Raw genomic sequence first — 144179 nt, forward strand, 5'->3', positions numbered from 1 at the left:
GTAAAAGCTTGACAGTTGTGATGGCTTTAGATCTGTCGGATGTGGTAAGATGCTGGCCCTGTTTAACTACCAACTATATCTTTATTTGATTCTTCATAAAAACAAGTCTAGAAATGAAGAATATTTCAACAAATACTTCAATGGAATGTAATAATCTACTGGTTTGTGTCTTTTGGGCACATTTTTATTTTGTGTGTGTTTATTGGATGAAGGCGTCATCCAGAGGTCCTACGTTTGCGTCTTTTCCAGGTTGCAAACTTAAGAATCATCCTATGGCCATGCCAAGACACCATCGGGACACGCCCTCCTCTGTTTCTCATTGGTCGGCCACGATGCATCGCCTCTACTGCTGCGGTTCAAGTTTGTCTCAGTGCTGCAAACTGAATGAGGCGACGCTAATACCGTCTGCAGCTATTCAGAATATCAGAAATTTCCATCAACTTTGGAATAAAGTCTTTTAACTAAATATGCCCCACTATAGCGAATATGTGTAGTTTCCTATATTTGTGCAATACTTGTTTTAACATGTGTTTTTTGAGTATTAAAACTTTAGGTATGAACTTATAAAAAACAAATTGTTGCATTTTATACTGACTTTTGTTGGTCAACAGTGTATATGTAGTCGTTAGTGTGTGTGTGTACACGCATGTGCTCCAGGCTCTGACTTTATATTTAAATGCTTACAAAATATTTGAAACCCGACAGCCAGACTTTGTAATGCACAGTTCTTGTTTAAGACACTATGTTAGCTGCCCTTTCATTATCAACTCTTATCAACATTTTATGTTGATAAGAGCTGTCATTTGCCTATTTGCCTATTTACTGTACAGTGAGCGAAAATAACCGAGTCAAATTCCATGTCTTGTTTGACCTGACTTGGCCAAATAAACATGATTCTGATTCCGATGTGACCAAAACTCAAAAGATCGGAAAACCCCCAATTGCTGATGGAAATGCAGTACCCCTGTGTGCAATGGTCACACCCAGAAGCAAGTAGTTTGCGACGGCTGCACACAGTGAGAAGAAAGAAGATGTGTGTGTACATAGGTGTGGACAGTGTTATGGTACCCAGACTAACTAAAGGTTCTCTGTTCATCCTCCATAGTCAAACAGACACATGGACACACAGACAATTGGACTTTGACATTTTTGATACCTGATTGATGATCAAATGTAAATAAAAAGTGATTAATGTACATGTCAAAAATTAAATCACTCATTTGATGACCAAAATATAATGAAAATCATCACATTTAACCAAAAATTAAAGAAAAAATTAAATAAATATATAAGTTTATTGCGAAAACCTATTGATTCTAATCATTTTTGACCCCACTCATGGAAGAGTGTAGGTATTGGTAGGTCATGGATCCAAGGGTTAATGAAACAAGTTTGGAGGTATGATATACTTTAAAGCCACTCTGATACAATACATTTTAATTCAGCCATTCATAACAAGCATCTGCTGATGAAAACCATCTAAAAAGGATATTTCCAAAAGGAGACGTTAATCTGCAGAGGGTTGGAAGGGATATAAAGTGATCTTAAAGTGATTAAGCATCCATTCAGCCCACAGTCAAACTTTATATGAATGAAGACAAGTTAGTAGCCCCGTGACCCTTCAAAGGATAACGCGGGTATAGAAATTGGATGGATGGAAGTTTGTATCCTGCTGCTGCTACTCCTGAAAGTGGGAGTCCAGCAAGATGACGGGACGCTCCTTACGTTTTCTTTCCCTCGAGGCTCGTGCTGTTGGGGCGATTTTGCTGCCCCCTGCTGGTTCTATTCATACACTAACGTTGAGCTCTGTGGGTGAGACGGAACGAAGTTATTAGCCGTTCAAAATGGATATTGACTCAACTATTTTCTGAGTCAGACATTAAGAAATGGAGAACAAAATATATCAATAATCAAGTAAGCCCCAAGACAAAAGAAGTCAATTTAAAAAGTCTAAACAATATTTATCCATCCAATGAACTGCTGAGGAAGAGATTTGGTATTGACCACAATAACTGCAGCTTCTGTGATTCTGAAATTGAAACTACTGATCACCTGTTTTTTGATTGCCTGTACACTGTAACATTCTGGGAGGATCTGCAAGACTGGCTGTCAACAAAAATTCAACGACTCAATCCTCTCACAAGAGAGTGTTTGGTTTTTAACATGAAGGACAATATGTGTGACCTGATATTGATATCTATGGACCTGATATATAATTCTCCCTGCGAAATTCTTCATCCACACATCTAAATGTAGGAAAATGAAACCCCTCTTCTCTGTGTTTAAAAAAGACCTTGTGGACAATCATCTCAATGCTTTGAAAGTAATGAGGGAAAAAAACTGAATTGTCCATCATATGAATCATCCATCATATGAAGAACATGCATAGAAGAACTGAAAATATTTGAGGACTCCTAATGTGAAATCATATTTTTATCATTTTTTTTGTCAGAATTAATTTTAGTTATTTACTTATTTATTATTCATGCTAATTATAATTTTCAATATTTTGTTTATCTTCTAGTTTCCTTGTGTAATTAAGTTCATTGTCATGGTTTCTATGCCTTAATGTATGTAAACGATACATTTTCAATAAAACAAAAGGGATATTGACATAAGACACGAACACCCTTTCAGAGGCGAAATATATCGTGTGATATTTTTAGCAGGCTATTATGACACCCTCTTTGTTTTAATAAATCATCAGCATAAGAAAAAAATGGGCCCATTCTGGTTGGAGTTCTTGGGGGCAGCCAGCAACCTGTCAGCACACTCCAAAGCATGCATACAGGCGTATCTTTTTCTCATGTGGTGTGATACTTATGTTCTGGCTTGACATTCACAAATGGATAAAGCGAAAGGATTTTGTCCTTCCCAACTTGTATTTCTAGAGATAATATAACATTTGGCATGTTTTTACAAAACAAAAGTGATGAACTCTGTTGTAATGTAATCCTCTGTTTAGGCAAATTCTTTATTCATAAAAATAGAAATTTAAAGTCATCCCCCCCAATTATTATTTTTTTTGTTAAATGAATTTGGATTATATTTAAAATCTTAAATGTGGACCTCTTATCTTTCTAGTCTACGGAACTACTTCAACGCCTCGCTCTTGCGCACAGGGGAAAGAAAATGATGACGGACGACTTGACAATGCATTTCCGCCAATAACAAAGCTGCTAGCTCGTATTAGCTCCCAGTGTTTTGTTGCTGCATGTCTTTGTCAAGTGTCGTAAAACCATTTGGTAATTATTTTACGGTTGTAGGTTTACTTGGAATATAATTACCCTTGTATTTTACAATTTCCATCATGCATAATGATCTATATCGTCGATCGTAAACGTCGGCCCAGCGTTAGCCGGACATGCTGCCGTAGCGGGTCGACCTGACTGCTGCTGAATCTCGAGCTGGTGATAAACATGTCCTGAGACTCGAGTCAGACACGGAGCAAGTTCAGCCATTCAGACTCGGGTCAAAGCAGAGCAGCTTTCCAGTGTGATTCTGTTCCCTGATCGCAGGTTTTCCTCCTGGTGAGTTGACACGAACCAACAGGTCACATTTACTGTTCATACACCTCCAGGAATAAGTCCAGGGTTTAATTACAACCATGTTTTTATTGATGTAAAGATGCATAAATGGATTAAGCCTAAATTCTGCAAATGGTTTGTGTTTGTTTATTTGTTGGATCACATTAAACATTTAATTTCATTTCATTTAGAGAAAGGGGCTATTTTAATCTAAGGGGAGAACTGAATTTTAGAAAATATAAAGTACGAACAACAATGAAAAGTGTGTGCATATTGAACTGTGGAACAGTTTGGAGCAGGAAATGAAAGAAAGTACTAACATAAATCTGTTTAAAAAGAGATACAAAAAATATTTATAAACAGGTATATGGAAGAGGAAATGGGTTAACGAGGAGTGTGATAAATAAAATAGGGAAAAATTGTATATTATACTTGCTTAAGATATGTTTAGATATTTATGTAGGACTGTCTCAGAAAATTAGAATATTGTGATAAAGTTCTTTATTTTCTGTAATGCAATTTAAAAAAAAAAAAAAAAAAAAAAAAAAGTCATACATTCTGTATTCATTACAAATCAACTGAAATATTGCAAGCCGTTTATTATTTTAATATTGCTGATTATGGCTTACAGTTTAAGACTAAGATTCCCAGAATATTCTAATTTTTTGAGATAGGATATTTGAGTTTTCTTAAGCTGTAAGCCATGATCAGCAATATTAAAATAATAAAAGGCTTGCAATATTTCAGTTGATTTGTAATGAATCCAGAATGTATGACATTTTTGCATTACAGAAAATAAAGGATTTTATCACAATATTCTAATTTTCTGAGACAGTCCTCTATATATTATCTGTTGAGAGGGATAGTTATAATTATGTAATATATGTTATATATTTATTGGGTATGTAGCACATATATATTTATAGGGATATTTAAGTAGTTTATATAGATTTATTTAATATTTGTATTTTCTAGATATTGATGTAATATTGATGTAATATTTATATTTTCTATATACTTATATGGCAAATTATGTAATAATAGGCATGTTTACATAGTATTTATATAGATTATATTTATATGGATATTGTGTATATATATTAATAGCAATAATGTAAATTCATAGAGTTATAAAGGGGTAGGAACTAGGAAAAAGTGTATACTTCTTCCTACTCCTTTTTTTCGAACATATGTGAATATGAAGATGTAAATGTTTATCTTTTTATTTTTACTTTCATTTTTATATACATGTTCGAAATAAAAATGTATTCATTCATTCATTTAAAAGGGGACAACGCACATTAATTAACATGAGCACTTGAGTCCATCATGTAAATGTGCCAGATTTAGCCATACAGGCTAATTTACATCTGCAGTCCCTGGCAGGTTGATGGCATATATAAAAAACATTAAAGGAGAACACACTAAAACACTAGAGCACAGAGTACAAACAATTAGTAAAACCATGACATAACTCCGAATAATGACAAACAACATAAATGAAGAACAAGAGCACACAAACAAATTAGCTCACACAAAAGCACATAAGCACAAACAGGTAGTGAAAACAATAACCTGACCCCTATACCAGATTATGACAGCATGTTTGATTATCAAGTAACCACTGTTTTGTGTTTTTAGAGAAGGAATCAAGAGATGTGATGTTCCTTAGTTCTATGGGTATAGTGTTCAAACAGTCAATAAAACCAGATCATTCTTCATGGGAAAGTGATGACTTTGTTATGTCCAAGCATTTCTTTCGGTCCAAAGTTATATTCACATATCGTAAAGATCTTATATTTGTGATGGTAGACTTACAACACTGCACAAAGTCTTTTCCAGCTTATTCCAAATAATTTCTAGCGGTAATGATCTGGACCCAAAGGGCCACAGTTTGAGCCTGATTAGTGTGTCATTGTCATCTTGCCACAAGGGAGTAAAAGCAGCGCCTACTGATTGGCAAACAATGAAAAGGTCATTTTGTAAAAGAAGGGAGTAAGGTGACCTGATTTTTGGTCCAAATAATTGTAATAAAATACTTAAATAAAATACATTTAGGTGAAGCTCTTGCAGTATTTTACAGTCTCATATGTTAGTGGTCATACATTATAGAAAGAGGCATCAGATTTCAGTCTACAATAAACATCAACAGACAGCAGGGGAACCCAGACTCACCAAATTCTTCTATAATTCTTCCAGATCCGCACGGACTGCAGATTTGCAAAAATGAAGATGTTCTCAGTGGCACACAAGACCGTCTTTGTAGTGGACCACTGTCCCTACATGTCAGAATCCAGTCGTCAGCAGGTGGAGTGTGACGTGTTGACAAAGAGCCGAGCTCAGGGGGTTATTCCTCTGGCCCCCGTGTCCAAGTCTTTGTGGACCTGCGCTGTGGAGTGCTCTTTGGAGTATTGCCGGATCCTCTATGATGTTTACCCAAGGGACAAACTAGTTAGTTTCTTCAATCAACTTCTCTTGTCATGATGTATCAGAAGTAAGGTGTATCAGTAAGGCCAGCAATGCCACTGATATTGTCTTTCTTTTACAGGTAAATTATATTGTGAGTGATTCAGAGTTTCACATTTTAAACACCTGGAGACGAGAAGATCAGAGCACTCATGAGGTAATCTGTTTCCTTTTAACACTCTTAAGACAACTGGATGTCTTAAGAGTGTAAAATGCAGTAAAAGCATGTCTGTTCATTATAATTTAGTCTACTTAAATCACTTTTCTCTCTTTGCAGCTCATGTCAGCTCTGGCAGCTGTTGGGCCACCAAATCCACGTGAGGATCCAGAGTGCTGCAGTATCTTGCATGGCCTAGTTGCTGCGGTGGAGTCGCTGTGCCAGATCACGGAGTTGCAGCATGAGAAGCGCACTGCTTTAATGGACACAGCAGAGAGAGTTGCCAATCGAGGCCGAATCATCTGCTTAACCAACGCAAAAAGGTAAACGGGAGACAAATGAAGCTGACATAAGATTAAATGCTGTGGATAAATATTATCCAAAACAGTGGCTATGTGGATGATCAAATATATAACCAGCCATGCACAATATGATGGACCAGAATACAGAAACAAGTAGTAAATCATATTAAATCAGAACCTTAGTAGCTTTTGATGATGATAATCAAAACCAGGGTTAGATTTTGTTAAACTGATATGTTATTTGTTCTACATCTGAGTTTGTATATTTTTATTTTATTTATTTTTCTGTATTTTCTTTCTCTGACAGTGATACTCATGTGCGCATGCTGGAGGACTGCATCCAGGAAACCATTATAGAGCAAAACAAGCTGGCTGCAGGCTCAGACAGGTCAGTAGATGACAGGCAAAACACACCGTAAAAATGTCTGTGCTGTGGGAAAACCGCTGCTACAAAAGGAGTCAAACTGGTACCAAAACTTGTTTTTGTGTTTTCAGGCTGATGGCTATCCAGCAGTGTGAACTGGTCCTAGTTCACATCTACCCACAGGGTGAGGACACGCTGGTGTCTGACCGGCCCAGGAAAGATGTGAGTGAGAAGCTTGATGTTGCTGGTTTTAGCCGTCATTGCTTCTAACGGCATCATGGGGCAGCTCTCACTTCTCACTCGCCCTCTCTTGTGTCTCAGATCTCAGCTCTGCTCACCAGCGAGGTTCACAGTGTTCGTGCTGGGAGGCACTTGGCCACCAAACTCAACATTTTGGTCCAGCTCCAGTTTGACTTGGCCTCCACCACCATAACAAACATCCCGATGAAGGTAAAGAGCTTCTTCCTCCTACCTTGAGTGTAGTCTTTCCCCATCTCTCATTACATAAGCCTTGACGTGCTTTTTCCTGACAGTAAAAAGTCATGTTAAGATTACACTGCACAAGTCTTTTTTTTTTTTTTTTTTTTGCTTTATTTGTTTTTCTTTTGTTATTTTCTCCCTTTTTATCCACACTACTTAATTTTTCTTGCTTATTCTCTGTGGCCTTTTGTCCCCATAACATTTCATGAAACTCAGCAACCTCATCTTTTAGTTTTTTCTCATCTGCATGTTGATAAGACTGTGAACCTGCTGTTGGTTTCATGCTGTATTTTCTGTTTTGCTAGCCCACATTAAATGTTTGCGAACAGGTTAGTACTCTGATCACACACACGTCAAACTGAAGAATGGGCAGAGTTTCCATCGTGTAGCGTGTATAATTTGAGCTCTACTGTTGCAAACACTTGTAGATCATCATTCAGTGAGTTTGATGTGACAGTTGAGCTACAGACCTGCCTGTGAGGGTCAAGAAGAGGATGGGCAACGCTGGTCTGGGAGTGCAGGGTTCATTGGAAAACATTAATACTTGGAACTGGTTTTCTGTGGTTTAATATCACAATCTCAAGCAAATTCAAAGATGTTAAAAAAGCCAGGTAGTGTGAGTGTCTGAGACCAGCCTTGCCACCTCTGAGGTACCTGAGGAGAGCATTCCTTCAAAGTTGTCCAAACCTACCCTGATCTCTGTCCACAGCCCCCTCAAGCCCTCCTCCTCCTCCTCTTCCTCTGACAAACATTTTCCATTTAGTGTCTCACTGTGGTCCATTGTCCAGTCTCAATGATTCGTTTTCAAATGTTGCCATACCTTAATTGTTCTGAGCTAGATTCATCCTTGCAGCTACTTTTCTGTTATCACTCTCAAAATGTGCTCCAACTGTGAGCGGTTACCATTACCAGGCCTCCATTTCCTGAGCCTCCATATATAAAGCAGTTCTTGTTAATATTGTCAAACAACTGTGAAATCTGCATAACAAAGCCTGGAGACTCTGGTCTCCGGTGTTTAAAGTCAGTGAGTAAGCCAAAATCTCATTTTACTTTATCCATCATCTTTTAGACCTTAGTTCTTAAAATGATTTGCATACATTTTTTTTCTCCTCACACATCTGTGTGTGCGAGGTAGTATATTTTGGGAGTCTTATATGATGACAACCTACGTCTGTTACCTTATTTGCTGTTTGGCAGGAAGAGCAGCATGCCAACACGTCAGCTAATTATGATGTCGAGCTCCTGCATCACAAAGACGCTCATCTGGAGTTCTTTAAAAGTGGTGAGTACATAGGTTTTAATAGATAGGATAGGACTGTTTGAGCAATGAATAGATTATTATTTATATGTTTTTATTTACTGGTCCATCAGAAGAGCTTCTTCTCCAAATGTGCAATATACAGCAAACCGGCTTTCTCTCTTTACTTTGTCCACATCTGCAATTGGTTTGAGATTCTTTCACATCTTTGATTTTATGTGAAAATCCTGTTTCTAAAACAGTTGGCATCCTTCATTTTCTAGTAATTTAAACATTTATATGAACTGAAAATAACAAAAAGATTTAGGAGATGGTAAAGCTTTTCTTTCATTGATCAAAATTGAATACTCATTTTTAATCAGGATGTTAAAAAATTACAAAACATTTGTGATAGTTGGAATATGTTTAGCACTCATTTTATTTTTTCAGTAACGCTGGGTGAGCATTTAAGTACTGTTGTTACTTTACTACTTTTTAGCATAAGAGAGCCATTACTGCAGCCAAGATTGTCTCCGGTTTTTCTTTTAGTTTTGTTTTATTTGCAGATGTATTGTTACCTTTAGTTTAGTCAAATCCGTATATTTTTTTCAAAGACGGCACATTTCATATGATCAATATTTATAATAAGTTAATTTAGTAAAATTTGCAGTTTAATATGCACTTAATATGAATTGCTTCTATTTTACACAATATCACAGTTTACATTTTTTTTTTTATGTTGCATTATGTTTTAATATTTGGACTTATTTCATTTAACATCATAGCTCAGCTGTGGTCTGATCTTTGCTCTGCGTCTGTGTTGTGCAGGAGACTTGCACATGGCCGGCACCAGCACTCGAGATAATACGCTTAAAGAGACGGTGACGCTGAAGTGGTGCACTCCAAGAACCAACAGTATAGGTGGGAAATCGCAGTCAACTCAAGTACTTACTCCAATATTTACACATTTTGAACATGAATCTTTCAAGATACTTTTCAAATCTTGTTTTCATTTACACAAGATGATCAAATTGGTTTTATGTACAACTGGAATAGTATTTATCATGTATGATTCTTTGACAGATGTTTAGTTTTTGAAGTAGTTGTAATTGAAGATGCATGCTGTTTGATTTAATAAAGAACAAAATCCGTACAACAACGAAGATGTTATTGATGCGGCGTGCCATAATACAAAATCAATGACACTTTATTCTGGTACCGCAGAGCTGCATTACTGCACCGGAGCCTATCGCATCTCTCCCACAGACGTAAACAGTCGCCCCTCGTCATGTTTGACAAACTTTCTTCTTAACGGTAAAAAGAAAAAACACGTTTTGAAAATTGCATCTTATATTTTATATATACTTCAAGCCTTCTGTCTGCATTTTGAAGCAGCAGAGCGTCTTGGAGTCTTCCTGAGATAATATCCTCTCATGTGAACCGCAGGTCGATCCGTGCTGCTGGAGCAGCCCAGGAAGTCGGGATCAAAGGTCATTAGCCACATGCTCAGCAGCCACGGCGGCGAGATCTTCCTGCACGTGCTCAACAGCAACCGCTCCACCTTAGAGGACCCGCCGTCCATCAGCGAGGGCTGCGGGGGTCGAGTGACTGACTACAGAATCACCGTACGCTCAACTCCCGCCAGCTGACTTAAATCTTCTGATAAAATATTCTCAATATAATATCTTTTTTTCTCTTTCTCCGTAAGGATTTTGGTGAATTTATGAGGGAGAACCGGCTGACTCCTGTTTCTGAGTCTTCCCATGATCCTTCAGGGAAGCTACCAGCAGAGAGGGCCAAAGGTCAACTGGAACGCTACACCAGATACTGGCCCATGATCATCTCCCAGACAACCATCTTCAACATGCAGGCGGTGAGCACCACCGATCATTACGTTAATAAGAAATGTTTTTATTTGTCAACCAAGTGACCAAGTCTGCACATCCCTGCAACTGTGCGTTCATGTTTCCTCCAACCGGTCATGAAATAATCGCTCCACTGGCTTCCAGTGAGTCAAAGGATAGAGTTTAAAATCTTACTGCTGGTCTACAAAGACCTGAATGGTCTTGGACCAAAATACATGCTGGATCTGTTAGTTCCTATGAAGCTCCCAGACCCCTGAGGTTCATCTGGATCTGGTTTGTTGTGGTTCCAGAACCAGAACCAAGCAAGGAGAGGCAGCGTTCAGTTATTCTGCTCCTCACCGGTGGAACAAACTTCCTGTAGACCTGAGGTCTGCTCCAACTGTCAGCTCTTTTAAATCAGGGTTAAAATATTACTGTTTACTTAAATTAAATACTTACCTGCTGTACTCTACTGCCCTTACTTTTTAACAACTTGTGCTTTTTATTATTTTACCTCTTTTCTTATCATTTTATTTGTTATTCACTGTTTAATTGTGTCTTGCTGCTTTTAATATTAAGCACTTTGAATGACCTTGTGCTGAATTGTGCTATATAAATAAACTTGCCTTGCCAATAGGTGGTGCCCCTGGCTAACCTGATAGTGAAAGAGACTCTCACCGAGGAGGACGTTCTGACCTGCCAGAAAACCGTCTACAACCTGGTGGACATGGAGAGGAAGAATGACCCACTCCCCATTTCAACTGTGGGGTCCAGAGGCAAAGGCCCAAAGAGGTAGTTAAACATATATGAAGCCTTCGTTTGCCACCAGAGCAGCAGTCAAGACGGCGGTTAACCGGGATGATGATGATGATGTTCCTGCATCTGCTGCTTCCAGGGATGAACAGTACCGCATCATGTGGAACGAGCTGGAAACCCTGGTGAAGACTCACGCCGGCGCCACAGACAGACACCAGCGAGTCCTGGACTGCATTGTCGCCTGCCGCAGCAAACCCCCCGAGGAGGAGGAGAGGAAGAAGAGGGGGAGGAAGAGAGAAGACAGGGAGGACAGGACAGAGAAAAACGGCAGCAAAGAGACAGAAGACAAAAGCTGGCAGGACTCTGAAAGGTCAGTCAGATGTGTGATATCATGTCACACCTTTTTAATGCTCATCTTACTCCTATCATGAATAGGAGAAGTGATCTTAACGCTCATTGACTTAATCACATCAGTCTTCTTCTAATAATTGTGTTTTCTTGTGCCGCACTCCACTCAAGACTGAAAGGTTTGCTGGAGAAGGAAGAGCCAGAGTCGGAGGTGATCAAGGATTCACCGGACTCACCAGAGCCGCTCAACAAGAAGCCTCGGCTGGTCCAGGAGGAGGTCCAGCCTCCGGAGAGAGCAAAAGGTCTTACAGCCGTCCAGCACACAAATACACCATTAAGAAATCATTAAAAGAAAAAGCATTTAATTCATTTAACAAACCACCTCTGCTGCCTTCAGCTGTCCGAGACTTTTTTCTTTTTTTAAAAACTTTTTAGACCAGATGTACATCAGCTAGTGATGTTCAGCATTTGAAATAGACTCATTTCAGACCATAAAAACACACCTAATATAAAACTTCAATGTTAAAGGAATACATTTAAGACTTATTAAACACTCCCAACAATTTCTTCTATTGTTTATATATTTAGTAAATAATTTATTTATTCAGCACATTTTTGCACTGAACTAAAATTTTGTACTTAAAGACTTCTACACTAGATTTAAAATGCTATTTTTGTGAATATCTCCATCCATCTCCGTTTCTGCAGGTCCCGTCTCCCTCCTCACCATGTGGACCAACCGGATCACCGCGGCCAACTCCAGGAAACACCAGGAGTTTGTGGGAAGAGCCAGTTCAGTCAACAACAAGTTTGAGTTGTACCAGCATCTCAAAGATGAGAACGGGTGGGTCATTAAAAAAGATCATTATTTACTTTGTCTTCATTGTCGTCTTTTTATACTTCTCAAAATTCTCAATCCCCACTTCTTAAACTATTTGAGAAATACAGCTCAACAATAAAATCAGATTAAATCATCTTTCTGATAAATTAAAATAAATCCATCTTTTATTATTTCATTTTTAGCAACAAAAAGCCAAAACCTTTTTTCGTTGTTTGTTTTTAACCCTTTTAAACCTTTCTCTTTACAGGATGGATGTTCATGAAAATGGAAAGGCCTCCAGATGATTTTTTTGTTTGTTTTTTGAAAGCTTTGTTGCTTCAGTTCTTCTGAAGATTGAGGACCACAGCGTTGTTGTTTTCCAGACCTGGGAGTTATCGTATACTCTCACATAAAAACTTTGGATAAAATGGACTGAACTATAAACAAGAAAATTTATAATTTTTTTATCCCCAGTTTTGTAGATATGCTGTTCACATATTGTATAACACATTAAAAGTTGTCTGTAGAAAACACTGCTGTTTGATTTCCCCGTGGTGGTCATGGAGGCTCTGGTTGGTCCTGTAGCGTTTCTGTCCAGTAGAGGGCGCACTCACATGGCTGATGCATCCTGGAACTATTGTATATGTACAGGACTGTCTCAGAAAATTTGAATATTGTGATAAAGTCCTTTATTTTCTGTAATGCAAAAACGTCATACATTCTGGATTCATTACAAATCAACTGAAATATTGCACGCCTTTTATTATTTTAATATTGCTGATCATGGCTTACAGCTTAAGAAAACTCAAATATCCTATCTAAAAAAATTAGAATATTATGGGAATCTTAATCTTAAACTGTAAACCATAATCAGCAATATTAAAATAATAAAAGGCTTGCAATATTTCAGTTGATTTGTAATGAATCCAGAATGTATGACATTTTTGTTTTTTTAATTGCATTACAGAAAATAAAGAACTTTATCACAATATTCTAATTTTCTGAGACAGTCCTGTATATGAAAATGTATTTTTGCAGGGAAAACACATTTTAGACACTGAATATATGTATTTCAGCCTGTAAAAGAAAAAAACAACTTGTTGATGCACAATGATGTGAACAAAAACCAGAACATTTATTTAACCTAATCAATGTCAGCAGGAAGGTGAAAGATGTGAGAAACATCTGCACTGGTGATACCAAAGATGATGCTTTTAAAAACTCTTCAATGAAAACTAGATTTGTGATATCAGGTGTCTCATGCTGCCAATAAATCCCATCCGGACTGATCCCGGATGGAGCCAGGAGCCTGTATGGGAGTGCTGAGCTGCTTTCAACAGCTTGCTCATTGAATATGATACATGTAGAAATAGATATGTGGATGGCTTTGTCTTATGATGACACTGATTTCATTGACTTCGATCTAAAGTTCAGTAGCAACAATTTTTTTAATTCTTTGTTTAAGGTGGCTGAAGAAAAACAAACCAGACAGGGCCGTGGAGTACTGATATTAGTGTTATGGTTTTCACTTATTTAAAGACTCGGTGACCCATGAAACAGAAAGGACGGCATTTAAAAACAGACCTCTCTACCACTCCCATAATCCGATAATTACATAAATAAGTGAAAATAAAAATGTTATACATTAATACAAATATTTTGCCTCCCCGAGGCCATCTTGCATTAGTCAGGAAGATACCAAACCAAGTTCTGCTCATATGCCCAGTCTGCCTGTCCCAGTTTTATTGACACATTACTAATATTAGTTTAAACTTCTGGTGCAGCCTTTTTTAATTGTCAGTTAAATATCTGGTTTCAATAACTTACAAACCATTGCACTCTGTTTATATATCCCCACACATACACAGAATGTGAGTATATTAGATAAAATAATGTATTATGATAATATATTTTAGGTCTTATTTGATATAATCATGAGAGATGGTGAAGTTGAAACTGTTTTGCCACTTTTATCTCTTTTTCAGCAAATTTTGATCATCACAATAGCAGAACTTTGAGTAGAACAAAATTATAAATAAATAATAATCAGATTTTCTCTTTTACGATGATCTTATAGTACCGTCCGATTATAAATTAAGTTTTACTCAGGTAAGAGGAGTTTTATAACTTTAAGAAAAGGCATTTATTCCATATCATGCCCAACATGACGCACAGCCTGAACTCATTCCCGTTATCCGCATCCATCACTGCTCTGTCTGTGACTGTTAGCGCCATATGTTCTCCCACTCATTCATCCATACAGCTGGGACAGTCACCGCCACGTATGATGTGCGTGATTAAACATCCAGAACAATACCGCACAGTCACATAGGGGTGAACAACAACAAGACACGGCCTGTGTGCTCACTGTGGGCCGGCGGTCTGAGTCAGTGTGGTCGGCTTTGGCGGGCTCAGTGTAGAGGGGGGTTTCCTGGTGAGGTCGCAGGGTCAGACGAGCAAGTTTCTGTGGATGTCTTTGCGTGAAGTGACACAGTTTGAGGTCGGGGCAAAGATAGGGGTCAATGCCGTGTACACGGCATGAAATTCATGGTGCACACAGAACGTCACACCAGTAATGTTGTGTGAAGAAGAGAGAGGAGATTGCAAACGTCTGCCATCTGTTCAGTATAATGATTCACTTTGATAGGAGTTTTTGTCCTTGAAGCTTGCTGTTCTAGCAACCGCGAACCCCCAGTCTTCAGGTTGACACTGAAGCTAAAACAGATCATCAAATCCAAAACTAAAGAAAAACAGGCCGAAAAGATGAAGAGGAAAAAAACAACAGTGGCCTCCACCTGTAAAACCATTCCTGTTTTGGGGATCATTCCATCATTGCCCCACTAGTGCGCTATTGTTAATTTTATGAACACCAAAGCTGAAAACCGATTAGCAGCTCTCTCTGCTACTCAACTAACAGGATGAAGATCCCAGGAGATCAACTGATTTGATGCTATACTCCAATTAGTGTTCCTTTAATTTTTTGAGCAGTGTATTAGCAAGAAAATTCACTTGTTATATTGATGAATCCCAAAAGAAAAAAAAAAAAAAAAAAACAGCCATAAACTTGATTGGCCAACATAGAGCTAATTTCTTGAACCAGAAGTCCACCACAAAAAAAAACTAAAAACTAAAAAAAACAACCTTAAACAATGATTTGGGTAAAGACACCTCACACTCTAAGTAGTCAGCAGAAAACCAGAGCCAGAGATTGACAAAGAATACATGTCAGATTGGAAATAATGGTTTATGACGGACTATAAAGCCTCCAGCAGCTGCCACGTTCTCATTTATCTCACAAAACTACTTGCCAGCAACTTGTGTTCAGGGATATGTAAATGGATTTAAATAATTCTTATCACCGATAGTTATGTGTCCTGCAATCTTCATTCAAACGTAAGACAAATGCGATGGAAGTTTACAATAAAATATCTTGTGGAGAGTCTGTCCTCCTCCAGGGATAACTAATGATTACAATATTAGTTTTCTGATTAGCGGTGTGAGCAGTGTGTTTTTAGGTTAGGGTTGGAGCTGCAGGGGCCAGACTGCCTCCAGGCTCAGAATAAATACAAAAAATCTGATATATGACACAACGCCATGTTTTTGATACATGGGTCATGACAGAAAGTTGGGTTACGGTCTACTTCATCTATCTTTACTGCTTACTTTACTGTAATACTGAAGGTGACATCCATTTGTCAGCCAAGATAACCTTATATTACATTTTCATGACACGACACAAGAGACAAAAGTCGTGAAGAAAAAGTCCTGTGTTTAAAGCAACTGGATGCACGCGCAAATTCAAATGCAAAAATTCACTGGAGAGTAGAAGATTTACAGATGGGTTAACAGGGACATATACAATTTTCTTCAGTTGACGGTTACGATTACCTCTGTGCTTCATGACTGACATGAAAAATACTGCCAAAGCTCAAAAAGGAATAGATCCACTACACTGTCAGATTCAGAAAAATCTCAATTTCTCTGTCTAACAGAGAAAGTCATGAGATTGTGTCACATGATACCAAATAACTGGTTCTCACTGTATTCAATCAAAACAACTATTTTCATGTCATCCCAATCTTTTCTGATTTAAGGTTGTAGTTTGCTGTTTTAACACATCAACTGACCAATCAGAGCAGACTGGATGACAGGACTGATGCTGACGAGATGTAGAAATGAAAAGTGTTGCAAAAATGTGTGTTTTAGGTTAACCTGTGACGGCAGACACCAAAAAAACAACGCTATGAACTTGTAAACACGGATGTTATGGGCTCTTTAATGTCCTGTGGTGTCTCAGGGGGCTGTATTGGGCCCACTGTTCATGTCCCTATATTTGATGCCTTTATGTTCATTACCAACAGTATTATTGTCCCACTTGACAGGTTATATCTAATTATCTTTCTCATATAGACACACTGATATAAATAAGTTCTGTCCTTCTTGATTATCTTAAAGCTATCATAGACAGGATGGCTTCCAGCTGCTTACAACATTTTTCAGGTAAGACAGAGGTCATGACTGTTGCCCCTGACAACATAGTGAATACGACCAAACAAGCTATTGTGGCTATTGTTCTTGTTGCAAAAATTCACAGCAGCAACACAAGTTAACGTTTATTTTCCAAACCAAACGGATGAGCAGATATTCTTTTATTATTAACAAATTATTGGTAGTGTGATGCAATGATGACTTAAAATGTCTTCATATCCTCACAAATTGATTACTGTTTAACAGCCAGCAAATCTGGCTGTGGTTGACTGCAGGATATTCGGCCCCGGTTTTATTACCCTTCCCCTGGGTTCCTGTGGAGTTCAGGATCCAGTTAAAAAAACAAAACAACCTCAACTATCACATGATGGCACCTGCTGACCAGGCTCTTGAGTCACACCCCCTGCCAGTCTAAGGTGTACTGGAAAGGTTTGATTTCACCTTAAACAACCACCAGTAGGGAGTCTTGCTGAGTGCTTGACCATGAAAAAGTACAGCTCGTCTCTTTCTCATAGTGTTTCTAGCTTTAGCCACACTGAATCTTTTTTATCTGAGGTACGACTCAAGCCGAGCAACTGCCGGAGAGGAAAAGCTTGTTTTTCTTAACTGTAGTAACCTTAGCTGTGCAGACTTCTATCCAGCAAGGGTGAACACAACAAGCTGCAGCTACTGATAACAACCAATCCAAACCAGTTTCTGCTCCAACGGGTCGAAGCAGCAGAGAATAAGTTCCTCCTTCTCCAGGGCGGTTCCCGTTTGTGGATACACTTATATTATCAAAAAGGGCAGCTTCAGAGTAGCCGGATTGTTCGACTTGTATCGTTTCTCTCCTTCGATCAAAGGATAAAACAGTCTTTGCCGGGCTTCTCACCTCATGGTGCCTTTAACAGAAACTTGCAGGCCAAAAGCCAGTTTCCCACAAACTTACATACAAACTTGAAGTGACGGGACATTGTGAGGCCTCCAGACTCCCCACAGCTATTGTTTACAGTGTTGATTCTTTTAAAAAGCAACCAAAAACCCATCTCTTTATTAACAGTTCAGGCTGCATTTGTAAATAAGAATTTGTTCTTAAATTGTTTGCCTGGGTAAATAAAGGTTAAATAAAATAAATAAAAATAAATCAAGACATTTGAATAATCTGATAACTTCTCATTTGATGTATTTTTAATTTCAATGCATTTGTGTTCTAGGATTTATTTTATTTTCCATTTTACCTGCCATGTGAAGTATTCTTATGACTTATCTGTGAAAAGTGGTAATAAGTTTAACTCACAACACCTGTGATCTCTGTTGACTCATGTGCCGCCTCTCAACTTGTTTGAAACACTTGGAAAAATAACATTTACAAGATTTTTCATTTTTTAAACAAGTATTTTGGTGAGTTTAATACAACCTGTTGGATTTAAATAATTTATTTAATTAGAAGCATCAGAGAAAACCTTTTCTTTGGTCATTTATGGTGTCGATTCTCATACAGAGATTTGTCTCTGATTAGGCCTCTGGCGGTGCGTCGGTGACGTCAACGCGTCGACTTCAAAATATCGTCAACGTCATATTTGGTCGTCGACGCATCGCCAAACACACGTGGGTCACCCAAAACAAACGGGAATGGGAATACTTTAAAGGAGCATGAGGCTCCTTTTAAGAAATGAGACTCATTAGCGCCACGACGGCCGTCGGGGGTACTGCAGCCAACAGTGAAGCCGGCACGGGAGAACGGGGAGAACGTGCATGCAGCGTCATGTGACGTCACATCCACAGCCCAGCGCGGGAAATTCGGGCCCACAATTGCAGCACATTTTGCAGCACACAGCCTGTTCAAGGCAACGGAGAGATACGCTAGAGGGCTCATTCGTTTTGGTTTGGAACGCTTCATCTGACATTACTACTAGAAAACTTAAAACGTATACAAATTTTTTTTCATAAATCCTGCCTCATGCTCCTTTAAATTTTGTCCCAAACGCCTTTAGGAGTTGACATACTGGACCAGCGCAACAGCGATGTTGGAGAATCTAAAGCGGACCTCGTCTCTGGTGGACGAGACAAAATAAAAAAGGGAAAATAACTGCAGAAACGAACGTCACATGATCAAATTATGCTGGTCATAACTCTGTTACCGGCGTTTTTTACACCAGTAAACGGTATGGTTTTTTTCATACCGGTTAGCAGAAGCTAAAGTGCCACCGGAAAACGATTCCTACCCAAAACAACTTCTTAGTTCCATCTGCAATAGAAAGGTTCCTTTCGTGATTGGACTTCTTTATGTAATAAGAATATTTAATTTAATGTGTTATTTTCAACACATTTGAATAATATGCAATCCAACAAAACACTGCCTTTAAGAATAAACAGGTTGGCCTTTTTATTCTGTATAATTTTATTCTATATTTTTATTTTGCTTTGAAAAACTGATAAACTATAGATTTTTTTATATTTATTTGACACAACAAATAAATAAAATAATCGTTAGAATTGATCAAATAAATCACCCGATTGTTTTAAAAATAATCGAGAGTGAGAGCTGAGAGCACTGGTTGGGGGAACTTGCATAGGTCTACCTGTGCTGCCTCCAGTCTGGGACGGGATACAGGAGCACGGCTACGTGGCTCGTTCCCATTTCATACTGCCGTTAATTTACTGGTATACCTTCTTCAGTGGCCGAGAGGAGAAAAACAAACAAACAAAAACAAAGTTACAGTGACACGTTACGCAGCGTCAGTCCAGCTCGGTGTGGAAGAAAAAGACACTAAACAGGAAAACATGAAGGAAAAGAGAAAAAGGTGAAACCATGTTTAATGATTGAATGCAGGAGATCTTCATGACAATCACATGATTTAAACGAGGAACTTGTGTTGAACATGAATGGGTGTAACATATTACAGTAACATTTATGCAGCGGAGGCCAAAAAGAGGTGATATTTCTCAACATCAAGTGACTTTTCATGCCACAAACATCCAACTACTACAGACTAAAGTCCTTTTCAAAACATGGCAAAATACATTATATCAAATGAAATTTGGGTGAATTTAAAAAAACAAAACACTGAAGTGAAGCTTTTCATAGTCAAAAGTTAACTGTTAAAGGAGCTTGAGGCAAGAATAAGAAATGAGACTTAGCGCTACGACGGCCGTTGGGGGTACTGCAGCCAACAGTGAAGCCGGCACGGGAGAACGGGGAGAACGCGGAGAACGCGCATGCAGCGTCATGTGACGTCACATCCGCAGGACAGCGCGGGAAATTCCGGTCCGGAATTGCAGCACATTTTGCAGCACACAGCCTGTTCAAGGCAACGGACAGATATACTAGAGGGCTCATTCATTTTGGTTTGGAACGCTTCATCTGACATTATTACAAGACGACTTAAAACGTATACGCATTTTTTTCATAAATCCTGCCTCAAGCTCCTTTAACTGTACTGCAGACTGCAACCGTGGACTTTAAGTTAACATGAACATGTTTACATCAGAAGGGCTGATATCAACCATCCAAATATGAAAAAAACAACATACTGGCAATTTTTAAAACTTTCCATCCAGGAAGCCATAAAATGTTCATAAAATGTTATATCAAATCATGTGTTTCAAGATGCAATTTAAAATTGTCCTCTTTCCTGAATATTTTTCCACACTTGGAACACGGGAAGATCTTCTTGTTCGAGTGGATCTTGAGGTGCTTTTTCTGCTCCTGCACAGTCCTAAAAGACTTGGGGCACAGAGAGCAGCTGTAAGGCCTCTCTCCCGCGTGCTGCCGCATGTGAATCGTCAGACTGCTTTTTGTAATGAAACCTTTGGCACATTGTTTGCACTTGTAGCGCTTCCCTCGCATGTGGTAGCGCATGTGAAGCCTCAGCTCCGCGACGGAGAGGAAAGACTTCCCGCACTCTGTGCACAGGAAGTTCCTCTCCCCTCTGTGCATGCGCATGTGCCTCATCAGGCTCTGGTTTGAAGTCTTTCCGCAGATGTGACAGGTGTAGCGGCGCTCCCCCGTGTGGATGCGGAGGTGCAGCTCCAGGTTGGAGGAAGTCCTGAATCCTTGGCCACAGTAAGAACACAAGAACGGAGTCTCGCCCGTGTGGGTTCGATAGTGCACGATCAGGGAGGCCCTGGAGAAATACTTCTTCTCACACTTGTCGCATTGGTAACGTGGACTGCGTCTGCGGCTGTTAGGAGCTACTACGTCTTTAAAGAGCTCCGTGCAAAACTCGTCTGTTGTTCCCCCCAGCTCGGGAAAGCACGTTTGAGGGTTGCCTTCCTGAAGGTAACCGTCTTCTTCTTTGGGTTCCTGGCTCAGATGCTCCGTTCGAATGTGATCGAGGAGTCCTGACACCTGGCTGTCCGAGTAGGAGCACATGGAGCACTGGTGCCGTCGTATAGAACTCGAATCTGAAACAGGTGAGATGAAGAACAGACAGTTACAGGGAAATGCCAATGAAAATAAATTAAAGTTGCACGTTAATTAGATTGACAGTCAACTTTCGTTCCTCCTATCTACGGAAATCATTTCTAATATCTATGAACATGCATTCATATGAAAGAAGAACAAACTTATTTAAAGTTTCAAATTCAACAGGAAGTGGAATCTAAACGTGGGTGGATACTTTAGTTTGAAGTCAACAAGTCTCACCCTCGTTTTCAGACCCCGGTTCATCCTCGTTTCCCGTCCCAAGGTCGTCCAGAGTCATTTTTTCCTCCATTTGGTCAAAATCAAGTTGGTCTTCATCTTTGATAAACTCAAACGATCCTTCTTCATCGCGAGTCGACGTCTGTCTGTTCTGTTGCTCTGGGGCAAGATGATTCAAGTTAGCGTCGGGATAAAGAGACAGCGTCGGCAAAAACATACTCTGAGCTGAAGAGGAGCCTGTGGGGAGAAAGGAAAAGACAAAGTCATTATTAACAGATCTTTTTAATTTCACAAGACATCCATAAATGTCAGCACTTTCTTATTCAGAGCTAAAGAGCCTTTGTGAACCAGATTTGCAGAATGGATACTTCTTTTGCAAATTTTTTCAGTCATATGGACATCGAGCACTCTCCCATGGACTTATTTGCATCCAAATTGCTTTGCAGAAAATCCTGCAGTGTCCTTTAAAGATAAGAAAACAGCTTTGTTTCTTAAAAAAATAAAGGCTGCATGGTCTGGTTGTTACTTTTCTTACAATTGTCCGTGTATCCCGAGTGCTCTGCATGGAAACGCAGCAACGCCTTCAGCTGTTCAGGTTGTAAAACCAGTTGACCACATTCCTCCATGACAGATGGGGCGCTGCTGAGCCACTCAGCAGTCTGGAAAAACCACAAAACAAACAAAAACATTAGAATTCACACAACTGGATCAAACACACCCACTTTACTCAGGACAGGATGCAGTTTTGCATTAGATGGCAATGCAACAGATGCTTTTATCCAAATAAAGGACCACAATGAAGCTGATAAATAAGAGGGAGCTTGAAGTTTGTCAGGCAGTTACAAAGTGCGAGCAGAAAACATGAGTGCAGCTCGAGAACCATTTTTAAAAACAGAGAAGTGAAAAAGGACAGTGATGCTAGATTCTGTCAGACAGACGAGAAGATGAACACAAAAGGGTGGATCCCCCAAAGCTTCTGGAAGAACTGACAGATCGTCCGACCTGCCAACGTGGAACGACGCATTTCATTTGCAAACTGACAGAAAATCCCAGATTACCTCCAAGTAACTATCGTAATGTAATATTCAACTATGTAATACCATTTACCTGTTTTATATCAGGGATGGGTAGCAGACTGTCAAACCTGGAGATGAATTTCCACACTAATGTCTTCAGTGTGACTTCATACTGCTGGCCGTAGTGATCAGGGAAAACCTCCTGCAGAAACAAACCTCATTACTGACATCACTCTCAACTTTGCTTTTGAAGATAATAACAGTTTGAAATTGAAAGTTGCCGTTGATACGGCGACCTCACCTCGAAAAACCGCCTCCTTTCCTCTTTGCTTTCCAACAATGTGTAAATAACCTCCACAAAGTTCAACTTTGAATTTTCCAACTCCTCCAACTCCTGTTGGTGACAAACGGATAAGATCGTCTTCTTATCGTCACAAACGAACCTTACAGGACAATAAAAAGTGCAACCAGGGGGATCATGAGCAGCGGACCAATATTTGACCTTCCTACCCTCTGATCCGATCCAGAGGTTATTGTGAGGTCCTGAATGACGCTCAGGTGGGGCTGGACGTGCAGCAGGTCAGCTGTGCTCTCACTGCGGCACATCTCCAACACAACCTGAAACAGACATCACAAGAGCTTATAAACACACTTTTGATCGACCAATCTTGTTGAAATACAAGTAAAACATCACTGTGTAACCTGCAGGCTCTCACCCTCGCCCTCAGCCTGAGCAGCAGCTGAACTCTCTCTCTGGGGGTCAGAAGCTCTGGAGCCAACGCCGTCACCAACTCCACCAACTCCTCCACCTTTGCGTAATGCAGCACGTTGGAGCACTGCACCACCTGCCAGGCGAAGGCACACATCAGACGCAGGCTGGGGACCAGGAGGCACAGCGACGAGATGGACAAGCGGCAGCCTGCAGGTGAAACAGGAGAGGATGGAAAGAGGAGTGGATTACAATTGTGAAAGAAATATATGACATGGAAAGACTGACTTTTTCCTTGAACTTGTGCATGGATAAGTTCTCTACATACTGGAGGAAATGGACAGCTAATTTGGAATATGGTTCCTCACCATAGCAGGACACAGTTAGCATTTATTTATGTGATTAATTGTGTTTTGTTGTCTTGGCTTTGAGTACTTTATGCTCTATAATATGAATGATACAGTAGATGGTGGACAAAAAAAGATAAAGAGACAATTGTCTTTGAGACCTGGACCTAGCTCTATCTCTTAAAATGTACACATTGTATTGATCCACTTTCCCCCTGTGCTTCTTATTATCCCATCTGTGCCGTTTGTTAATGTCCTTTTCTTTTTTTCCCCCCTTTTTTCCTTATATATTGTAAAATTTCTTAAAAATAAAGTTTAAAAAAAAAAAAGAAACAGGAGAGGATGAAATACCAATCCAGAAAATACATGTCGATAAAAGGCATCAAAGAGAATCATTCATAAAACTGCATTTGTTTATATTTATACACCAAGTCCTGGTAAACCTTCCTGCAATTAAAACAGTCATGATTACCAAAGCGGTGTGGTGAAAGATAAAAGATACTGAGGTGAAAACAACGGTTTCTCTGACCTTTCATGTCTTCGGCCGGGACTTCCTGAGATGCCTGCACGGATACGGCGTCCGACTCGTCGACCTCATCCTCTTGTTCGTCTGGCCTGCTGTGACCAAGCACTTTGTCCATGATCAAATACCATGTTCTTATTTGCTCTTTGGAGTCTCTCTGCTTATTAATCCTTCTGTACTGTTGTTTCAGGAGGCTTATTTTTGCTCTGCACTGACTGGTGGTCCTATCAAAACCTTGAGTGGCGAGCTCCGAGCTCAGGCGAGCGTACACCCTCTCGTCCTCCTGAGCGGATCTCAGCTGGCCCTTGCTTCCCTCCTCCTCGGCCCATCGTGTGAGCAGAATGTTGACTTCGTCCGATGTCCACAAAGGTTGCGTGGCGTCTACAAAACAAGGTAGAAAATGTAAAACATGAAGATGAAAAATTCAGCTAAATCTTGCATGACGTTTCTATGGAATATACTCACGTTCTGGTGATTTAGGAGCAGCGGAGACATAAGATGAATCCAACTCTATGGGGGGTTTTCTATCTGGGTGAAGGACACTTTCCATGATAGCAAACCAGTCGCTCTTATCTTCTCTATGTGGTTGTGCATGTCTGATTACTTTGTACTCCTCTTTAAGTTCATTCACTTTCAGGCAGCACTCCTGCGGTGTTTTGTTGAAGCCCACCAGCGCTAGCTCATTGCTGAGGTACGTGAACACTTGGCTGTTGGTTTCGGAGGTAAGAAGCTGCTTCTGGATGTTTGGTTGCGCCCAGAGAGTTATGAGCACCTGAACTTCATCAGGCAGCCAGAAGGTTTCGTCTGGACAAATGTCTGAAAGGGAAGAAAAGGTAGGATGAACAGGAAAACAAAAAAAAAACCCTACTACAACTTACAGGAATAAATAGACGTATTAGTTTAAAAATATTCTTTAAACTTCCACTCACCATCAGCTCCGACATCAAACATGACCGATTGACTGAACTCCGCTGAAGACAAGTCTGCCATTTCAGAACAGATGGAAGCCGCCGCACATGGAGAACCGAGGACTTCATCCATGATCTCAAACCACGCCGTCCTGCTCACCCCCGGCTGTTGGCCGTTCTTGATTTTCCTGTAGTCCTGCTTCAGCTTTTTGATTTTCTCTTTGCACTTCTGGGCCGTTTTGTTGAACCCAAGCGTGGTCAGTTTGGCGCTGAGACAGTTGTAAACGACCTCGTTTCTCACATTGCGGCGTAGCTCTTGCTGAATGGCAGGATTCGCCCAGTGAGCCAAAAGAGCATGGACCTCCCTCTTTGACCAACTACACGTGCGCAGACCTGTGGAAGCAAGAGGGACGCTTTTCAGGTCATGACGGCAGATTCAATTCTTAACTTTTGTCATCGGCATATATAAAAAGAAAAAAATCTTAACCTAAATGTGACCATAGTTGCAGACAAATCAGTGACCCCAGCCACCTGCCATGCTTCAAGGCTTCAGGGGGTCAGGTGTCCCCACTTCCTGGTGCACATTTGTGGTTTCACCGTTAAACCACAGACATGTATGGATCACACACCCAAATCTACGTCAGATTGTCCCAACCCAACTCTTGGGCTGAAGCCAACCATGAAGCAGCAAACTTTGTAGTTCCCTGACTGGCCACTGGCTCCAAAAGTGGCTCAATCTCAACTCATACCCATGTTTAAATACCCAAACTTTGCAACATAAACAAACATTTACAGCTTGGTTTAAACAAAAATAAAGAAAAAAGGGTTTTGGTCTTTTTATTTCATACCACATACGGTCAAATTATATAACAAAATAAAATCATGCAGAATGAGGACTGTGGACTTTTGATTGGTGTACAACACAGCAATGGTTAGCCGTCACCACTTCAGTAACTCTTGAGCTGTAAATACAGACTTAAATTATAATCCTTCATACCTCAAAAAGTATACGTTTTGTTCATTTCCTTTACGGAGCATTGTGACTGGCTGTGGTTTGACCTGGAAGGGTCTGAGGACAAAGTTCAGTTCACAGCAGGCAGCTTTTGCTGACAGAGTCTGTCATTTCTGATTTTATCACCAAAATGACCCCATTCCAAATGTTCACCAGCAGCTCTCTAGCTGCTCTGGCGAGGACTGATGCGGGAGGCGGGAGCCACGGTGGATGAGCCTGCCGGTACTCACAGTATCAGGGTCAGTGGGTCTCTGCTCGTCCTCCTTTTAGACGTCCTTTTGGTCTCAACACTTGAAATGCTGGTTACGGATTTGATATGTAGGAATGAATACTAATTAACGTGATCAACTTAACTTAAAGGGGACCTATTATGGCATCTAATACCTATTTTAAACAGGCCTTGAATGTCTTAAAAACAAGCTTTTGATTTTTTTTGCTAAATAGATTAGAAATTCAGCCTCTGAACCATGTCTTTATCTTCCCATTGTCTAACCTCATTATCTATGCGGGATTGTGAGTGGGCGGGGCTATGATAATGAGGCTCTGTGCTGATTGGCTGCCTGAATGACGAATGCCAAGCTAAAATGTCAAACTCTGGGTGTCTGTGTGCTTCAAAATACCCATGGCTAATTACGCTGTCTATGATCAGGATGGGTGCCTGGTACTTGGGTTGGTTGCAGTGACCGTGAGAGTGAACGGTAGCCCTCAGTGGAGACACCAAAAGTCTCCAAAAAAAGACTTTCAATGGGAAGATATAATCATCTGGAATGTCGTACAGTCTATCGTATCATCACATGCACCATTTCCTGGACACACCGTGCTGGAAGCTTGTGGTTTAACTCTCTGTCTGTATCTGTACCACCTGGCCTAATTTAGCTAAATATGCCCCCCCAGACTTCCTCTTTTTTTGCAAATTAAAGCCGAAGAGTCATCCTTTTGACATAGTGGAGGAAATCCAGGGAGACTGTCATTCCGAGGATGATGAGAGCAGCACATCACTTCACATACTCTGAACAACTCCATCCACCTTTGTACTTACATTTCCTCCTTCCCCCAGGGCTGGATGTCAACAAGACCGGTTTTTGGTCTTCAGCAGCGGCCGATGTGCTGCTCGAAGAAGGACCATCACAGTCGCCTAGTTTAATCATGAAGAAATCTTGTTCGCTTTGGTCGTTCGTGGGAAGTGTGAGGTCAGGCGGAGTGAAGGCTTCAGCGGTGTTTGTGGTGGCCGACAGATCTGCAAGAAAAATAAATATTCACTTGTTTAACCAAGGTTTCACCAGATCAAATTTAAGACTTCTTAAGACTATTAACAATTACATTTAAGACCTATATAATGGCATAAAAAAATACAAGGAAAATGCAGAATCACAAAATTACTGTTGGTTGTGTTGGAAATCAAAGGCACGGTGAGACGTTCAGAACGTAATTGCAAAAGTTTATTCGTTTTTGCACGTAGGCCAGAAACAACAAGTCAGCATCTCGTCTGTGCTACTCTGAAGCTTCGCTGAGGTTACATGAGCATATGTGTGAGCAGAAGAACAGGAACGCCCAAGTCACAAGTCAGGGAGGAACTTGAACCATCTGTTGGAAATTAATAAACTGAGAAATAGTTCAACAGAAGTGGCTGGATGCAGTTATGAAAAAATGTTACCTAAGGCTGGGTAACTGCGGTTCAGAAAAACAAGCTGCTATTTCCTACTACCTTTCCATTCTAACAGTTACATCACTACAAGTCCTGAATCAGATAACTAAAAACAGTGTGCTTGGGGCTGGCATCCAACTTAGGAGAGGCATGCAGTAAATTTCCATTACAAAATTGAATTTATTCAAATTGAACACAGTACTGAAGACAGGTTAGCTGCATTGTTGAACAACAGAAATAAAACAAACATCTTGGCACAAGTCTGTGGATGTGTGTTTGTATGTACACTACAATGATCTCAGCTCTTCTCAAAGCATTTGACTTGATTTGAGCAATGGTACTGCCAGCTTCCCCTCAGCCTCCTCTGGAAATGTGCCTGCAGCTTTGGAAAGACTTAGCAACTATTTGTATTGTGTTCCTACTTTTCTTTCTAGTTCCTCTACTCCGCTGCCACCTTTCTATTTTGACTTTGTGTTTTCTTCTTACTCTCTGTTTCAAGGTAAAGACAGTGCTAAGTTCATTTGGCAGGGGAACTTTGGTGAAACCCTCGTGTTGAGTGACAGTCACATGCTCGTCGCTGTGCTACAAAAGTATCTTCTTGCATGATGCAGGTTTCTATTTCTTTATGAACAGATAGTCTCTCCACAGCGGCCTCTCCCTTAGAAAAAAAAAAAGGAGAAGTTTCTGGCAAAATACAAGACATCAAGCCTCTTTTGATCCACTCAGCCTACAGGAAAGGATGACATCCCCTAAAACAAAACAAAAAAGCCTAAACAAAAAGTTATGTTCTTAAATAAATGATTACAATACAGCAACCATGTGTGATGTTTTAATGAGCAGAATTACTGCTAAGTAAAAGAGCTGCACTCACAAATATGATCGTGACTGGAACAATAGAAAAGGAGAAAAAGTGCACACAACAACTAATAAGAGAAAAGGAGAAACTTGCAAACGCAACCTGATTTGACGCGTGACCGTGAAATCAAACATCTTGATACAGAAAAGCCTGGCAACCGTCAAGGAGGAGTGTAACTTGGCCACGATGAAACCGCTGCGTTTCTCGTGGCACCCTATCTCAGCATCAGAAGAGGCTGACCCGGCGTTGGGGAGTGGGTTTTATTCTCAGCGCATCCATGGACTGTGTAAGTGACGGCCAAACTTCAAGAGCCCTCTCTTTCAGAGGAGATTTTTTTTTTTTGGGGGGGCTCTAGTGGCCCTTTATTCAAGTTGCAGACAGGAAGGGGGTAGTGAGAGAGAATGGGGATGACGTGCAGCAAAGGTGCGCAGGCCGGGATTTGAATCTGCGACCGCTGCAGGAGGATTGTAGCCTCAGTATATGAGCTGCTGCTTAACCCACTGCGCCACCGAGCGGCCCTCAGAGGAGTTTTCAAGTGATGAAGGGAAGATGGTAGATTTGGTCACGGCGGTTTAATCTTCTCTCCTCGCTGCCACATTGTGGAATCGTGTCCGCACGGCTCTTCAGTTTCTCCATTTGACATTTAGGAAAACAACTTTTGCCTGCATTGTGTGTAAAGCAATGTTTCCCAACCCCGGTCCTCTAGCACCCCTGCCCTGCATGTTTTAGATGTTTCCCTGTTTCAACACACCTGATTTGAATTACGCGTCATCATCATCATCATCACGGCATCGAGGTCCTGAAAAGTCTGGGATATGAAAGCCGTGTCCATCGGGGTTTGTTGAAGCAGGGACACATTTAAAACATGCAGGACAGAGATACTCCAGGACCTCCACACCTTTCTGCATGTTCTTGTTGGAAAAGCTCAAACTATTTCAAATTCACATTGGTCCATCTTTTGAAATGGACACCAATCTGTTTAGGTCAAAGGGGTCCACAAACCCCTGAGACCAAAAACAGGCAAATTCACCTCAATTCACATTTACTGAGAAATATTCTGGTATTTCTTGTTCAAACTTCACTGAGAAACTAGCACGTATGCATTATACTATGAATGCTGCTACCCTTCCTTTGTCAATAAACGGTGTATTTATGGGGTGTCCATGGCATTTATTTAATAAACTATAGGCTACCCCACTGAACTATGTTTTACAAATTAAGTTTAATTAAATACAACAAAATAGTTTTTTGCCACCTAGCACAGCATACTGTTCAAGAGCTAGATTTGAGACAATCCTCTCAATTAGACAGGAAAGATAGGAATCACTTTTCTGGAAATGGGGGGAATCATGTGTTGTGATAACACACTAGGAAAAGAAAGAAGCACAATATCACAGAGAGAAGAGGGGAAAAAAATATTCAAACGTGCTGCGGGAGCATTGAAATGAACAGCGGTAGCTTACATGGTCAACAGAAAATGAAGACCTGTTTATATCCATTTAGGACCTAGAACAGGGAATTTAAGACTTTTTGAGTCCTGAAATTTAAATGTTACACTTTTTAAGACACTGCGGAAACCATGGTTACTTATTTCAATATAAGTCATTAATGTTCCTGAAACAGCAGTGTTTAAAAATAAAATGTACACTTACCATCGGAGTCCATGTCAAATATAACTGACTGACTGCACTCTGCCGACAAAGACTCTGCAGTTTCTGGATGTTTGGATTCTTCAGGCTCAGAACCGAGGACTCTGTCAATAATGTGAAACCACGCCGTCCTGCTCACACTCGATTGTTGGCTGCTCTTGATTCTCCTGTAGTCCTGCTTCAGTTTTTTTATCTTTTCCTTGCACTTCTGGGGTGTCTTGTCAGATCCAAGCGTTGCCAGTTTGGCGCTGAGGCAGTTGTAAATGACGTTGTTTCTCACTTTGCGGCGTAGCTCTTGCTGAATGGCAGGATTTGCCCAATAATCTAACAGTGCGTGGACCTCAATCTTGGACCAGCTACACGTGGGCTTATCTGCAAAAGACAAAAAGGAGGATCATTTACAAAGTCATGTCAGCTATGAAATACATAAAAATCCATCATGAAATATAACTCTTACATGCAGTCAAAATACATGTTAAGGTCAGTATTCCAGTTACTGAAACATTCGGAATAATCCGTTTACATGCGTGAGCAAACTCCAAAAGTGTGGCGTGGTCTTGCGTTTCGCCATGTTTATAAGAACTTCCTGGACTCAAGAGAGCAAGATTCCTTGCGAAAAGAACAAATTCCTGTTCCTTTTGATGGGGATATCCCGTTACCAAATATTCGAGTTAGAAAAGGAGTAACCCAGGGGTCATATTCGGGTTTTTAAAAACTGGATTATGAGCAAATTCCGGTTATTCAAAAGGGGTTATTGGTGTTTACATGGCCGTGCAAAACCGGGTTATTGCTAATATTCCGGTTATAAAAGTGTTATTGACTGCATGTGAATGCAGTCTATCAGTACGTGCACATGCAGCGATTCAACATGGTTGCAGATCTGATCAGATAATGACATGCAGAAGATTGGATCAACTTGTCTGATTACACATGCTGTTCTGAGATCAGACTGAATCAGATTGAATAAGCCACTGTAACCAGAGCATGGCTGACTCCGTGACGCTAGGTGGCGCTGTACCCTCACTACTACTACTTTTCCGCCCATCCATAAACCTCAAAATGTTTAACTCTTGCATCTGCCGTAGCAGAAAACACGTCTCCTCGTCGGACCAAAAATGAGTTCTTCCTGTAGACATGTTTTGAAGAATGGAATGAAAGAATGGGTAAACACGCGCAGCCTCCTTTTCAACTACTGAGCACGCGTCGTCTCCTTTCACTTCCGGGTGAATCCCCCCCCCCCCGGGGGAAAACCCCACCCGGGGGAAAATCTCGAGCATGCGCAGACTGCAATATCTATGTCCCCGTATACATGGCGTTAACAACCTGGTTGCGACTGGCTTATCTAGGTGCTCCAAACTGGTTGATGAATCCGGCTTGACCAGGTTGACTTGACCTGGTTGAGGTGTTCACATGCAGTTTAAAAGTCCGAACGATGTCTGCAACCGATCTGCAACCAGTTTGAATCGCTGCATGTGAACGTACTGTATGTTATAAATGTACTATTAATGGGTACAAACTCAAAATCAAAGCTCATATAGAAACACCAAGGTGTGATTGGAAGTTTCCAGGCAACACCAGTAAAAAGCAGTGTACTGTACCGGGCCTTATTACAAATAAAGAGTATGCATATAGGAAGGAAGTATGAAAAATGGGCATCACTGGAGCAACAAACTCAATCTCAGCCTGAATGTGAAGAAAACCAAGGAAATGAAAGGGATTTCGCCCTCCACATCAACAGTGAAGGGGAAGTGTTTTACAAGCTTCAAATACCAGTGATTCATGGTGAGTGAAGAACTGTCCTGACACATTAACACAGCCCTGAGTATAGCAAGACCCAACCGCCTCACAACTACCATAAACTGATGGAGAATCTGTGACAGAGGTTGCTTGTGAGTCTTTACTAGTGTGAGAAAATGCTGGAAGTGTACAGACAATGAACGGTCTGAGATTGCAGTTTTTTTAGATGCACAAACAGACCAGGAAATCATCAGAGTCCTTCTGCCAGGCAAATAAGGCACCTGGACATGAACATAAACAGCACGTAGGTCTTGTGTTCAATCTAGGACCGTCAATCTCATTTGACTCCCACGTTTAAATGTCAAACTCAACAGCAAAAGAAACATATTTGTGCCCTGGCTCAAAATAAACCCAGTCTCAATTGTTTGATTTCACACCCATGGCGACTCTGAAGGGGGTGATTTTATTTGATTTTATACCAGGAGTTTATATTAAGGTATAGTTCAACATAGCAGAAATCAAAGAATGCAAAAGTTAACCGACGAAGATGGAAGAGAAAGCGGCTTCTCTAGAAATATAATACTATCCTTAAAGAAAGATCGTTGAACATGACAGGTAAATCGCTTCGCTTACACTTATATAGCGCTTTCCAGCTGTACTCCTACAGCCCCAAAGCGCTTTACACTGTACACATTCACCCACACACACCGGTTGTCGCCGGAGCTGCCATACAACGGCGCTGGCCTGACAACCGGGAGCAACCGGGGGATTCAGTGTCTTGCCCAAGGACACTTCGGTGGACACAGGAGGAACTAGGGTTTGAACGACTGACCTTCAGGTTCATGGGCGAACGCTCTACCAACTGAGCCACCTTCCCCAGGTACAGCAGGAGGTGGAATTTGAGAGTAAAAGGCATGAAAGAAAAGGAAAACAAAGACATAAGAGGCAGTGATAAACCTACTCAAAATGATTACACCATTGCGAGCACAGACGATGGATGATATTGTAGGCACTGGCCGGGAAGGAAGAAGAAGAAAAGAACATGCCAACGGATTATCCTGGTCGTCAAGAAACAACACAGAGATGGAATATAGAGACTGACGAAGGAGTCCTCTGCGTGTTAAGCCGGGCTTACACTGTGCGATTATCAGCTCGTTTTGAGCCGATTTTCCAGTCGTGCGACTATTTTTTGGATCGGGCCGGATTTCGATCCAACCGTTGGTCGTGCCTCGTGCAGTATACGTGGGGTAACGACGAGAGATTAACACCTCACGTCGAGCTCCCGATCACAAATCGTGTGCTCGCAAGAAAATCAAACGTGTTTGAAATCCTGGTCGCTCCTCATGAAGGAATCGCACAGTTGAAGTAGTGCTACGACCCGATTGGATTCATCCTTTCACAGAGAGCATGCGCAATCTCTGATGTCACGTCAAAAACGATTATTTGTAGTTTAAAGTGTTGCAAATTCCTTGTCCAATCACGGCGTTGTCTAATCTTTTTTCATTTATCGCCACACAGAATGGCACAAATTGCTAAAGCCTGATTTATGGTTCTGCGTTACACCAACGCAGAGCCTACGGCGTAGGGTACGCGTTGATTTAACGCGGAACCATAATTCAGGTTTAAGGCAGCGTGTTTGTTTTTGCTGAGCATCTTTGGTGTCTCCCACTTCGGGGTTCCTCCTCTTCCACTTCTTTTTGACGTTGCAGTTCCAGTAACAGAAGTCCGACGTGAGGATTATGATCGTATAGTGTGAGCAGACGGGTCGCATCAGGTCGTACAGTGAGGGACCATAAATCGTGGGCTGTGAACTTTTGAACTCAGCGATCTAGTCGTGCAGTGTGAGATGGGGCTGAATCAAACAATTTAAAATATCGTACAGTGTATGCCCAGCTTAAAGAGGCTGGAGTTGGATTTCCTGAAGATCTTAGCCTGGCAGATAAGCAGATAAGGGGGGCTCTATGGCCGCGGATTCAAAAGGCCAGGAAAGCCGAGATGAAAGCATATTTCCGAGGACCTTTTGGCTTCATTAATGGGAAACGAATTGTAAAATAGATTATTAGATTTTTTCACAGAAAATATCGCTGAATATAATAATAGATCTGGCATTTAATTTATTGTAAATGAGGAGGGAAGACACTTTAATTTAGCACCAGATGATTGGTTAGATAGTTGTCCATTCGTGTACAATGATTATCATTAAAACTACACTGAAAGAATTCATGGACAGAAACTTTTACTGATATTTGGAGAGAAAAACATGCACAGCAGATTTTTTTTAATAAACTGTAATAACTGCTATTAATATAATATAACTGCTGCCCCCCTCACAGACCACTGTGTAATTGATATTACTCTGAAAGCTGGAAATAATTCAAATTCTATGAAACATTTTTGGAAGTTTAATTTGCTCAATGTAGAGGATTTTATACTAGTTGATTCAAGAGGGGACCTTCTTAACTATGTTGATTTTGTTAGTAAATGTAATATGAAGTGTACTAAACAACAATACTCAATGGTGACCAAAGCAACTCCACAAGGCATGACGAGCATGGTAAGAGGAATGTTGCTTCATGATAACAGCATACCCATGCGTAAAAGAGTTTCTGAGTAAAAGACTCAAGATTGATAAAAACAACTTCTTTTTATGACTCTGACATTGAAACTTTAGCATACCGTACTTGTTTTTTTTTTTTTTTTTTTTAATTGCACCATAGAGTTTTGGGAAGCATTTCAGGCCTGGATATCTGAACAGGACACTCAACTGCCCAAGCTGGGACACAAACACATAAGTATCCACAGATGTAGATTCAGTAAAAAAACACCCACTGCTCTTAAAGTATATGAATGAGATGACAAGTTTTAAAAGAACTAAAATATGTCAAAACTTAACAAGACTTGATTGTATATGACAACCTGAATGTATTGATTTCTGACCAGACCTCTCACTTTTATTCAAGTTTGTTTTAATTACTTATTTTATTTAACGTTATGGTTTGGTCCAATCCTATTAAAATATGTTGTTAATGCGCAGTCTGTAAAATAAATATTTCTACATGGAAAAGGTTTTGTTTTGCTTCTTCTCCCTGTTGTTGATTAGTAAACAATGGGTCACGTGACTTAGTTGTTTGTCAATTAGGTTTTTTTTTTTTTTTTTTCTTGTTAGCGTCTGGAAGGTCCAACAATGACTTGTTAATTTAACAGTGAACCGGAACACGTGGCAGTAAAAACAAAAAAAAAAATGCTTTTTTGGTGGCTTTCTTGTAATTCTTTAAAAAATGAAAACAAAGGAGTTTAGCCTACAAAAGGTAGAAACACATCTATAAACGGTGGAGGTTCTGAACAGGCTGCAGGTTCAGATTAGAGACATGGAGCAGGACTGAGATAACTGTGGGACAGACATACAGATGAGTGGGAGTCACTTCCTCAGGCCAACTGTCGCTCTTTGCCAATAAACAACCCCAAACTGAAGCTGTTCAGGTATAAACATTCGTTTTACTCCCGTCATTGCATCAACCCCTCACACTTGAGCTCAAACTGACCAAACATGGTTGATGTTGACGACAATATCACTGAGTTGTTTGAATTTTTGACCCGGGATTCATTTTTTTCTTTTTAATTGAAACATAGATACAAACAAACAAGGCATATAAAAGTCATATCAGAATTACAAACTTTTGGGTTGGGTTGAGCAACATCAGTATTACAAAACACTGAGAATCTATCGTACAACATAAAATAAAAATAAAATTGAAAATAACTCGCATCTCATATTAAATCATATCTTTCAAGTAAAGAAAATTGTTTAAGGGCTTTCTTTTCTTTAACAAGACTCAAGGACTTACTCAAGAGCTTTAGCTCATTCCTCCAATGGGTCAAACAAGATTTGGTCTTAAGATATCTACATTTGTGAATGAAGAACTTTCCCAATAACACCAAATTATTAAGGACAAAGTCCAAATTCTTGTGTTCAGCAAAAACACCAAATATATAACTGTCTTCACTGTTAAATGTAGCTCCATGTCCTTGGACTGTAGCCAGCTCTGCATCTCACTCCAGAAATATTGCACTGAATCACAATGAAAGAAAAGATGTTGCAAAGTTTCAATTTCCCTTTCACAAAAAACGCTTATTCAAATCAAAATTAAATTTTAATCTTAAAAACTCGTTTGTTGGGTAAATTTCATTAAAAATTATGAAGTTGATGGAAATGGAAATGAAATATAATTTTCTTGTTTTTCTAATCTTTTCCCCTTCAAATTCCTTTAGGATATACTATCTATATACTATACTGAGCGCTGGAGAGCTCCTTCAGCGACAGGCTCCTTCACCCTAGGTGTGTCAAGGAACGCTACAGAAGGTCCTTCCTCCCTGCAGCTGTGAGACTACACAACCAGCACTGCTCACAGTAGACCACATACAACCTGACAATAAATGTACATAAGGGAAATAATGTGCAATATCTTTCACTCACTGCAACGTGGAATTATGTAAATATCCATCTGTAAATATCCGTCTGTTATCTTTTTATATACTAGTATTTCTTATTATTTATCTTTCTTATTAGGGCCCGAGCACCTTCAGTGCGAAGGCCCTATTGTATCTGTAGGAATTTTTCTTTCTTTTTCTTCTGACGAAAGGAGGGCCTTTTTGCCCCCCTAAAGTTCCCAAAAAGTCACCAAATTTTGCATGCAAGTCAGGCCTGGCGAAAAATTTTATATTTAATGGTTTGCATTAATGGGCGTGGCAAAATGGCTCAACAGCGCCCCCTTGAAAACTTTGTGCCTCAAGCCCCAGAATGCGGTATGTCGTACACGCGCGAAAATCGGTACACACCTGTATCATGGCGCAACTGAAAGAAAAGTCTCTTGGCGTCATGCCCGAAACCGAACAGGAAGTCGGCCATTTTTAATTAGTTGTGTCATTTTGGCGAAATTTATGCCATTCCTTCGAAAGTTAATTCAGCCCGAACCGTAACGTGCACCCAAGTGTGTTATACATCAAAATGTGCGTCTCCATCCTGCGACTACACGCATTACTTTTCTCTTTCAAAAGCGTTACCGTGGCGATGCTAGACGCCAAAAAGCGCGGCCACCCTTCATCTGGTTGGTTCAGACAGAAAAAACTTTGCGCCTCAAGCCCCATAATACGGTTTGACGTACATGAACGAAAATTGGTACACACCTGTATCATGTCGCAACTTAAAGAAAAGTCTCTTGGCGCCATGGCCGAAACCGAACAGGAAGTCGGCCATTTTGAACATTCTGAATTAATTGCGTAATTTTGGAGCAATATATGCCATTCCTTCGAGAGTTAATTCAGCCCGAACCGTATCGTGAACCCAGATGTGTTATACATCAAAATGTGCGTCTCCATCCTGCGACTACACGCATTACTTTTCTCTTTCAAAAGTGTTACCGTGGCGACGCTAGACGCCAACAAGCGGACCCCCCCTTCATCTGATTGGTCCATATTTGATAGTTCCCCAAAAGGCACCAAATTTGGCCTGCAAGCCAGGCCTGGCGATAAATTTGATATTTCATGGTTTGCATTAATGGGCGTGGCAAAATGGCTCAACAGCGCCCCCCGGAAAACTTTGTGCCTCAAGCCCCACAATACGGTTTGACGTACATGCACGGAAATCGCTACACACCTGTATCATGGCACAACTTAAAGAAAAGTCTCTTGGAGCCATGGCCGAAACCGAACAGGATGTCGGCCATTTTGAATAAATTGTGTCATTTTGGCGAAATTTATGCCATTCCTTCGGCAGTTAATTCAGCCCGAACCGTAACGTGCACCCAGGTGTGTTATACATCAAAATGTGCGTCTCCATCCTGGGACTACACGCATTACTTTTCTCTTTCAAAAGTATTACCGTGGCGACGCTAGACGCCAAAAGGCGCGCTTCATGTGATTGGTCCATATTTGATAGTTCTCCAAAAGTCACCAAATTTTGCATGCAAGCCAGACTTGGCGATAAATTTGATATTTCATGGTTTGCATTAATGGGCGTGGCCTAACGGCTCAACAGCGCCCCCTAGAATACTTTTATCTGCCATAACTTTTGAATGGTTTGACATAGGAAGTCGTGGGTGGTGTCATGGGACTCTGTAATGAGTCCTTAAGCTTCGTTGGCCTTAATTAGCCCCGCCCCTTCTTCTGATTGGTTGTCCCGATTTCCTGCTATAACATTGGAATGGTTTGACATAGAGAGTCGTAGATGGTGTCATCAGATTCTTTATGGAGTCCTTGACCTTCATTGGCCAGAATTAGCCCCGCCCCTTCTTCTGATTGGTTGTCCCTTTTTTCTGCTATAACTTTTTAATGGTTTGACATAGGGAGTCGTAGGTGGTATCATGGGAATCTGTAATGAGTTCTTAAGCTTTGTTGGCCTTAATTAGCCCCGCCCCTTCTTCTGATTGGTTGTCCCGATTTTCTGCTAGAACTTTGGAATGGTTTGACATAGAGAGTCGTGGGTGGTGTCATCAGATTCTGTATGGAGTCCTTGACCTTCATTGGCCTGAATTAGCCCCGCCCCTTCTTCTGATTGGTTGTCCCTTTTTTTCTGCCATAACTTTTGAATGGTTTGACATAGAGAGTCGTGGGTGGTGTCTTTTCTGATATGCTTATGGGGGGCGGTGGCCGTGAGTGCGAGGGCCCGTTCATCGCTGCTTGCAGCTTTAATTATTATTATTATTTTTATTATTGTATACCAGTTTACTGTTTATAGTGTGTTATTATTATTACTGTGTTATTACTTTTTCTATTGTTGCCTCTTGTTTTTGCACTATCCCCTTTGCTGCTGTAAACTGCAAATTTCCCCTCTGTGGGACTATTAAAGGTTTATCTTATCTTATTATTGGGTTGGGGGAGACTCAGGATTCAGATGCATTTGGTGCAATACCGTATCCAGCTCGGTTCAGCCCATTAGTGCTGCCCCAGCTCGTGTGTGCTGCTCGGTACCGGTGTTGTGCCAAAAAGTGATTGCCTGCCAGAATCTGATTTCTCCCCTGAAAATGAGTCTTTTTACCTGCCAAAAATTGATTGAAGGCCAAATACAGTTAATGAAAGGTTGTTTCTACCTAAATATGATTTGATCTCATTCTTGAGCTTCATAATATAAACACTAGAACTCACAGGATTGCTTTTAACTCTTTTAAAGGACCATTACAACACAAAATAGACATTTTCACCGGGCAAAAATTGATTGAAGGTCAAATACAGTTAATGAAAAGTTGTTTCTACCTAAATATGACTTGATCTCCGACTTTTACCGACTAGACAGGAGGGCTGGCTCGGTTGTTGGTTGTGCTCTGGACTCTGCCGAGGAGGTGGGTGAGAGGAGGATGCTGGTCAAGCTGAACTATATCATGGACAACCCCTCTCACCCCCTACATGACACCGTGGGAGCATCAGCAGCTCTTTCAGCCAAAGACTGCTCCACCCGCGCTACAAGAAGGAACGCTACGCAGGTCCTTCATCCCCACAGCCATCAGACTCTACAACAACCAACTGTAGCCACCCGAGTGCAATAACCTCTGCCCGCTAAATACCTAACGTATTTTTGCACATGTAAATATTATCCGGTTTTTTTGTGTTTACTATTTTTTCTCTTGTACATTACTAATTTTTCTACATTTTATATTGCTCTTTTTTTTATTATTTAAATATTTATTGGTTATTTCCAGTACTCGAGTTCAGGGGGGATGAGGGGGAATGGCATCCCCCCTGAAATAAAAACGGTCCAAATCATCCCCCCTATAAAACTGCCATCCCCCCTTTCCATCCCTTATGTGATTTCATCAATAAATGTGGTTTTACTGCTATTTCAACATTTAGTCATCACCAGAAAAATAACTTATTTGACAATTCTCACCTGTTTCAAGTAAATTTTCACTTGAAATAAGTAGAAAAATCTGCACGTGGGACAAGATTTATCTTCTTATTAAAAAGGCAAAAAAATCTTGTTCCACTGGCAGATTTTCCTACTTATTTCAAGTGAAAATCTACTTGAAACAGGTGAAAATTGTTGTTTTTTCCAGTGATGAGTCTTGTTTTAAGTGTAATGAGATTTTTTTTTACTAAAATGAGACATATTAACTAGAAATAAGACAAATATTCTTGTTAAGATTGTGAGTTTTTGCAGTGATCCATTTTACTTATCCTGTGAAGGACAGAGTCATATTGATAAGTTCAGAAAACTGTTTTTTATTGTTGTGTTTTGATGTATTTGATGTAAGCCCAGTGGATATTTAAAGCTTACAGAAGGCTGCATTTAACTGCTGCTATGTCATTCCTGCAGTATTTCTGCAGGTGTTTTGGTCAGTGCTATTATTTGTTATATATATTCTATTATTTGTAATCAGCACAAATTATCTGTCCCCATATGATACAATCCACCATCCCCCCTGATGTTTTCTTACAACTCGAGTACTGGTTATTTCTATTTTAATTTTTTGTATAACGTTGAGCGTGTGTGTGTTTTGGCTGCTGCACGATTGAATTTCTCCTCTGGGAGATCAATAAAGTCTTCTATTCTATTCTAATCTGAGTTTTAGCGCTATCGTTCAACGGGCTGCTGTGTGCGCTCCCGCGGCCAGAAATCAGAATAAATCAGATTCTGTCCCAACCCCGGCACCGCCCCCGTCTCCGTCCAGCATCACTCACCGGGGGGCTCCATCACCACCGCATCCCCCGCCACCAGTTTGTGTCCGTAGATGTCGTCCATGATGTCGAACCACTTCCAGAACCTCTGGTCCTCTTCGCCCCTGCTGTTGTGCTCCTTGATCCTTCTGTAGTCGAACTTGAGCTTCTTGCATTTGATCCTGCACTGCTGGACGGTCCGGCGGAACCCCTGCGCGGCCATGCGCTCCGACACCAGGCGGAACACTCTCTCGTTCCTCGTCGTGGCGTCCAGCTCCGTCTGCACGTCTCTCTCTCCGATGATCGCCAGGAAGGTCTGCACCTCCGGGTCGGTCCAGTTGTCGTGAGTGCGCGCTGCCATCGCTACAGATAAACAATAACCACTGCCACTTCTTGCCGAGCGCCAACCGTTGAACTTCCGGGTTGAACCCCAGCGCCAATCATGTCACTTCCGGTGCGAGGGGCATGCGCAGCAGTTCCTCGACTGGCCGCTAGAGGCAGGCAGACTCCCATGTTAAAGTGTCTAACTTCAGAGCAGAAAACATATGTTTTTCCTGTGTCCTGTGTCCAGAAACTTCTGGACTACTTAGAATAGAGGACATACCAGTCTTTGATATCTCTCATATTTTTTTCTATATAGATAACTTGAAGTCGAATGTATCTGACATAATAAATATAGTTATTGTCATGGGCAAATATCATATTCATTGTAGTAAGTGGAGGAATAGAAAACCCTCCTTTGATTGGTTTTTAAATGATTTTACATTATTCTTCTTATCCCTAAGAAAAATAGACTCCAACAAAATGGCTAAAAAGATTTGTGACGATATATCTTGTTTTCTGCTTTTTTGATGCATGGCTCAGTATTTGCTCCTCTTTTTGGCACTTTTGTTTGCCTGATTTCAAATACTGTGATACTTTTATAGTTTGCACTTTATAAAAACGCCTGTTTGTCTTTTATTTCAATATATAGTTAATTGTTTTTCTATATAGCTCTATATTTGACAGCATCTCATATTATGTCTACTAAGTATACTATCATCCTTACGAGAAGATGTTTAATTACTGTTCTATGTTGTTTTATTGTGTTCAATAAAGAAAAAAAAAAACACAAAAAAAACTTCAGAGCAGAAATTAACATATTTAAAGCCTGTTTAAAAAATAAATAAATAAAAGTTTTTTGTCGCTAGCGTTTGATTTCAAACCCGGAACAACTCTGAGGGTGATTTATTTTGTACTCCAGCAGGAGACTTTATATAAAGCCATCCATCTATTTTCCACCGCTTATCCGGCACCAGGTCGCGGGGGCGGCAGCGGCAGCTTCAACACAGATACCCAGACTTCCTTCACCCCAGAGACTTCCTCCAGCTCTTCCGAGGGGAGTCCGAGACGTTCCCAGGCCAGCATATATATATATATATATATATATATATATATATATATATATATATATAAAAATAGAAAGCAAAACATTGATTTCAACTATGACTGAATTTTCCCCCACCACTTCTTCATGCATAAACATCCCACTATCCCGCTAAGCAAAAAGACCAGCCATTCTGCAACACTGCATTATTCCTAACTCCGCCCCCAATTGTACAACTACTAACTGAATTATTTTTTGCTGTTTGAGTAACTTTTCCATCTCAAAGTTTTAGGATTAATTAAACTGCATTTATAGCCAGTTTTATAAAGGAATGCCATCATACAATACAGTGTCCAATTTTATTTGCGGTATCCAAACATTTTCAGGAACTAAAATATAGTTATATGTAATAAACTGAACATATACAACATGTAAAGGTACCAAAGAAATAAAGAGCAGCATATTATTACAAACAAAAGAAGTAGAGTTTGTGAGAGATATCCTCTGGATAGATTTTGGATTTAATGGGGACATATTATAAAAAAAAAATATTTTTGAAAAGTATACCTTTCAGAGTACAGCATGACAATCAAATCAAAAACTCCCACTCAACACAACCTGATGACCAGTTTCCCCCTCTTTTCCTCCACCTTCCCCTCACGCAGTATTTGCTGTTCATGTGAAGTGGGGAAGACCAATTCAGATGAAAAAGAGGAGTGGAGTAGTTTCTGACTGGCTGCTACGAACAGCTGTGGGGTTCAAAAGGGAGCTGTTGTACTATACCTCTATTTCATAATGTCTGACTATGTCGAAGACATTTCATGAATACCTCAGACAACATTTTAAGCGCTCAGGCAACCTGAGCCGTTACATTTGGCTCCTCTGGATGTAGAGGAGCAGCGGCTCTACTCTGAGCCCTTGAGGATGGTTGAGCCTCTCCCCTGGAGAGCCCTCATCTCCAGGGGAGAGGCTGCACATCCTGTGGAGGAAACTAATTTCCACCGCTTGTATCCTCAATCTTGCTCTTTCATTCACTGCCCACAGTTTGTGACCAAAGGTAAGGGGGGGAAACGTAGACTGCCTGGTATATTGAGCGTCACCTTGTGGCTCAGCACCTTCTTCACCATGGCAGCGTGAGGTCGAGGGGGAAAAACTAAAAACACACCATACTGTGGCGTGTGCCATGATGCTACTGCATTCCCACTTTATATCATGTTTAAAGCTTGTAGATTTAGTTTTTTGGCACATCATTATAACCACCCTCACTTTTTACTCTCCTTCTCACCATTTTGACATATTGAAGGAGATTCAGACCAAGTCTTCCCAAGCACGACAGAAACAATCGGATCAACGCATCGCTGTCAACATCTCTTTTTTATTTTCCAATCAATGTACTTTTATAGACACGGCCTCTGAAATTGTTGATTACACCTGGCACTCACCTTTTCTCCTCCCCACAAGGCTGGGTGATACTGTGGAGCTTGTACAGGGAACAGCACTGTCCTCCAGCTTCATGGAGCAGCCAACTTGTTTCAGCGAGGTTCCCGTGTGACAATGTGCAGGGAAAGGTGAAGAGACGGGTTTGGGAATGGCTGTTGTGGTATGTGGTTCTGAAAGAAACAACAGATTAATACATATGTGTATACACAGTTACTTTTCTACCATTGTGCCTCTAAAAAGGCAATTGCATATTTGTATTCAATGTAAAGCTAAATAGTCACGATATTGAAAGTGTCATTACCTGCATTCCTGTCAAGTTTTGGATTTAAAAATAAAGGTCCCACTAGCCCAACCCAGCTCCAGTATCTTACATTTTAAGACAGATTCATGAGAAATCTAAAATAACTACCTGTCAACCACTTACAAACTACAAGTATGTGTTTAGAATCTGATAGTTCTACCAGTACCTTTGTTGACAATACTGAAATGCTGTGGACATTCCTGTAATTCCTATAGTAGAGCCCAAATGAAAACACAAATGGGAATTAAAGCATACTTATTTATTTTAAATATTTTCTGTTTATACAGGACTGTCTCAGAAAATTAGAATATTGTGATGAAGTTCTTTATTTTCTGTAATGCAATTAAAAAAACAAAAATGTCACACATTCTGGATTCATTACAAATCAACTGAAATATTGCAAGCCTTTTATTATTTTAATATTGCTGATTATGGCTTACAGTTTAAGATTAAGATTCCCAGAATATTCAAATTTTTTGAGATAGGATATTTGAGTTTTCTTAAACTGTAAGCCATGATCAGCAATATTAATATAATAAAAAGGTTTGCAATATTCCAGTTGATTTGTAATGAATCCAGAATGTATGACATTTTCGTTTTTGTAATTGCATTACAGAAAATCACAATATTCAAATTTTCTGAGACAGTCCTGTATACACATTGAAATGCTTAGTCTCTCTTATTACATCCATCCATCTGATTTGTTAGCTCCCCTTGTCGCCACTAACCTCGCGAGAACTGCCACCCAGGCTATAGCAGGGGGCAGTTCTCGCGAGGTTAGTGGCAATTCAGTTTGCCGTTTAAAAATTATTATAATAAAAAGCGGAAGTTTACGGGAAAATACCAACGCGGGAAAGAGGGGTAAAATACGGCACTTTCCCAGCCAAAACGGGAGACTTGACAGGTATGCATTACGTGTGCATACAAAATACATAAAGCGCACCTGTTTCCACATCTGAAATCATGATGAAAGTATCCAGCTGGTCGGGGTTTGTTGTGGCTCCAGCGGGTCGTTCAGCCATCACCTAGCACCCGGGGGGGTTCCTGGCAGCCGCACTCAGGTCTAAAACCCCTGTATTGTTGTTTAAGCAGCTTTATCTTCGCTTTGTCCTGCTTGTCGGAGCAGCTGACCAACCAAAGACTCCCGGGAGGAAAAAACAAAAAAAAGCGTGGCGAATGTTTTCACTTGATTTCAAAATGGCGCCCCCCTTTCTCGTCGAGTTAATGACGTAACTGTACGAGACGGCGAGAAGCGTTGCCTGGATACCAGAAAGCTCTGTTTTGGGAAAACCATTAATTGAGTTTGATTTGTTTTTTATTTTGTAGACAACAATTAAAAGAAAAGATAAGAAAACAAAAAACAAACAAAGAATTTCATCCTTTAACACTTAATATCTTAATTTACATGTGCAAAAAGGAGTAGGAAGAAGTGTAAACTTATTTAATCCTACCCCCATTCACTAATCATTTATTAACGTAAGTATTTTTGATAACTAACTATACTATAATTATACTCACACACTTACCTATACATATATACACACACATAGTTGAATATTTCTATATATATTTGTACACACATGCCAACATAAATATTAATGTAAATATACTTAATTACATTTATTATCTATTAATAGAGATATGTATGTACAGTGTGTGTGTGTGTGTGTGTGTGTGTGTGTGTGTATATATATATATATATATATATATATATATATATATATATATACACATACACATACACACACACACACACATCTATATACATAGATACATATATATATATATATATAAATCTGTGGTGAAAATCCTTAAGATGAGGCATATGTCCATTTATTACACACTTTTTAAGATGCGAAAAACCATATACAACTTCTTTTATCGGCCTAATTATGCCCATAAAAGGAAGCTGTTAGTTTTTTTTATGTGTACACTGAAAGTATGAAAACAATTCCTTTGTCAAGATTATTTATTACTTCTTAAAAAGCATGAAAAACAAAGAATATACTATGAATATTTACACTAGCTGCTGGGTTAGATACATGGCTGCTCGCACTCGGATAAGTAAAGACATGATCCACTGCAAATTACACATTTGCAAAACCTTAAATGGCCGAGAAAAACGTATAATCTTCTCACTGTTTCTTTGTAAAATTCACCACCATTATAACAACAAAGCCGTCAAAGATAAAAGAAACGGAAATAAACAAAATCTAGCTGATTTAGGCCTAGAAATATTTACAGTTCAGCACAACATAAAAAAGTAGAGTGGTTCAAGTAGTTTTGAATCACTACAGTTTCCACAAGTACACAGTAACAAAATGTTCCCTATAGACTACGGTATTTTAATACACAACAGGAAAATTATCTTAAAGTCACATGCTTAAAAAAGTTGTACTGTTTACATGGTGGTTATATTACATTTGGGCCATATTACCATAGATAATAATTGAGATGATTATGATTTTAAATACTTGGGTTCATTTGTAAAGAAGCCAATAAACAGATGACGAAAGGAGTACAAATATTTTGATAGTATTTTTTTCTCAAAAAACTGACATCTTTGGGTAACTTTGTTACCGAAAATCCTTGTCACGTATTGGTATTTATATAAAAGAAATAGCACCTAAACCACATGATCATCTAACATCGACCCGAGGGCAGAAGGTCAAACTGAAAATTATACAGCTACATATTCACTGGGTTTCTTGTGCAGTAGCTGTCCAGAGTGACCTGTTTTAAGTCCATAAGTAATAAAAAAAATAAGCTTGAAAACACCTATTTGAGTATGCCAGGTGTTTTTTAAATCCCCAAAACACTTCCTTGATTAATACTCGTCGCTGCCCTCTTCTTCCTCATCATACTTCCTCTTGAGGGAGTGCTTCTTGTGTTTACCCCTGTGCCTCCGCTTACCAGCAAAGTCAGGATTTGCTTCCCTTGTATGCAACTGCTCGTGCTTCTTAAGAAGGCCGGGGACGGAGAAGCCTTTCCCGCACGTCTCACATGTCCAGGGTTTCTTACACGTGTGAGTCCTTTTGTGGACAGTCAGATGAGACGCCAGCTTGTAAGTTTTCCCGCACACATCGCAACTAAACGGGCGCTCGTTGGTGTGTAACCTGATATGGACCTTTAGATTCCCGACCTGAGTGAAGGTCTTCTCGCATATGGTGCACCTGTAGGGTCTCTCCCTGGTGTGGATCCTCAGGTGAACTCTCAGGCAGTACTTACTAGAGAACTTCTTTTGGCAGACAGGACATGGGATCTTTGCTTTGGGTATATGGTCTTGCTGGTGCCTCTTCAGGTCCGACAAGTAAACAAAGGTCTTTCCGCACTGGGAGCAGAGATACTGCCGGTCCCCGATGTGGTACCCCATGTGTCTCTTCAACAAGCTGGGGACGAGGAATCTCTTCCCGCAACGCTCGCACATGTGGGGGCGGTCTCTGGTGTGCCAGCGCTCGTGGTTGGACAGCTTGAAAGCTGTCGGGAAGGTTTTGCTGCAGTGCTTGCAGGGAAACGTCATCTGGCTCGTGTGACACTCCATGTGTCTCTTGAAGTACGTGGACTGCGTGAATCCCTTGTTGCAGATGTTACAGTAGTAGGGCTTTTGGCCACTGTGGGCCAGTATGTGTTTCGTCAAACTCTGCAGTTTTGTGAAACATTTGCCGCACTGGCCACAGGCGTAAGGACGCTCTGTGCTGTGAGTTTTCAGGTGATTGTTGAGGAACCCCTGCGTTCGGAAGCTTTTATTGCAGGCGGTGCATAAGAAAGGCTTCTCCCCTGTATGAATGCGCTCATGATCTATCAGCTTAGACTGATAAGGGAAGCTTTTGTCGCATACGGTACAAGTATATCTGTCACCCAAGTGCCTGAATTGTTTTTTTCTTCTTATACTTGGCCTGATGTCATCTCCATCACTCAATCTGCCTGCAGGAAGAGGTGGCAGGGCTGGGAGAGACATGGAGTTCGTGGCAATCCGTGACACCCACTGATGTAACGTTACTCGCTGAGTCTGGGGCTTTTGGCCATCCTTAGCTACCACAGGGCCTGCACTCTGTGTCGTGGAGGCACCTTTCATCGGCACCTGAACCACCCTGAAGGGGATTGTTTTCAAGGGAACTTGCTGCAGCTGCAGCTTCTCTGACTGTGCTTGTGTTTCATCGTTACTTTCAGGGGTCGTATCAGGCTGCTGTTGGGTGGAACTCTTCTCTTGCACCACATCGTCTCTCTGAGGTGTTGCTGTGACATCCCCTTCCTTGTCTGCAGGGCTGGCAACTATTTTAGGATGTAATGGCTCTTCTTGTCGAGACCCAACGGCTGGTGGTGCTGGAGAGTCAGAGTCATCTGTAATGGAGTCGAAGTCTTCATTGTCACTGAAGGAACCGGTGGTTCTTTCATTGGGGGTTTCCTCGTGTTGCTTGGATATTTGTGGTAGTGGTGGCGGTAGCGGCACTGCTGATTGTTCTACTGGTTTGGGCAGGAAGGCAAGAGACGAGAGGACACAATCCCCCACCGAGGTCGAGACTGTTGCTGCACAAAAGAGAGAAAGTGTATTTCTCTGTACTAATTATCTCACATGATCAACAGGTTTAAGTCACTTGTATCCATCTAAAGTTTATCCATCTTTTTAATAAAACATTACAGCCTCATTAAGTAAAGTTGTGTGTTTCATCAAATCTTGAAAAAAATATACCTTTAACACCCAATAGGCCTTTGGCCTGCTGGTGGAGCAGGAGAGTCTTCAGATCTCCTGGATCAGGAATTAAGCCTCCACATGACTCCAGGACAGCCGGCTCCGTTGAGATCAGAGCTCCTAGCTGAAGTACAAGAACATGGAAATAATTCATACATTTGCACTTCAGAATTCATTTTACCTCTAAGGATGAGTGTATTTTAATATTCAAAGTCTAATAAAAAAAAATGTCTGTATGGTTTGACTTCCTAACCAAAAACCTAAATCCAGTTACTTGAAATGCTCTAAAATAAATAATAACGTGTGATGAAAATGCCTTAAATAATGAAAAGGTCCTTGTAATTTAATTGGTAATTGATTTCAAGTTCCTTTCAGTGATCAGTAAAGCCTGATTTGTCTTGTGATATAAACTCTTCCAACACTGCAATGTGTCATTACATATTATCACTGCAATCATAAATAAATAATTAGAGAAATTATAGAGAAAAGATCTGAGTGAGTCTGAGAAAAAGGATCAACAAAAGGAAACAAAAAACTGGAGCCAGAAGAAACTCTGTGCTCTGTTGAAGCACACTAAAATTGTCACATATCTACTAGTGATGCACCGAAATGAAAATTTGTGACCGAAACCGAAACCGAAAATAATAATAAACACTTGGCCGAATACCGAACATGGTTCTTCAGCAGTTTTTCATTTAATTTGCCAATCTTTTCACCATTGCATAAATCAAATACATTTGATTTAGGCATGCTTTTCAATGAAAATGTTTTAATTTCCCAGCATTATGTTGTTTTGGTTCCACCTCCTGGTGAATGTTAGGTAAAATTCTTATGGGGTTAGTTTTTGTTTGGCCAACGATTTATGTAGTGCGCAACGTTACGGGACGGAGCGGCCAGTCTATTTCTTTATTTTACAACCCCGTTATTAATTGTTCGGTTTTTTTCCCCACTTATTCCACCGAACACCGAAAGTGTTTTTTTTGCCATTTTTGGCCGAACAATTTCGGTTACCGAACAATCGGTGCATCACTAATATCTACGTATGTGCATGATGTTCGCATACCTGTGACAAGTTGGGAACAGGAAGAAGTTGTTCCAGCTTGCACACCAGTCCTGCAGTCAGAGCCTGCAGCGCTGTGTCAAACTTAGTGCCATAATGAACAGGAAACACTTCCTACATAGAGACATATTCTATCAGTTCAAACAGCAACTGTGAAATTGCAAAAGTTTTTAATGAACAGGGACAAGCTTTCAACATTTTATATCCAAACAAACACTGTTTTTACAAGAAGCCAAAATGTAATCCCATGTTTCCCCTAAAATTGGCCATACACTGGCAGGCTGCCCAGGTACATCTTGAGACCCACTGCGTAATGGTATTTGTTAAAATTTCCACTATCTGATGTAGTAATGTGTAGTTTTAATGTATTTTAACTGAGCACTCCAAATTTAGGCTAAACCAATTTTACAAATTAGATGAACTGAATCCCACAATACAATCTGATTCTGTGGGAAACAACTAAACTGTTGGCGGCTGTGGTGGGACAGTGATTATACTGCCAGCATTTATATAAACAAAAGGGCTGCAACATCAAAATAAACATGTATTTACAATGAACCATTTAATGGTTTTGTGTAATGACATCTAATATTGATCTAATAACAGACTAAGACAAAGGTCAATACCTGGAAGAAGCGTTTCCTCTCAGTGGGGTTTTTCAGCAGATTTTGGACCAGCACCATGAAGTTTGTCTGTGATTTTTCCACTTCCACGTCCTTCTATAATAGTAGAAATTGAAGAATTCAGCTCTATTTTAAGCGGTTACACAACGTTAGCACGACTTCACTTTCTTCAAAACAATAAATAATAAGGTGCATGCATACCCCTGAAGATGTGGAGACCTTCAGCTTGTTTATGAGATTCTGAATAGCCTTGGAATCTGGGGGGCCATCTTTGTGAAGCAGGTCCAAGATGATCTACAGTAAACAAAGACGACATATTGAACAAAAATCTTAACCAAAACACTGACTTTATATGAAGAAATTAAGTTTTTATTATTGTATTATTTTCTGGGCACTTTTTTTTTAGGAAAGCTTAAAGATCCAGTCAGGTGCACAATTTAGTAACTTATTGGATAAATAGCAACCATACTGTTTGAGGCACACATCACTTGCAAAATCAAACTCACCCTGGCTCTCAATCCCAGGATTAGCTGGGCAGTCTGCTTGAAACTCTGGAGCTCGGGAACCGTCTGTGTCACCATGGTCACAAATTCCTCCACTTTCACATAATACTTAACGTTTCTCTGCCGTATGACCTGCCATATGTACGAGTACGTCAACTGCAGAGGAGAAGCCATCAGGCGGAGGGAGGCCAGGGGAAGGGCACCTCTAGCACCTGAAAGCATAACAATGAAACATAAGTTCACAAATGACATTGTTACTGGATACTTGTCACATAATGAGGCTGGTCACACTGCCATGTAATCAATACATTCCCAGAACTATGAGTGTGCTTATTGATTTTAGATATAACCACTTCATGTTTACTTTAACAAACTCAAAAAGTAGGAAGAAAAAAAAAACCGAACACAATGCCAATCTTAATCTCTATTAATGATAGTGTGTGTGCGTGCATATTTTTGTAAGTTCATTAAGAGCTTTTCTAGGAAAATCAGGCTTTCAACTGTGACCGAATAAAGCAGAACATCTCTTCATCAGCACTGGTTGACGTAAGGGCTGAGATACTAACTTAATTTATGTAGCTTTATAACATGAATACTAATATTTAAAGTTAGTCTCTGCTAAATGACTTTAAGTCAATGTAATAACCTAATTGTGTGTGTACATTTTCTAGAATTACTAATGTTTCCTTTATACTTTGTTTTTCACTTATCTCCTCTACCAAATTTGACCAAACAAATGTCATTCTTTTTAAGACTCCAAATAAATAACCTTACAGTCTGTAAATACAACAAGCACTACTCCCACTTTTAAACAAATAGATACTCAGATAAAATGTCACAATAGATAGGATATGCCCACAAGACATACAGTAACACGAGTCAAGCAACACTATCAAAACATGATGAACTCTCTCAAATTTGTAAGTTGTGACATATGTGAACTTATGTGCGTAAAAAAAAATAATAAAAAAAAAAAAATTGCATATGTAAATAGAGGCTGCATTTGTAAATACGAATTTGTTCTTAAATTGCTTGCCTGGGTAAATAAAGGTGAAATAAAAAAAATACTTTTCCAAATCAGATGTCACCTCAGAATTATAATTTTTCTTCTTCAGTGGCACTAATACTCATCCATAACAGGCATTTATGGACCAAAAAAGTACGACTCCTCAATAATAATAACAACAACAATAATAATAATAATAATAATAATAATAATAGGTGAAAATTGTAATGCAGGTCTTATCATCAGAATCAGGTTTATTGGCCAAGTCAGGTCAAACAAGACAGGGAATTTGACTGGTTATTTTGCTCACTGTACAGTAAATAGACAAATGACAGCTCTTTATTAACATAAGCACTTGACACATCTTAAGAAACAATTAACAGTTAATTACAGATTTTGGTCTCTGTGATGGTTTGAGGTTGACGCACCAAACAGATCAAAGGCTCCTTTTCCCCGCTATGACATCTCAGTCTGCCATTATATCAGCTCGGACATCAGGTATGCCGCTTCAGGTCCATACGGAACCGAACAAACAGACTCAGGGACACCTTCTTCCCCAAAGCTGTGAACTTTCTAAACCAATAAGCTACCTCTACTGTGCAATATTCTTCATCCATTATGTGCAATATTCTTTACTCATTTATGTGCAATATCCTTCCATCCATTCAAGTGCAATATTCTTCCACTCATTCATGTGCATTATTATTCTCTCATTCACTCATTTTGTTTCCTGTTTCTCATTTTGTTGTTTACACAGTCTTTGTCTAAATAGTCTTTGCATGTGTGCACTTTTACGGAGCTGCTGCCTAATCTCATTGTACCATTATAATGATAATAAAGGCTTTCTATTCTATTCTATTCTTAATGACCTGCCTAGTTAAATAAAGGCGAATGACTGAATGAATATCAAATAAAGTGATGCACCGAAATGAAAATTTGTGGCCGAAACCGAAAATAATAATAAACACTTGGCCGAATACCGAACAATACCGAACATGGTTCTTCGCAGTTTTTCATTTATTATGTCAATTTTTTCAACATTGCATAAATCAAATAAATTTGATTTAGGCATGCTTTTCAAGGAAAAAAATCTTTTACAAAATTACAAGGTAGAAAATATTTATTGAACATAAAAAACTGAACATTTTTTAATTTCCCAGCATTATGTTGTTTTGGTTCCACCTCCTGGTGAATGTTAGGTAAAAATCTTTATGTGGTTACTTTTTGGTTGGCCAACGATTTATGTTTGTGGTGCGCAACCGGTACGGGAGCGGCCAGTCTATTTATATTACAACGCCGTTATTAATTGTTCGTTTTTTTCCCCACTTATTCCACCGAACACCGAAAGTGTTTTTTTGCCATTTTCGGCCGAACAATTTCGGTTACCGAACAATCGGTGCATCACTAATAGAATTGTTTTTTTTCTTCTCTTTATCATATAATGTTCAAAAAGTGTAATGCAATTCATGTCATGGGTAGTGTATTTTGAAGGATCAAATACTCAACATCCCATATTATTAATGTTACATCGTGCAAGAAATGATGGGCGTGGCAATCAAACTTTGAAAATCGACTGTGAACCACAAAGTAGCATTTCTCGACGGGGAGCAAGGATCGGCAGACCACCGACTGCACCTCTTGCAGGGGGCGCTTTTTTTTCTTCTTCTTTATTGAACACAATAAAACGACATAGAACAGTAATTAAAAATCTTCTCGTAAGGATGATAGTATACTTAGTAGACTTAATATGAGATGCCGTCAAATATAGAGCTATATAGAAAAACAATTAACTATATATTGAAATAAAAGACAAACAGGGGTTTCTATAAAGTGCAAACTATAAAAGGTATCACAGTATTTAAAGGAGCTGTATGTAAGAGCAATAATAAAACGAATCATAAAATGACCCCGATATGTCAACAGACATTTAAAAATCATGTTCATTTCAAATACTTATGTCACTGACAACAGCACTCAAGCCAGGATATTCCAGTTTAAAAAGAGTTGCAGCCCTCAACTGATGTTTATGTTGTCATTTTTTGTTTTGGCCTGAAGCTCCACCCTCCACCTATCTCCCAATCACCAAGTCAGTATTGTTTCTGAAGCTCCACCCTCCACCTATCTCCCAATCACCAAGTCAGTATTGTTTCTGAAGCTCCACCCTCCACCTATCTCCCAATCACCAAGTCAGTATTGTTTCTGAAGCTCCACCCTCCACCTATCTCCCAATCACCAAGTCAGTATTGTTTCTGAAGCTCCACCCTCCACCTATCTCCCAATCACCAAGTCAGTATTGTTTCTGAAGCTCCACCCTCCACCTATCTCCCAATCACCAAGTCAGTATTGTTTCGGCATCCGGGTTGCCAGCTCAGCTCTAATTATCGCAGCCATGGCAGCCTACGTTCCTGCTGCATTCTGCAGCCTACCTGGCAACCTCTGGTCGGGGGGAGGAGGGGGAGGGTACACGCCGCTCAACAATATTTTGAAAGTGACTGCAGTACCAGTTTTGGCCATTTCTTACAGACGGCTCCTTTAAAATCAGGCAAACAAAAGTGCCAAAAGGAGTAGCAAGGACTGATGCATGCATCAAAAAGGCAGAAAAAAAGATATATCGTCACAAATCTTTTTATCCATTTTGTTGGAGTCTATTTTTCTTAGGGATAAGAAGAATAATTTAAAATAATTTAAAAACATTTAAAAACCAATCAAAGGAGGGTTTGCTATTCCTCCACTTACTACAATAAATATGATATTTACCCATGAGAATAACTATATTTATTATGTCAGATACATTCAGAGGTGGGTAGTAACGAGTTACACAGGAGTAGTTTTGAATCACTATACTTTTTACTTTTACTTGAGTAGATCTGTGAAGAAGAAACTGTTACTCTTACTCCGCTACATTAGGCTACATTGAGCTGTTACTTTTCTTTTATCCCTTTTATCCGCGTACGCGTCAATCTCATGACACCACTGGGTGATTCTTTGGGAAAAATTTTTGTTTTTGCATGTTTTGTCACATTTACACAGACTCAAACACACACACACACACACACACACACACACACACACACACACACACACACACACACACACACACACACACACACACACACACACACACACACACACACACACACACACACACACACACACACAGTTTCTATGAGTTCATGGGCTTGTTCTAGTTCTGCCTGTGGAGCCTGGTTAAAAAAGAAAAGTACAAAGGCTTGAAATTTTGTGCTACTAAATTTTGTGCTTAATTTATTTTTTATTCTGTTATTATTTTATTATTTCTTAAAGTAATTGAATTTACTTTAAGATTATTTTAATTTTAGCTATTTTTTATTAATTTTAATTTATTTTATTGATTTAATTTGCCTGAAGATGGTTATTTTGTACTTTTGTCTGTTTGAATGGTTGTGTTAAAAAAATTCATCAGACATTACTCAACAGTTACTCAGTACTTGAGTAGTACATTTTTACTTTTACTCAAGTAATTATTTGGATGACAACTTTTTACTTCTACTTGAGTCATATTATTCTGAAGTAACAGCACTTTTACTTGAGTACAATTTTTGGCTACTCTACCCAGCTCTGGATACATTCGACAAAAAAATCTGAGATAAGACTGTTATGTCGTGTATCTCCTGCAGGGGGCGCTGCGGCGCCGCTGCTCCTCCTGCTCCTGCAGGTTTGTCAGTGCACGTCTGCGTGTGCATGTACCGAGATGGAGAAATTGAGCGCCAATCTGCTTCAGTGTTGGATTCCAACTTTATCAAATGCACCGCCACATTCATAATCGTTTATGGATCTGATCAGTTTTGATAATATTACATGCAGTGATCGATCCGCGCACGCAGAGATTAGATGTTTTAATTTGAAATAATAACACAGCTAAGATGATCATCCACCGTATTCCTGCACATCGCCTTTAAATCGCAGAGTATATGTAGATATGTGAACGGAGAGAGGTGGTTTGGGGCAGACTCGTCTCTGCAGTGGAGGAGTTTTATTTTCTCAGCAGCAGCAGCTCCTGTTAGCTTCCCGACGCTAGCTTAGCAACTTACCTGTTGTACTGGACCGTCTGTCCATACTGTGCTGGAGATGCTCGGCAAATTCAAGAGATACCGAACCCACTGATCCAAATAGAGTGTGAATACAGCGCTATGCCCCGAAATGCAATGTTTAAAAGTATTAAACCGTCTTATTTCGGACGTCAAGCCAGGAAGAATAATGGCGGCCGCTGAGTCGCGGCTTTCCAAAACAAAAGTCTGACAACTTCCGGCGGATGTTCCCACACAAAATAAAAGCATGACATGTTAAATTTGCTATAGATTATCAGAAGAATAAAAGAAAGAATCCTGATTATCAATATCACTCGAAGAAGAGATGCAGTAGAATTGAAATGATTTCAAATGCCAAATTGAAACAGAGCAGTCTATGTGAAGCTACTATATTATTGGACACCGCAGCTTTTTCTTCTCCTAATCAAAAATAATTATTACAAACTGAGCGACTAAAACTTTCTACAGAATGTACTATAACTCAACTAGGATGTTGTTACAGTTAGCATTTAATACAATGTTGTCCAGATGTATTTGACAGTTTTCTCTGATACTATGATTCTATATACTGGATGTCTTAACATGTAAAATATAGAGGAAGTTTGCATTATAACACTTTTAATCAAAATTATTTAAATAATGCAACATATCTTACGTGCCTTTAAATATGTTTACATTGTTGGCAGATGATAACAGAGTATGCACACAACACCGCCAAAACTTTGTTTATCCTGTCACTGATGTCACTGATGTAATTTTTATTCCTAAGAAACATTACAAGAGAATAGAGGTGAATTTTTTGCATACGGTGTTCACTGAATCCCATAGTCCCACTCTATTCAATGGAAGAGTTACATAATTAATAAAATATGTTAAATGTAAAAGTGACCACAATGCAGCAGACTCAATCTCACACATGCCATTCAGATATCTGCAGGGACAAGTAAGAAAAATCAAAGTCAAAGAACATTCATATTGAGGGCCGACTAATCTGTTACGGTTACAGGTAACAACATTAATGAAACCAGCTACTGAGATGTGATTAGTTTAGATCGTTCAATGTCTTAATACATTTTCTTGTGTGTTTTGTCTAGCCCCAGTACATTCAAAACATTAATTGGTCTGTGTGGAAGGTCAACTGTAAGAGGTTCATTTTGTAACAAAATAAATTAAATAACTCACATACAAATGCACAGTTTCATATAATAAACCAGTGAAAGTTATACAACTTGTCCATCAAGACAATAAACAGTTTCATTTTTAAACTTCATCGAAAAAAGGAAAGGACTTTAATAAAAGTACATCCATATTTCATTGCTTTGATTGGGAAATAAATCCTTTGAAGCCAGAAAACTGTTATTGAGAATGCTAACCAGCCTCTGCAGAACAATCTACGTAGCCTGCGGTCTGGGGAGATTCTTTGCTTGTTGATTCATAAGGATCTATCGACATCAGTTGTGTGTGTAACTGGCATTTCCTCCTGCCTACGGCCTCTTCTTTTGTGACGAGAACAAGCCCTCCTTATGCTTGTCACTGAGCTCATCCGTCCATCCTTCTATCTGTCCATATCTCCCTCACTTTCCCTCGTCCTGTCTGCCCTGTGTCTTGCTCCCCGTCTCTGACACATACAGTACAAGGACGCTCACTCTCGGGGAGTCATGTTCACATGACCGAACGTGATTGGTTCTGACTCTGTGAATGAGGCATTAAAAACTGTAACACACTCACAGGGGTTGAGGAGCAGCAGTAGATCACTGAGCAACAGCTTTGAAACACAATGACTGGATTCAAAGTGCCTCGGGCAATGGCTGTCTGCCATCTGGTCAGATCTTTGATTCACAAAGTGGGACACTTGTTGAACTTCTCAACGTGTTGTTTGCGACAAGCAGGCCCACAATTTGTGACACATCACAGATCAAAACAATGTCAACAAGTACAAGAGAAGTGACATTAATCCTTTCAGTGGTTTCACAGCAAACAATATTGGTAGGAATGCAGTGCCATGCATGAACTGCTAATGCATTTCAGTAGAAGTTGGAGTTCAGGAGCAGGTTGGAATTCAGTGTGTTGACTGTTGTGTGTACAACAGTGAAAGGACTGTTTCTATAACAACCGTGACACGGCCAATAAGTTGATGACCGCGGCCCCAGTTAAAAAAAAGAAAAAGTTCTCCCAACGGTATGGTATCGCTGAGATTACAGGCTCCAGGGATATTTTCGATCGCTGCTCCAAACTGAAGCACAAAAGCACCCTCAGTAAAATCAGGGTGGCAAGACAGATTCAAACTTCTCAGAATTAGCCAGCCAAATGCTGTTACTCACCAGGAAAGATTAGATAATGTATTTATTTGGCCAGCTATTTTGGCAGATAATCAGCGATTAAATACTGAGGTCTTGCTTCCGTTGAAGAGCCGAGGGAATTTTGTGACAAGCTTTCCTCTGCAGAAGCTCAGTTTTCTCTCATCCAGTAGCTGTTGGGCATGGACTTGGATGAGTGAAAGCAGGAGTGTCAGACTGCACTCATTTATCCATTAAGCCCCTGCCAGTGGCAGAACAACCTGGAGAGGGAGTCGTTATCTCGAGGTCCAATTTTCTCTTGTTTAATAAAGATTCATCCACTTTCATGTTCAGCGATCACCTCCTCCGCTGGCTGAGTGTCACCGGCGTGGGAGAGTGTTTGAAGTGGGATGGAGATAGACAGAGTTGGGATCATGTCAGGAGTTTCCATTTCGCTATTTACGGTGTTGCACATCCGTAGACGCCTTCCAGACTTTATCTAAACAAAAAAACAACAAAAAAACATGAAATTGAAACAACCACAACGTTTACACATTTGTCATGCAAAATTAATGGTGGATACCCTCAAAGAGCATCTACATATTTCATGAGATGCTGTGAGCCATCTTTCCTGGAATTGTTCACTAAATGAGGGCAGATAATCTATCATACTTTATTAGGCTGACCCACAAAGACCAACAGTCATAGAGTCAGATGGATGAAGGAAACATGACACCAAGAACATTTCTTCTGGAGAGAGCTCTGAGACAAATCATAAAAAAGCAGGAACCACTTTACTTCAGATTTATGTGTAATATGTGGAGCTAGCAGGACCTCATCCTATCTAAACCATTAACTCAATGAACAATTCTTCATTGTTGGTAAAGATTCGCTAAGTCATTGTTGTAATTATCCAAGCTTGTTGATTCTTTTTTTGTTTTGTTTTTCATTTGCAGCAAAATTAACTGAAAAGGTTGTTAAATCTTATGCAAAGCTGTGTTAGCAGCTAATGCTAATGTTATTTTGCTGAAATGAAATAACCACAATAGCATATTACAAAGGGATTTATTGTGATGTTTCAAAGGAGTAAAGGTCACATCTCTAATATCTCTGTATGGAGTCTGAAATATAATTATACTGGACTTGCTCAGAGCACAGATCCTAGATAAAAGAAATTAGCGTAGATAATCTTTATTATGTTGAAGAATGTTAGCATGTTAGCGTTTTCTAATAATAACTGTACTTTTGTCAAAAGTTGTCACGTTCTATAAAGTATAAAGAGACACTGCAAGAAGTGCTTACAGTGAGTTATTTAAACTTAAAACATTTCTAAAAAATAATTGTAAATAGTGGCAACAAGGCAATGTTTAAATTGTGTCATTTCATGCCAGTACCACCAGTGAAAAAGGTTATGACGAGGGCATGTGAACTACTGGGTTGTGACTTAAAATCATTTATATTTTAATACCATTCTTTGAGTGTTTTCGGAATTGAAGGTAAATTTTAGTTAAAATAATAATTATATACATTTAGCAGCTCGGTAATCTATATTGTTGTTCTTTCTTTATTTCAAAATGCACAATATATTTAAGCAGCTAAGATATCCATTTAGCAAGTTTTAGTTGTGCTGAAAAAAAGATTATTGTGTATGTCTTTATTTACTATCTTGATTTTCAGGTGAATTATATAGCTACTCGAGCGACAAAGAAAGTGAACGTTTTAATGTTAACAGCAACACATGACATATTACACTGTGCCATTATTTATTTAACAAAAACTAAAAGAGATAGTATGCAAAATCTAAGTAGAACTGTGACGCTTGAATTAAGAGATTAAATTGCACTCCAGTCTGCTAATCAAATGGGACTAACTGAGTGTTAGCGACTCTTCAAAAGCAGATGTTCATTGTGTATAAAAATTGCAAGGAGGAACAACATCAGCAGTTATCTTAGAGAAACAGTTATTGCTGTCTATCAACTGGGGAATGGAGAATAATATTTCTGTCATTTTACATTACAAAAGAATATTCACAAGTGGAGAGACATCTGCCCATTTGCCCATAGACATGTCAGGAAGTCAGCTCCAAGGTCAGAGTGGGCAATGATTGGGAAATTGGAAAAGCAACAGAAATCTACAGGCATTAGTTAGCCTGTTTTATGTGGAATTTTGTGTATGTTAGGTCACTAAGAGAAAGCATCGTCTCTAAAAACAAAACAGCACACTTTTCATTTGCCAAATGCCTTCTAAGTAAATTGAAAGACTGGGAACATTTACTTTGGACAGCCAGGATCCAACTGGAGATTTTTTTAATCATAATGCACTGCCACAAATGTGGCAGTGCATTATGATGCATTATGATTCATATATCATCACAAACACCTCATATACAACTTTGCAGCCACACGACCTGCACCTTGCGGTCATTGAGTTGATCACAAGCCCTTCTATGCAGAGACGGCCCCCTTTGTAGTATTAGAAAGTATTTTAGAATCAGATGTGAGGCCATCTGTTTGAAAGTTAAAGCTTGGCCAAAGCTGAGTAATGAGATGGTACAATGATCCAAAGCATACCAGCAAATCTACAACAGAATGGCTGAACAAGCTGACCCAATAAAGGTCCAGACTTCAGCCTGACCTGAAGAGAGCTGCGCTCAAAGAAATCCCTGCAAACCTCAATAAACTGAAGTAAAGTACCATATAGCAAAAGATGTTAATAAAGGTTGATTTTTGGTTAAGGCTGACGATTGATAGTGGATCAACCATCAAACAATCATCCAATTCTAGCCAATCAACCAATGTTGAAAAGATGTAATTGAATCAATGTTGTTTTGTGGTCGAATTTTAATGGCAACATCTAATCAAACGTATGCTGCTTGGCTTCAACTTGGCTTCAACATGAATTCAATATTTCTGCCTAGCCATATTTGATTGATTCACTCATATTTTGCTATCTGGGGTTATGAAGGATATTGGGCCAAAATACCCCCAGAATTATGTGAGAGGCTGATTAAGGTGCTGCTAAAGGTGGCTCTGCAAGCTACTGAATCATGGGAGTATATGTGGTTTGTCTCTTATTGCTTCTCCATTTTAGCCTAGTTTTATGTAGTATGTCATGTATTTGGGATCACATTTGCCTAACTTTTAGAAGTGGTTAGGAAGAGAAGATTTTATTCTATTTTATTTTCCATTAAATTCTGATATTAAAATGTTAGAACTGAAAGTGGATGAACAATTTATTTCACATGACTGTACAGTAAGTTCTACAATGTCTTTTCTATGATTTCAGCACACACGTTTACTTACTCAGAGTTAAATGGTAAAATTGTTCTCTTACCTGCCAAACTATGAGAACAACACAGGCCGTGAATGGGATGAGCACCAAAACCAAAGAAATTCTTGCTGACCAGCCGTATCCGCGAGTGTCTCCCTGACCTTCTGCAAGAAGAAAATTATTGGAAATCTAAGTGACTACAATTACATATAAGACATATGATAGCAGACAGGTCAGTCTCCTCGATCTTTATGTGTTACTGTCCACAGCTGCATCCTCCTGACCTTAAAATCAATATACCCCTCGAAAATATTTCAGATTTGAAGGTGTCCATAGAAATAAAACACTGACATACCTGGCATTTGCTGGTGATTAAGGCATGGTGGTGGCTTGCAGGAGAAGCTCGATGATCCATGAGCAGCGTTATGTAAGACGTCTCTTATGTAGTCGAAGTAAAGACCAGAGAGAAGGCTCCCTTCCTGATAGTGGCAATGGAAGACCTGCATTGCTGTTTCCTGAGGGAGTTCAGCCAACAAATCTTACTGAAATAACTCACTTATGCAATTAAATGTGCAAAACAGTCCCCGAATGTCCAAATGTTGCATGCCTTTGGCTAAAACTGATTTACAGTGTTTAGTACAGCTATTTTGTTTCTACCGAAGGACTTCACTTTGAAAGAAAAACAAAACAAAGATAACTAATTGAAACTTTATACGTATCATACTGCAAATTTAACCAATCAAGTGATGCTGCCAGTTGCTCACCAGTTCCTCGTGGTCAAAAGTGAAGCGTAAACTCTTTAGCATGGAGATGAAGACCATTATGTTGTCTTTGTTTGAGGAGACGGCACCAAACATGGTGGCCAATTTTCGAAGACTTTGCTCCAAAGGATAGATGTTTAAAACCACCCAGCAGGTGCCAGCCTGCAATGCAAGGACATAAAAACACAACTTTTTATTCAACATGATGTCAAGTGTCCCTCATTTGCAATTAGATTGTTTCCCATTGTTTCATACATACCACTTCTTTGGGAATGTAACTAACAGGTATCTCATAATCAGAGGGGATATTCTGCTTCTACAATGGAAACAAATGAAGGATGTTTGTTTAATGCATCAGTGTTATTGATACAATCAATGGCCAGCTCGTGAGAGGAGCATATATTTTGATTTTGATATGTATCAAGCAAGCAACTCAGAAATCTCACCAACACTGACAGCTTGCTCACATCATCCGTTATTGGCGTTCCAAATTTTCCACAGCAGAGATTCAGACTTGATAACAGACTCAAGAGGAAACAAGATGCTTTCAAGATCTGAAAAGAAATGGTTGAAAAATCATACAGTGCATATACCTTACATGATGCATATAACAATACAGTTAAGACGGAAGCTTCCATGTTCGATTTTTGATTACTGAACGTTAATTCACCATAAATCTGATTTGCCATAATTCAATTAAATGCATTCACAGCTGAAAGGGGAACAATGAAACCATAATTATGCTACAGTATCTCACTTAAGGTTACCATAATTGTATTATTGCAAAGGACAACATAATCGCTTTCCTCCCTGGAGTACTGAAATGGATTCTTACATCTTCCTATGGAGGGAAGACAGGAAAGGCTGCAACATAAAAGTGCTGGATATCTTGTTTTATATATATGGATTACCATTTTAATTCAAAAGAGAATTACATCTGATTAATCCATCTGCAGATCAGGAAAGAAGCAACTGGCTTATCATTTTAACAAAGCAAATACCAACATGTATAATTGTGGTGCTAATGATTTAAATAGAAAATGGAGAAGAAGTGGGTCTAGATCTTAAAATGGAAACATTTTCAAATATGAAGCGAATGCTTCATCTTGGACTTTTATGCATAACATCTTTACTATCATTCTAATGCAAGAATAGAAAATATATTCAGCAAACTAATCACGAAGATATATATTATTGGAAATAGTTGTTGGTTGCAGCCCCAATCAAGTTAATAACAATAAATCCTTTAAAAACACACTTTTATCCATTTTCTCTCCTCATTATCTTTTCCGTTCACTCCCTCAGTTTAAAGTGCAACTGCAGCATTATATGGAGCAGTTGCTGTGAGGCTCTTAGCACATTAAAATGCTTCTAAACACATCCGAACGGATGCATCCTTCATATTGATTACACCTTGTTTTCAACTAAGAAGTGCACTTAACTGTGCAGGAATGAAATATTTAAATGTGGCATTTTTCTGTCTGTTCAAAAGTGGATGCAAAATTTGCAAAAACAATGAAGGGACATGCATGCATTTGTCATGTGTGAGCCTTTGTGATTAATCTGGAGTTATACCATCTCATTTCAAGTCAACAGATGAGGAAAGACGAATGATGTGAAAATGATTCACATAAGAACATTTAGACTAAAAGTGCAAACAAATAAAAAGAAAGGTACTTACTTTTTTCCTCATAGGGAGCAAGAGTGTAAGGTCTCCTAGATCCTGTTCATGAAATTCAGTGTTTTCAGTTGGAAGAAAGAGCTCATCTTTGTACGCGTTGGAATGCGTGTAATGTCCAAACGTGTAGTGAAACTTGAGGATGGGCCAGCCGTCTGCTTTCACTTCAGACAAACTGGTGGGGTCTTTGACGTGCTGGAGAGGCCGCCTACAAGCTGAGTCATTATGTCACACACTGACGCTGTCTGAGACTTTTCCATGAACTCCCACGCATCAATTTGGTCATCAGGAGAAGTGGGAGCTTGTTCACTTGAGAGAATATTTTGCTCGAAACATGTCAGAGTTATTCCCCGAGCTGTTGTTTGTAAAAGTGAAAATAAAATGACTAGGGGTAATTCGGACATCCAGCAATGCTCGATCCTGTTTTATTTAATAACTTACAGTAAATATAATCGATTTATTTTCCCTTATTCAGTTTATGCTTTGGCTTGAACATGCACTTTTGTTTCTTTTTATCACATTTTTCAGTGTGGATGTGCAGACATTTGTTGCATAATTTAGTCATGATACTGACTGATTAAGTGAACCCATTTAAAGCCATTATCCATAATTGATTTCCATTACCCAATCAATAGCAGTCACAAGGGATAGATTGAGGAAATGAAGAAAAGCAGAGAAGTTGGAAAACCAGACTTTGCATTTCCTGAAGAAAGTACAGTTTGCAAGCTCTCAGTCTTCTTTGTTCCCTCGGAGGCTGTTTGGGTTTTCCCTAAGGGGTTTGTTTCCTGGCATGATTAAAAAAATAAACGTTTTAAACCCATAACTTGACTTGTCCTTTGCTTTTTCGACAGACAACAAATCAGTCCAGGGTGTAACTCGTCTCGCGTTCAGTCAGTGTGGTTGATGGATGGAAGGATGGAGGGACGGATAGCTGTGATAAAAAGCACCTGGAGGGTATGAAAGTTTTATAGCATTACAGTTTTAGAGCTAACTCATAGATACATTAATGACAAAATACGTCAACAAGGTTCTCGCTTGCTAATATAAACCTAACCATACTGGATATTTCAAAAGTGGAGCTGCAGTTTTCCTACCTCAACTTTGGGCTTGGGAGCAGCTCTTGCAATGTGGGACGTGACAGCCATGTTGGTAGCTTTGGAAATGAAGAGAGAAGAAGAGTCATAAGAGGGCAAAATAGTAAAGCAACTGAAAAGAATAGGCGACTAACAAACTGGTTTACCGTGACAGGTTATCGGCGGAAACAAGACGGCAATAGTTTAGATCCATATGAAGCTGAGCTGCTGACCCCACTGGCGTGACTGCATACAGAGAGAGTAGTCCAGGAGTTACAAGGGACCTGTGTGCAATTTAAAATTGGATGGATCCAGGACATATAAGTCTTGCAGCTGGTAAGCTCTTGTAATTCAGGTGGAACAAAGGTTAAACGGGGAACACCAGTGTGAGAGGAGTTAAACTCGTCTTCATCTGCATAACTGATCATAAAGTCTCGCACTTATTGGCTAATCTAATGTGTACACGAAAAAGAAGTCATAGCAAAGACCATGACAGCCCAGAAATACTATATTTCAATTCTTTTAATCAATTCAAATTCTATTCAAAAATGCTTTATTGATCCCCCCTCGCTCCCCCAAAGGAAATTAATTAAATCAGTTAATCACCAAGATATTTATGTAAAAAGGGTTATAATACGCATCTCTGTGTGTCATATTCTGCTCTTAGTCACACGTTATCAAACCAAAACGTTGTATCTGATTCATACAACAAGATAAAAATACCACAAAAAATATAGACAAATGAAAAGCAAAGTGAGAGGAGTTGAACGGGAAGTAGATCAGAGTTTGAAGAAGTTATGTTAAAGGAGGTTGCAACTTCTCTGTTTTACTTTTAGTTGTTTAAAAAACAACAATATTTAGTATTACCTGTGTTTTTTTCTTTTTGTCTTCATTTTTATGAATAAGTGCAGATTTTTATATTAATCTTTGTCTGAGATTGTATTTCCCTCAGATGCACGATGAAAACATGATTTTGCACATTCTCTCCATTCCTCTCTCACTCTTGTTCTCTCTCGCACACACACACCAGAGTTATATTAGTTTTTAATTTCTTAATAGTTTTTTTTTATTTTTATTACTTTTTTCAGTTTGTATATTTCAGTTTACTAGTTTATAGTTTTTTATTCGTTTTTATTAGTTTTGATTTTTGAGATGTTGATTAACAGATATTGATGTCTAGGATGGAAGAATCATACCAACAATGCCACAACAAAACTATTCTTTTCTGTGAGTAATTAGAATTAGAAACAAAGAAATAGTAATTAGAAAAATGAAGGGCCAAACATAAAAAACAAGGAAAATTAAAACAAAGTTAATTTTACTTGGAATTTTCATTCCTTTCAGTTTGTTTTGCATTCATTGTAGTTTTCATTTAGTACTTGTTTTGTAGAATCTTTATTCCTGTCAATTTAAATCTTAATTGTCATTAACTATAATAACTCTGACACATTCCCCAAAGCATAGCATTGAAAGAGCAGGTAGGCTACTAACGTTGACTATCGGTGAGAAGTCTGTTGCAAAATAATATACAGTATGCAGCAGTGAAAATTTGGGACCTACGATGCTTTGGAAATTAAGACTGGCATGTATTCAATAACTGTGTGTCTGTTGCAGGAGTGAATAAGTGGTAGACACATTCAGCAGATTCAAGTCATCTAAATCCGTCCACATCTAAAAATAAACCAAACAGCCTATTACCCTGCAAAACAAAAACACACAGGCTTCCTGATGGAAAACTCAAGAGCACTGACTCGGATCAGCAGGTGAGGCATTGATAATGCTAACATAACACATAACCTAATTCTGTGGTGTCATTTCAGATATGACAGGTTTACGCTAACATGCTCACACTGGAGGAATCTTCCAGCATGTTCTGTGGCGACACTCTAACCTTAAAACAGACAGCATGGCCGCAGCCGACGACAAAGCGCAGACCACAGACACATTTGATTGCAGCATGATGCAATTTCTCCACAAATGTTCCTTATAGTTTGTGCAAAAAAAGCTAATTCCCTTTGTGAAAACAAATGCAATCAAGAGAAGACCAGTGTTTATAGAAGAAACCTCCCAAACCGTTGCCTGTTTTTATGTTCCCACATATAGAAATGGATGACCCTGAGCAGGAGGGCATAGACGAGGAGCTGGTTGAGTTTGCCATTCGAGAGAGCATTCAAGATGCCTACAAGCTGTCATGTTCAGGACAGAGAAACAGGTAACTTCCTTCGCAGGATGTTTAAGAGAAACAACTCTGTAATGGAGCTCTGTGAGTACTGTTTTAACAGTAAAATCTTTCTCGGTCAGCAGGAAAGGACCAAACTGTGAAGATTTTACAAAGATTATTGCAGCCATTCACAAAGGTCCTCACTTTATAATGCATGAGTTACTTATAAACCACATCTAGTAAAGCTGTGAAAGTAAGAGCCACCTTCAAGTATATAAACCTCCACAGGTGATGTGGACGTGCTGCAGGCGCTGTCATGTTGTGTATCTGCCTTCCGTGAGAGGGACAGCAGAGGCTGGCAGGCTCTGCATGCAGCTGCCGTGCAGCCGCAGCAACAGATCCTGCATGTGGTGCTGCAGGGTGAGACTTCAAACCAGACATTTCATAAAGCCCTTTAGGAGGAAGCATTATACAGTTTGTGGAGCTGTTAACATGCTCTTGTGGTTTTTTTGTGCAGTGCTAACGTCCGTTGACATGACCCTGGAGGAGCCGACGGAGGATGGAGACACAGCTCTGACTCTGGCGGTCGACGCCGACCGGGTGGAGAACGTGAAGATGCTGCTACAGCACGGAGCTTCACCCCACAACACCAACAGGAGAAACGAGTCGCCTCTGCTCATTGGTAGCACAAGCACACCCCAGCACAGTCAGCACTTGTTGTCTGTCCTTCTTTTGCTTCCAATGTAGCAGCTGAATTGGGCCAATTGGAGCTAATTTGGACCCACTTAGCCGTGCTCTGATGAGAGCTTTGTAAAGCTGGGGTGGGTCTGGCTCAGTTAAGGCTGCCAGGTTTGTGTAAGTTGTACGTATTATGTGAGGTGACATGATACTTGACACAATACAGAAACTGTCTAGTTTCAGAAAAGAAATATCCTTGGGCCAATTCTGAGCTGATTTATTTCTTCTGGACCATTTTCTACGGTCCTTTTAGAGCACTAAACAGCATGTTCTTCAATAGCAGTTTCTCTTTCTCAAGTAGGATGTTTTCCAACTTAAAAATACATCTTGTGGTAAACAAATTACATGTTACTTTAAAAAGTTAGTTACCTCACTTTCACTAATTTCACAAACACCACACCACACCACAACACCCGGCCACGACCTTTCACTTTGTTTGGGGCCACCTGAGACTTATCTTCTAGTGAGCAGGTCAGATTTCCAGGGTTTCTGTGACATCACAGACCCGGATGACGGTACAATTATGCAGCGTCTGAATCTTCATTTCCTCCCAGCTTCACATCATTTTCCACTTGTTGAATAAGACACACTTCAGAAAAGAGCAAAAACCAACTTTCTATGGACAGAGCTGTAAAGACAGGATTGAAAAGCGCGTTTTATATTGTACCCCTGTGCTTTTTTTGTACAAAGCATGTCACAGACATTTCCTTGAGACTTCAGGAAATTGCATAGTGAAAGAAGGGTGGAATATGAAACAGTATACACTGTGCAGTACATACTGCTCTGTTGGTCATTTATAGATCCTAGTATACCTTTGTAAAAACAGCTATGCTACAGCACAGGTGGAAGCTGGTCACCACTCTGACTATAGTGGCACATGGGACTTTGGGATGTATGCAAAGTTTCCCTGAAACTAGCAAACCATCTGGGTACTTGAATACTACAGATTGTGCAGCTTATTGCACATTACATACTATTTATCACATGTTGGAAAAGTCATGATGTGCTAAATCTATTGTGTTTTCCATAGAAAGTGAATGTGATTAGTGCGTGTGTTTTTTTGTTGACTGTAAGTCGTGAAACATTGTCCCCACTGTTAGCAAGTCAATATTTTGTTTTTTATTTTCTTTAATCTACAGCATTTGAAAACTTTTGTGAAAAGTAAAGCCTTCATTAGCTTTTCATGGTCATATCTTGTATGTTCTGCATTTCGTAGCAGTGAGAAAGAGCTCATATGACATGGTGTTATCCCTCATCATGGGCGGCGCCTTTGTGGAGCAGGTGTGTCTAAGGAAGTGGACGGCCACCCATGAAGCGGCAAAGGTGAACTGTCTTGATTGATCGCTAGAACATTCGAGAGAGGAAACAGTGCTCGGGTTGATATATTTCTCTGAGTTAACTGGTTTGCACCTCTCATGCCAGGTGGGCTGTCCAGTTATCCTGATGCTGCTGCTTAGACACGGAGCCAAAGTAACAGCTACAGATGGTCATGGCGTGACGCCCCTTGGAATTGCAGCTGAACATGGAAACGCTGACGCTTTAGAAATACTCATACGGCATGGTGAAGCAAGAAAACACTATACTTTATAACATATGTGTCTTTGTTAGCATATTATGTGACACTGCACTTTTCTTTTTTTTTTACTTGTGTTTTTGCCCTCCCCTAGGTGGCGATGTAAATGCCCGGGCCAAAAATGGGGACACAGTCCTGTATGATGCATCTGGGTCTGGAAACCTGGACTGCATCGTGCTGCTTTTGCAGCAGGGAGCAAACCCAAACGTGGCCAGCTACGCCTGTCAACTGCCCATCCACAGAGCTGCATACGACGGCCACATACTGTGAGACACCTTAACGCTCTCAAGCTGTGCATCTGTTTATGCTCCAATTCCCACGATAAAGAAATTGCTGCAGAGAAATTAAAATCTTTTTCTCCACTCTCAATGTTTTTGCATCCAAAGTGAGCTCACAGCAGAGTAAAACATGCCTTCCTCGCTCCACTTCTCAGTTCTGGAGTTTTTTCTCATCTCCACAAAGAGCCTTCTCTCTCCCCATGTTTTGCAGATCAGTCTCTAAATGACACTGTAGCTCAAACCACAATCTAATGAGCGTTCGGCCCTGATCTGTTTAGTGTTTTTCACCATCTCTGTTTCAATCTCTTCCTGTTTTTCTCCCACTCCCTTTCTCCCCAGAGCTCTCAGGACTCTCATCCCCGTCACCACAAAGAGAGCAATTCGTCTCTCTGGCCAGAGCCCGGTCCACTCTGCAGCCGACGGGGGGCAGGCTGAATGTCTGGAGCTACTTATCCACAAAGGCTTTGATGTCAACGCCCTGTTAGATACCCACATCTCTGGTACGGATGCACACATACAAGCATGTTTACCACAAAGGCATTTAACGGCATTCCCCAGTTGTTTAGGACCATATAGGTCAACTGATGTGGTTCTGTAAGTGAAAGCTCATCGTGCTTCAGATGTTTACACTGTCCTGGCAAGCAAGGCCTTTCCTGAAAGAAATCTGCTCTGGAGCATATGTTTCTCAGAACCTGTTTGTATAATTCAGCTTTCAAATACCATCACATACATGTAAGTTACATATACCATGTGCAGGAATGAGCCCCCATACCCCCACAGATGTCACAAACTTTGTGTTGTAGACAAACCAAATGTTCCCTCTTCTCTTTAGCTTAGAGGCTATTTCAAATTTTGATTGATCCCACCACTTCATCTTAGTCCATCTTAAAGGTAGGGTAAGCGATTCTACACAACTTCTAACCCAGAACTCATTTTGTCATTTTGCCATCTCCTGACAACACTGTACACAAGACAAAGTAAAAAAAACAAAAACAAAAACCAAACCTGGTCTCCATACACAGGAAACCTGGTCTTCATAACCTTGTCTTCATAAACAGGAAACAACCAGAGTTGGGGCAGTCTGCCCCCCAAACCCTAACAAACATTGCTGCAGCCAATCACTGACAGGTGGAGGGTTCCAGGTGGATTGGGAGAATTCATTATGGGCCACATTTTCTGGGGAAGCATTGGGGGGAGGGGTCGCAGAGAGGGTGGCAGCATCTACAATTATTTTCTCAGTTTTCCCTTCCGTGGTACATTTTTAACTTAAATAAATTGGGACTTTTTTCAAATTGTATCATTTTATTTATTTTTTTACATTTTACAGCATTTACGTTCTTTATTTTTATGTTTTGAGATTGAAATACTGGACCATATAAGTTTAATACGTACAGTACTGTGCTAAAGTGCTAACATCTATCCATATTTATTTTTCAGATATTGATGCAATAGTAAACTGCCTGATTGGCTGGTTACTGACTATATTTAATAATCTGCAATGGTAGCTTATAAAACCATACATTGTTCAGAAGAAAATTAGACCAAAAAAGTATATTTTAGCCAAAGTAAAACAGTATTTAGAGTGACCCACAAAACCAAATATTTATTTATCTTTTCAAGGACATTGTTTGCAATGATCTGCAATATTCCTTTATTATCTTTGTATCTTAAAGAGACTGGAAAATGAATACGGATGTTATTAAACCTTAATAAAATGACAAAACCGTGGAGCCAAAGATCTTTGCCACCATACCAATAACCAACAAATGCATATCCGGCGAGTAAAGATAAATGACTGTTTAGTGTGAAGTCTAAGTGCTTTTAGATCTGGGCAAGCTAATTTTGATGCTGTAGTGCAGCAAAAGGGAAAAAATGACTTCATAACAGGAGAAAGGTATTTGCACATTTATGTTTTACATTCCACATTTCCAAACAACTTGTAGGAAATCTCCTTAACCAACCCTTTCTGAATTTCACAGAGAACTACGGGGACCTAAGGAAGACTCCGCTGTACTTCGCCGTTTCCAACAACGACGTCACCTGCTCTGAGACGTTGCTGGCAGCTGGAGCGAACACCGACCTGGACACCCTGAGATGCATTTTGGTTGCCATACGTGCTGAGAGGTGGGCGGCATGCAGTTTCACGCACTTTGTTACTGAAGTCTATGGTAACAGGCTGGCAGCACTGTTGCACTGAATTATCCAAATGTGTCCAGGTATGAGTTGGTGAAGCTGTTGCTGTCCTATGGAGCGGAGGTCAACTGTTATTTCAGAGTGATCAGCAACACGGTGTTCCCCACTGCCCTCCAGTACTGTCTCAGAGACCGCGTCATGCTGCGACTGCTGCTCAACAGCGGCTATCACGCTCACAAGCACGTATATCTACTATCAAATAATGAGCAATAAGCTGTTGAGGTCCATATTACTTCAAACTACTGCCCATACACTCAGTAAAATTAAGATAAACGGAGTACCATGATCAGTACTGGAGTTGAGGGGGGATGAAGGGGGATGGCATCCCCCCCTGAAATAAAAACGGTCAAAATCATTCCCCCCTGTAAAACTGCCATCCCCCCTTTCCATCCATTATGTCATTTCATCAATGAATGTGGTTTTACTGCTATTTCAACATTTAGAGTCATCAACAGAAAAATAACTTATTTGACAATTTTCACCTGTTTCAAGTAAATTTTCACTTGAAATAAGAAGAAAAATCTGCCAGTGGGACAAGATTTATCTTCTCATTACAAGCAAAAAAATCTTGTTCCACTGGCAGATTTTTCTACTTATTTCAAGTGAAAATCTACTTGAAACAGGTGAAAATTGTTCTTTTTTCCAGTGACGAGTCTTGTTTTAAGTGTAATAAGAGTTTTTTTTATCAAAATGGGACATTTTAACTAGAAAAAGACAAATATTCTTATTTTGAGTTTTTGCAGTGATGCATTTTACTTATCCTGTGAAGGACAGAATCATATTGATAAGTTCAGAAAACTGTTTTTTATTTTTGTGTTTTGATGTATTTGATGTAAGCCCAGTGGATATTTAAAGCTTACAGAAGGCTGCATTTAATATATGATAACATATGATAAAATCCACCATCCCCCCTGATTTTTTTTTACAACTCGAGTACTGACCATGATGCATGTATAAACTCTATAAACATATCTCTGTTAGATGTTTCCACTGTAACCATGGTGACAGTGAAGAAATGGATAGCTCCTGGACTGAGCTCCATAACCAAGCCTACGGGGTTTATTGTCAACCTAATGTCATCTCGGTAAGAGTCGGCTGAAGCGGACACATCATGATGAACGGGGTGGTAAACCAGCTTCATGGCTTTTCTGCTCATCTTTCAGTTCTGTGAGTTTGTGTCGGTGTCGTGGCTGAAGCATCAGGCAGGCGGCATCGTGAAGATCCTGTTAGACTACACCAACCATGTCAGGATCTGCCCCGACCTCAGGCGCATCCTGGAGAGGACGCCAGAGTGGGAGGAGATTTCTACCATACTGAGTACAAATTCAAGCATGCTGGACAATCAGACAACATGACAAATACAGTACTTCTAGTATCTGGAGTCTTAAGTGTGTTTGCATGTTCGCAGGTGAGCCGCGTTCTCTGCAGCACTTGTGTCGGCTCGTAATCAGAGGTCGTATGAGCACGAGGACGCTGAATGACACGGAGGCCATGGCTGCTGCTCCTTTCCCTCCCAGGTTGAGGAGCTACCTGACCTACAGAGAATACGACCTGTACGGTCAGCTCTCATCTACTTGAAACACTTCTTATTTATACCGAGAGAAGTACAGTAGTGATATCAACTGGCCAGCCAGCGTTTAGTGTCTTTCATGCCATCTGGACGGAACAGAAACAGATCTGAGTTGCAGTGTTGCGACTGTTCTCTTTCTATTTGCATCAATTTACATTCTCTCCCTGCACAACCACCCTGTAAAAGTACCACTAATGCAACTGAAAAATGCATGTATTCCGTATCTAATAGGTACTTCACGAATCCTCAACACCCACACAGATGTTTTCACTTCTTAAAAATGAGATGACTGTGAAGAGAAACTGGCCAGTCGGGGATGAAAACTAGACTTCAGGAAATAAACTTTAGTAGCAGAATTCAGTGTGCACCCATCCACCGCTGATGCCAGGAGGCTGCTGTGCTGGTGGACGCCATTGTTCGCTCCCTGTGCAGATTTTAAGTGTGTATTTTGTGTTTAGTCAGTGTGAGCTTTGAAATATAAAAGTGAACGAATATTCATCTAATTATAACATGAACTGCTCTGTTATTTTGTAATAAAGGACGATTCAAAATGTTAAGAAACAAGTGTTGTGTTAAACTTATACAATGTGTGTCTTTGTGATTTGAATGCACTGCCATTAATTATAAATCAGATGTGTATTTTTTGTTGATACACCTATGATTTGCAGAATCTGCTTACAAGCTAAAGTTATCAGCAAACAGGACGATTACTTGTTTCAGTATTTACTTTTGATTAGTGCATAATTTAGACTTTCTTATTGTCTTTGTTTGATCAATAACAGTCATAACTCAAAAAATTGAAGAAAATATAAATAAAAGCAGAATCCACTAAACCTGTATCTTACTCACAAGAGAACACAGAAAACATTTGCAGTGAGGAAACGTTAGTCTGTCCTCATCCTTTTCTAACATATGCAAAATAAACTACCTCTGGATGCTTTGGATTAACAACCAATCAGAGAAATGAAGCATGTTATGTGCGCAGAGCGAGAACCAGACTTGTATCCAAAAAAGATGGCGTGCAGCAGAGAAGAAACTCTGATGAGCGACGGTGGTCAGTTCTGCAGTAACATCTTCCTGCTCTAAGGTGTTATTAGTAATTCTGCAGCCATTTTAGTAATTTTGAATCATAGCTCTTGGATCCTGCTGTATGAATCATGGCATAAAGCCTCCCTGACTCATCTGATTGATACAATATGATCCGTAACACACAGACAGTTAAAAACGGAGAAAAAGAAACAGTACTTATGTGTGACTCGGCCGTTGGGGTTCACTTAAGGTGGCCGTGTCTTGTCATCAACCCAACCCGAGCATAACCATTGTGAGTAACTCACATGGGGCCAACATGGGACCCTGGACAGTTCCACACGAGGCCCCAATTATCAGGCCATTTACATTTTAGATGGTACATTTTTAGATTTACTATTTCAAGTATTTATTTTTGTACTAATATTTGAAGCTCTCAATACTTTATTTTATCTTTTGATTGAATAATACATTGTAAAAAATAATATACCGTATTTTCACTATAAGGCACCTTCAATGAATGACGTATTTTAAAACTTTGTCCATATATAAGGCGCACTGCATTATAAGGCGCCACAGTAGAGGCTGGGGTTACGTTATGCATCCACTAGATTAGACCAAGGGTCGGCAACCCTTTTTTTTCTCTTATTGCCCTCAATAAATATATCTATAAAAAAAATTAAAAAATAAATAAATAAATCCAGGTCATTCCAGGGTCTTATACTACCCTGTTAGGCTTGCAACTGGGGCTGGGGAGCTAAAACCCTTGAAAAATAACTGTTTTTCAGCTTCTTGCGTGTGCTGGCTGTAACTGTAACTCTGTAACTCCAGTGTAGTTAATTTTGCCTGGAGTGAGGAGACCCATCCAATATGGCGGCCACGCTGGATTACGTTCCAGCATGTCATGAGGCGTCTACGTATATATGTCTATGGTTGCGAGACCTGTTGCGGCTCAATATTGATCCATATATAAGGCGCACCGGATTATAAGGCGCATGGTCAGCTTTTGAAAAAATTTAAGGCTTTTAGGTGCGCCTTATAGTGCGGAAAATACGGTAAGTAATAATGATGATCTAAAACATATAAGAGAGTCACTGAGGGACATGTTGTCAGCTTGTTCATGTCCAGGATGAGGTGATTGTTCCCACATGCTACCAAGCGGTCCGTCCTTTCTCTGTACCTGGTTTTTTATAAATCACTGATACACAACAACAGTCATCCATGTATTTCTGAGGATGACAACACTGACTTCTACTGCTCATCTGGGAGTAACAAAGGAGGGAGAAATCTTCTTGCTGATGTATGTACGGAGGCAGGTCCTGTGTCATTTTTAGTGGGGCGACACATTATCTCTGTTTGTCTTTCTTACTCTGCGTGTGTCTCCTTTCCACTCGGTCTTTTCTGGCCATGGCCAAACCCACTCATGTCCAGGTGACAGACTGCTACACTGACAAGCCACGCGGCCTCTGAGCTCACGCGCTTTTTGTAGCTCTGCCTCTCAGGGCAGCGGCTCCCAAAAAAAGATGCTGCATCATAGGACCTGCACTTTGGTACGCTCCCCTCTGATCCCTCTCTTAAGGCCTAAACAGCAGCTGTGGAGATTAGAGAGGACAGGACATAGACACACACACATACCCCCCCTTACATAAATTTGGTCTGCCAGGGCAAATCCAGTTTAGACTGGCGAAGGTTCTCAGTAGTCTTTCACTGGACTTGGCTTGTACAAAAACCTTTCCTTGATTTGGTAAACCTCATCTGAACTCTGATTCTCCAATGACCTGTTAAATCCTCAGATCTCCGGTAGCCTGATGGTGGACTGCATCTCCAGTTGGAACATTTTGGTTTCTGGATCGACACCAAGTCACAGGCTGATCAAGAACTGGTGTTTTTCTATTAGTTTACTTCTTACCGGTCCGCGCTCATCAGGATTTGGACATGAGTTTTTTTGGGTACCGTCGGGAGCTGAGTAAGTACGAAGATGTCGACGAGGATGAGCTTTTGGCTTCGCTCAGCCCGGAGGAGCTGGCTGAGCTGGAGAAGGAACTGTGCGACATCGACCCCGACGCCAACGTGCCCATAGGACTCAGACAAAGAGATCAAACGGATAAGACCCCAACGGGCACCTTCAGCAGGGACTCGCTCATGAAATACTGGGAAAATGAGACACGGAGACTGCTGGAGGACGAGATAGGAGGAGGAAGCCCCAAACCGGTCAGTGATAGCATTTAATGAAATTTGTTTGCTATTTGAAGCATGTGCCAGATGCTACTGTGTTTGAAGTCGTATCAAATGGAATTTGGTGCTGATCGGATAATTTAGTTGCACGACATTCATGCTCCTTTAGTTTCACAGAAAATTAGTACTCTTTACTTACAGCCTCACATTTCAAGCTCTTACATGTAATTGAACCACAGGATGAAGATCAAGAAGAATGTTTGACGGAAGAAAACAGTGATGAGGAGGAGGAGGAGGAAGAGGAGGAGGAAGAAGAAGTGGAAAAAGATGATGACAATGAAAAAGAGCAGAATAATTGCCCCAAAACAGAAGAGAAAGTAGAGGAGGAAGAGGAGAGTAGTGATGATGAAGAGGAAGAGGAAGAGGAGGAAGAAGAAGAAAGTGAGGAGGAAGAGGAACCCGTAACAGAGGAGGAAGATGAAGAGGAGGAGCAGAAACAAGATAGTAAACTGAAACCTGAAACCTTAAAAGAAGCAGGGGTCCTGAAGGCCAAAACAGCAGAACAACTCCGGCCTCAGAGGGCGGAGCCTGTGAGGCTGACTCCTCCCATTCCACCTGTCGACCCCAACATGAATGGAAACCCCACTGTTGTGGATGACGCTCTGCAGCGAGCCCTCAGCGATGACCCCGAGCTCACTGAGATCAATCTGAACAACATTGAAGACGTCTCACAGGTACTGCAACACCCTGCACTCTCACATCCCACAGGTGCAGCGGCCATCCGTTTCAAGAGCCATGTTTGCTCTGAACATTTTAGAGCCTTCTGCTCTATTATTTAAAACCTATAGTTTAAAACCTGAAGCTTGCTTCATTACTTTTACAATTTGTTTACCACTAATTTGCAAAATAGGTGTTAAAGTACGTATCTAAAGTTATATTTCATTGTCTTTTGATATGTTGTGAACACAAAGATGCCATTTTAATATATTTAAAGGAGAAATATGAAACATTTCAAATACTGATATCTCAGGAGACAACTATTTTTCAGTTTACTATCAGTTTTATTACTAAAGATAAAAGGTCATTTCTGTGTGTTTTTACCTAAACTTTTCTATTCTTCTTTGTAGTTTTGTTCCACCTGTTTGTTAGTGCATGTGATTAGTAGTTTTGGCTTTTGAACACCACAAAAAGTGGAAACAAGGACTTTGCGCGCTCAAAATACACCATGATTTATTCTGATTTGCGGTTGATGTTTACAAAAATATCCAGCAACCGTACAGATGGTAAAATGTCAGTCATTGAAAACACGTCCCCCCTGCCTGCTTTCAGGGATCAGCTTTTTAAATTCCTTTAACAGGATTTAACCTGGGATATGATCTCATTAGGGTTTGTTTCTGGAGGATAAGCTGCGTTCCCTTTTCCTGCTAAGTCAGAACTGCAAACAACAACACAACCAAGTTAAAGTTAAGTGCAAAATCAGAAAAAAACATGCACAATCACAGTAAATTCACAAAAGATGTTTAATAAATATATAATAAATAATAAACAGAATTAGCTTTTGCTGCTGCTGGTTAACCTTTACTTAACAACGCTGTACGCTGTATTTAGCACACACAGTGTGGCCATATGTTCCCTGATTAAAAGTGACCAGTTGTATGTGGAAATCTGACATAATGTGGATAAAATATCATAATTGGAGTAGATTGTTTACTCCATTGTTGAGAATAGCGGCCACATTGGTTTCTGAAGTCAGGATAGACGAGGTTTTGGTGAACTTGGACCTCAGGGGACATTTAATGTTGAAACTTTAGACTTCTTGATCTCGAGTGCAAAGGGAATAACCTACATTAGAGGCATTTCCTTTACCCCTAAAGTTGCGCAAAACCAAACATCAAAAACGAAATCCTGTGATAGAAACAGCACCAAATCGAAAAAACTCCCAAATATCGAATATTTATGCGTCCAGGACGTGGTTTTTAAGGAGATTCGACAATCCACTTATACGCAAAAGTGTCATGGAAAAGCTTTTTGTGAATTTCCACGTCTCTGGCAGCGTTGGGTGTGACGTAGTCGGTCAATCTAAAGTGCTAAAACACAAATTAATCATTATGTATTACACAAGGGCTCTACCTCTACCTTTGAAGTTGCATTCAGCATCTGGCTATTTTCCTAAAAGTGTTGGTGGCTATCGCAATAATTTGTCAAAGACTAAAGATGGTTTTTGGCAAAACTGCCTGCTACAAATAGAGCGGTAATGCCAGAGTCAACGCGCAGTGGTTCTACTGAGATATGAGATATAAGTCCCACTAGCTGCTTGTTTGGTTTTGATTTTGACTGTAATTCAAGATTCTACTGTGTGACAAGCAAAGGGTTTTATAGTCATATGTTCCACCTTTGATGTCTCTTGTACAACATCATAATTGTGAAACTTTGTAGGCTAACAAAGGACGTCCTCAGAGATAACTCATTACAACTTTCACTGCTCTGAAAGTGGAAAGTGGTGGTTTAGAGAGGCATTAGTAGTACAGTATAAAGCTGAAATAGATAACCCCCGACGTGCCTCTGAAGACAATCTGATGCTTCTTTTTTACCAGATAAATCTTTAATTCCAATCCTACCTATGGAGACTGTAGATTATCCCAAATTTAAACTTGGATAATTAGGAATATTAAGATTCATTCAGTAAATTAACATATTGTCATGGAGAAACAAACCCTACACAGCGAACAGGTGGTAGCAACTTACAGCAAACACACTCAGTTCAGTTTATTGATCTAGCACCCAATAATGACAAATGCCATCTCAAGTCACTTAAAAAATACACTTCAACTAATTCCAAATAAGTCAAATTAAAACGCATGGCATCAGTAATGTGACTGATTAGTCCAATTATCATAAAAATAAATAAATAAATAAATAAAAAACTTCCCTGTGACCCTGCAAAGCATAGAACGGGTATAGAAAATGGATGGGTGAATGGATGGAAAAAAATCTTCTATTTTTGTGTTTCCCTGGAAGTGGTCACAAAACTTTCCAGAAGCTTTTCTGGTTTGCTAAGTTTGGTAAGAGAAGCAAAAGTTTCTAACTTCCTCCCTTTAAATTGTTGAGTAATGTTTCATTGTGTGACAGCTTATTTTTAGAAGCAGACATCCTGCCACGTGTCTAAGGAAAGACAGTTGCACATTTACTGTAGGGCACACACCTCTTGCAATGACTAAATGGAATAAAATCTGTTCTCATCTAACAGCTAGAGGATTTATTTTATCTCTGGGCATAATTACGGTATGTTAAATTAGTCTAATTTAAGCTATACATAATGTGTCCGAGCCCTTTTATCAGCATATTTTGAACTTACTGTGGTGCTCAGAGGACGATTTTATCATTAAAGCTCTGCAAGTATTAAGAAGTACCACTGTGGAAGTTACTTGAATAATTTCTTTATCCTTAAAATATAAGAAAGTTCATAAGGTCATGTAAGTACAGATGTCCTCATTTACTTCTCAGGAAACTCTCATCCGATTCGCTGAAGCCCTGAGGAGCAACACACACGTCCAGGTCTTCAACCTCGCCAACACACGGGCCGACGACCACGTGGCTCTGGCCATCGCCAAGATGTTGAAGGAGAATTCTTCCATCATCAGTCTGAACATCGAGTCCAACTATGTGACTGGCAAAGGTGTGATGGCGCTGGTCCAAGCGCTTCCAGGAAACAACACTCTGACCGAGCTGCGGTTCCACAACCAGAGGCACATGTGTGGCGGACAGGTTGGTTTCGGTGCATTAAACACTTCCATGGCGCTCTGGTGTAACCATGGTAGCAACGGTACGACTCTGCTACGATCTCCCGCAGGTAGAAATGGAGATGGTGAAGATTCTGAGGGAAAACCACACTTTGATCAAACTGGGTTACCAGTTCAACCTCCCTGGTCCCAGAATGAGCATGACCGGGATCCTCACCAGGAACCAGGACCGGCGGAGGCAGAAGCGGCTGCAGGAGCAGCGGCAGCAGCAGGGCCAACAGGGGGCGCAAGATGGAGCCGTTAACCCTCGAACCTCCGCCCTGGTGTGCAGCTTTGCTTTGTTTACCTGGACCGTTTAATCTCTAATCAGCAGTTACTCTTCACCCTCTTCGATTTCCCTCACAAATAGCTAACAGCACATAGGGTTGCCACCCGTCCCGTAAAATACGGAATTGTCCTTTATTTGAGAAAAAAATGTTGCGTCCCGTATTGAACTAATACGGGACGCGATTTGTACCGTATTTTCATGAACTTTTACACCATATTCTAGTTGAATTATTGAAATAAATTAACCTTTACACCATATTCTAGTTGAATTATTGAAATAAATTAACCTTTACACCATATTCTAGTTGAATTATTGAAATAAATTAACTTTTACACCATATTCTAGTTGAATTATTGAAATAAGTTAACTTTTACACCATATTCTAGTTGAATTATTGAAATAAGTTAACTTTTACACCATATTCTAGTTGAATTATTGAAATAAATGAACTTTTACACCATATTCTAGTTGAATTATTGAAATAAGTTAACTTTTACACCATATTCTAGTTGAATTATTGAAATAAGTTAACTTTTACACCATATTCTAGTTGAATTATTGAAATAAATTAACTTTTACACCATATTCTAGTTGAATTATTGAAATAAGTTAACTTTTACACCATATTCTAGTTGAATTATTGAAATAAATTAACTTTTGCACCATATTCTTCACCTGTAGCTATATTATACATCTGGGCTGATGTGGACATACAGAGCATAGGAGGATATTTCAGTTGCTAGTATGATTGGCTGTCTGTACAGTCATGACAGTTCAATGCTATTAAAGCACTTTAAACTTGAAATCAAAGCATTTTGTTTTTTCATATAAAATAAACAAATTTTTATGCAGTTTAGAAGTTTTGGGGCTTTTTTTTTTGGCTCCTGCGCTGCTGAAATCAGGGCGTCCCTTATTTCTATTTCTGAAAGGTGGAAACCCTAACAGCACAGCATAAAGCGTTAAGGGAAACTTTATCTAACCATATGTCACAGTTCAACCTGATGTAAGAGGGAAACCACTGATGGAACAAGAAAGCAACTGCTGGTTAACCATTACTAGGAAGACGAGGGTGACAGTGGGGGTCAGTAGCTGTTTCAACAGGAAGGGACCACCAGCAGAACCAGACTAGCATTGTGTTAGCGCTCAATGAACGGTGCTTCTGACACGCTTTAGTATTAACTTAAACACTCGATCAAATTCCTTCATGCTCACTACACAAATAAGCCGCATATTTTTAAACTGTCCCGCCTACATGCACGCTTTAATGGGCTAGCAATAGCTGTGTAGTTGAAATGTTATAGGCTTACACTCGCGTTAAAGTTACAACAGTTACAAAAGTTGTAAATTCCCCAACACACTCTTGGACGTACGGTACCCACACATCAGTTTGGGAAGGCTCAACATCACCCCATTGAAATAAATAGATGGAAATGCTCAGGAGGCGTTCACTGTGTAGGTGTGAGCGTGTGGTTAGGGGAGTGTGGTCATATGCTTGGTGAGAGGATAGGACAGAAGCCAACAAACACCAAGCATCAGGCCTGGGAAAACTGCTTTGAGACAAGGAAGAAAGAAACAAGAGAAGCTCAAAGTCATGGACAGTGAAAGTAGCATATGTAAAGATGGAGAGTAAAGAGAACAGACTGAGGAAAGAAATCAATGCATCATGAGGTCCTTTAGCATGTTGAGCCTAGAGTAGCATGGTTAAATGGATGGTTTGAGGGCCATGAAGGCTCTGCCTCCCGTTCTATGTTGGGAACTGAAACAACAGGATTCAGGACAGGCTAAGGAGAGGAAATGTTCGGAGATCATTGGTAGATGGACATATTGTTGAAGATTTACTTGGCAAGAATTGAGGAGCTCCTATATTAATGTATTAAATAATACTGGGTAATTACTAAGGACTCCTTTAGTACTTTAGTTGTGATTTCCAGCCAAATTGTAGCTTTTTCTATGTATTCATGTCTGTAATCTGTTTACTGTCATTCTCTGCAGAGAGGAACACCCAGCTCTTCACCTTACAACTCGCCCAGGGCCTCGCCGTGGTCCTCGCCCAAACTGCCTCGAAACGACTTGGCTAGTAAACAGACTCCCCCTGCTCCACCACCTCCTCCCCCTCCACCTCCTCCTCCTCCTCCCCCTCCACCTCTCCCGCAGCGGGAAGAGAAGAAGCCCACCAGGATGATTGCGGAGGTCATCAGGGCGCATGAGGCCGGCAGCAAAAAGGTGGTCAAAACAAAAGGGAAGAAGGGGAAGAAGGCGAAGGAGAAGCGGCCCGGGAAAGACGAGACGAGCTGCATCCTGAAGGAGCTCAAGAACGTCCTTAGGCCTGTGGCGGCGGACAGGAGAGGGGAGGAGGGCAGCCGGCCATCCACGCCCATGAGGTCAGCCCACGATCAACTGATGGAGTCCATCCGGGGCAGCAGCATCCGCGGCCTGAGACGGGTGAGGGATGAACTCGTCCGGGAATTAGGGCTGTTCGATTAATCGATTTTAAATCGTAATCCCGATTATGTAATTAGAACGATGTTAAAACGTGAAAATCGTAAAATCGATTTTTCACTTTTTTTTTTTTTTTTTTTTTTTTTTATTTTTTTTTATTCTAGTGTAGGAGGGGGCGTTGTAACATGCCACCGGTAGACTGGCTCGTGTTCCTTGCAAAAAACTTGTGTTGTGAAATGTGAATAGCAAATGTAATGACTGACATTACACACCTCTACCTCCTTCATGGGTTGCATTATTATTTAGCATGCAAAGACCCAGTTTAGTTTAATTAGAAAATGTCTTGTTTTATTTAATTGGAAATATAACTTACTGTATGTTTGCAAGTGCTGATTTCCTGATATTTTTTTTTCAGAGATAAAACTTTATATTTTATTATATTTTTTAAAACTTTTTTTCAACTTATTTTACAGAGTTTTGCACTTTATTCATTCATTTTTGGTTTAATAAGAGCAAAGTTTGCACTTAAAGCCCAATGGGGCAAATGTTCAATAAAAAAACAGCATATTTGAAATCATTTCTTTGCCTTTTGTCAATTCACAAAATAATCGTAATCGTAATCGAAAATCGGATTTTGAGAGAAAAAAATCGAGATTTTATTTTTGGGCAAAAACAGCCCTACCGGGAATCATTGAACACTTCAAAAAATACTCTCCTTTGGGCTCTATTATTTAAAAAAAAAAAAAAAACTACAGAGAAAGAAACACAAGCAGACGGTGCTTGATGTAAACTTGCAGAATCTCTCCAAAAGCAATCTGGACGAGTGGGGAGTTTAATTTAGATGAAGATGACACAGAGTCAGCGGTGTCTGAGTCATATAGTGGCTGATGTGGTTGTTCTGTCTCTAGTGGCTCGCAGGCCGGCTGTTGCCAGCCTTCACCAGGGTACGATCACAATGCTTTCACAGCCAGAAAAAGGAAGAGAATGTCCCAAATATAAGGTCAGCCAGGATATCGAAGCTTTGTTTCACTGTGTAGGGGACAACAAACTAATGTGAGGGAAGAAAAATATAAAGCAGTTGAAACAAAACTTGATCTGATAAGTCATAACAGTAAAGGGACTAACTCTGGGAACCTTAAGGGTTTAGGTCTCTGTTTTCTATCTGAGTGGAGAGATAAGTGTTGCCCTTCTTACCGCTGTTGCACAGCTCATTACTTTGTTGTGGAAAATCGTCTCTGCCGTTGATAACAGCCCCCCCCTCAACATAGCTGTTGAATTCCAGCCACTCAGTGCAGGTATTTATAGAAAGTGCTCACTGGGGCTTCGATAAGGATGGACTTGACAACATACCACATTAACGTGGCTGGAAACAAGCTCGTTGAAGCTACCTGGCCTCCATTCGTCTCATTTCTAACTCCACTGTCATTTAAATCTAACACATCCCTGTAATCCTCCAGGTGGAAGTCCCACATCATGTACGATGAACAGAGCGAGATGAGAGGGATCAGCTGATGACGATGGTGTGACCAACAGGGAAGGAAGTGAAGCACGAGAGATGAATTTGTGGAGACAAGCAGGAAATCTTATTCATAGATGACGAAAATATACTGGAAAGTTGCACTGCAATGATAGTGTTACATTTTTAACTTTTTTAAAGTATTTATTCATACTAAAAAATGGCATTTGTATTCTAATATTGAAATGAGTTGATTGCCATGTTTACTGGTACCGGTACGTTTTATAAACCTCTGTTGACCTTGTGACTGTAAATATGTTCTGTTGTTGCCTGAACTTTGTGTTATTTCTAAATATAACCATTTGCTGTTTACAACAAGTCTTGTGAAAAGAGAACAACTGTTTCTCTCTTTGTTTCGTGGAGTAGTTTCATTTGAGAGAAAGTGGTCAAGCTGTTACGGAGAAGTAAAGGAAGCACGCGTTATTTATTTATTTTTTAAATCAGTGAGTCAGCTAGCTGGTCAGGCGCCGCTGATGCACATTCCCCCAGCACACCCACTCCATCACTGTCTCTGATGCTGCTGCACACCGGGAACAACTCAGTCACGAGAAAAGTCCAAAAAGGTTTCTAGCATTAAGGTCTGAGTTGTGGCTTACTAAAGACGACATAAGACAACACAAATAAATAACTTTTTTAAAGAAAAATCAAAGATTTTTCTTTCTTTAAAAAAAAAACAACTCTATTTGCAGACTTTGAAAGACACAAGTTCAGTCCAAAGCACACAATTTTTTGACACTTAAATGCTTTACATTTACCCTAATATTAGATTATAAATTGAGCAGCAAAGTCCCATTTTGTACATTATTATGATCAGCACATGACTAATCTGATGTGGGTGCAAGTGACATTTACATAAATAATTCAAAATCAAATCTTTTTGCGTGGTCCATGGAGCTTTTCAGAGTTGTTTCATATTTAGTGATGTTTTTTTTTTTTTTAATTTTAAGACCTGATCAGGGTTACTTTGCTTTTCACCTGCTGACACTTGGGATCGGCTCCATGTGGACTTTAGATCAACCAAAAAAGACACATCTGAGATGCTCATGGGACACTGGGAAATAAATAAATAAATAATAAATGCTTCTCAAGACTTTAATGATGTGAAGTCGGCTCTGAGAGCAGCAGGAAGATGTTTTCATGAAACCAAAATCTTTGAAATGTGGTTTATTAACACAATTCAGTTCAAGAATACAGGAATAAGTCATCTAAAACATTAAAGGTACAGTAAGCAGCTCTGTGAAATCTCAGAACTCTTTTGTCACAATCAGTGAATTGAATTGAACTGAATTGAAATGAATTTTATCTACATAGCATTACAACAATTACAACACAAATCGCCTTCAAGTGCTTTTCAGAGACCCAGGGGCCTCATCTATAAAGCTTGCTTGCGCAGAAAAAGCGCCTGAAAGTTGCGGAAGCCACCTTCTACGCAAATCCTCGGATCTAAAAAGAAAAAACTAACCGAAAAATCTGCGTATCTTTACGGCAACTAGGACCCTCCCGTAAGAATTTACTTAAGACACGGGGAACTGGCGAGGCAGGCTGTGAGGTGGTGAAATGAAGCCAGATTCATGTCATACTCTTAATAATGTCATCACATATCACAACATATGTCAGGCTTAAAATAATAAAATAATAAAATAAAATAATATAGCGCTGATCGTGTCCGTCTGTGTGTGAAGCTCACTCAGTCAGGACTCTGCTGCTGCTGCTGCTGCAGCCTCTTCTTCACCCACCGCTTTAGGACAGAACAAATGAGGGGCTGCGTTTAGGGAGCCCCGCGGAGCCCCTCATTTCTTCCCTAAAGGGACACAGATTTTTTTTCATATATATGAGTTTTACGCGCGCGTGAAACCTTTACGTGCTGCTTGTATATGGTGCCTAAATTAGGGTCCCGCGTTAAAACGACGCAGAGCCTACGGCGTAGGGTACGCGGCGACGCGCACCTACGGTGTAGGCTCTGCGTCGGTGACGCGGAACCATAAACCCGCCCTGAGCAGCTCTGAGGAGAGAGGAGGAGGAGGGGGAGCGGGGGGTGAAGCGGGGCTGCGGGGCCGTTTTCGTATCGCTTTCATACAGTGTCTTGATAATTTGCAATTTAAGGCTGATCCTACCGTTAGTTTTTAAACTGTAAAAAGTAAGGGGAAAAAAAACATGGTTTTGAAAAGACGGGGGACATGTCCCCCCTGTTGCGCCGGGGAACTCACGGCGTTTCGCGCAGCAACGGCGTGCTGCCACCCACTCACTTTATTTTATTGTATACTATTTATATACTTATTCTAACTTTTACTGTGACCACCAAATAATGTGGTTTTCCTGTCCTCCACATCATCTACAGCATCTAGGTCTCCGTGAAAGTCAGTGTCACGGGGGCTGCTACTTCTCATTCATTCTGACGCCAAACCATGGATCTGCGCCAAACAGGCTGCAGAAAGCCACTGCGCATGCTCAGCAGGCTCATCCATATGCATTTCTGGGCGTGTAAAGGGGCGGATTCAGCTACGCAACCTTCCAGCTGGACTGCGTGGAAGTCTGCGTGCACATGGTTTTATTGATCCGGATTTTTTTTTGCGCACGGCATTTTCGGCTTTTGAGCTTACGTGCACTTTTAGTATGAATCCTACGCACTCCATTTTAAATGAGGCCCCTGATCACGACCTCCCTCCTGAGCTAATACTGAAAAAAACAATTGCAAGTAAAAAACTCCCCGGGTATAGAAACATCTTTAGTTCTGGAGAAATGATTGCGATTGCCGCTACCTCCTACAAAGGCAGTAGATGCTGCAGATGTTTGTTTTTTCTTTTTTTAGAGTACAATTTCTGCTGGAAAACTTAAACTTGTAAGGTAGATTTCTGAGCGAAAGTATGAACTTTGCTAGTGTCATAATTCTATTTAAAGAAAATCTGATCGTGTGTTCAAAGATTGGAAGGAGGAACTGATTCGATCAAACTTCACCATAAGCGTTTATTGTACAGAATTGTGAGCTTATGGATCACTAACAAGTCCAAGTGATAAAACACTGACTGTCCTCAGATGCAATAAAATACCCTGACCGCAGGGTAATGTAAACATTTATACTGTAGGTGGAGAGAGCGTGGGTTTAGACTTCTCATGGTTGATCCAGTGCCGCCGGAAAAGGGAAAAAACTACATCCGGGGACACCAGAGGAGAAGAAACTACATGTATGATACAAAATGAAGATGGCAGATACACAGAATGCATTTAATAAATGAGGAATAATATTAAGACATGAATATTGTATTTGACATGAAATATGAAATTCTACTGTTTAATAAGAAAATAAGCCAAAGAAAATGCATGACATGAAAAGTTAGCAGATGGCATGGAAAGATAAATGTTTCCACCCTTACACTAGCTAGCATCGTGTAGGGAAATTGTATCGCCTACAAGTGCTGGCTGTTGCACCTTTTTAGTTAACCATGTTAGTTAAAAACTAGTACTATTTACTAATATTACACAAAGTAGGCTACGCACCCAGCTCGACTGATCTCTTCATTCACCAGGGGTTGTTTCTTCTGTTTTTGTCTGGGTAATCATCCAACATATCCCAATCAACTGGAAACATAAACAATGTCTCTGTGGTGGTTCCTCAACAGCGAGTTAACCTCGTTAACATGGACCAGTCGACTCTGAATCTGGTGACATCAAACACTCTTGAACTTAACTGGAATATGGTGGTGCTAGAAACATATTGCTCAAGACCATTTTATTGAAATTAATGGAGAACATACAGAAGTGAGACGTAAAAGAGACACAATGATATAAAAGAGAGGTAGATATCGACTGAAGCAGTCAATGAACCATGCAGAGAGAAATAAAATGTCAGGAGGAAGGGGCCGAGAGCCCGGGGAGGGACTGAAAGATGTGAGCTGCTGATGGTATCTTTATCCTGGTCTTACTTTCATTCGTCTTTGAAGGGTTCTGCATCTTCTAAATTTACAGCGCAGCTGTTCAAGGATGGCAGTCAGCGTCTCCGGGGTGGCATGAGTGATTAAACAACAATTACCACGAAGACTATCCACTTCTGAACACTGATCAGAGATGTTCTTTATGTTGTTCCTCATTAAATACACGACATCGCTGTTATATCCAAACCTCACTTTAAAACTGGCAACTGGTTCATCAAATCCTAAACTGTCCACGCTACAGCATCGCCATGTAATGGTTTATAATTCAAGATCTAAAGATAGAAATGTGTATAAATAACATGCTTCTTCAGGAATGTCTTGAACAAAGCTGGGCTTTTGGTTTAGTTTGAAAATGAATCTTATTTAACAAACCAAGTTACAGTACATCATATTTTTACGATCTTGAATAAACTACGCATGCAACCTGAATGAATAAACTTTCAGTTAATGGCAAAAATGTACAGATGTATAGATAGTGGGTTTTTTTTTGTCAGAGGAGACCGTTGCATGAAAAATGAACCCTGATGAAAGAAGCCAGCCATGAACTTGGCCTGTAAAGGATCTGGAAACCCGCCGTCGAAGGTCCGCTCAAAACGAGTCAATGGCATTCCAAGGCACAGCGGCTCTGTGTGGACAATGCATTCCTTTAGCCAAGTGTCCCAAGTCTACAACTTCCTCTGTACAATCACAGCATTTTGTCAATATCAGTTAGTGTCAAGAAGGGGATCCGTCTTTAATATTCATCCATAAACAGCAGACTTCCTGTTGTATGTCCACGCCAACTGGCCCCTACATCTCCTTCATAGGGAATTCAAGATATTATTCTGAGACTGTACGGCTATTTTACTGCTCCAGAAAGAAACTTAACACCATTCTCAGAACCACACAAAGAAAGATGTCCAGTAGGTAATAAATCACACAGGATCCCTGCGGCTGTTAAGATCACCAGCCAGTTCTTAAGTCCCTTGACCAAGGCATCATGTATGAACCCAGTTCATGCTTGTTTCGGTGCTGGAGGGTCCGCGCTACAGGCTGCTGCTTGTGGTACGTGCAGAATGAAATATCGGTATTAGACATTATCTTGCTGAAAAGATCAATACTATGTTTTTCTCTTATTTCAGTTTTGATTCAAGTTGCATTTGTGGACGCAGCAATAAAATATGTTTACTGACTGCAACGCAGGATTTAGTCTGTGTTGATTGCTGCTCGAGGACCCAAAGATCAGCGGCGTCAATTGGGTATGGCAAGGTATGGCAGCCGCCACACCTTGGCTTCAAGGGTTAAATGTAAATGGCCCGGTTTCCCAGATCAGTTAAGTAGTTCTTAACAGCGAAAGACTTCTTTCACAGGCTCCTTAAGATGGTTTGAAAGAAGTCTTTCGCTGTTAAGAACTACTTAACTGATCTGGGAAACCGGGCCAATGTTTGTTTTTTTAAATACATTTATGGAATTACTCTGTGTCTATTTGTATTGATTATTCTATTACTTAATACATATAGAATAACTACAAATGCAAATCAGAACAACATGATCGATTTCACTAGTTATTATACACTGCAAAAACTGAAAATCTTAACAAGAATATTTGTCTTATTTCTAGTTAAAATGTCTAATTTTTAGTAAAAATAAATCTCATTACATTTAAGACAAGACTCAAAAACAACCATTTTCACCTGTTTCAAGTAGATTTTCACTTAAAATAAGTAAAAAAATCTGCCAATGGAACAAGATTGTTTTGCTTGTAATGAGAAGATAAATCTTGTCCCACTGCAGATTTTTCTACTTATTTCAAGTGAAAATGTACTTGAAACAGGTGAAAATGGTCAAATAACAAGTTATTTTTCTGGTAATGACTCTTGTTTTAAGTGTAATGAGATTTTTTGACTAAAAATGAGACATTTTAACTAGAAATAAGACAAATATTCCTGGTAAGATTTTGAGTTTTTGCAGTGAGCGAGACTGCTTTTGAAAATGTTCCAATGTTCTTGACCACACAGATAAGCTCCATAGCAGACTTCTGTGATGAGTATTTGCTGGACGTGTTGATTGATACTCTAGTTCAGTTCTGTGACTCGTAACCTTGCCATACCTTAGCTTCCATTGAATTGACGCCACTGCCAAAGATCACATCACACCGAGTTTGGCCAAGCTCGCGTCGTAAAGCTCTAGTCGTAAAGCTGAAACAAAACATTGGACAGCTCCTTACGGCTAGTAACCGTTGTTAGCGATACAGTTCATAACAATGATGTGTGCAAACTTATATATATAAATATAAACAACACGTCTACTGGGAGAAAGTAAGTGGTGCGTGTTTTTGTTGATCCAAGCAGCAACCATGCTGGGCTCTGACGTCGCAGTAGGTCAAGGTTATAAGACTTTCCGAGTTGGAATTTTGACTTTAGTGATTGATCCAGTTTAATTTAGACTTCTAACTCTGAATTTCCGACTTCTTAGTACAAAAGGAAAACACGATTAACTTTTTGAACCATTCAATCATGTAGACCTCCTCCTATTTGATCAAAGATTGCCTAACTGTTTTCAAATCGTTTTGTTGGCATTAAAGACAGAAATGAACATGTATGTATCAAAACCATTTTAACATTTCTCACGTTCAGCATTGGGGCAGCACGGTGGCTTAGTGGTTAGCACTGTTGCCTCACAGCAAGAAAGTTCCCGGTTTGACTCCCTGGCCCGGTGCATGTTTGCATGTTCTCCCCCGTGCTTGCTCTGGTTACTCCGGCTTCCTCCCACAGTCCAAAAATATGCATAGTAGGTTAATTGGTGATTCTAAATTGCCTCTCGCCTGTGATGAGCTGGGATCGGCTCCAGCAGACCCCCGTGACCCTGCAAAGGATAAAGCGGGTATAGAAAATGGATGGATGGACATTCAGCATTGCCTCGTAATATTTTACATTAAACAAAGTGGTTTCTGTCATGGGTTCACAAAGACGTGCATTCTGTTGTGGTTCTACACAGTGTCTCATCTGTTTCTCATAAATGTTGAGTAAACAACACGCAAGTGATTCTACATTAATTACCTTGTAAAAAGCCCTACAGAACAAATTATGTAATCCAATTATCTTCATTAATCAGCTTTATTCTCACATCATGACTAATGAAAACCTTCATCCTGTGGCAGTGCTGCTGATTACATAAAAGCTTTTGCCTTCCTGCCAGCGTGATTGTCTCTTTGGAGGCGCTTTAATGCCACACTAGTGGAAAGTACCATACCTGCTGTAATCCCCTTCATGAGCTCTGAACAGGGCCAGCGGATGGACATCGACTAAAAATAAAGGAGCTGGCACTGAATTGTGTCGGGCATCGCAGAGGCAACCTTTGCAGTGACTCCTAAAATTATTCACGGGTCGATTATTAGTTCTTGTTTTGTTTGTCTGGTTTTCCTCGTCCACAAAGGAGGATTTTTATACTGTTTCTGTACATTTCTACTTTTAAATGAAAATGGAACAGTCGGGGCGTCATAGCAGACGTTTGCTGCTGAGATTTACATAATTATGTGTAAATATCAATTATGACACTAAAACATACTCACTTTTGCAACCTTTTATTGGAGTTTAAGGGTTCATTATATGGTCGTCTTGACGACACCTAGATCCTGGATGTTACCTACAGAGCCTAATATCTTAGTATTTAACAAATCTGGTATTTTATACCAAAAATTGGTTTGCACGTTGTCTCTGAAACTCTTCCAGCAAATATGGGATAAATATGTCTAAGAAAAAAAAAAGGCAGGAAAAAAAAGTGGTTTAAAGACATTTCAACATTATTTTTTTATGGTTTGGTTTATATGGAGTTTTATGTCAAAAATATGAGTCATAAATAGTAGTAGTGTTATTAGAAAAACACTTTTTGCTGTCAGGTCTGGACCAGACAGTCCATTAGGCTCAGTGACTGTTATTCATCATTTGGAAAAACACATAAAATAATGTTATGGCCTATTTTAACTTGAGCCAACGCAGCTGCCAGGACAAACCCAGAAAGTTTGAAATATTCAAAGAGGAAATTGTTGTGCAGTTAGAAGCATTTCTAGAAATATTAGCCAAAACCTTTGAGATATTTTCCTCTCTGCATTCAAAACTGACATCCCCTCGTTGGCTTTTTATCAACACATTTCTGGGAAGTTTACTGTTCAATATTTGGCTCAACTGTGAGCGACTGTTTAACTAAAGTTTGTGTAGTTTTAAAAACACAAGAGAATGTTTAGCTTGGTCAATTTTAGTTGATGAAAAAAATATCTATCAATACTTTTAGGCTTTTGGTGCCATTTGTTCACCGGTCAGGTGGTTCCTGTGTAAAATCAGCTGCTTTAGATCTGTAGATGGAGCACTGAGTCTAGATTACACTGCTGACTGGGTAGTTTACCAAATGTGAGCATTGCAAACCCGAACCACGTGGGTTATCTTTTACTTCTGTTCAAGTACAAATTAACTTGTCGTTTTTAGCTGACTGGCAGCTGTCGACCACGACCCATCAAAATTTACTTTGGCTGTTTTCTGATCGGGACCGATGATAATGACGACAGATGTTTAACATTTATTTAATGAAATCAAAATTGATGTACTGTAAATAAAGTCCTTAGTTCTGCTTTATACTTTAAAATGTCTGTTCTTTGTGACAAGATATCTCAAATTAATTTTTGAAATACCACTATCCATTTATACTGTGTACAACTTTTTATCTCTGATTCCTAATGTAACACCCTCCAATGATGAGTAACTCAAACACAAATGTGTCAGAATGGTATGCTGCATTCAATGTCGACAGCGGGAGGAGAGCCGCTGCAGATCTGCCGTTTCTGTACCTTTGCATGGAGACATTAGAAGCATCAGGTGTGTAAAACTAAAATGTCTTTATTCCTCAAGCTTTACATGATGAATGAGCCGATTACAACAAACAGGCATTCATTAATACTCTGCTTGCTACTTAAAAAAACAACAGGAGAGAAACAGAAATCTAAGCACAAATTCATCTGAATCTGTAGTGTGACAAGGACCAAAAAAACTAAATGAGTACAAAACAGACGGGCGGCCATAACACTGCGGGCGACCTCTGTTACTGTGTGTAGTGTGATATGTTAACGGTTGGTGTCTGAGTCTCTTCGGTCTCATTATTTAAAGCGTATGCACATCTCATTTCCACGCAGACTGGAAATGTCCCATTTTCATGCAGCGAGTCTCCTCTTTCGATCTGTGCAAAAATATAACAAGACTCAAAACTCTGGAGCAAATTTACAGTCCACAGCAAATGAAGCTAAATATTCCAAAAAGAGCATTTTCTCCTCCGTTTTAAGAAAATATGAGTGCTAAACTAGGATCATTTGAATACGTAAAAATAAACTACAGAGCAGTTGGGTATGAAAATAGTTCATTTTTTTCCCTCCTAACAAACGATGATACAATTAACCAAAGGTTTGTGGCATTTCATCTAGCTGTCTTGTAAGCCCTCTCGTTAATCACTGACCAAGAGATATATGAAAGAAAAGAAAAGAAAAGACATTCAGCTCAGATTTTCAAAAGTAATTGAAAATTGCACATTAATCTGGGTACTGGGAATGTGGGAGAGGGACAGCGTGGAATGAGAGGCAGCTGAAAGCAGAGATGGATGAATCACTGGTGGAAATGATCGACTGCTGGCGACAGAAGGGAGTGGAAGATAGAGAGATACGGGGTGAAAGAGAAATATGAGAAAAAAAATTAGTTTTGAACAAGGATTGTTCAAAAGAGAGTCGTTATCAAGAGACGTAGCCGACAGACAGATGAGAATGACAAACATTTACAGATTAAATGAGGTATTGCACAGATTAATAATAAAAAAAAGCATAAAGGCAACAGAAATATACAGCAAACTGATAGAACATTTACATTTATAACCTTGAAATCAACAATTTCTTTTTAGAAGGACAAGAACATTTTTTAGTGTCATGATCATCGAGGGGTCAGGGAGGGGGGTGGAATCACTAGTCGTCCCATTCATCGTCATCCTCAAAGTCCTCATCTTCATCGTCGTCATCGTCCTCATCTGTGGAGGAGAAAAATCCATAAAAATGCTTCACGGATAAAAGTATAATCAAATAGTGGGCGACCGATAATCGACCGTGGCCGATTATCGAATTCGATATTCATAATTTTATTAATAATCGGTATCGGCCCCCCCCCAAAAAAATCGAAAATAAATAATTTCAATTTATTTATTTTTTTTAAGAAAAATTAAGAAATATACTGAAATACTGCATTTTCTTTTTGTATTAAGAATGTTCAAAATGCTCAAACTTTATATTTGCACTTAAAAAAACAACCTGTGTAGCCATTTTCACAACCTGTACTGTTTGGTTGTTTGTCATGTGTACTAGTTAGCTTACTGTTACTACCTCCAAGTAGGCACTTGCTGTGGTTTGGGTCTGGGAATTGGGAGTATTGTGCCTGACTGTTCTAAAATTGAGGCTGTTATTCCTCTTAATTTGTTATTTTTATAGGCAGCTTTTTTATTCTATGTAAAGAGAAAATTCACTTAATGTTATTTTTAATAACTGAAATGCTGCTTGTTTTGTTTGATGTTCCATAATTTGCACTTTTGATGTGTGAGCCGCGCGAAGTGAATATTGCTGTCCTTCCTAGTTAAAGCAATACATTTTTCACCATTCATTTAAATGAATTCTTGTATTGAAATTTGTTTTCTCCCAAAAAGGTAAAAAAGGGTAATAATCGTATCGGCTGATATCGGCTATCGGTCTTTTTGATTTCCCCCTAATTGGTGATCGAAATAATTGAAAAAAAGGCTGATCGGTCGGACACTATAATCAAAAGTGTTTGATTATTCTGATGTGTACGAGCAGAGGTTGATCTATTGTTCATAGATGGAGGAGGTGTTACTCGTGTCAGTGGTTCGTACCTGAAGAGTGAATAGCTTTGCTCCGTTTCTGCATCACCTCCATCAGCGCCCCAACGATGCCTGCTGAGGGCGTCGGGGTGGCAGGCGCTGGATCTGCGTCATCCCTCTGTAAACATGAAGCAGCACAGTTAGGAGGCATGGTCCTGATGGGGGAGAGGGGGGGTCAGGTGTGTGATGAGCGGCTACTCACGGTTTTAAGTTGGATTCCTTGTCTGATTTGGTCCAGAAGTGCGTCCCGGCCCACGCTGGACACCGGCCTCTCCTTCTGCTCCACCTTCTTCAGCTGGGTTCCCTCCCTGATCTGACTCAGCAGCGCCGACTTGCCCGGGGCACCGTCCCCTCCGTTAGCCTCCGTGGAGGGTGGAGGAGCAGGGGGCGGAGGGCCGGGAGGCGGGGGAGGAGGCGGCGGCGGAGGAGGAGCGCCGGTACTGGATGGAATTGAGGATGAGGGGGGAGGAGGAGGCGGGGGCGGGGCCATGGGGAGGGAGGCGTGAGCTGGCGGAGGGGGAGGCGGGAGAGAGCCCCGGCTGGGCGGAGGAGGCGGGGGAGCGGACATGCCCACTCGGGATGGAGGGGGAGGTGGGGGGGCAGAGACCGGAGCTCTGGAGGGGGGAGGAGGCGGAGGGGCGCCCCGTCCTCCCCGGGCAGGAGGGGGGGGAGGAGGGGCGGAGCTGTGGTGTGGTGGTGGGGGAGGAGGAGGGGGGCCGCCTCTGGATGGAGGTGGTGGGGGAGCTGGAAGAAGAGAAGAAAAGACAAAACTATCCTTAGAGACATAACGTGTCCCGTCTACGTCAGAGACAAACATCCAGAACCAACTTCAGACTTGTTTCAAGTCCCACCGTCTTCATCATAAACGTACGACTGAAACATCTGGATGATCATTCCACAAGTCCCGCTTGTGCCAAGCCATGCAATTAAAAAGTTGAGCTACAGGGGGCAGCCTTCTCACCTGTAACTCGTGTTAATAACAGTAGAAAAACTGGCAAATCGAGGGGAAGCAACCTTGAAATAAAACCATCAGCAGGTTGCAGCTGCACCTCAAACTCAACTCCTAGAACTTCAAGAAAACATGCTTTTCAAGTCCACCTTTCTGCTGCTGAAGACTAAATGCTGGTGTCAAAAGAGCCAATTCACGTGCAGAGGGTTTAACATATGATGGACCTGAAGCTTGAGAATGTTGCTAAGCTTTTCGTAAGGCTTGGAAAGAAGATACACAGTTAAAAAAAGTATTTAAAGAAATATCACTGCACAAAAGGAAATCTGCCCAACATGACAGAGCAGCCCGGTGCGTCTCCAGCCGGCTCAGAGCCGGCTGGAGACAGGACATCCAAGTATTACAAGTGTGAAACAGCAAACGGTTAACAACTGAGGTATCTGAAAAGATCTGACACAGGTTGAATTTGTAGTCCGACTCTACATGCACCGTCATAAGCTGCCACTGCAGGTCATGCATAAAAACCTACCGCTCCACCTGGGCGGACCTGGGGATAAAATAGATTGTCTTTAATTGACAATCAGACCATTAAAACACAGTTTTAACATGATAGAAATCCTGTGAAATCACATACTTATATCACATTCAACAGAAGATATTCTACAATTGTTTATAGTTTGGCAGTAGTTTTGCAGCAGCACTGGCTCACCTTGCCTCCGGAGCTCATTTTTGACGGCTTCCACGCCTCCTTTCTTCTCAATGAAATCATAGATCACCTTGGAGGTCTCCTTATCCTTCAGCTGAGCCTCGGAGATGCCGCACATATCAAACAGGTGCTTCAGCTCAGGGTCCAAGTTATTTAACTGGAGAAAAAAAGAACACCATCATGTTCGACACACGAGTTGGAAATTTGTGAAACAATAAACTATAAATGTACAAGACAAAAATGAACAAAGCAAATTCCATTAGTGTATATTAGAGACGCGGTAAACAATTATACTCATCATCCTTCATGAATATAGTGCCCTATCAAAGCCATTATTATAATTCTCTTTGGACTTTTCTTGTAAAATGAAATTCTCGTGACTGATTTGTAATAAAACACCAGCTGGTATGCATCACGATGGTCCCTCAATACAAACAATACCGGCCTCTTCAATACGACTAAAACAGAGATTATCAGTCTCCTTTCATTTCATTTATGATGCTGCATCTCTGCACTCCATCCTTTGGCTGAGTTTGGTTCTGTAAGGACTGCAGGTGTCTCTTAAAAAGAAGGGTTAACCAGTCTGAAGCCGCGTTTGAGTCCATCATAAACTGAATGGAAATATCCTGTAATCTGTTTTGTTGAGACTTTTGCAACCACGTCCCTCTGACCAGCTGCTCTGCTGCCACCTTGTGGTGGAGTTCGGAATACCGGCTTTGACTCGGCTGTCTTTATTTACTGCATGCCGTCATCCTGCAAATGGAGTTAATAAGTGGAAACCTGAACCCACAAATACTCATCTTCATGCGTGTCCACATTTTTTACAACTTTATGATTGGTTTTGAGTTCAACGAGCTTCTGGCAAACCTGAAGCTTTCAGGTACAGAGTCCTGTAGCAGCGGACGATCAGACTCAAAAATACCTACTACCCCTGGGCCATTAGATTGCTAAACAATACACAACAAAACATAACATAACAGAACAGAACAGAACAGAACAGGTGTATTTTTTTTTGAATGATGTGGGAGTCTGTTTTGTATTGTTTGTATTGCTTTTATGTTTTTATACTGTGCTTTTCATATTTATTATTCCTCTTATTTTTGCTTCCTTTGCACTTTGGTGGGAACATCCCAACCAATCTCATTGTTACCTGAGCACAATGACAATAAAGTGTATTCTATTCTATTCTATTCCAAACAAAACAAGGTAAACATGGATCGGCTCTTTAAAGAAATCAGGATCAACAAGTTATTTTCTCTCACTTGAGAAAAAAGTCCATATTGATTTAAACTAAACAGTTCAAATAATGCCGTTTCATGAATTGACGCCAATGAGATGAGCAAGCTTAGTTTGACTGACGTCATCTGTTAAAAATCGATCCAGGGCCTTGAAAGCATCCAGCACACAAAACAAAACTAAACTTAATTTTAATTTGCAGACCCAATAAGCCTTCTGACCTGCATGATCTCAAACCCATCATCCAGAATCCAGCAGTATTACTGGTTACGCTATTTGGGAATGAGGCCATGGATTATGCAGATGCAGGTTTCATTTTAGTCATCCAAAATCTCCTTGTGCAACGCTCCCTACGACTTCTGCACGCAGCTCAGCTTAATATTATGAAGCACATATTAAATTAGAGAGAATCCGTCTGAAAAAAGCGATGCTTGACCGCCAGACGGATGAGCCAAGTTTTAAGAAGGCCGACGTCACGTAGTTTAATTTGTGCAGATGTGCGCATGCAAACGAGTCACAGTGTTGCACAGAGTGCTGCTTACGTCGAAGCCCGTGTTGGGGTCCCAGCCCACATGGCCAATGTGCCTGTGAAGAAAAGAAAAGGAGAGGTTGAGCATTGTGGAAGTAGAAGACGCTAAAAGACATGAGGTCAAGCAGCTGTTTACTGTAAACATGAGGAGAACGGAGGCTTCTAACCCCGATGGCCCACAGACCTGCCGCTGACATGTTACGTGATTAAGATCACACTAAAACCCTTTTCAGACATGCACGCTTTATTTAATCTGATGGCATGAATTCAGCCTCCCGTCTGATCGAGCACCCGGGGGCTTTTATGTAACACCCCGCAACATCAATCTTATTAGATCATACAGGTACTGCTCGTTTTAAGTCACATGACCGCTTCGCTGGCACAGGAGTTTATTTGGCTCCAGATCTGCTTTTCAAAAGGAATTCAACAGATTGCATAAATGCAAAGCTGCCATTACATAAACCGAGTGCTTTCCACGCTTTAATGCAGCCCCTCTCCCCTCCCCCTCAGACATTATTATTTGCAGTGTCTGTAGTTTATTTAGTGTTTGAATCCGCAGTTATAGGTGATGGATGGATGGATAATATGCTGGTGATGTGGTAATATCAAGGAAGCAATAATTAATACAAGGACATTTATGTAGTCTTCCAGTTTGGGTGTAAATCAGCAACAAGTGAACAACATCTGGTTTAACTCAGTAATATCTACAATCTGCAGTTCTCACTGCTATTTTAAATGAGTGATGTCATTATGTGAAGAACTAAAGTGCTTACTAAGACTTCTTTTGGGGGGAAAAAAAAGGTTGTGAAAGTATTCATGAGTCTGCAAAGCGATATAAAAGAAAAATAAACTCTCGAGTCAGCAAAAGTGTCTACAAAGGGTTTATGTTTGCCAACAGTCAATTCACCCAAAGAGCCAGTTGTCTGATCTACAAAAGGAGTCTCCAAGTTTCAACCCACGACTGCTGCTAACTGCAGTTGTCAGCGTTTAAGTGCATGTCTCTACAATCAGGAACAGACTGCACGCAGCCTTTGCTCAAAAGAAGGCAAAGTCTGCCTATAAATACACAGCTGAAGGTGAGAGCCTCTGGGGTAACCAACCGTGGACTAAAATCAAGTGTAGTCAATTCTACTACAGATTCTCCAACATATCAAGGAGTTGTGATGGTAATACACGGTCCCCTAAAGGGGAAGCTGAACTAGAAACACATCTTTCAGTAGGATTGTAATCCTGAAAATAAATCCATAAAAAGAACTCGGGAAGAAATAACGGACAGTTATGGAGTTGCCTGGTACAAGCCCAGATTTGACCACATTAAAATTGAATGTAGGTATTTGAATCGGGGAGTAGACGGCATGTAAGAAAACACTCGTTGGAGAGACAGAGTATTGTTAAACACCTGCCAGATGTTGGGGGGGGGACTTCCAACAGATAAACGGGATTCAGGGTTTACATGTTTAAATATAACAGAGGAACATTTTGATGATCTGCTACCAAGCTTTGGTCAGTGTTCACCTCAAAGAAATCAACTTACTGGAAGTTGCTCGGTGTGCCGATGTCTGCCTTGGTCAACCTCTTCTTCTTCCCTTTGCTCTTCTTCTCCCTCCTGGGGAAGGACGAGTGCACGATGTTGTTCACCTGAGAGTTGTGGAAACGCTGGACGCTGTTGATCTCCGGGTTCTTGATGTCGACTGTGGCCATGGGCAACGTAGGTCCTGGAAGATGATGGACAAAAGTACCAACGTTACATTTGTGGAAACATTTTGTGAAACATAAGTCCGACAAGAGTTTTCAGGGTCAATTATGTCATTTTAGTGATGAAACAGACTATTTATTGATACTCTTGGACCATGTGGGACAGATATGTTATTTAAATGTATTGCTTAGAAGAGAAGGATTAAAGTTTGCTGTACACAATACATTATAGTGGATACTACAAGTTATTTGAGCTAAATCTCGACACAAACCCGAAGCTGAAACTAAGCATTTCATCAAAATATACAAGTCCTCTGGTTTGTTACCGATTTGCACTCAATAGTCTTTCACCACTTCATCTAAAGTGGGTCCACCTTTGCAGATGATGCATCATCTGTCTTTATCATTATTCGTTTAAACATGAAACAAAATGCACCAAATTATGAGGTGGAATAACAATACATTTCCAAAACAAAATTAACATCTCTGGAATCCAACAGCTCTACGAATTCTACGTTTTAACTGAAGAATACAGACTTCTCTACTCATGACGATGAAAGGGCCGTATTTCTCCTCTTTTTCTAAAAAGGACCAGACGCAGACGATGCAGGACTCCCCACAAGTAAACCCACTGACACGCCGTCTCTTTGATACAACATGCAGCCAAATACCAAGTACTGGCTTACGGGTTCATTTTAAAGAGCTTATACCGTCTTGTTTTGAGATCACATAAACTCTAACCACACACACCTTTTACACTCTCTCTACATGGACTCTTAGGAGTTTGGATGGGTGAAGATGATGCTGAGCGACCGCGCCGCCTTTTCACCCGGTCCCAAATACACCCACCGTCTCTGGCTCTGCAGCTGCTCATACTGACGTCAAGAAGCATTTTACCGACCAAGTTGCAAGCTCGCTCCTCAGCGCACATGGAGAGCCGAGCGGTGCGGTCAGAAAGAGACGGGTACAGTTCGTCCTGAGGGAGGACGAGGCATTGCAACGACGACAGGCAGCACGGGCCCAGACCTCTGCCTCCCGTTGCTCTTCCCCCACCGCCCTCGCTACTCAGATCTTCAGGAGGACTCGAAAGAAAAGTGGTGCAAAACATCATCGTAGCTGACGGCTTGGCGGGACGAACGTGAGAACATGGGCAGATCCTGAATATGGATGCAGCCAAGAACAGGAGAAACAAGATATATTCCAATCTTTTAAGAGAAAAGTTGTGGCCGATTTTATAAAAACCTAGGAGGCAAGATGGTCCCTTATGCTCCCAACCTGCGAATACCACTAGCTGGGGAAGCAGACGTCCAGCTTTGCTGTTGCAAAACAAACGTCAGATGAAAACAGCCAGACAGCAGCTAAAGTATATTCATCCTCTTCCTCCTGCAGTTGGACTAAACTGCTGGCTTGCTATGATCGTTTTTTCCACCCACCAACAACGATGAGCAACTCCTCCCCTTTCTTGCTAAATACACATATATCTAATCCCAGAAAATCATTCAGGATTTAGTACCGACCTTTACGTAATCATTAAAAACCACCCATGTCATAATCCCACATTAATCTCTGAGTTTTCTAAAAACATGTCAAATCAGAGGAGTGAAAAAAGTGATGAATACGGAGCAACAGCTAAGAGAAGGAGGGAAATTGAGATTAAATAAAGAGATGGGGGGACAAGGCAGACCGGGACACCGATGAGCTGGAAAAGGCAGCGGGACAGAAATCAGAGCAAAGATGACGGTGACAGAGACGTGATGCAGTGATGAGAAATGAGACCAGGACAGATGGAGGCAGAGAGGAGAAAGTGCGAGGCGGAGTGAAAGAGGATGACTTTCACTGCAAAGGAACTAATTCCTACATCCCTATGAACTCAATTACAAACTAAAACCTTGCACGACACATCCAAGACAAACTAAAGTGACATTGCATAACACATGTGGAACGTTAAGCTTTAAGATGATTTGTGCTTTTAACTCTTCTTTCCCGTCCATGTTCATAATGAAAACAACCCGTGTTCCAAAAAGCTTTGATGCTGTAAAATTAATAAATAAAAACTAAATCCAATTGCAAATCTCCAAGAGCCATATTGTCTCCTCATACCCATGAAACAACTGCTTGCATACATTTCCAGAGGATTCATGTCTCATACTGTACATGTTTGGAGCCGCTCACCAGTCCTGGTTCTTTTTTTCCTTTCACGAGCCAAATGTTTTAATTTGGTTTAGGGTCTAGATTGTAGGAATCTGCCGTCTTCTGCTACGAAGCCAAAGATTTGTAATAGACAGATTGAAGCAATACCTTGCTGAAACAAAGACCTCTGAATGTGAGAAAGTTGCGTACACATGTTTAAGCAGTGATGCAGCTGTATCAGCCCATACCATCAGGGATGCAGGCATTTCCGCTGCTGAAAAGCTTTATGGCTCCACTCCCGTTTAGATTCTTGCTCACAGATTTTTCCAGATTCACTGACTCAGATGCATCTGTGAGACTCCCTCTTTAAAATGCAGTTTTTATACCAAATCATGTGGCTAAGATGCAGCTTTGTAAAGTAATTAGTTACAAGATGCTCCTCGAGGCGTTTCTTTTTGATACAACTAACTTTTGGTCGCCCCCTTTTTTGAGACATGTTGGTGCCAGCAAATTCCAAATAAGTCCATATTTTTCACAAAAAGGTAAAGTAGTTACTTTTATAACTTAATATGTTTTGTATGCGCTATTGTAAATAAAGCATTAGTTTTTGAGATTTTGGTTCTGTTTTTACCCACAATTTACACTTCTTCCTGACCTTTTTTGTAAACAATAAAAACCAATATTCAACAACCAGAACTCTTGGCAAGAAACAATCTGATGTAATATGTAGCTATGGACCACACGCAACAGAAAATACCATGCTGACTCTGTTTGAGATACAAGCAGCACATCTGTATGGCTGCATATAAAAATAGTCATCAAACAAAATATTGCCAACATTTTATGAGCTGCTGTTGAAAGCTAAGTGGTGCATGTTGTGTTGCATATCAAGAAGAGAGAGAATAATATTAATATCCACACATGTACTCCATCTGTTAGGTGAGCAGACCACAGTTCCTCCACTACAAACAACAGTCAGATGATCCCTCCGGTGTAATCACAGTGAAGTTGAACTAAAAAGATTGAGTTTGTTTTCACCTCATTTTCAACACTGATGCAACATTTTAAAAACAGCAGTTGTGTTTCTACTGTAACTCCTGATTCCACGCTAGACATACCCTACTCTTTACTGTTTAAAAAAAAAGAAAAAGAGCACACTTGACAGGAAGCAGCTCAACTTGTAATGATCAATTTCAAAAACACTTCTGTTTTGGTTTGTGAGTTGATCCTGAAGCTGAAACTACATTTTCCATCGATAAACTGCTTCTTTTCCTCTCTGTGTTGTGTATCGTCCACCCAACTGTTTTGAGTTTGTTGTTTAATTATCTACCTAAGAATATTGTGCATGCTAAACCTCAAATATGAAATGCTATGTAAGCTTTAAAGTTTCCACAATGAAAGGGGAAAAAAACAACAACTCATAAAACCCTGAATTATCCTAAATTCCATCCTTTGGACATAATGAGCAGATTTAGACTCACGCACAGGTCTGACTCTAGCTTCACAGTTCTCATCATTTCTGAAGGAAACAGTGGAAAAACGTACCATTTGGAAGGTCGCGTCTCTTCTCTGTGAACACACACAAATTATATCATTAAAACCCTGAGCCGAGCAGGAGCTTGTGTTAATGATTTGAGAGTCAGAGAGCAGATGCGCAGAGGAAAGAGTTTGATTGTATTTTTAGCGCAGGAGTCGGCGGGATTGTGCATGTGCAGCACAGATTGGAGTTACTCAGAAAAAAAAAATGAAAAAAAAAAAACATGGCCAAGCAAAGTGTCCTGTTAGTGTGTTTAGGAGACATAAATGATCACACGTCACAGCTTCAGCTGTATCCAGGCATTCAAACATACATACTTTCCAGGAGACGATCCGATCACTGTCTATACTTACTGTTAATAAAGGAGGGATACTCGGAGGAGTTAAACACAAACACATTCACACACAAGTCACTAATAAAGTCGGGTTTTCCAGCGGTCAAGGGTTAAAAAGAAGATAGGATTCGGCGTTGAATGAAGAGCGCTGAGGTGAAAAGATGATAGAACGATTGATGTTACAGGTCAGGAAATGACCTGCAGTAAAAGGAGAGACGGACGGTCTTCATCAAGCACAAGATGAAAAGAGAGCCAGTAGGAAGTTTAAGGAGGAATCTGTGTGGGTGTGAATACACAACGTGTCAACGCAACGTCTCTGAGTTTTTCCTTCAAAGACAACTGATTTTGTGGACCCAAGTCTTACAACGTTTCCATGACACCAAAAGTCTAACTGTAGCTTGTGTGAGGGCAAGTACAGAACACAATTTATGCATTCTATTGATTAACAAAGAAGAATACTAAAATATTTTTGGGAATAACATTTGGAAATAGTGTTCTTAAGAGAGACAAGGGTACAAATTAATTTGGCTGCACTTTAATATTAAATTGTAGAGGACCCTCTTGGGTCAGTTGATGATAATTTCTTTAAAATCCTGGGTGTGATCTATTGGGATTCATTGATTAAAATTATAATAATGAGAAACTCTCCAAATGCAAAAGTATTCAAACTACTGTACGACTGACTGAAATCAAAGGAGAGGCACGTTTAAAAATGGTTTCGCTAATATGGTAGCAAGAGGTTCAAACTGGAAGAGATGACAGTCGATCAGTTTAGGTATAAAAGCTGGTGGAGTAAACAGACCTGGGCAAAAAATCCCCCCCAAAAAGTCCAACTATATTCAGTTTGTTAAAGAATAGTTTGAATAACTCTGGAGCCCGAAGCACATCTCAGACGGCATGTTTCTAATGCCTTTCAATTACTACAAATTAATCCTTTTTTGCCCAATTCTGTGTAGTCGAAATGACAATTTCAAAAATGACAAGATTAGAAACGGATTTGATCTGCTGAGATCATTTCAAGCCCAAACCAATTATTGCTTTTTCTTAAATTTTGGAATTTACTGTCATGACATGATTTGGCTTGAAATTAGCTCAAACACGGAGGACTGCTTCAAAAACGTTTACTCTTTCAAAGCCAACGTGTTATACATAGATATATTTTTATAAAAAGGTCTTCATGAAGTGTTAAAAGTACGACACAACCTCAGATGAACAATCATTGACGTATGACACCATGTCACTCAATTTAACAAAAACTAGGTCATTATGCAGAAGGTTCGTGCATAAAAAAACGATTAAATCAAATTGTAAAAGCAACCGCTGCAGCAGTGAGTTGAAGTTATCATTAAGCGTAACATTATCATTTATCATTTTCAGCCAAGTTTCACCTGCTTGACAGCTTCACGTTTAACTCTATAAAACTTGTGTGCAGAGATGTTCAGTCAACTCAATAAAGGGCGAGGTGCACGGTTCCTGCAGTTGCAAAATAAACCCAAATCAAATAATGAAAGTTGAGGTATGTATTAACAATTTGCTCTATCTGACTTTCACTAAATGTGATGCCTCATATTGTGATCAAACATCTGCAGCTTGTTCTCATCTGAGCGAAGAACATTGTGCCGGACATCAAACCTAAGCTCTGCTCCAATGTTGCTTCCAGTGAGAAGAGGCTTCTCCTTCCAGCCCGAACCGAGGGCATCAACTCTGAGATGTGGTTGTTTTGTTTGTTTGTTTTCTATTAATAATTTTCTGGCCATTGTACAGTCTGACCTTGCTGGGATGTCAACTTCTAGGAGGACTGGCAACCGTCTTGAATGCTTTAAATGTTAAGAATCTTTCGATCACAGGACTGTTTGGAAACTGCATTTTCTGGATTAAAGAGCAGCTACAATTCCTTCACTGCTCGTGAAGTGCTGCTTAACTCACACCTGAGACGTCTAGATCATCAAACTGACAGAAGCTCTGAATTTAAAGGGTTGCTCACACTTGCAGACAATCTATTACTAAAGTAAATTTGATAAGAACATATGGCAGCAACTTCAGGCAGGAAAAGTTTCAGATTCCCCCAACTGCTGCGTGTTATAAAGGTTTTCTTTTGTTTTTTTTTTGTTTTTTAAATATTCCCGTTCCATTGTGGGATTGCCTTCCTCACAGTGACATCACTTCATTCCTTTCTTTCTCTCTCTCATTGTCTGTAGCTCAAATGGGGATTCCCACAATGGCTGTAGATATTTGACCTGCTAAAGATCCATCATGGGTTGGCAATCTTTTAGTGACGTGCTGTTGAGCATCTTTTATGAGTCTTTGGATTGTTTGCACATAATTGAGGGTCAACAGTTGACCACCAATTGCTCACTGATATATCCTGTCTAGGTCGGCCTGCAAATCCTGCTGAGTGAAAACAACCCCTTTATTCACCCCTTACCCCTTTATTACTGTGGAAAAAGTAAGGAAAAATTTATTTTTTCTGTTAAAAAGAAAGGGAAAAAACAATAAAAGACAAGTACAATATATCACAAATTGTTCATCTGAGATTGTTTATCCCTATTTTAAGACATAGCTGGTCCGGATTATCATTTTTTAATTTTGCCCTTGTGCATAAAACCTTTGATATGAACGACGGTTCTTCTATTTTTCACAGGACTGTAAGAAGTTGCAATCTTGTCATTTTTTTTCAGCAAGTTAGACCAGTGGTGAGGTTTGCAGGTAAATCAGCGTCAGAAGTAAATTGGTACCAGTTTTCCTCTGTCTTCTCCCCAACAGCTCATTCATGTTGCTACGGAAACGCTTGGTCTCCTCCTCGCTGGCGAAATTCAGACCCACTTGGCACGCCTGTCAACAAACGCACAAAAGCACAACATTTGATAATAATCCTCCACTAACCGCATAAACCAACTTACGCAAACATCTTTCCCTAGAAAAATTCAGAGCAATGGAAATCTCTGTTGGAAACGGCATGACTCTGTTGTACTGAGACACAAAAAAAAAATCTGCCAAATACCCTCTTTGTGAGCCTCATCTCCATGACAACAATAATGAATAAAATCTAAATCTTTCTCTAAAAAATACATCTCTGTGACCACACATGTGGGCCCAAACAAAGATAAATATATGATTAATAAAAGATGAAATGTAAAAACTACTCACATCTCCAGGAAATGTGATGAAGTAAGGTTTAGGGAGGTGTACGTTAAAGTTGTTGTACAGCTCCTGTTCAAACATCATCTTGCCATCCTGCAGAAAACACACAGACTTTAGTAAATGTATTAGCTATGGTACATTTAGTGAACAGAGCATGTATTGTAGCATGTATTGCAGTGATTAAGCACAGCGTGTATGTGCCTACCCTGAGGTCAAAGACCCTGATGTAGTAGGACCGTTGGGGGTTGTCTTTGACCAGACAGGCGGCCCCGCAGCATCTCTTGATCCAGCTGGCGTTCCTGTCTGCTGTGAACACCTGGACCACGGCTGAAGACAACGTCTGCAGGGACGGACACAGAGAGAGGGACAACTTTGTCACATGCGCTTGAAAATCAGGGCAGCCGTACGTGTTCAGAGTGATTTAAAGTTTCAACACCATCAGAAGATAAACACAAAAAGAAGCAGAATATAGAATTAGAATGAACATCATCTTTACTAAACATGCGTTAAAGCTGATCATTTCACTGGTTTTACTGATAGGCGTCTGATCTCTTGATTATTTAAATCCATAAAATCTAAGTTTGCAAAGCTTGAGCTCCGTCAGCTGCAATGTTTGAGGAACAGCAGGAGTAGTGAGTCACTGCTGAGGAGAAAAGGCAGCAAAATAAGACACAAACCATTTTCATGTTTATTAAATCTAAAGCACAATTAGGATCTTCTCATCTCTAAACTTTGGGCCTCCTTGTCTCCTCATATCAATCTCAGCACAAGATCTTGGACAAAGAACCTAACGACCAAATATGTCTGGAGATTCGACTTTAGAGCAAGATACCATCTACAAGTGACTAGCGAATCATATCTAGTCTGAAGGAGTCTGAAGGAGAAACTAAGAGTGGACTATTTTCTTTCAAGAATGACTGACATGTCTTCTGTAACAGCACGATTCAAATCCAGAAAGGCATTATGGCATTTGCAGCAAGGTGCTGCGTGTCCTCATGCTCATGTTTGTGGCACTGTTGCAGAAACCTCGTCCAAACAACTCAGAAGCAGAATGAAGAGCCGTCACCTTTTTGGACACGCATCTCAAACTGATGTACGTGTTTACAGCCCTGGCATAGCTCGAGTTAACGAGCCGTCTTCAGAATTTAAGGGTCAATATAACAAGCGGCAATCCAGTTAAAAAAATATTTGTGAATGAACCAAATCTTGTGAGCTTCTGAGCTTTTTAAACACTCCCAAGTAGAGCAAAAAGTATGACAACACGAACACACAGGATGAGAACCACACTGCAGATGTCATGCCATTTCACCCATCAACATCAGCCCTTAGCGATCAGTAAATGTGACTTTACTAAACCCTTGCAGTCTTATTAAAATGAATAACTGTATCATTAACATGAAAAACCTGATACTGTTTCACAACAGAGGACCTGACTGACAGCAGATGACGTCACCGGCAGAGAGTGGTGTCCTTAAAATACATGCAGGATAACCAGGCTTATCTCTGGTTATGTATTAAAACATTGTGCAAACCTGTTTATCTCCTCAAGTCTAAAACTCCTAAGTATTTAAGCTATATTAAGGCTTAGCTCATGCATGCACATAACGTTCGTCTCCAAAAAGTGGTAAAGTTGAGATAAGCAGACATCTCAGCTAACCTCTCCAACTGTATCTGGCGTGTTATTTCATGATATTTAAGCCCATACCATATAAGATTCTAAATTTCTTTTAAAAAGTGGGAACATAGTTCTTTTCCAGTCTCTCCACATCGCCTCTTAATTGCACTGTAAAACAACCTTCAGGTGGTTGTATTTTCTCTGATTAAGCTGTAGTTTCAAAGGCACGGAGGGCAAAGTCTGTCTGTTTGAGACTGTACAGTATCGTGTACAGTGAGAACACACCTCAGTCACACAGCGCCACAAGATCAGAAGGCTGACTAAGACTCCCACCGTTTTAACATGTTGCTGTAGAGGGTTTGCTCAGTCGGGGGTCCAGGTTCACAACCACTAAGGTGCACATGAAAGCAAGAATATCATGAGGGGAAATGCCTGGCGCTGCTTTAACACCGATTCAACTTCACTCAGTTCCAGGAAATGCTGCACACTTTAACACAATACAGAGTACATGTCCTCTGCATTGTGCTTTGTACTTTAGTGTGAATGGCATGTTAAAATTAAGTGGGCACGCAAAGTCAGGATAAAAAGAAAAGAAAAAGAAACCACCTGTTTCCAAAACAGAGAGGATAAGCGTTTTTTTTTGTTTTTTTTCCTGGGAATTGCACATTTGTGTCTTTATATCCTGGATGTTTTACACACAGGCTGCGGGAAGTCAGTCACAGCTCATCAGGAGAAATTCCCAGAAATATCCCGACACATAATACTGACAGCAGCAGCAACAACAACAAGCAATGCTTGCTTTAATTATAAATAAATGCAGCCGTTTCAAGGACTTTGACTGTAATTCAGTTTAATACACTCCAAAAGGGCTGTTTCTGTAAGGTCTGAATGCAATGTCCCATAAAAAAAAACAATAAACAAGGAACCAAAATTAAATCATCATCAGGTTCCCTCAGTTCATGAACTCCTCACAGTGAACCTGGCTGTGTCTGCCAGTAACCATGGGAGTGGTTGCATCAGGTCTAACCTAATTACTTTAGATTTCAAGAAAAACGCATAATGAAAAGAATGATAAGAATTTTGTTTTGTGATGCATTTCTGCTGCAGCACGATGGCGTGGAGGCTTTGAGGCCCCGCGGCTTCATCTGCTCGCGGAGCTCTGATCGTTCCTGACAGGACCAAAGGCTGCAGGAAGTGGAGCTCTGTCTATGACATCATCAAAGCCCGACCAAATCGCCTGCTTACCCACCCTTCTGTCAAGAACACACTGTCTCGCTCAAGTATTTGTTCCCAAACCCACTTTGTGTCTGTCCGTAATGACCTCATGATATAATCACTAACCAGCACAAAGCCTGCACAGTTAAACAGTTTGCAGCGTTCACTCGCAGACTGAGAGGACTAAACTTTGATACTGATAATATAAACGTTCCAGCAACACAAACATTTATTTCATGGATCCCATCAGGAAGGAAGTCATGAGTGTTTTTCATGTGAATTCAGAAACCAAAGATTACTTGAGTGGGTGAATCCACAAATAAACATGACAGGGATCAAACACTGAGCTTTAATGTTTGTATAGGTGGATTTTAAGTATGACTCTGATGTGAAACGGAAGATATTGCACAGAAAGTAATAGGGGTGGGTTAAAAATATCGATATATCGATATTTTATCGATATGCATGTGTAGGAACGATTATCGATACATAAATCTAAGTATCGATTTAAAAAAAAAAAAAAAATTTTTTTTTTAAATCTCGATTTTTTCCTCCCATTTTATCACCCAGTGCTCCTACCTAAGTCAGTCCTGGGCATTGCTCCCTCTAACAGCCCCGGGAGGCCCTGCACTGAGCTCAAGTCTCCTCCTTATTTGAGGAGTGAGCAGGCTGCTTCTTTTCACCAGACAGGGTGGGGTTTCTCTGGCCGGACATGGCGATGGAAGGATCACGTTATTCCCTTATTGTAACCAGAATATCGATATCGAATCGTATCGGAAATCGTATCGTCTTGGGACCTAGTGTATCGGAATCGTATCGTATCGGGAGGTCAGTGATGATACCCAGCTCTAGAAAGTAACGCTGGTTATTGCAAGCAAAGACTGCATGGAAGACTAGTTTGCCGACTCGTCTGCAAACGTCAGGCATGACACACTCGTTAGGTGTCAAAACAGCATATTACAAATACTAGAGATGCAGTGAACTGGAGCCTTTGGAAAGAAGAACATCTAATATCTGAGGAGTGCAACAAAGTAACATTATTCTGATTCTATAATTTGCAAGAAATATCTAAAAAGTCCAAGTATAAACCAGGTCTTGTTCAAACAACTATAGACATAAAAGAGTATGAAGCATGGATGCATCTTACAGGGATGTGTCTCAACAAACTCCAGGTGTTGATAGTAATACTGGGATTTTTGGACCAAAAATGTGTGTACATGTAAAACTCTGGTCCTGCAGCAGCTACAGGCAAAGTTATGAGATTGTATTGTCTCTAAAAGAAGTCAAACATTTTAGTCTATCATGTTAGATTTTTGACATTTTTACAGAACAAAGAAAATAAAGAAAAGGTGGCAGTTCTCAACAACCAGGTGAACCAAACAGGTTGAGTCACATCTACCTTGTATCACATTGTAATTATAACAAATGATAAGCTTTTCTGAATAATACCTTAAAGTATATGATAGTTGTAATTACTTAATAGAGACCACATGGATGATTCAGAAGGTGAACACTGGTAACCAAGTATTCAATAACAGCTAAAGAATCTAAGCACTGTCATCAACAAAACAGGAAGTGAGAGAAAGGTGGAAAAAGAAGGAATGAAGAAAAAGTGGCTGGCCAAAGCAAGAAAGGCAGAGAAAGAAAAAGAGATTACTTCATGTGAGAGAATGTGACGTGGGACAAAAGAAACGTGACTAACGAAAATAAAGGAACAGATGCCTTTAAAAGAGGTGAGACTTAAGAGAAATAGAGTGACAGAGGATCTGGAAGAGGGGAAAATGAAGGAAGAGAGGAGTCGTGTCCCTTTTCTTTGGCACAGATCACCAGAAGAGGCCGACCACGGGACTTCCTGTAGGACAGGACTGCTGATCAGGCAGTCTGTGCACACAAACACACACAGGGACACACAGTGTGAACTGGACCCATTCCACCTTTTACCAAGTGGGACAGTGTTGCTGACGCTGAAATCAGCACAAGGAATACCAATGAGTAAAACCAATCAGTAAGGCCTTTGTGTATGGATGTACCTAGAGGTGTCTTTCATCGCTCTTGTCAATGAGAGCATGACTCATCATGACAAAAAACTATTTATTACTATTACTATTTATCTAAATTTAATTTAATAAGAATAAAAAGCTATAATAAAACCTTTATTTTTGAAAAGGCATAGGCAACAAAGATAGTAATGGGGTTTTTGAAAGAAAAAGGTTCCCGGGATAATCTTAGTAGGTCAACAATTCCTGAGGTAATGCTCGCCAACGCTTGCCACCATTAATCCCCCTGGAAAGCAGATAAACTGGCAGGAAAAGTGCCCGATGCTTTCAAAGAACTAAATAGTATGCAAGCACAACTTTTCAAGATCGAATAAATCTGGCAACTAAAAGGCTTTAAACCTCAAAAAGACAACAGGGAAAGATTTTTTTCTGCACATATTCTGCATCATATCGCTCTGGTTGGCATTCCTATCAGACTGGTCAGAGAGGAGGGGAAGGGACACACAATGCCTGTCTCTTCTACGCTCTCTTACACATTTCTTTTTGTCTCACTCTGCATGAGAAGACGTGTACGTGAGCAAAGAGTGTGGGACTGCAAAGAATGCTCCTAAATCCACGTCTGTGTCACATGTCAGGATGCCAGAGGAACTATGTCACAGGATTTTAAACAGGTTACACAGTTGCAGAACACACCTTAGAAAAGCTTGTGTTCACGTAAAGGAGGGGGGCGGGGCATCCTAGTTTTTGCCCGAGTACAGGATTGATCATGGGAGTTGTGAAACAGGAAACGTGGCCTTTCCAAGGCAAACATTTTCATACACGGGCGACTCAAGAGGCCACAGGATGGTTGGTTTACAGCAGCTGATTCTGCTGGTACAAAAGAGGAAGAGACACGGTTCTATTGCTCAGCCACAGCACCTTTACAAGGCCCAATTAGAGGAAACAAAGATTACTATGAGGAAGTTACCTGAGAATAAGCTACATCAAAGTCACTGTGAAACAGCAATAAAAAATATATCACCTGTAAGTTAGCAGAAAATTAGCACAAAGAGATCTGTTTCAACAAATATTCAACACACCTGAGCTTGTAATAGTCAACGTGAAACCTTGACTTTAAAACAAGTCGTATCTGTAAAGACGATCAATAACAGGAGAGGGTGTGACATTCTTTCTGGATGACATCAATGGGTGACATTTGTAAGAAGTCCTGGCAAAACTGCTCTGCAGCCACGATTCAGGCTGTTGTACCATTTCTGATGCAAAACAGTCAAATTGAGAATATCCCTCCCTGATTCTCATTTTCTGGCTGTAGGAGACACTTAGATGTTAAAGCTGTTTGTTTCCTCAACACACTGCTGACAGCAGACTTTACAGTTGACTTGAAAGTACATGACTACATTACAGGTAGGTAGTGGATAAGCACATAGCATTTATGAATCATGCCATGTTTTAAAAAAAGACCATTCATCCATGTATGAATCTGAGATTTATAGTCTTCAAACCATTAACTTTCATCCAAATGCTTTGCTTAATTTTATAATAACATCCACTAAACTAGACAATGTCACAAAAGCCTGCAACATACAACATCTTCTTACATCTAAAGGCCTTAATGCTAGGGTTTAAAGGTGCAGGCTCACTCTAAACAACTACAAGCAGGTTTCTTTATAGATGAAGGAACAACAGTGCTCCAAATTAGTTGCCGACACCAACTGCACCATGGAACGACACCAGACTAAAGACTTTAAATAAAATTAAAACTTTGTTTTACTTTGATTGCCACCTTAGTCCGAACAACCAATATCACGGGAGCATGGCCTAACTCAAGCAAGATTCTTTGTGACGTTTTTACAACTGCGAAAATGTGTTGCTGAACTGAACTGTGGTTCCTGCTGGCCAATTCATGATACCAATTTTTTTTTTAAATTTTGGCTGTCACATTGGGACAATTCTCTTTTATCTTTTGTATACTAAATGACATCTTTAAAAAAATAAAATGATGCCTACATTTGACTGAATTAACAAAAACCTGCAATGAATTTGCAACATATTTTCAAGTTTGGCCTATAATGATTATTTAAAAATGTCCAATGATCCATCAGCCAGCTAATGGGTCAACCTCTAGTATAAAAAACTGTGTTACATGGATGAACCATATGCTGGTTGGGTAAGACGTAGTACGAATGTAAAAGTTACTGCAAATATCTACTGATATGATTCTCCGGAGTGTTTTCCTTAGTTTCAACTGCTGACACGGATAGGGCTGGGTACGTGCTCAAATATTGATTCATAAAACCCAGAATCTCTCTTTGAAGGAAGCCTTTTACTGTTGTTGTGCAAAGCTTTATCCTACATAATTCCATTGTTGGTTTGTCTTCTTTACATCAAGGAAAAACTGGCACTGAACCAGAAATATTTTGTAGTGAACTGAAAGCGGATAGAATTGGACATGGAAGCAAATCTGGACTTTGTAAACGAGACCAAGAACAAAAGTAGATGTTCAGATATTTTTTTTTTCCGGTGCTGGGCTTTGGGTGTCGAAAGATAGTGATTACTGTTTCGAAACGAGTGTTATTTTTACAAGTGTTTTTCCCCATTTTCTAAATGACAAATTAAACAATTATTAAATAATAAATAAATAACACTACACTGCGGCTCCAGATGTTCAATTACGCAGTGAAATTCAACATCATTAAAGCCTCAATGCATCTGGTCATCCAGGACAGTTAATTCTATAGTTTTGTTCATCATTGCTCTGGTTTCTAGCTTTGGGTGCAGGATTTCCCATTTCTGAAAAGCTAAAGCCAGAGGATGCCGCTACGCTTTCCCCCACGGTTCTTCTAATATATTAAACTTGTAATTTTTCATGATAGCCCCACAACTGCCCAATAAGGTTGCTAATGTCATATTAAGTTACATCAATGCTACCTCAACGGCAGCCTTGCATAATGAGCATGTTGCAGTTTTCCTGATTTTTCCAGCTTAAAATAATACAACCTTAATACTAGATAGCTAGCTCAGTCTAACAACTCGTGTGCTGCTACTTCTCCACCTGGAGACTGAAAACAGGCCTTTCCAAGGCAGTGTAAGGCCACGTTTTCACATATTTACAAAAACGGATATTTCCCCCTTTACATTTTGAAAAATACCATCATTTACACAAACCTGCATAAATACGCTGTTACGGTGCTACGAGCAGCCAAACCTACAGGCGGCAGTGTAACGAGAAGCGTAAAGTCATGCTAGCCAATCGGAATCCTGGAAAAATAACAACAAATGACACGAGTAACTACATTGGCCAAACTAATTGTAAACACAGGTCGCACATATGACGCTGGTGACGTTTCTGTCGCATAATGCGACGTTCTGAAGCCTAAATGTCTGTTTCTCACTGTTTACAAGCAAACGTGAAGACAGAGTTTTTGTAAATCTCCACTTTGCTCGGAGTTTTCAGAAATTATTGTTTTGGTGACTCAAAACGCATGAAAACAACACTGTTTTTGCTACTTGTAAACGGGGCCTAAGAACAACAAAGAAGAATTGGGATTATGTTTGAAAAAAATCACTAGGTACCATTTACTGATATCCTTATTTTTGGTAGTATCAGCAAGTATTTCCAAGTGTGAGAACAATGCTAGAGCAAAGCATGAGAGCAACTAAAGTACCCAGTCCTAGAAATTAAATTATGGTGCAAGGCATAAGAGGAAACTTGTCCTGACAGATCGTAACGTCCTGAAGTCCAAGGTTCAACGCTGAAACCTCTTCTGAGAATAACTCCTGCTGTGGAAAAGCTGAAAACGCCTCCCTCGACTGTGAATTGAGTATGGAGCTAGCCGGGAAGAGTACACAAGGAAGACATAAAAATGAATCTTACGTAATATCTGATTATCTCACTATACTGAGTCGTGACATTGCTACAACTTGATCTGAAGCGGCGGTCTGGTTTCAGTGACTGGGAGGACTGCAGGAGGACTTTTAGCTGCAGTCAGCTCTGCCAAGTCTGGTCTGCACATTCTTCTCGGTGGACACACTTCCCGAAAACAAGCAAGGTTGAGCTCAGTTATGTAATGCTAATGAGAAGGGAAGAAAACAAAAAAACAAAAAAAAAATCACTTCTTCGCCCTGCCTCCTGCTGATGACTTTAACATCCCAGACACCTCAAATGCTGTTCACACTGGTTACCATTAATATATTTGGTCATTTCAGCTCTGTCAAACTCCTGCAGACTGAGCTCAAATACTGGACTACAAAAAAAAAAAGGGAAAAGGGAAAAGTCATGTCATAGTCCCAAGTTTGACACCACTGCTGGCGGCTGTCAAAACAAAGCAGGCTGTTAGGTTAAAAGTCACAAATACTGATCAAAATAACACACATTTACTAGTAAAAGCCCAACATTAAAGTGCAGGCCAGAAGCAGAATCTGCTGTTGGGACAGGAGACCCTGCACAAGGCAGCAGCCTACCGCTTCTCAAGGCTGATTTCTGGTCCTGCGTTACACCGACGCAGAGCACTACGGCGTAGGGTGCGCGTCGCTGCGTACCCTACGGCGTAAGGTCTGCGTCGATTTAACAGGCATCACAAGAATTTCATCAGGAAAAAAATTACAAAAAAAAAACAAAAAACTTACGATGCATTTCCTGCCAAGGCAGTTAAAAAGGTATTCATTTTCCTGCTGTGTCAGAAGTATGGAGCCGACATTGGTTTGCCGCCGCTGCGACGGGTGTCCACTCATTCTCGGGGATTAATCAGCAAAAGTGTGCGGGGCTGAGAGCGTCTGCAGCCGGGAGGAGGCATGCACGGTCCCGCGGTGCTCACACCGGCTCGGCCTGGACCCCCGGGGCAGAGCAGGACGACCGGGCCCGACGACTGGTGCTGGGATTGAAAGGTGCTGCGAGGTGCTGCGAGGTCCTCGGGAATGAGGCGGAGGCGGCAGCGGCCGGGAGGAGACGGAACACGGCGGAAACTTTAGCGGGAAGTCCGGCCGACGCAGAGCCGAGAGCCCGCTCCATCCAACATGGCAGTGCGAGGACGAGACCACTATGTGGGAGCGGGGGGGGACGCTTCCCCGGCTGTGTCCCACCTAATCACTACGATAAATACCACACACCTCACTAAACTATACAAGTCTATAACATTATTTTATAAAAGTCTGAAATATTTTGGTAAAAGCCTGCTGGACATATGTCGTTTATTAAATTACCAGTCTTGCAGCGCCCCCCCTAAAAGTGGTTTGGTCCTATCCGCCCGTGGCTTTTATGACAGGAATGTGTGTGAGAGCAGAAAGAGGAGGAGATAAGAAATAAGGTACAGCAGGCAAAGATAATGTTATAATTCCCCCTGAAAGAGGAATTATTGCAAAGCATAATCCGTATTTTAGATTATTTTAAGGTGTTCACCGAGATGCACGGTAGTTATCAGTTTACTCTAAAGATAGCAAGTTTTAAAAATTCTTGAAGTCAGAGGTCAAGACTTGAGCTGTTTCAAAGAAGTTTTCTAAGCCACATATTCTCAGAGTTTATCAATAACTCCTTGGAAATGATGACTTGAAACTTGAATGATGATTTGGAAAAAGAAAGCAAGTATAACTTAAAAGGAACAGAGATCTTTAAAAAAAACAAGATTCAGGACTAAATTGATGGAACAATGTGTTTCTGTGAAAGGAATCAATTTATGGAACAATCTGAATAATGGTCCAAATAATCAAAATCAAACATTACATTCAAAAGAACAATTAAAGCCTGTATGTTAAGGAAATATAATGAAAAATGTTAGGTAAGTTTTATTGACATACCCATAGCCGGCGGCTATTCTATTTTATTTTATTTTTTTATTTACTTAGTGGTTGTTTTTTAATTTTTTTAATTTACGTTCTTTGTAAATTGATTTCTTAGGAAAAAGGGGCAGATTAAATAAGATTCTTCTTCTTTCTGCTCCCTTTCATTCACAATTTAGGAACGTTTGTGTTTGTATTAAATTGTTTGTTGTTTTATTTTAGCAATGAATTAAATAAAGAATAAATGAAATGAAATGACTTCTTGAACTGGTAGATGCAAATTCAGTTAATTTCTTTGCAGTAAACTATAAATAGCTCATACATGATGTAGGGGGAAATTAAGAATGCCCCATTTACTGAACATCACCCCGGGGTTAATAACCGCAAATCTGGCATAAGCTTTTAGATGTATATTCAGTTTTTTTCTCTCCAGAACTCTATCTATGTACACAGTCGATAATTACAAACCATAACTTTCCCATAACAACAGCTAGCTTGGAAAGAAATGCAGATATTTTGAGAATGCAAAAATGCCTTTTGAACAAAGGCAGCATGCCTGGCTTGTGCATACTTTAACGATGCACCTCAGGGATCAATCTCCAATATGCTCAGTCAAACAGGTTGTCGTTTTTGAGATGGCCGATTTACTTAATTGTTCTACTTGTAACAACATGATTTGTCTGTTACAAAAAATATTTCAGTTCAATAGAGAATTATTGTATCACATTTTGAAGTAACTCAGGAAGTATATCAGTACTTACCTATGCTGTTTAGTGAAAACTAAATACAACCATCTTATATAGCCAATAAAGTCAAATTGCTTCTACTTTTTAAGTGTTTAATGGATTTCAGTGGTTCTGGGGAAAAAATAAATCCTTAAATAAAACTGGGATTCTGTTAAGCAGATCTAATCACTGCATCAATCTAAATCAGACCAAAAACCTTCAGCTGCCAAATCATTTAAACCTTTCTGACAAGAGTGCCATTAAATGGAAACTCGTATTTCATGAAAACTTAATCCAAAATAGTCAATCTCTTTGTAATAAACTCTTGGATTTTCCCCACCCATCATTTGTGGGTCCCATATGAGCTAAAGCTGGGTTTGGGTGGTCCTAGATGGTTAACTTTCTTATATAGGACATTTTATTGAAGTTATATGGGATCCACACCTTTTGGCTCTATCTGAACCCATGCCTGTTTAGTACATTTGCGCCTCTCGTGGGCTCTATATATTTGGACCATTTAAGGCTCATGATACCCAAACCATGAAGGATCCATGTCATTTACCCATTTCAAGCCAAATCCCAGCCTATTCCCAAGTAAGCCACTATTTGGAGCCCACATGGACATACTGGCTGGAAAATGTGTAAACCTGGGAGTCTGCCTGCTGATTTGAGTGTCAACATGAACCCAAAAGCATATGTGTTCAAGAGCGTGTCAGCAACCCAGGACATTAAGGTTATTGATATCTGCACCAAGTGTGGGGTTGACACATTAATGACACACAATTATAATCATCTGCATTTTATTCTTTTGCATTGCCTTTGATTTTATTCTCACGATCTCACTCTCCCCATGTGTTCAACTTGTCTCAACTTTACTCTTTTAATCCCACGTGCTTCCACCCAGTTCAGCCTTCATCCCCGCTCTTGTCTAGCATGAAAAACCAGACTGACCAGGCGAGAAACACCCAACAAAACTCAAAACTGCTCCACCTGCCTTCAGTTTAATGGGTATTGCAGTGATTCAGTCTGAGTCAGTGGCACAATTATGGTTCAATGCATGTTGATGCCGGAGAGAAAGTAAGATGGGGAAAAAAAATAGGTGACAAGAGACGGGGAAACAGGCATGTAAGAGGAGGAGCATGTTAACAAATGAAGGAAAACTCCAGTATTACTTATAAAAATCCCATTCACCATTTCCTCCTATTACAAAGGCCTGTCCATGGTGAAAGATGGTGAATGTGGTAAACTATGCTACTTTTGACTGTTAAGGTGACCTCATTTCCTTTTTTTGTTCACAAACCTTTTTCAAAACAGTTCATGATTTCAGTTTGGTTCATAAAAATCAAGATTTTCCGAAAGCTGTCATAATGTGAACAAGGAAGTACAAGCGGCATCCATTCATGGATTCACAGATTCCTCAAATTTCAACAATATTGACCACTGGACTGAGACATTTCTGGAGAAATTGTAGTGGGATTGCTGCCACTGCACATTCCTGGGTCTCTCAACATATTTAGATGAATGTATTAAAGTCTGAGATGAATCCATGAGATTGAGTGTAAAATAGAAAGCTGTGAACTCTGACTGGCAGCCGGATCTTCCTGCGGTCATGAGATCCATCTGACGAGCTCTTGACTGGCAGCTGATGTGAAACATTCCATCTGAATCAGACTGAAAATCCACTTAGAGTTTGTCTGAAACAGCAGCAGTTTGGAGAGAAATTGTTACCACATATGAAATGTTAGTGCCACAGTGTAATTTGTGTTTCTGGAGCAAAAATTGACAACATGCAAACAAGTTACATTTTTATTTTTTATTTCTGAATAGTACATTTTGGATCCCTCTGAGTTGATTTTTTTTTGTTTTAAAAAAAAATGTTTGTCCTTTTTATTTTCAGCTTTCTCCACTCTGCCAAATGTCAGTTTCCTTCTCAGTCTGGAAAATTCAACAACCTGCTTTTTTGTGAATCTTTGTCACAGAATTTAAGATTGTTTTTAATTTTGAAAACAAGGATTTTAACTGTGTTTCTATATCAAAAAGAACAAGGCTAGTAAGTGGACAATCAAAACAAAAAAGGAGTCAAATTAATATTAAACACTTTTCCAATATATAAAAACATAAAGTGAGGTGCTCTAGCAGACTTCCCCCCAACTAACACTTGGAAAATTTTTACAAAGGCACCAGTAAGAGCTGAACTGAAAACAGATCGTGTCGATTGTGTAAAACAACTGGCTGCTCTTGTTTTTCTGTTAAACAATACTGTCAAGGATGTGCGCGGTGCAGGCACCAGGAACGGCACAGCTCTTAGTTCAGGCTCTTTTTAGGTGAATGCTTTTAAATCCTCGGTTGTTCGAGCACGCATATAGAACAGGATACTATTGTAACATTAATGCTGAAAGGGTTTTGTGGAGGCTTTTTGGGACACTGCCAGGATGCCTTCTGGGGTTACCCCTTTAAACATTTGCTTGACCCACTTCTTACAATAAAAGAGATAGGAAGCTCAGAGATGGAGAGAAGAAGAGGGCAACATGAATATTATATTTTGGACTCCTGAGGAAGACGTCCTCAGCAGGCCTCTTTATGAATGTTTAATTATGCCGGCCTTTTCCACATCTCCCCAGAATGTTCAACAAAGTGGATTTTTGGAAATGTCAATGTGAGCACGCACATATCGTCGGAGGGGACAGCATTTGTGATCCCATTAAATCACAAGTGCGGTGAACATAAAAATACAATATTTACCACAGAAATTAGGTGGTTAGAAAATGTAATATTGCCCAAAATGGAAAAACTGTAGGAAAATACAAGTACCTAGGATTTATGCTTAAGCACAGCGTTTGAGTAAATATACAGGACTGTCTCAGAAAATTAGAATATTGTGATAAAGTCCTTTATTTTCTGTAATGCAATTAAAAAAAAAAAAATGGCATACATTCTGGATTCATTACAAATCAACTGAAATATTGCAAGCCTTTTATTATTTTAATATTGCTGATTATGGTTTACAGTTTAAGATTAAGATTCCCAGAATATTCAAATTTTTTGAGATAGGATATTTGAGTTTTCTTAAGCTGTAAGCCATGATCAGCAATATTAAAATAATACAAGGCTTTCAATATTTCAGTTGATTTGTAATGAATCCAGAATGTATGACATTTTTGCATTACAGAAAATAAAGGACTTTATCACAATATTCTAATTTTCTGAGACAGTCCTGTAGCGTTGACATGCAGATATTGACGGTGATGTGAATAAGTTCATACTTGTATACCTGAACCAGCAGATGGCAGCATTACTCTGGATATCAGTAACATCAGTAACACACCGACACCACCCCAAACTAGATTCATCCCAAATTTATGCCAAAACACAGCACTTGGTTTATTCTAGTGTGCCGCTCTGTACACAGTGTTACGTGCTGGATGAGATTTGAGACCTAACTATAAGTAGAGCATTGTTCCATCACAAAAAGAGAGATTACAGTGCCGTTGGGAAGAAGACAATGACATTTCTGCCTCCCTGAAATGACTATCTGAAAGTAATACATTCAAGATGTATCAAATGATAGTAAAATGTAATGTAATATAATTTTAATTTACCTATGACGTTAAGTATGAGCAGCATTTTCAAGGTGTTTTTTATTTGGGTGATTTCGTACCTCCTTTCTTGTGAAATAATGCTGACGAAAAAAGGTGTTGTATATTTGACCTATTTTTCTGGATATCATGAATCACATCTGTTGATATTCCTGAAGTTTACATTTGATCATTATCATGGAAACCTAATGCTAATTTTTTGTTCAGGAACTGATTTTGTGACTAAAATGATTTGCTTTTATTGATAGTTAGTAAAGAAGACAACCTCTGGGAGGCGCCAGAAGGCCTACTGGGTTGAGTTGTTGTCGGGTGTGTGTATGCAGCAGTCTTCATCCAGCCGGCCCAGCTTCCAGTCCGGCCTGCTGCCCTTTGAGTTTGATCTCATAATGGACAGAGTCTCACAATGTGTAAAACAGAGGACATACGGCAGAGCTCCTGGTTCAGGCTCTGGTAATGTCACGCATTGACTGCTGTAACTCCTTGTTGGTCGGCCTTCCTGCTGCTCAGTTAAACCTCTGCAGATGATCCAGAATGCAGCAGCACGTCTGGTTTTCAATCAACCCAAGAGAGCTCATGTCACTCCGCTGCTCATCTCCCTGCACTGGTTTCCAGTTGCAGCATCAAGTTCAGAGCTCTGCTTCTGGTTTACCAAACAATTACCCAAACAACTCCTGCCTAACGTCACTCCTTCATCCAGAGCTACACTCAAGACTCACGCCTGGTGCTTCCACCACAACGTGGTGTGAAATCAGTAGCCAGACTCTTCTCCTCCATTGTTCCCTGATGGTCGAATGTCCTACCAAACTCTGTCCGATCTGCAGGGTCTGTACCTACTTTTAAGAGCAAGCTAAAGACTCAGCTCTTCAAGGAGCACTTCTGCATCTAGTAAACTTCTCTGCTCATCAGAATTAGTTGGGTTTGTCCAGCTCTTTGCACTTATGATAAGATGATCGTATGATGGTGTCTTTTAAGATGTACCTTTCTTGTATAAAGGGACCATGTTGTTGGGTGGGAGGGAAAACTTAAAAAAAAAAACTCAAAAACCCTAGCACTGGCATGGCAGCACCTGTGTCCAATTGGACTCTCAGCACTCAGCACTTATCCATGCTGGACCCCCCTATGTGATCTCTTGCTTGTTGTTCTCTCAGATTTAAGTCACTTTGGATAAAAGCATCTGCTAAATGACACTAGTAGTAGTGTTAGTGTTATAAAACAGAGGACAAGTTAAAAATAGCTGAACCACTTACACTTTTTATTGACTCTCCCCCCAAAAAAATACCAACAGACACACACACACACACACACACACACACACACACACACACACACACACACACACACACACACACACACACACACACACACACACACACACACACACACACACACACAAAAAGTACTTTACCCTAATCAGTCTCGCACATTGTTCTGGAGGAATCTTAGCACATTCCTCTTTACAACATAACAATGTTGCTCCGGTTCATTGAGGAGTTCATTTTACTGAGGACATTTACATTTTTAAGCACAGTCCTTTTGTCCCACAGCAACATTTCAAGAGAGCTAAGGTGTCGACGTTGAAAATGCTTTTGCAACCTTGATTCCTTGGAAACACCCCCTAAATCATCACCACCCTACCACCGTGCTTGACAGTGGGTACGAGGCGTTTCTGCTGGAATGTGGTGTTTTCTTTGCCGCTAGGCATTAAGAGCAAACAACTCCACATTGGTCTCATCTTTCTAAGCCAGAAGTGTGGCTTTCTTTAACCATATTTGTTCAGCCTTTTTCTAATTGTGCTGTTATGGACTTCACAGTGAAGCCTGTACGGTCTAAGTTGTAGCTCTTGGGTTTCTGTAGTTCTCTGCGCATCATAAGGTCTGACTTTGAGGTAAATTTGCTAGGGCATTTGTAAAGACTGTTTGAAGATGGTTTTATAACTCTTTCCAGATTAATGTGGTGCAACAATTGCTTCTTCAAAACTATTGCTTATGTCTTTGCTTCTTGGTATGGTATTTACACACACCTAAAAGCTCCCAGAAAACTGCAAAACATTTCTGATTATGTAGAGGTCTGCACACATGTCCATGATCAACTAAAAGGCTGATAATAAGCAGCGGTGGATGCAACATGCTCTTTTAAATCCTATGGAAACAGTAAGGGGGGCACTTAGTATTGCCATATGAGTTCTTTTTTGTTGAATAAATAACAGCACAATGTATGAGGGTATATATGAAGTTCTGAGGTTTTACTGAGACTCAGATGCTCTTTATTACATTTTATCACAAAACAAACCACAATGACTTAAAAGGTAGCAGGTTCATTTTTGCACAAGACTGTAGGTGTCAAATTTTCCTGTTTCCTATAAATGTCTCCAGGACACCTAACTTAAGAATGGTAATGAAAACACACTTACTGCTTCTGGTTTTTATCTTTCTGATTTGCATTAACTACTTCAGCAAATACAACATGTTATTAATGATTCTGTCTTATTGTATCTTTGAAGCATAATTCTGAACTCTCACACTCAAAGCTACAGTAAATGGCTTATATTTCAGCATTAAGCAGAAAAATTGGGATAGTAAAAAAAAAATTTTATTTCTGAATTTCCATCCTAGTTATCAGTTTACTCCATTCCAGTTGAGTAAGGAGCACCAAGAGCAGTTTACCAGTGAATTATACACTAACTCTGCTCATTCTGTTTGACTATGGAATGATGTAGACTCCTTAACTTCACACCTCAGTGTCCTAAACTTCTCTAGTCAAGTCAATATTTGTAGAGGCTGATCAAAATGAAATGTTTTAACTCCATCTCAAATATTTACTTCAACAACACCTATTCTTTTTTGCCCAAATCACGCAACAGTTACGCAACATATGCCCCCATCTCTGACCCTGAAAACCTGCCGTTTGCCATTTCTTTTTAAGGTTGAATTGTATCTAATGTTATTTTATTGTCCCTGCACTATTTTGAGCCTCTGCAGACATTCCCAAAGAAAAAAAGAAAACAGGAAGCAGTGAAATTGTCTGCCCTACCCCTTATGTGTACACCTAATCTATCTTTGTTGAGTAGAACAGAGGATTTCAAATCCAGATAAGAGGATTAATAGATGCTGATTTGTTAACGTGTTTAATACCTCATTTTAAGTACGCAGAATGATTTTTAGACCTGGGAAATCAATGGGATGTCTACAGGAGGCACATATTAACAACAGGCTCTCACTAATCTTGCAAAAGTCCAGACTCAAGGAGATTACATCTCTGAAGGAACTCCTGAGGAAATGACTGCACACTTGAAAAGATCAGATAATTCTTGGGTTACGTCTTACATCCCTCAAGGGATCTGGTTTAATGGGGAGTTTAGTTTCGTTGGTGTAACAACACCCTGCTCGGGTGGTAAACCCCCAGCTGTGGATGTAACCTTATCCTCTTCTCTCACTGTATTTGTTGCCTGTATTTATGCCTAAATGAGTCTAAAGTGAAATAATCTGTAAAGTCTGCACACATTGTGTTGATTACAACATGCAGAAGCTTTTTGTTCATGTTTGTAGAGCCAATTGGTAAACATGTTTTGCATCCAGAGGGATCTGACTAGCATGGTTGGAGAGAGTACAGAAATGCTGGTGTCCAGTGAAGACCATGATTATCAGGTAACATCACATATCATCCACTCAGACCTCCACTGGATTGCTGAAAGACATTACAGTGTAGCCAGACTAAGAAAAAAAGTTCACTTAGGTGATAGCGGAAGCTGCTTGTTGCTGTATAATTTTTCCTGTGTAGCTTGTACTTGTTAAGATGACTAGACGTTGCCTGTGTCTGAGACTTGAGTTGTATGAATTGAGTGCAGCCAGAGAGATATGAGGAGAACCAAGTGAGGTGTAGGAGAGAAACCAAGGGGATGTCAGTCAGTTTCGGGGGTTGCTGTGAGAAATGATGTCAAAGGCTGCACTAAAATCAAGAATGGTGAGAAACCTGGCGTCAGCTGGCATCAAAAGGTCATTAGTTATTTTTAAAAGAGCTGTTTCTGTGCTGTGGAGGGGGTGGAGGCTGGACCGGAACTGAAAAAAAAAACCCAGTGGAAAACAGATTTGGTCTCCATAGTTAGATCTGACAATCTTGAGAACTGAAAAAGGGAATTGTCTTTTGTTTCAGTAAAACTTCAGGTAAAAATGATATGAAGAAATATATTTATGTGTAATTAGGGGCAAAGACTTGACTGATGGCTGACACAGCTAATGGATAGCTGTTGTCACTTTTGCAACTTAGCACTTTGCACTGTATTGGCTTCTGAGAATATGGGCTGAGAATAAACACTAACACAGCATAGTTAATCATATTTTAAAGAGAAAATGTTTTATGATTTAAATTATCCAAACAGACCTGGAAGGGTCGGGGGTGAAGCTTAGCTAAATGCAGTGGTCATTTCTGATTTCAACACTGAAATGACATTTGAAACCATAAGTGCTGTTGTTAATGCTCACAGCGTGGGTTGGCTAAAGGAACTGAGCCCACAAAGGATCATTTACTGGCACCTGCAGTATATTAAGCTGATGCTGCTAGGCCTGTCTGACCCCAATCAATCTAACTCATTCTTCATTTGTTAAGCTAAACTAAACTAAGCTAAACTTAGTCATCCTTTCATGAATTTTGTAATTTCTCATCTTCTCTTAATCATGAACGGGCATATTGACATATTTTTGGTGCTGCTGAATTGCTGGGATTATGTTTCAGACATAAATATTAATAACATATAATGTCTTGCTCTGAAGTAAAACTCTGAAGAGTCCTTGGAAAAAGACTGATGTAAAAATCACGTTATGTATTATAGCATAAATAAACCAAAGATTGCTCACATGGCTGTGCAATATGCAAATGTATTGTGTGTCTGTGAGAATATTCTCCCTGTGGGTATTTGCATGTGATTTGACTGCTCATGTAAATAAATGGAAAAAGGCAACTACAGCATTTATTTATGATTGTGGGAAGACTCAGTTTGACCTGAATGAACAGCTCTGCTATAAAGAAAAATCGTAAGTGATATTAAAAAAGTGACAATAAACAAAAAATAGACATAAATTATGTAATTTTTTTCAATATTCATTCTTCAATTTTACAAATAATTTATTTCATTAACCTTCATTGAGTTCTAGGTTGTAAAGGTATTAATCTGTCAATACATTATATAAAAACAACAAAAATTCAGTGCACCAAACAGGATTTACACCAATTTCCCGATAAGAGCTTCTGCCAGTGTGAACATGTGGACATTTTTCTTGCTCATTAATTTTTCACTGTTATATTTAGTTCACCACCATTTACCATTCAGTTCACAACCTTGTTGAACAAACATGGGAAATATGCAACCCGAGTGCCAGAAAGGGTCTGTAGATATAGTAGGCTACAATGAAGATAAAGAAACCCAATAACTGACAAAAGTTGTATTTTGTTCAAGATTCCTGAGGTGAGTCAAACCAGTCTATATTGAATACAGCCAATTTACTCGACTAGAGCAGATAGCATTCTCTACTTTTAGAGTCATGTTAAAATGTTCTCAGCCAGGAAGAAGTCTGAAATGCAACAGTTTAGTTAGCAGAAGCAGCCTCAGAAGAAAGCTGCAAAAGTGTAGTACATTAAGTACATTAAGACATCTTTAAATATATTTAGATTTTATCGACATATATTTTAGACATAAATGTTTATACATTTAAACATATTATAGAAGGCCTCTGTTGTAAGTTGCTTTGGATAAAAGCATCTGCTAAATCTAAATGTAAGGTGTCAACCTTTTGTTAAAATTTGATATGTGAGAAGAACAAAAAAGACGCTCACATTTTTCAATTTATATAAAATGTTATAATTTTTTTATAAATTAATTTGCATGTAGAATATTTTTGCAGCGTACAGCAAGCATAACACGTGATCATGAGACTGTGAAATTTTGACAAAGTAGCGACTAGTAAAATAGCCCCTCGCTTTTATTTTGTCATTGTGGCCCTTTTTATTAGAAACTATGTCAGTATTTTACCACTCTTTTCCAACAGAGGTGAATGAATGGGGCGTTAACAAGGCATTCAATAAATGTTCAGGGCTGCTGGAAAGTTTTATTTCAACAACATACCCACCTTTAAGTGAAGCATGAGTTTCCTCGTGTTTTGGCTATTTTTTTCTTGCTCGCTTCTGATTCGTGATGACTTTTGGTACGACATGTTGAAATCTCTCCTTCTGCAGCTCTGCAACAGCCTGCCTGCATGCGCACCCCCTGATTGGTCAGATATCGAGTGCCGTCAATCATTGCACGGTCAGATTACAGGTCTCTTTTTGGTCCTCTGCCTCACGGTAGCACATACTGTATGCGCTACCATGCAAATGGCCCCCATTAGAAGATGAGGCCCTACGTACAGCGCGTGTTCTGCGGTTAAGGAGGGACGGCCTGCTCAGAAGCATTCTCCAGAAAACTTATGGCTGACATCACAGGGGGGTTGTCCAGTTCTTCTTACATATATAGTCCATACCAGCTGAGATAGTTAAGTGGAAAATACATTCAAAAGATAACTTTGATCACATCTTAACTGGTTAAAAAGTGAAATCTTATCCAGGATTAATAACCGATATCTATAGTGTATCTCTGTTTTGCAACTGTCTCTTAGCTAAAAGATTCCTGGTCCAAATCTCATTTCTCATGATTGAATTAGTGAAACTTTAGCATTTTATGGACTAGTGAAGTTCAAGGATTCCATTTTGAGGTCGTTTTTTAAGAGTTGAATGTGAAGTATGAAGTAGGCTAAAGTAGGCAAAATCACTTCCTGTTTCATAGGTATAAACTACGTTTCATGTTTATAGACAAAGGACATACTTTTCAATCGTAGGTTCTCATTCTGGTGTTAAGTGTTGTAGGTCAGTTGTGTATTTCTGGGTAGTGAAATCTTCTGGGATTTTGTTTATATGGAAATTATCTCCAAGATGTCATGAAGACACATCACCTAGTTTACTTCAGCTAATTTCATAGTTTTAAGTAAGATTATTTAAACACACTGTAACAGCATGCACAGATCAGCATGTAACATAATTCAGCTATCTTAATGCAGTTTATATCACAGCAAAACAACATTTTTCTTGTATTAAAAAGAAGAGAATTTACTGGAATTAATGTGTATTGTCAAGCTGATGATTGTGTTTGTTCCTGTTGCTCTCTGGTTTGTTTGAAAAGTATCGCAATTTCTCAAACAGGAAGTGTTAATGAGAGATGATAGAAATGTCATCAGTGTGTACCAGGAACCTGAATGAGTATTTCCTGACGTAAGACTGAGATAAAACCTTCAGTCGTCACGTTTATCGTCAGACTTCAGACATCAGATAAAAGAAAACCCCAAGTGTTGTTTAGTTCACATTAAAGCAGGAACCAGTGCAGGCTGAGGGACAGCTGATGCCTTTTTCTTTTGTGAGCAACAAGTGAAAAGGAAAATAATCTATTTCCACTACTCCATAAAAACTAATTAAGGTTTTCATGCATGCTACGATTGATTGTCTTTAGCTGAAACTGAAATAAACAGAACCTCTTACCATGGATGACTCCAGATTGGAAAAGGGATTGGTTCCTTGCTGCAGGAAGTCCAAGTAAATCTGGTTGGTCTCCACCTCCGGCACAAGCTCGGGCTCCTTTCTCACCAGAGAGGAGACGTTCCACATCCTAAGTGCCAGTTTCTGTGATCGAGAGTCAGCGCGCTGAGGCTCATACCATCAGCAGCAGGTGGTCGTCCCAGAGGAGTTGGGACCCCAGCAATCAATACTCTAGCAAGGGACACTGTGCTCCTTGATTTTTCTTTTCCATGTGAGTCTATTTGAATTGCTGTTGGTCTGGCTGCCCCCCCAGGACACCTTACCGAAGACTATTACACCTAACAACATAACCCCTGGGATCAATCAGATACGCAAACACCTCCACCGGAATAAGGTGGCGAGAAGTCGGAAGAGTATTCAAATAAATGTGAGGAAAACACATTTTCCAGTATTTGTAGGCAGTATTTGCCAAAAAATTACAAAAAAAGAAAAAATATAACATATATACATGTATATACCATATTAAATTTACTAAAATAAGTCATACATTGCATGCTACTGACATGTCTTTTTTTCATGAGACTGTATTTGACTCAAACGTTTCATGCTTGCTTTTAAATCAATTTTAAAAATGAAAGTGCACCATAGTATGGTTAAGTATGAGTAACAAACAGTTAATCGGTCATAGAATAGCTTTATATGTACAAAAGGACTAGTGGCAGAGAGTGGAAATGTTTATGAATATCAGTATAGCTGCCAAGTTAAAGGAAGAGAAACAAAAACATCACACCATCCACAGTCTGGAAGTTGCCGGTGCTCTAAGACTACGTTCACGCTGCCAGACCAAATCCAACTTTTAACACATTCAATCAGAATCCGATTTTGCTGACTGAGTCTGTACATTATATACTGGAAGTGATCAGATCCTGATCTGTGTGTCCTTGCTGACATTCCCTAATCCACATGGTTGCTATGGTAACCTCAACACATGGAACAGATGTAAATGAATCCAAACGGAGGAACCCGAACTGGCTTTTCTTGCAAATGGTTATGTAGAGCTGCGGCGCCAACTTTCTACAAATTACAAGAAAGTGCCAGGAACGAAGGAGGTCAGTATGAACTCCTATATAGTGCACAGGTGCCAGGTTCAGACAAACTAACTTCTAGCTAACAGTCACATTTGAAACCACTTCTGTATGTGGTTTGAATCTGATATGGAAAAAACGGAATTTCATGTGATTTTGGCTCCAGACTTTCAAATAAATAAATAAATAAATCCAAATACAATCTGGATATGCCAAAAATTGGATTTGTGCTGGCAGTGTGAACACAACCTTGATGTACAGTGATAGCTGCGTAAGTAAGGACAGGATTTCACAGTCATGACAACAAGATTAAATATTTGTGCCGGTTACCCTAAATATGTGACTAAATCAAGTCTTTCTGAGTAATAAGCAACACACAAGCGGGTTTATTATTTCAAAACTCCAGACTGATTGATTCTACTGTTTATCAAAGGTGTACTCCAACTTTTACTGTCAATCACAGATACATGACCACGTGGCGCGCCGCGTCAGCCCTGCATTCAAGTAGCTCAACAGGAAGCTAAAATATTCTTCTTGTCTGGAAGTGCTTCAGTCGAGGAACGCAGCTACATACACTCTCAAGTCTTAGTCATGTCTTGTTTAGTTAGGTCTGTTTGCACAGGAAGGCACTCCAGAAAAGAATTGTTTGGTTCATGACAAAATTCACAGTAAAATTTAATTTGTCTTTAAGTACGTTTTTACAGTTGCAGGTTTCCTTTGCTACATTTATGACTGGGTTTAGAGGACACGGAAATTGAGTTTTCTGCAAAGATGCATCATTAATAATAAAATTATTCAAGCATTTTTGAAATTGGAACGTTAGGGGGGAACATGTGTGATTTTGTGAATGAAGCCCAATTACTGGAAAAATGTCCATGTGTTATTTTCTTTGTAGGTTTAGCATGCAAATACGTTTGAGCATGCTGATCTAAATGTACACAACATAATTCAACTAAAAGCAGAACTCAATAGCTCACAACTTCTGCAAAGATTATTCACTTATTCACACTTTAAAATCATGACTGTGCAAAAGTCCTTCATATTACAATTGTATTTTTCATTAGAAAGACAAAAATGGCAGTAGGTTAACAGAATTTAAAGTGGGAAAAGGAACCTTTGCAGTTTTCCCAGTCCGCCTTTACACCTTTGTCGGAGATGAACTTTTTTTTATTATTTTGTTTGGTCACTCACTTGTTTTTCCTTAATTGTTACTTTGAATCTCTTAGTTGCCTATGCCTTAATGTCTACCATAGCTAGTTTAATCATTGTGACATAATGTCGTAACATGACAACTGGAAGTCGAAAATAACTTTGGTTATCTTTAGGAGGCGTCGTTGTGGGCTCCCATTTGGAAAAACTAAGCAAATAGTCATTCAAATTAATTTATATTTCAAAGTGAAAGCAAAACTCCTCAGTGCAGCTTTAAACTGGGTTGGGTAAACAATCATGGTCCCTCAAATATCTGAGTGACAAATTGAAAAAAGATCTAATCTGCATGCTGGTAGCAAGTGTCAAGACTCAAACATGCACTCTTAACTTTACTGAAAATATGAAGCCATCTTGCATCCTGTATTTCACACTCCTGCTCGTAGCAAATGAGACTAAAAGTAATCATGATTTTAGTTAATAATGAAGTGATATGTGACAAATGCTAATCTTGGGTTGGAGAAAAACATTTTGTTCTCTTTAAACCGGTTTGGTTGGAGAAAAACATTTTGTTCTCTTTAAACTGGTTTGGGAATGGCCCAGTCTGTGCTATGTACCCGTTTACTTCCTTGTCATTTCTGGAGCGTGTATGTCGGTGCGTTTCATCCTCAGTCAAATGTGGGTCTGAGTTTTCCCAGGAAGTATTAAAAACTTCAATTAAAGTTGTTTTTTGGTTGCCTCCAGTCGTCCGTTGACCTCTCCATTCTCCCCACTCGCACAGTTTCCCTCAAAAGCGGTGCGTCTGATCCTCAGGAGGACGTTGGACAGCACGTCCTGGTAGAGGCTCAGGCAGACCCAGCCGGGGAGGTAGAGGAGGGTGATGAGTCCCATGAAGTTGTGGGGGTAGTGGGAGTAATCCCAGGAGCAGGCGTGGAACTGCCTCAGGGCCAGGCCCCAGCTGAGCTCCCAGGCGTAGATGAGGCAGACGTAGACAGGGAGCCTCCTGCCGGCGCCCCAGCCCCTGCCGAAGTGCAGGTGCAGGTACAGCTTCTCCACGGCGAAGCTGCAGCTGCCGTACATCAGGAAGGACCACAGGGACGTGTGGCCCCTCAGGCTCCGGTCAGACCTCTCCACCAGGTGGAACAGGGAGGTAAAGAACACCTCGTCCAGCAAACCGTGCATGCCGAAAAAGGCAAAACGTGCAAAGCCGGGGAGCCCACATCTTCTGTTGGGGTCACATTTGGGGTCGTACTCCAGATGTGACAACCCTGGGTGCAGCACCTGGGAGAAGTACAGGGCCAGGACGTAATGCACGGCCAGCTGAGTGCCTGACAGCAGCCGCACCTGCTCGGCCAGGCTGATGCTGATGCTGCTGATGTTGCTGATGTTGCTGATGTTGCTGACGAGCATCTGCAGCCCGATGTACACGGACGGGAAGAAGATCAGCTGAAACACCGCCGGCCGGCCTCGGAAACGGCTCTTCTGGGAGTAGATCTTCTCCAGCACGAAGTGGGTCAGTGCGTGCATGATGCACAGGTAAGGGGAGGAGAAGCCCAGCAGCTTGGGGTCCCGGTCTTTGGCGAGCCCCTGCAGGGATGAGAGCAGCACGTCCAGCGTCACGCCGTGCATCCCGTACAAGTACAGCCGCATCCAGCGCGGCAGCCCCCGCGCACACCCGCGGCTCTCCGCGGGCGGCTCCGGCTCGCTGATCCGGGGACCGTCCCGCCACCGACTGGCCATGTTCAGTCCCGTTAAGGCATGCTCCTCAATGACTTCGTATTTATTTGTGTTGCTCTGTCAAGCAGGAGGAAAAAAACACATCTCAGTTAGCGACTGCCGCGTTCATGGGCTGCTCGGAAATCCCAAAACACAATCAGGTATGAAAGTCCTCTCTTGTCACAACGTAAAATTTGAGATTGTAGACCTAGAAACGTGTATTGGGACGTGAAAAGTGTTGAATATAACATTAAACAAGACAGTTTAAAAATTGCGAAATTCAGAAACAGACATATGTTGTGTTTCAACAATCAATCAATCAATCAATCAATCAATCAATCAATCAATCAATCAATCAATCAATCAATCAATCAATCAATCAATCAATCAATCAATCAATCAATCGATCAATCAATCAATCAATCAATCAATCAATCAATCAACCAATCAATCAATCAAATTTTATTTGTATAGCACCTTTCATCCCACATGGAATACAAAGTGCTTAACATTTTGACTGAAAAATAGGCATAATAAAAACAAAAATAAAAACTGGGAGACCAATGCACACTGACATACAATATAGTTAATTAAAATGAAATAATGCTAAAAGTTCAAGAATTAAGGCTAAAAAATAATCACTCCACAACAATAAAATATAATAATAATAAAAACATTACAAGAAATAGATAAATAAATAAAACAAATACCTTTAACAGAATAAAACTATAAAATTTATATTTCTACATAAAAGCCAGACCAAAGAGATACGTTTTTAGTCTACGTTTAAAAATGTCCACATTTCCAGCTCCTCTCAGATCCTCCGACATTCATGCTCAATGCTGGACAGCTCACACCAATACTGTAAAAGTGACTGGGCAATCCAACTGTGATGTCACCAATAACATTTCCGAAAAGGTTTTCAAGCCTCTTTTTCCTCCTTCAGCGGGCCATGTTGCAAATGGGTGGGCTAAACAGGCCTGGGAAACTGTCTGAAACACCCCTACCTTATGTCAATACTAGTAAGCTTCCACTTTCTTGAAATGATCCATGTCAGAGAAGCTGTTGAATTTTTGGTGAAAAATGCAACAGAATATCCTGTTTCAAATGTAATTTTGATTTTATTTCTGCTGTGAAGTTGTACATAACATTGAACATAACATTGATTTTGGACCCTCCCTCAGTGGTCAGTGGATGAATTGCAACTTTGTTTTTTTTTTTTTTTTAAGTTCTGCACTGACCCAAGTACAGTTGTTAGATTGTTGGTGCTTGACTTCACACATTCAGGGGTCGACATCTTGATGATTTGATGGAAGTGGTGTGACACTTCACATTTCCAGTGAAAAAGAGAACGGTGAACCCTTTTTTTTGGCATCGAAGACACAACCTTTTATTGACTGATTAAAAAGAGACACATATAGACACATAGCAAGGACAACTACATTTTATTTTCTTTGATTGACAAAGAGGTAAAGTTTAGGCTCCTTCAGAACTCAACATGGCTGCTATTCACATCTACAAACTAAACAGTCAGCTGATGTTTTATGTTCTCTAAAAGTTCTGTCTTATTTTACTCACACTAAGCCAGCCAAACTTGTACGCTCTTAAATCTTCTGGGTGTATGTGTTGTTTGTATGCGCTAAATTCCATGTGTCATGAATGTATTGCCAACACTGGCTAGCAGTGACTATGGCAAGTCCAATGACAGAAAAAGTTATGTCTCAAACTTCGTATCAGGAAGTTGGCCATTATGTCATTCTGAATTACTTTGTTGTTATAGTGTACTTTCAACATAGCCATACTCAACAAAAATGAAGGTTAAAAAAGTGTAGTCTTGCTCATGTAAAAAGGAAATTATTCAATTAAACAAACTATTCACTTTCACTTCAAATGTCTGAGGTAAAATTTAACACTATTGAAAAAGTATGAAGTACAATCCAACCTCTCTGATGTAAACAAAAGTGAAATGCGCATTTCCTACTGCACTAGAAGGCATCACAATACAAACCTATAGGAGGCGGAATAGTTTGGCGCTGACGCAGCGTTCACGTCCCCTGTGACGTCCTGACGCTGCTCTAATTACAAGTCATTAATGCTAATTACAGCAGATTACTGTGCTATAATGCAGAACCAACTAAACTCATTAGCAAAAGCAACATGACAAACAAATCCATCACCTTTCATGAGAAAAAATTAACGACATATGAAACCAATAGCCAGATCTAAAATAATAATGTTGATAGATTGATCAATAGAGAAAATAAAGGGATTCATCAGCAACAACTGTAAGACAATATTCATGAGAAAACAGCTGTATCATGGGTTCTGAACATTGATTTTCAAGAGCATTGTGTGTGTGTGCATGATCCCCTTGAACTTTTTTTGAAGGTGTTAATCCAAACCTGGATCCATAGCACAATTCTCATTATTGTCAGTTGCAGGGGAGAACGCTGCCAGTGCACCTGGACCACCGCGGGAGGACGATGCTGAGTCTCCAACTGTGTTACAGGGAACTACTGAACAGATGGACCCATACAGGGATCTGTGTGCAGCCCACAGTGGGTGTCTACAGACTGTATGTGTGAGAGAGAGGATGTGCAGCTGCTGAATGTGATGCAACCACCAAATATCTTATGGTAAATATTTGGTACCCATTGTGCTTTGCTAAGAAAAACTGTATATATGCGTGTTTGCAATCCACCCACTGGTGTGGGTTTCCCGGCAGGTGAACGTGCTTGCAGTTTTTTTTATAGCAGTTGATTTCAATTGCATGTGTTTCTGTAGGTTTCACCTTCTTCTTCCTCCTTTTTTATTCTTTTTTAAACAAAAACTACGTGTTTGCATGCATGTGTGTAGTTGTGCAAGCTTTTGGCTGCCTCTGCTGCATCTGTGTGTTTGTGCAAGCACTCAGAAGAAAAAGTGATGTGACACGTCTTTCTGGGCTGCAGAGATAACAAGACGCCGTTTTAAAACCCTCTGAATCACAATCCTTAATCACTTCATAGCGTCAGCAGACTGAGAACCCAAAAAGCGGTGGAGATTTTCAAATAGTTTAGGGTCAAAAATGGTGTTAATGCTTAACAGCTGACAGAGATAACCCCTCCTTCTGACACGTAGACTCCATTAATTGTTTTATGACTCTGCTAAATCCTGTCAGCCTCTGCTAAATGTGCAGTTACAGATAGCTGGTGTCAAAGTTGAACATGAATAATTTGTAACTTCATTCACCATAACAATGCTATACTAAGTAAGCAGGATTTGGAGATACAAACACTATACACAGTTCTGTTAAATCTTTGTAAATAATTGTGTTTATTTACAAAAGGGTTTCTTCTTTGTCCGAAATTGAATTTTAGCTCAACAGCCTCGACATTACAGTTTACATCCCACAAAAGTGACAAATCCGACAGAATGGGGCTGAATTAAAGGAAACAGGATGTTTGTCCTGATTGTGGCCTCTCTGATGGTAGCACATTGTAAAAAAATGACATTTAGCAATTGTGATAATGACAGAATTGAATCTTGAAGCTCCATTTAACACATTGTAAAGTGTTGTAAATAAAAATGTGATTATATTCAGTTAAACAAAGAGAAATGGCATCAAATTGTGTCCTAATTTACAATCCCTTTGAACTTTGGAAACCTTTGTGTAACTGTTTTAATGCCATATTTTTTTATGAAAAGATTTCTGAAAAAAAGGAACATTAGATTTTCAAATGCAGTGAAGTTTCCCTGATTAAGTACCATATGTAAGTTAAATCATTATCTGATGTACTGATGCTGTTATGTAAATGTAGTCTGCAGTTTTGAAAACCATCAAAGTAAGAGGGGCTGGATTTGGATGATTTGGACACATAAAGAAGAGAGAAAGTGAATGCTTTGGTAGAGAGATGCAGGCGATGGAGCTGGAGAAGACAGGGGAAGAAATGAGGAGGAGGATCAGGAGAAGCAGGAAGATGAGCAGGATCAGGAACAGGAGCAAGATGAAGGAGGAGAAGGAGCAGAATCAGGATCAGGAGAATCTGCAGAGGAGAAGGAGGATTGATATAATCAGTCGGGGATCAAGATGAGGAGGATCAAAAAGGAGGAGCATCACAAGGAGGATTTAGACGGTCCCTTCTGTGCTCAAGCTAGGCTTTTGGAGGAGTTCATGCAAGTTTGTCAGAATTCTTTGAATTCTGTGTGTTTGAGTCCTTGCTGTCGGATACGTGCTGCCCTTGAAATGGATTTTACACAGTTGACAGAAATATTCTGTGTTACTTTCAAGTTAGTTTCAAACTAAATATCTGACACATCATGTCAAAATAAAACAACATAAAGTAAAATTACAATTATTAAGACTCACTTTTGCACTGCTGTAACTTATATAAAGCTGTGAAGTTATCTTGTGGTTATGGAGCACCATGATGGTTCAGCCAAATCAAACACAATAAATCACTCCTTTTCTTTCCGAGCTTTTGTTACGTAGCAGAACGTGAAGCCTTTGCTCTGACAAGTGTGTCTGATGTGCAACAGAAGCACCAAAACACAGTCTGGGTAAACAGATTGATTTTGATTGTTTGATGTAAAAGGCGGCACTGGAGCGTAGCGGTCAGAGCTGCCGCCTCACGGCACAAACATCCCAGGTTTTAGTCTCAGCTGGTCACCACGTCCACACAGGTCTGCAGCTTCCCGCCTCAGTCCAGAACCACGCGTGGAGATTTGATTTCATTGTTTTCCAGAGGAGTGTGTGCACGTGCATGGGGGGCTGCCTCTTTTCTCTGTGTGACTTTTGTCTCCTCTTGTCATCTATAGATGACAGCCACACTATGCTCCTGTGACCCTGAACAGGATGAAGCAGATAAAGAACATGGATGAATGTTTTGTGCAGAATCATTTGAATGCTTCTGTGAAATGTCTCAGCGGGGTTCACGTCTCCCAGTCTCTTCGTTCAGCATCTAAACTCTGCACACCTTGAGGAGCTTGGCTCTTCTGTCCTCCTTGCCTCTTTGGGTATCTTTGCTGAGTTGAAATATGCTTTTCTGGATTTTTTGTATGGGACAAAGCAAATACAAAGAACACTACAAGATCTAAGACATAAAGCCTTATGATCCCACTGACAATCCTCAACTTGAGAATAAGCTCTATTATAAATATTTTAATCACATTTCAGGTCTACAGATTTGTATCTATTCCCAATAACACTTAAAGGATTTCTTAAAAACGTCATAGAAAGCCCCATATTTATCCAAGCATGATTAATTTAAACCATAGTACTACTAAGAAAATGCTATATCATTGAAACTTGCACAGTAGTATCACAATATGCATGATTTTTCAGACACTTCAATGACTGCAATGCTGTAAGAATACCAACGGAACAAAATATGACGTGAAGGGTTGATACAGTTACACATCATGTACACTAGATGACAGCAGTGTGCCAGTGTGGTGGCCTGGGTGGGCCTCTCATGTCCAAAATTGTCCTTTTATTCACAAAAAAACCCGTGATAATGCTTTTTTTAAATGATAAGCCTTACTGATTATGTCCGTACAGGAGTAATGTGGCAAATGGTGTCCAGGCTGTTTCTGCCGCTGGTGTCATCGTGCAATGTGACGTTCAAAACAAGCTCTGATAAAACCAGGGATCAGCATGCTCTGCTGTAGGTTCTGAGGGGTTTTAGCACAAAGCTCCTGTAAATGTGGAAAACAAAACAAATCAAATACTTGACAGCTTCTGTCCAATTGCGTCCAAAAACATTTTCTCATCAAATGCGTGCTGTTAAGCTCATTACAGGCTGTGAATAGCTGGAAGACGAAGCTGTTAGGGGCTTGATTGATGTGACGTTTGACCGACTCATACAGGAAATGAATATGAATCTGCTCTTATACCGAGAACCTCTGAAAATGTAATTTCAGAAGCCATTTTCTTCAATTTGAGCCATTATTGAATGAACCGCCAGCCTCACGCTCCTGTATTGTCTCACAGAGTGGGCTTGAGTCGGATAATATGCCTGAGTGTGTGTGTGTGTGTGTGTGTGTGTGTGTGTGTGTGTGTGTGTGTGTGTGTGTGCCTAATCTCATGCTGTGTCTGTGTCTCTGTTTTTCCCAGTTTGAAGTCTGTTTGTTTTTAATTTGCAGATTTTTGATGGTCACATACTCCCAATGCGTGTTCCTGTTGCGCTTCAGAGAGTCCGAACAAGCCTGAGAGTTTACGCCTCCTCCCGAGTTGGGAGGATGAGGAGGCTGAGGATGTGGAAACGATGAAGATTAGTCCACTGATACTGGGAGCTGGGAGCTCTTGCTAGCAGATCCCTCCTCATCACAAATCCTGAAGCACTCTGAGATCCTCCAGACTCACAGCAACATAACACCTGTCTCACCCTGCCTCACCTTGTCTCACCCATCCTCCTCTTCCCTCTCTCTCCTCTACTCTTCTTATACTGCAATTCATTTCTTTCTGACTCAACCATGCTGTCTTGATTTAGCCTCTCACATTCGATAATTTTACAGATAACATCTTTTCCAAGTTGGATGGCAGCCGTTTCTCAATAAAAACATATTCATTAATAAAACCCAGATCACGCTGCTCCTTTAGTCTTTGAACCATTTCATTTCTCATTTGATTACTGGAACTTCTTTTGTCTTCAAGTGTGATACTCTCCTTTCCAAACCCCTCTGGATTACCTGGTATAATTAATCTGTGGCTTCCTCCCCTCTCTTCCCTCTCCTCATTCTGACTATCCTCTCCTCCACTCGGCAGTGACTCAATTTAGCAAACTGCACAGTTCAACTATACTTTTTTTTTTTTTCCATCAAGGACAAAAAAATATCCTCATTTTCTCTCCACACTTTGTGTGGAGCGTGAGACCGAGCTCGGACAGCTTAGAGGTGTGGCGGTCCGTCTTTGTCCGAGTCTCGGTTGAGGCTTTTCCACGAGGAGTGTGCTTCTCCTCCTCATGCCCGTGCAGGGTTTTGTCCGGGTACTTCAGCTTTTTCTCGCGGTCTAAAAGCTTACCTGTTAAGCTGATTGAGTCTGGGTGTGTGCTGCATACAAATTCTTGGAGTCTGATGACGCAGGTTGGGGAAAACAGTAACACACACACAAAAAACACTCAAAACAAAGAAGGAACGCCTCACGAAAAAAGGTTCAGTTTCTTCAGCATCTATTTGGCTTTTCCCCTTGTTAAGGTCATTATGTCACCAGGATTGATTCGGTGTGCCTTTCATGTCCTCTGTTGACCCTTTAGTGACAATTGAGAATCTGTTGACACATTTGTACGTGCAAATTGAGATGCATCAAGATACTGGCTCAAAAAATAGAAAACACCTTTTGGGCCACAAAAACACAAACATGTCTTTAAGTGAGTTTTAAGAATTATAACAGTTATGTTTTACATGATGTGTATTTAAAACAGTCTGGTTCCCCTGGATTCAACCCTGATTTTCAGGAACAGATGAAGAAGAAATTTCTTCTGAACAGTCTGGAAAGAGGCTATTGAACATTAGCATACGAGTCACCACATAAAACCAGGTCTGCTGCCGTTGGTTTGGACCTTTTGTACCGGTGGAAACTGTTGACGGGACGGTTAGTGGACCCATTTCATGAGGGAACATTTTTGTGAATGGGAATTGGTGGATGATGGTATAAGGTGGTGAGTTGTCACATCAGAGAACAAAGTTTGATCCTAAACCTGTCCTAGATACGCTAATTTCAAATTTGCAGTCACCGTCCAGCTGTAGGAGGGAAGCATGTGTTGGGTTAAATACTGAGCTATGACATCCTGTCATGGTTTAGGGTTCTCCGTACGGTTTTGAGTTTCATTTCTTGTTTTTTACTTGGTCCCTTAGTTTTAATCTTGTGTATGTGACCTGTGTCCTGTTTTTGTGTCCTTGGATTTAATTATTTCCCGACTTCCCATGATCCTGATTGTTTGCACTTGTGTCTCGTCAGCCCCAGTGGGTATACAGTATATTTTCTTGTCTTTCCCTGCTGGTCCGTTAGCCTTTCACTCCTGTCTGTCTGTGTCAGCTTTTGGATTTCCTGTTTCCTGTTAGAGGTTTTTTTTGTACTCGTTTTTTGGAGTACCTCTTTTTGTTAAAGTACTTTTTTGTTTTGAAACTCCTGCCGCCTCATCTCCTGCATTTGGGTCTCCTCCACTTGCCACACATCCTTTCTTGTTAGTCTGCGTGGTAAAAAAAGAAATGACATGCATTTTTTGAAGCCTCCTTGTCTCCGTACTGCACACAGCCGTGTTGCCTGGGAAGATGAGAGAAAAAGACACCCACAGCTCATCAATCCAAGTGAGCCGTGGCCATCCGCTCCTTCAGTTGATCCTCAGCAAAATATCTGCAGAGCTCCCGAAAGATGTTTGAGGCGGAATATCAAGTTTTACTGCTGCCTTTAGCCCACATCGGGTTAGTACAAACAGCTCGTTACTTGAGTAAGCTAGGTATCATGATGATTACAGGTGAGGGAGTAATAATGGCTAGCCATTGGCTGAGCCAACTGTCAATCAATCATATAAGACATAAATGTATTAGTTATTTGCTTATATAAACTGTTCTGGCGTGGTGCAAAAATATTCACCCCCCTCAGAGTTGTCATTGGTGTGAAATTAAACAATTGAGACCAAAAAGTTTTGTTAAACCAGGCTGTAAATATTGTTTCAGTTCTGCAGATGGATATCTTAACATGATCAATGGAGAACAATGGAGTTCGTATGGGAAACCATTTGAGATGAACAATACTACCCAAAAATATAACATATTTCTTGAAATTACTTTGAAATATATATTTTAACATGAAAAGGCTCCTTGGTGTTGCTTTAAGGAATGGTTTAGGGAAACACCACCCAGCCTGAACTATTATATTTACTAAAAAAAAATCAACTTTTGGTTCAATTTGACCTCCTCAACCCAAACTTGGAGCTGATAGCACTCCCATTTGAATTTTGCAAACTTTAAGAGCCACAAGAAATGCTGAAGCCTGAGAGCAAAGTGGATAATATGATAACCACATAGTATTCAAATTAGGAAGCTCATTCAGTAAGAGCTTTATATGTGAGAAGAATATTCCCACAGCTGCTTTTTGAACCAGCTAGAAGCTACTCGGAGACTTAATGAGACACCCCGATGGTAGAGAACAGCCAAACCTCCGATCCAGATGAAACAAACCCCTAGTTTAGTATAACTGTATCACTCTGATGCAAGTTTGAACATTCTGCACAGGAAAGCAGCAGTGAGTTTAAGGACATCCAGGTCAGACTGAACTCCAGGGCTGCTCACAGCATCGCCGAAGGCTGAGGCAATGTCATCCACCGTATCTGCATGGTTAGTTTCTGAGATGTTTGGCACCAAATATAGAAAGTATATTGCTATGCAGAAATTTTCTACTAGAAGTGCTCAGCAGCGTGCACTGAAATCAGGACAGCCAACAGTCTTGAATGACGCCAATAAAAACAGTTTCATCTTTCTCTCTCCAGCTCATTATCGGTGTTTCATCTCCCACTTCAAGTCCAAGCCCTAATTTAGCTTTTGACCCATCCTCTTTTGTTATACGGAGTATGAAATGTTAATCTCCCACACCTGTGTAACCTCTTCTCCCTGTTTTAGACCCCTCATAACTTCCCTGTCTACTCACAGTGACAATTACAAGATTTTTGACCCCCTCTTTGACCTATTCCCTCACGCCTCCTCCTGCTGTTTCTCACTGAAGCTCTCCCAGCCGCCCGCCCCTTCATCTCCTGTGACTTTACAGAGTCCAGTGCCCGGCGTACCTGTTGCCAGATGCTCCTCTGCCGGCCTCAGGCGTTGTAAATTGACCTGCTATACCTCTCTCTGCTTCTTCCTTCTTTCTATCCATGTCCAGACAATACGATGATCAGCAGCTGATGACGTGATTTAATTTTCCTCTCCCTAGGGATCTAACTCTGGCAGGAGAGGGTCTGTGTTATCTGTTTCTGAGATGGAACAAAAGGAAGGGGGTAGTTATGGGAGTAGATGGACATGTAGACAAACAGACACTGCTATCGACTGTTTTTTATCAGCTTCTGTGATCCTCTTTATTGTGTTTTTTATCATCTGCGCTCCCCAAGGGAGCTTTGGAAATATTGTGGCCACAGAATGAGGCTCTATGAATGTGTGTCGTGCTACGATTGGTCCATCACCACCAGCTGGTTATTATACTAGACCTGAAGTGACATGGATATGGATCACTGATGATGCTCCTTTTGTCTCACACTCTCTGTCTGGTGTTGCTTTTGTCTGCACGTCCGTACCCTCAGCCCCTTTTCCCCCCCGGACAATTTTACATAAGTATGATTTCTACAATAGAAAGATGAAATGAGTACAGTGGAATAAAGGGTGTTAGAAAGCGAGACGGTGCAGG

The 144179-nt window shown here is 40.2% G+C and overlaps 8 protein-coding genes across 17 annotated transcripts; 3 read left to right on the forward strand and 5 right to left on the reverse strand.

Moving 5' to 3' along the window:
• The first annotated feature begins 3147 nt into the window (after positions 1–3147).
• On the forward strand, positions 3148–12823 carry ints13 (integrator complex subunit 13). Of its 2 annotated transcripts, XM_061714799.1 has the most exons (18): positions 3148–3530; positions 5727–5978; positions 6076–6150; positions 6271–6473; positions 6760–6840; positions 6948–7038; positions 7138–7266; positions 7602–7625; positions 8494–8578; positions 9362–9454; positions 9758–9847; positions 9980–10158; positions 10242–10406; positions 11015–11169; positions 11273–11503; positions 11653–11783; positions 12190–12325; positions 12570–12823. In XM_061714799.1, exons 2-18 carry the CDS (start codon positions 5754–5756, stop codon positions 12604–12606), a joined length of 2130 nt encoding a protein of 709 aa, XP_061570783.1. In that variant the 5' UTR covers positions 3148–3530; positions 5727–5753; the 3' UTR covers positions 12607–12823. The 2 variants fall into 2 exon arrangements, with proteins under 2 accessions (XP_061570783.1, XP_061570784.1); XM_061714800.1 differs by lacking the exon at positions 7602–7625.
• Positions 12824–19587: 6764 nt separating this feature from the next.
• LOC133424242 (uncharacterized) lies at positions 19588–44752 on the reverse strand. 4 transcript variants are annotated; one of them, XM_061714731.1, is made up of 15 exons: positions 44512–44752; positions 43270–43437; positions 32648–32686; positions 30082–30450; positions 26968–27165; positions 24938–25309; positions 24474–24824; positions 24015–24389; positions 23146–23348; positions 22940–23047; positions 22731–22823; positions 22521–22631; positions 21949–22072; positions 21417–21650; positions 19588–21175 (listed from the first exon to the last, which is right to left on the reverse strand). In XM_061714731.1, exons 1-15 carry the CDS (start codon positions 44588–44590, stop codon positions 20355–20357), a joined length of 3645 nt encoding a protein of 1214 aa, XP_061570715.1. In that variant the 5' UTR covers positions 44591–44752; the 3' UTR covers positions 19588–20354. The 4 variants fall into 4 exon arrangements, with proteins under 4 accessions (XP_061570715.1, XP_061570716.1, XP_061570713.1 ...); XM_061714732.1 differs by lacking the exon at positions 32648–32686; XM_061714729.1 differs by lacking the exons at positions 43270–43437; positions 44512–44752 and adding an exon at positions 40486–40895.
• Positions 44753–45450: 698 nt separating this feature from the next.
• Positions 45451–55716, reverse strand: LOC133424325 (zinc finger protein 271-like). The gene is made up of 7 exons (XM_061714848.1): positions 55521–55716; positions 50448–50656; positions 50143–50235; positions 49945–50037; positions 49322–49432; positions 48259–48382; positions 45451–48095 (listed from the first exon to the last, which is right to left on the reverse strand). The coding sequence occupies exons 1-7, from the start codon at positions 55543–55545 to the stop codon at positions 46396–46398; spliced, it is 2355 nt and encodes a 784-aa protein (XP_061570832.1). The 5' UTR covers positions 55546–55716; the 3' UTR covers positions 45451–46395.
• A 447-nt stretch (positions 55717–56163) lies between these two features.
• On the reverse strand, positions 56164–63637 carry LOC133424373 (uncharacterized). The gene is made up of 7 exons (XM_061714923.1): positions 63506–63637; positions 62271–62378; positions 62084–62140; positions 61828–61986; positions 61419–61578; positions 61127–61227; positions 56164–58292 (listed from the first exon to the last, which is right to left on the reverse strand). The coding sequence occupies exons 1-7, from the start codon at positions 63515–63517 to the stop codon at positions 58128–58130; spliced, it is 762 nt and encodes a 253-aa protein (XP_061570907.1). The 5' UTR covers positions 63518–63637; the 3' UTR covers positions 56164–58127.
• A 2566-nt stretch (positions 63638–66203) lies between these two features.
• On the forward strand, positions 66204–73873 carry asb15b (ankyrin repeat and SOCS box containing 15b). Of its 2 annotated transcripts, none has more exons than XM_061714921.1 (14): positions 66204–66338; positions 66679–66787; positions 66877–66932; positions 67025–67156; positions 67254–67418; positions 68691–68797; positions 68897–69035; positions 69142–69313; positions 69665–69825; positions 71305–71449; positions 71542–71697; positions 72500–72602; positions 72682–72835; positions 72927–73873. In XM_061714921.1, the coding sequence occupies exons 2-14, from the start codon at positions 66681–66683 to the stop codon at positions 73094–73096; spliced, it is 1767 nt and encodes a 588-aa protein (XP_061570905.1). In that variant the 5' UTR covers positions 66204–66338; positions 66679–66680; the 3' UTR covers positions 73097–73873. The 2 variants fall into 2 exon arrangements, with proteins under 2 accessions (XP_061570905.1, XP_061570906.1); XM_061714922.1 differs by having other exon boundaries at positions 66880–66932.
• Positions 73874–75700: 1827 nt separating this feature from the next.
• On the forward strand, positions 75701–85531 carry lmod2b (leiomodin 2 (cardiac) b). Its single transcript, XM_061714719.1, has 6 exons — positions 75701–76325; positions 76529–77023; positions 79794–80054; positions 80140–80352; positions 82350–82799; positions 84254–85531. The coding sequence occupies exons 1-6, from the start codon at positions 76050–76052 to the stop codon at positions 84278–84280; spliced, it is 1722 nt and encodes a 573-aa protein (XP_061570703.1). The 5' UTR covers positions 75701–76049; the 3' UTR covers positions 84281–85531.
• A 7562-nt stretch (positions 85532–93093) lies between these two features.
• On the reverse strand, positions 93094–117235 carry waslb (WASP like actin nucleation promoting factor b). 5 transcript variants are annotated; one of them, XM_061714096.1, is made up of 12 exons: positions 116843–117235; positions 107595–107729; positions 107396–107482; positions 106984–107080; positions 103923–103946; positions 100087–100267; positions 98566–98608; positions 96791–96944; positions 96611–96628; positions 95338–95879; positions 95148–95253; positions 93094–94277 (listed from the first exon to the last, which is right to left on the reverse strand). In XM_061714096.1, exons 1-12 carry the CDS (start codon positions 116945–116947, stop codon positions 94216–94218), a joined length of 1554 nt encoding a protein of 517 aa, XP_061570080.1. In that variant the 5' UTR covers positions 116948–117235; the 3' UTR covers positions 93094–94215. The 5 variants fall into 5 exon arrangements, with proteins under 5 accessions (XP_061570080.1, XP_061570082.1, XP_061570081.1 ...); XM_061714098.1 differs by lacking the exon at positions 103923–103946; XM_061714097.1 differs by lacking the exon at positions 96611–96628.
• Positions 117236–130338: 13103 nt separating this feature from the next.
• tmem229a (transmembrane protein 229A) lies at positions 130339–133895 on the reverse strand. The gene has a single exon (XM_061714319.1). The coding sequence runs from the start codon at positions 133832–133834 to the stop codon at positions 132812–132814; it is 1023 nt and encodes a 340-aa protein (XP_061570303.1). The 5' UTR covers positions 133835–133895; the 3' UTR covers positions 130339–132811.
• Between the last annotated feature and the right edge of the window lie 10284 nt (positions 133896–144179).

The sequence above is a fragment of the Cololabis saira genome, chromosome 23 (genome assembly GCF_033807715.1).
Source record: "Cololabis saira isolate AMF1-May2022 chromosome 23, fColSai1.1, whole genome shotgun sequence".
In the NCBI taxonomy this organism is placed as follows: Eukaryota; Metazoa; Chordata; class Actinopteri; order Beloniformes; family Belonidae; genus Cololabis; species Cololabis saira.

Coding starts and splice junctions, on each gene's coding strand:
- lmod2b (XM_061714719.1), top strand. CDS start 76,050: ATGAGTTTTTTTGGGTACCGTCGGGAGCTGAGTAAGTACGAAGATGTC. Junction 76,326..76,528: donor GAGGAGGAAGCCCCAAACCG/GTCAGTGATAGC, acceptor ATTGAACCACAG/GATGAAGATCAAGAAGAATG. Junction 80,055..80,139: donor GGCACATGTGTGGCGGACAG/GTTGGTTTCGGT, acceptor GATCTCCCGCAG/GTAGAAATGGAGATGGTGAA.
- waslb (XM_061714096.1), bottom strand. CDS start 116,947: ATGAGTGGACACCCGTCGCAGCGGCGGCAAACCAATGTCGGCTCCATA. Junction 98,609..100,086: donor GGCACACCGAGCAACTTCCA/GTAAGTTGATTT, acceptor TTTTCTTCACAG/GCACATTGGCCATGTGGGCT. Junction 95,254..95,337: donor AAGGAATCCAACTTAAAACC/GTGAGTAGCCGC, acceptor TCATGTTTACAG/AGGGATGACGCAGATCCAGC.
- tmem229a (XM_061714319.1), bottom strand. CDS start 133,834: ATGGCCAGTCGGTGGCGGGACGGTCCCCGGATCAGCGAGCCGGAGCCG.
- asb15b (XM_061714921.1), top strand. CDS start 66,681: ATGGATGACCCTGAGCAGGAGGGCATAGACGAGGAGCTGGTTGAGTTT. Junction 68,798..68,896: donor CCACCCATGAAGCGGCAAAG/GTGAACTGTCTT, acceptor CTCTCATGCCAG/GTGGGCTGTCCAGTTATCCT. Junction 72,836..72,926: donor GGAGATTTCTACCATACTGA/GTACAAATTCAA, acceptor GCATGTTCGCAG/GTGAGCCGCGTTCTCTGCAG.
- LOC133424373 (XM_061714923.1), bottom strand. Junction 62,141..62,270: donor TGAGCAAGCTGTCAGTGTTG/GTGAGATTTCTG, acceptor TTTCCATTGTAG/AAGCAGAATATCCCCTCTGA. Junction 58,293..61,126: donor TTGTTCTCATAGTTTGGCAG/GTAAGAGAACAA, acceptor TTTTTTGTTTAG/ATAAAGTCTGGAAGGCGTCT.
- LOC133424325 (XM_061714848.1), bottom strand. CDS start 55,545: ATGGACAGACGGTCCAGTACAACAG. Junction 50,657..55,520: donor CAGACGGTCCAGTACAACAG/GTAAGTTGCTAA, acceptor TTATGCTTTCAG/GTGCTAGAGGTGCCCTTCCC. Junction 48,096..48,258: donor AGGCCTATTGGGTGTTAAAG/GTATATTTTTTT, acceptor TCTTTTGTGCAG/CAACAGTCTCGACCTCGGTG.
- ints13 (XM_061714799.1), top strand. CDS start 5,754: ATGAAGATGTTCTCAGTGGCACACAAGACCGTCTTTGTAGTGGACCAC. Junction 10,159..10,241: donor TGACTGACTACAGAATCACC/GTACGCTCAACT, acceptor TTTCTCCGTAAG/GATTTTGGTGAATTTATGAG. Junction 11,170..11,272: donor AGAGGCAAAGGCCCAAAGAG/GTAGTTAAACAT, acceptor TGCTGCTTCCAG/GGATGAACAGTACCGCATCA.
- LOC133424242 (XM_061714729.1), bottom strand. CDS start 40,822: ATGGCAGCGCGCACTCACGACAACTGGACCGACCCGGAGGTGCAGACC. Junction 23,349..24,014: donor CCCGGCCGAAGACATGAAAG/GTCAGAGAAACC, acceptor TTTCACCTGCAG/GCTGCCGCTTGTCCATCTCG. Junction 22,632..22,730: donor AAAGGAGGCGGTTTTTCGAG/GTGAGGTCGCCG, acceptor TTGTTTCTGCAG/GAGGTTTTCCCTGATCACTA.